The 144,179-nt window shown below is 42.9% G+C and overlaps 1 protein-coding gene across 1 annotated transcript; it reads right to left on the reverse strand.

Annotated features, from left to right (window-relative positions):
- Positions 1-1,359: 1,359 nt before the first annotated feature.
- Positions 1,360-71,110, reverse strand: AKAP13 (A-kinase anchoring protein 13). The gene is made up of 31 exons (XM_058033552.1): positions 70,990-71,110; positions 61,111-61,192; positions 56,992-57,128; positions 50,229-50,575; positions 47,092-47,145; positions 43,708-43,770; positions 41,223-41,400; positions 40,548-40,656; positions 32,660-32,702; positions 30,720-30,825; positions 25,865-26,036; positions 22,676-22,743; positions 22,137-22,203; positions 20,856-20,991; positions 19,772-19,884; positions 19,068-19,214; positions 18,268-18,518; positions 17,522-17,644; positions 17,299-17,416; positions 16,536-16,784; positions 14,309-14,385; positions 12,790-12,971; positions 12,626-12,708; positions 12,123-12,302; positions 11,233-11,397; positions 9,111-9,181; positions 8,570-8,614; positions 7,404-7,454; positions 6,179-6,628; positions 4,026-4,338; positions 1,360-3,205 (listed from the first exon to the last, which is right to left on the reverse strand). The coding sequence occupies exons 1-31, from the start codon at positions 71,068-71,070 to the stop codon at positions 3,156-3,158; spliced, it is 4,311 nt and encodes a 1,436-aa protein (XP_057889535.1). The 5' UTR covers positions 71,071-71,110; the 3' UTR covers positions 1,360-3,155.
- Positions 71,111-144,179: the final 73,069 nt, after the last annotated feature.

Here is a 144,179-nt window from a genome sequence, read left to right on the forward strand (position 1 = left end):
ACTCTAGCAGACAATGCTAGACAACCTTCAGGGATCAGAGCAGCAATCTGACTCTGGGAATTTATGCCAAGGCTTTCCAAAGAAAACCTGAGATGGGAAAAATAAAAGGCTAAAGAGATAAAAACAAGCCCTTACCTTCCTAAAGGTGAAAGAAGGAGGAAGCAGTGTGGGAGGAGAGGCTTCATTCCAAAAAAGTGAATCATAGAGTAACAGCCATCCTCCAGGGACAAAGGTCTGTCCACCAGAATTTAGGACACAAACAGCTTTGTACACAGGATTTCTGGTCAGTGTGTTTCTGACTCACACCTGTGGTTTCTGTCAAGGAACCACAGGGACCTTGGGAGATCACTTAGCCAATAGTATTGGCACGTCAGGCACTGAATGCTCTTTTTGATTTGCACAGGTCAGGAGAGATGGTGAAGCCAGGCAGAGTCAACCCTGCTGCCCTGGGTCACTCCTGTGCCTTTTGGTGCCCTTCTCAGAGCCATGGGACACGGCTGTGCTGTGAATACAGCATGTGCTGGGACTGGGGAAAAGACAGTGGGGTAAACTGAGAAGTTCATAGTGGCAAAGGCTGTTCCACCCTGAGGGAACTCAGAGGCACCAGTGCCCTGATTTCTGCTCACACAGCAGCACATGAGCTCTGGTTTCCAGATATTTCATCTCAGCCCATTCGTGTTTGCAGATGTATGAACAGCAGGGCAGAAGTTACTTTCTGAAGTTGGTGGTTTTCTTATGAAAAAGGTAACACCACACCACCAGCCTGTGCCTCCTTCAGCACCCCTTGGGTCCAGGAGAGCAACTACACTGCAAGGCACTCTATGCTTTGCTTTTTCCTTTGCCTCCAAAGGGAATGAGAAAACCTAACCAAAACGTTTCAACATGGAAACTGACTGACAGGAGAAGCCTTGTTTGAAATCATTGTTGTCTTTTTCCAGACTTTTTATGGCCTGAAGATGCTCTGCCTTGAAGAAAGCTCTCAGCTGAAAATTGTGTGACTTTGGGCATGGAGTGAGCTGCAATGCAGCACTGCCCAGCCCCATGGTTTGTAGGAAGCAGGGAGATGAGAATGTTTGGTTTACCAATGTTTTGGTAAGAAAACAGAACAGATAAACAAACAAAAAAAATAAAGAAGGGGAAAGAGAAAAAAAAACCCTAAAACTATTCCCCAAACAAAAGCAAAAAGAAATAAAAAAATAAAACCAAGTAAACTTTTAAAAAAAAACTCTTTCAGATAAAATGAAAGATAAATATTTTTGCAAGCCCTGCTTGCAATTAAGAACAAGCACCAAATAATAGTTAAAAAAAAAAAAAAAACCACACAAAATAAAAATAAATCTCAACCCTTTTTCCTTTCTATTTTTTTTCTCTTTTTCTTTTGAGTTTTAATAGTGTAGAGAGCTTCCAAAGCAAGCAGGGTTCCTGCACCAAGACAGCCCAGCCCAAGCATCCACCTCACCATCAATGCTGCTGATACTCATCAGCACTAACTCTGAAAATTGCTGTGGGTCACCAGCTCATGACAAGCCTGAGAGCAAACTGAAATCAAACAATAGTACAAGAAGAGAAATTATTTTTTCATTTCAAAGAAAAAAAAAACCAAATTAGTAGGAAAGGAAATGTACATGACAGCTTCAAACTCTTGAGCAAAACCTTGACCTATTTTGAAGCGGGTAACCATTTACAAATCCACTTGGGTAATTCTCCTGACAGGGTTTGGAAGAAAGGTGACTTTTGAGAAAAGAATATCTTGTTGCATTTCTCCTCCCCCACTGAACACATGCCTATATTCCACAACTCTGCAGACACCCCACAGCTGGCACAGCAAGAGCTGCCCTTGGACCTTCCTGTTCTGCACAGACACTCCACCCCAGAGGCCATGGGGACGCACCACACCGGCCTCCAGACCTGTCCCACAGGGGGTTTGTCCATCAGAACCTTCTTCTCCCCAGAAATGGTTCCCAATGCCCGGTATTGCACAGCCACAGGGACAGGAGCCACCTCCCTGGAGCCTGCCCTGTCTCACTGACCTGCCCAGACACTGCTGCTCTCACTCTGCCTCAGAAACCAGCAGGGCGAGTGGCAAAATCCAGACAAACAGAAGCCCAACAGCAGCACAAAAAGCAGGCTAAGAAAAACACAAAGAACTGAACAAAGATCCATAAAAGCAGATTTTTAGCCACCCCCCCCCTCAGTCACTAGCCTTGTATGGGGATGTCAAATGCAACTGGAGAGCTCTATTCTGGCAAAAACATAATTTTTACTTCGGGGATGGGAGGGAGTGAGCTGGAGCTCAAAGAGATTGTGTAAAAAAATGTTGCTTACTGTTGTTTCCATTTCAACAGCCTGTTCTGGCTCCCTGGGATTGCCTTACCAGCCTACCAAAATTCTCTTTTCTGTGCCATTTTAAATCTACCCAATAATGTTCTGCTGGACTCTAGAAACAGTTTGACATTTGATTCCTCTGTCCCACAGAAATCATTCAGAATGATTTTAAATTTTAATTTTTATCCTCTGAGTTGTTGCTTCTGAATGCTGTTACTGCTTCCTGGTGTAATGCACCCTTCTGAAACCAAACATCCCCTGTCCCATCAGCACAAAAGGGGTGTGCAGGTCACTGTTACAGCAAGAGCAGTAAGGGCAAGATATTTAATATCTACACACTCCCTGAAAGTCCTCAGGTATCATCCATCCCCATGGGTGGACCTTGGCTGTAGGGACTGCAAGCATATCCCAGTGGATACATAGATGTACATATACAGGATATCTATATATGCCAGTGTGTATGCACCATTTGTAGAGTCCTAATCTTTTGCTAAATGATTGGTTTTGGTTCTTTTCCCCAGAAAAGGGGAATTTGAAGGCACAGACCCCTTAAGGCTATGTTCTCTCATTCTTTAGCAGTAAGTAGAGACAGACAACATCTATCCCAATCCGTTTGACCCCAGGTTTGCACAGGGAGATGCACAGCCTCTGCAGGGAGAATTCACCTAGAACCACAGGAGAGAGGCCCTTATCCACCACTTAGCAGACTTCAGAACTTTTTTTTTGTTTAAAACCTCCAGATGCTCGTCCAGCGCAGGCACCAGCCACGGGCTGTGTCACAGGCAGGGAGATGTCCACGGTGCCAGTGCCACCACTGGAACAGTCCATGCTCAGCAGAAGATCTCCTCACCCTCTGCAGGTGCTTCTGACGAGTGAGAATCTGTAAAAACAGCATGTGGGAATCACTATGGGAACACAGGGACACAGCAGGCAGAGTGGGGCTCTGTGTGCACAGAAACCCTAGTCTCTGCCAAATCCACCAGGCCCCTTAAAAGATGTTCAGGTCCCTGATGAGCTACCATGAAATTACACCTTGTAATGGGTGAGATTTCCTGTGCACAAGCTGGAAAACATCAGTGAGCTGGCATGAATGAAAGCGGTCATCCGAGGGCAAGTGATCAAATTTCATGTGGGTCAGAGGTTTGAGGTACAGCTCTGAGTCCTAAGGGGATGCAAAACTATCAGACCAAAAAAAAAAAACAAAAACCCTGTATGTTTTTGTTTCAGATCAAGAGACAAAACAGACCAGCTTGAGGGGAGAGGCCAGCACAAGGCTTGTGGGTATCATTTCCAAACTGCCACAGAGCTAAAGCAGACATCAATGCCTCAGGAGCTGCAACAGCCAGGAGCTCCCAGCAGCAGCTCCTTCTGAAAGCACTGACACTGAAGCAGAGTATTTTCTCCTTGAAGCAGATAATCCAGCCCATGGAGGCTGCTCAGGATGGGATGGGAAGGGAAGAAACAATGAGAAGAATGTGTGTCCCTCTGACAACCCCAGGGGCTGCAGAACAGGCAGAAACACCCATAGAAGATCACTTCAGGCTGAGAAATCCACTCAGCAGAGCTGCTCTTCCCCATCCCTGTGTCACCATCCTCATTTCAAGCAATATTTTGTGGCTTCCACAAAAGTTCACTGGCTGCAGGAAAACAGCCAGCTTACCAACCCTGAACAAACACCTGTGAGCTCCCCTGACACTCACCAGGCTGCTGGGAGCGATGTCCCCTGCCCTTCTTCTTCTTTTCCTTCTTCTCCTTTGGTTTGGCTAAACTGAAGAGGCGAGTAGGCATCTGGGTCTGCTCCTCAGCTGCCTTGTTAGTCTGGTTTGTTGTGCTAAGCAAATGGAAAGTGCTTTTCTCTTTGTGTGTCCTTGAAAGACTGTTCCTTTTGGGGGAGACAGACAGTTCTGCATCAAAGTGCCCTTGTTTAGGAAGGGAAGGGTTCTTCTGCATGGAGGACTCATCAATGCTGGACTGGGAGGAGACTCTGGCAAGTTTCTCATGTAGATTTGAAACCTAGGAAGGGAAAGTGTTTCATGAAAGAGGATAGAAAAGGGGTGTTCAAGACCACTCACAGAGGTGAACATCCAGCCCATTCACCAGGTAAAATAACATCCCCATCCAGGCAAAGTAAAGAGAGAAAAGCTCTCTCTGTTCAAGATGAAAATATGAGGCACGAAAAGAGTAACACTCCACTACCTTTTGCTCCTACATGCACTCTGCTATGTATCAACAAGCCAAGGGCAAATATTCTCTAAGATCTCAATAGCAAGACTCACCCTGCATGGTTTGCACACACAGATGGTGGCAGGAGGCCAAGGAGCAGCGTGCCTCTCTGGGAAGGGAACGCCAGCACACGGCACAGCAGCCCCATGTGTCAAAGGAAGCCTTCCCAAGCAAAAGATGAAAGCAAAAGCATTTTTCCTGATTTTTTTCCCCTAACGGCTGTCTCAGGATGTAATTGAGCTTGCACATTCAAAGGGAAGATCAAAACAAGCCCAACAAAGCTTGACTGAACACTCTATTAATAGCTCTGCAATGTCAGTCAGATACCTGCTTTGAGAAGGTGCTTCCTTCTCCTAAATCTCTCAGGCCTTGCAGGCATTTTACCTCTCAGCTTCTCCCACAGCACCCATGCCCCTTGTCTGCAAGTGCTTGGAGCTGGAACAGCTTCACTGGCTGCTTGGAAAACTTCTGGCTTGATCAGGAGCCAGGTGGGTGGGAGCAGGACCTGCTTTGGTGATGAGCTTTTCAGAGCTCACTGCTCAGCTCCACAATTAGGCCATTCAGGCATCGAAAATCATTCCCATTCTGCAATCCAACATTTATAAACTAACTCTGCTACAGGTCTAAGCAAATTACAGTCAGAATTAGTGACTTACAAACAAACAAATGATCAACAGGCTTAAGGATTAAATTCAGTCCATGTTTTGCCAGTGGTGCTGGCTCTCCTCTGCACAGTTGTAAAGGAATAAACCTTAGCTTGCTGAAATTGCCCAGACCAGGATCTGTGTGTGAGTTTTTCTTTGAGCTTGTGAACAGTCAGTCACCAGAAGCCTCTTCCAGCAGAGCTGGGGACCTTTGCTCACTGAGCCACAACTGGATTGCAGGTGCTTGGTCTTTCAGGACAGGGGCAATGCCATCTCTTTGCTGGATATTGAGAACACTTTAGGGGATGGATGTCAGCATGTGAACTTGCCCTGCAGTTAGCAGCTTCACAAGTGGTTTTTGTGACAGCTGGAGGCTGCAGGTGACCCACAACACTCAGAGTGCTTCTGTGAAGGACTGACTGCTCCCCAGAGCTCAGCGCCTGGGTGAAGGCCAACATCAAGCAGTGTCAACGCCCTGGGACTGCCTGCCACCTGTCTGCCATCCCCCAATACACAGACAGGGAAGTGGGCAGAGCTCACTGGCCAGGCACCCCCAATACACCATGAAGCACCAAGAGTGGCAATGCCTCAGCAGCTCCAGAGGTGCAAAACCAACAGCACTGCACATCGCATGCAAGGGGAAGAGCCAGTTTTAAACACTGCTGGACTAAACCTCCCCAAACTACCCTTCCTTCACATCTCAATCCATGCATTCCTCAAAGCCATGCTCTTCCTATGCTAAGACTCCATCATTCACAGCCTAAATGGCGAACAAGATATCCAAAAAATAGGAGGACTCCAAAAAATACTACCCACAACCACTGCATGCCTCACCATCAGCAACCTCCCTCTAATAGGAACACCATTTCTAGCAGGATTCTACTCAAAAGACCTGGCAGCTGTGAGGGGCATGCAGTTCACCCAGGAGCTGGCTGGAGCTCCCTGTTCCTAGCTTCCCAAGGAGCCTGGCTGTTGGCATCATTTACCTGGTTGTGGTCAGGCTCCTGCCGCATCTGAGCAAATCTCTCCACGTCCTGCTTCAGCTGCACCTTCTCCCTCTCCAGCTGCTTCTGGGCGGCGCGCAGCCTCTCCAGGTCGAGCTGGTAGGCCGCCTTCTTCACCTGCAGCTCCTCCCGCTCGCGCTCCAGCTCCTGCCTCTGCCTCTGCAGCTGCTCCTCGCGCTGCGCCAGCTCGGCCTCGCGCTCCGCCAGCTCCTTCTCACGCACTTCCCACTCCTTCTCCCTCCTCCTCCTCTCCTCCTGGTGCTGCGTCTGCTGCTTCTTCAGGTTGGCCAGCTCCTGGCGCTGCTTCTCCAGGCTGCGCTGCTTCTCCTGCTCCAGCAGCGAGGTGGGCCGGGAGGAGCCTCGGCTCAGAGCCCTCTCGCTCAGAGCCAGCTTCTGGTCCTCGATGTAGGTGTCCTGCTGCAGCACCACGCCCTGGCAGAGGGGACAGAGATCGCTGCAGCATCCTCTCCCATCCCTGAAAACCCCAGGGTGCTGTAGTGAAGCCCTTCTGATCCCAGCCCAGCACTGCTGCCTGGTTACCAGAGCATGCTAATGAAGCAGAGTAGAAATTTTCCAGGGTAGAAATCCGTTTTGATTTAGGTGAAATGTACATTTTTGAGTTGAGTCTGTGGTTAGAAAACATAGCTATTTAGCCTGACTGCAGAACCTAGGCTCAGAGAAACTGCTTCAGTGAAGAACAGAGATAAGGTGAGGGAGACAGAAGGTGATAGAGAGAGACAGAGGCTGTTGTGAGAGCAGGTCAACCTGATCTAGGAATTCTTTCTGATAAAGAAGAACTAGCGGCAAATGTCACGCGAAATTCATAAAAATGAGTATGTGTGAACCTATTGTGAAATTGTATGCATGTGTATTTGAGAGGGGGATAAAAAGGGACTTGAAGTCTCCAGAAGGATGCATGTCATTTTAGGGGAATGCGTTCCCACAGGCTGTAATAAACATATTGGCTGTACAACTTTCACAAGAGTTGTGGAGTTTTGATTATCTCTGCAAAACACTGACAAAGCAGCTCCCTCAGCAGCTTCCTAAATTCAGGCCAGCACTGGTTCCCTTGGGCAGCAGCTCATTCCCTGAGCCTGCAAGCTGGCTGTGGGGTGTCCAGCCATGCAGGGCTGTGACACAAGGGGCAAAGCACAACAAGCAGCTCAGGCAAGCAGTGCGTGGGAGCAGGATGAAGGGCTAAGCCTACCTGCAAAGCAGTGAGCAGCTTATGGAGGCTGGTGATGCTTTGGAGGACCTGCTGCAAGAAAACAGAAGCGTTGCTGTTAGATCTCACTGGGTGCTGGGTATGTGGACAGCACCTTCTCTTGCTCTGTGTCCCACCAGTGGGTCTGACAAGCTGCACAGCCATCCCTCTGCACTCTGCTTTTCCTCACTCTTCCCTTGCAATGAGTGCATCAGTCCCCAGTACACCAACAGATCCCTTGAACATCTCCCAGAAGTTCCTTCCTCCCTTCCCTAGCTGTCACTGCAGCAGGAGAAGGAACACAGCTCATGGGAAGTCTTGGTTTGCCTCTGCAAACCATTTCCCACAACATCAGCTTGCTCAAGAACAAGCTGAATAATTGAGATGAAGCCCAGAAGTTCACTTAAAAATTTCAGGAAAAAAATAAATCAATCTTTAAATAGATGTGGACTATTTGTACCCTTCTCCCTCAGCTGACCCATACAAGACCCACTGCCACCAGGCAGAAAAGCTGCACTACAGCAGGCAACACAAGTGCAGAAGGTGTGTTCTTGGAGGCTTTCTGAAAATACAGAAATGCAAACACCTCATGAATGGTGTGCTGCTGAATACAGAGCAAGCAACTCTGGAGTTATGCTCTATCCCTAAATTTAGCCTAGCTAAAAATTTCTCTGAATCTCTCATAACCTACAATTAATTTCAAGAAGAAAAAAGAGCACTTCAGTATTTGCAGTAGTGGAGTGATAGCCAGTATTAAGAACTGCTTCTCATTTTGTCATTAATGCTAATTGGGAGTTATGAATGTGTATCAAAGGGAGAATAGAAACCTAATTGCCCCAATTCACAGCACCTGCAACATAAAATTAAACTCTCTCTGTCTGCAGATGCACAATAAATACAGCCCTGTGCATCCTGGTGGTAATTAACCCTTGCTGCTTATAATCAGCACGTATCATCTTGCTGGCAAGCAGATGACAATCAGTGAATTCTCTGTCTAAACATCCAAGGTTAAACAAATAAATGACACAGTGGGTTCAGCTTAATGTATTTAAAAGTCTAGATGTGCTTCAGCAAATTAAATGTGCTTTCTTCTACATTATCACCTATTGAGACAAATTCTCTAGCCACTGAAATGAAGGGAACAGCTGAGCAATGGAATCAATTCTTACCTCGTTATCCCTTTTCAGCATGAACATCAAATTAGCATTTCCACCCTATGACAAGATCACAAATTTAATATGAGGACAATGAAAAATCATAGCAAATGTCTTCTGAAGCTGAACTAATGACACATCCATTAAACACTCCCCTCCACCTTCCATTTTGGGAGAATTCATGCATGTTTTTAGGCCATTTGGAATCATTTAGAATAAAATGTTAATTAGGTATTATTTTGCAGTTATGTGATGGATCGATCCCCAGAAAGAAAAGGTGCAAGGTTGTAGCTGACCTTAGAATTTCAATAACAATGCAGAATTAAACAAATTTAATGCAGACAGATGGTAGCTAACCTGTGCCATTAAGGAGTACAACTGACTTGCAGTGGTTTTCAAGTCAGTGGTTTTGGGTGCATATTTTACATTTTATTTTATTTTTAACTTATTAGGATGTATCCAATTGTCACGAAATTTTCAGGCATTTTTTTAAGGCTAGAGCTGTCACTCCTGAAATCTGAACTCAGGGGTGGCAGACACACAAATCAAGGCATACCTTCTTTAAAATGCTGTCTGACTCTGTTCTCCGGAGGTCCTGAGCATCATCGCCTTCATCTTTCGCTCCACCTAAAGGAAGAAGCCAGCACTGACATCAGTTATTCAACATTTTAAGGCAGAGATGAACTTGCTAAAGTCTGAGGAATTTAATACAGGAAACTCACGTGTTCCACAAAAGCGGACACAGAGCTCTTGACATTTTAACTAAATGAATTTGAGCCCTAAATATACGGAACACGTCAGCACTACCAGCAAAAGTGGATGTGAATTTAGATTAGGGTTGACTTTGGTTTCAGAGAATGTGCTGATAAATTCAGCTATTAGCTGGTGCTCTGTCTAGCCCCTGCACTGCTGTCTACTACCACAGAATACTTGCTGAGAAGACATGAGGCAGCATAAGAGCAGATGGAGGATGATAACAGAATCATATCAGGGTATATTATTGCAGGTATAGTTTCAATGCCTCTCTTGTGCAAGTTAATTTACATCTGGGTCAGATACTGCTGTGCAACACCCTGTGTAATTCTATGCTAACAATTTATCATTAACCTTAGCTATCAGATACCTGGATCTTCAAAGGGACACTGGGCTTCTCTTTCTAACTTCCCCCTGGATGGCTCATATCAGTGCTCCTGAGCAAGACTGAGCTGACCTGTGGGGACAGGAGGGCTCTGACCCTCCCCCTGTGCTGCCCTTCTCCTCAAAAGGAGTCACACAGACCTTCCATCGTCTAGCTCTTGCCAAGACTATTGTACTCCCTTTGCCAGCTGAGATGCACCCCATGGGGAAAACACACACCTGCAGTGGCACCTTTCCTTCTGCCACTCGTAAAGACTTCACATAAACCTGAATCTGCAGCAGCGTGAAGGACACCACAGCTGTGTAAGGCCCTCTCCTCCCCCCACCCCCGAGGCTGGCTCTGCTGTTAGAGGCTGACCCTCCAGCCCTCCTAACAGACCTGCTCTCCTGCGCCACGTCCTGGGACCTTCCACCTCTCTGCAGGAGGAAACTCCTCCCTTCTGCTTTGCTGGAGGGGAGAACGAAGGGGAGTCAGGTTATAAGCCTTGCCCGAGGTTTCACAGGTTGTGAACAGAAGAACTGGAGAGAATGCCAGGTTTCATACCTCCTGGGCAGAACAAATAGGCCCTGCATTCTTTTCCCAAAATCTCCCAAGACCCTACAACTACTGAATTAGAATCAGAGGGTATTTCTACAGAAAACTTAAGATTTTGGGCAACAGCCTGAGGTTGTCCCATTCGTTGTTGGAACAGAGAGAGGCACAGCCCTCAACAAACCCCTCCAGTGTGAGTATATTTGTCATCATGATGACAAGGCCTTTGGGGCTCTCCAGGAGAGCTGGGAAAGCCTCTACATAGTTCTCATGTCTGACTGTCTGGAGCTAACACTGCTCCTTTAATGCAGGAGGTCAGACGAGGTCCAACGATGCCAGCGCTGAGACAGACACTAGCACAGCAAAACTGGTTGTATTGGGAGTGTGAGTAAGACCACAGAGAAAGGAATTTGAGGACAGGGAAGTTTCTGATGACTAGAGCAAAGAAAGAGGGCATTGGGAAGCAGCCAAGTATGCAGCTGAAATAAGTAGTTCACGCATTTCTTTGGGAGAGACTTAATTGGAGGAATAATACATGCAGATGTAGGTGGAACATAAATGCAGAGAGAGCAGAGACAGGGAGAAGGTGTTTGATTCAGCAATATCCACATCCATTTGTAAATGCAACAGCATCAGGCTCCTGCTGGGAAGAAAAGTGAAGAACAAAGAGCAGACCTGTAGATATTACAATAATAACATGAAGAAACTAATTTATTGAGAAGCCAAATGCTTTCATGTGGCACGTAAGTAAAATAGCAAGTATTACTTGGAGAGAGCACAGAGAGGAGTGAAGAGTTCAGATGTTTAACTCTTGTATAGCCACAGGTTCTCAGCCACCATCAATCCACCTGTACATAAGCTTTCTTTCCTAATCTGTGATTTAATCTGTCACCTATTGTTGGAGAGGAGTTGTGAAACCCAAACCACCAGCTGAAGTCCTTCTGAAGCAAGAGGATACGATGACGTGTGTTATTAACAAATTCTGATGAGCACACACAGAACTACTCACCCTTGGAGGCGTTCATCTGATGACTGTCAAATCCTCCAAAAGTTTCTGCCCTTCTAGGGAGTGAGATGGGGCCAACTCCTCCCTCCTGGTCCATGGCAGTGCTGCTGACCTGCTGTCCAAGGGCAGTGCCCAGGCTCCTGCTCACCAGGTGTTGCAGCACTTCAACTGATAAAAAGCAGCAATGTCTTTGTTAAAGCCCACCTCAGGTTTCTGAGCTATTTTCATCCCTGCCTGAGCTCAGGTCAGAAATTATTTGGTGTACAAAGAATCTAGGTTTCTGTGACAATGATGTGAACAGTACACATTGCCCCTGCAAAAACTCTGTCTGACCACTAACTCCAACTCTTGGAGCTCTGCAAAAACCTTACACTTCCCTCTCTTCCTTCAGGCAACTTCAATGTTCTCTGACAACAGCATTTAATAATTTTAGCCTCTCCAAAGATCATACTGGAAAGTAGCCTGAGTTTCCACCTACCCTTGCCTTTGTCAACAGAACTGCTTGTCCCTTGCAGGCATCACAAGCTCCTGCTGGAACCCAACCCCACCCTCACATCTTGCTGAGACTGAAGAATAGCAAAAGCCTGGATGGTTGAAATTTCAGCCAAGGATAAATCCCATGCTGCTCCTGACCCCAAAGCAGGTTCAATGCATGGTTTTCTTTGTGCTGACTTTCCTGCCCTCTTTCAACACCATTGCAACACCTCCTTCCTTTCCTGATCCCCACAATCTGTCCCTGAGACAATACCAGGAGGAGCAGTTTCTCCTTATCTTGTTATTCTGACAAAGAGAAGATGTTCCCTGCAAAACTGGTGCTTGAGAAATGATGCCTTCACTGGCAGTAACCAATTATAGTTGGTTACTATAATTTACATGCCACGTGACTGGCTCACCTTCATTTATTGCTGATTTCATGATTTCCTCTCCTTTTGGAGCCTCTTCTGTGCTGGCTCTGAAGAGCTGCCTGGAGCCTTGTGTCTCCTCCTGCACAGAACAGTCTGCCATGTCCTGGAAGATCTTCGTCTTCTCCTCCAGCAAGAGCAGGATCTGTTTATCCTTCTGCTGAAGTTGTTCTGTGGGGGTGAACAGAAAACAGGGATGAAGACAAAATAAAAGCTTTGGCAAGGAAACCTGAGCTATTCCTGAGATATTGGCCCCATCTAGTGGAGCATGACAATATGTGCTGGGCTTGGCAGCCTGACAGTGCCCTGGGCAATCTGGCACAGCAGGCTCGGAAAATAAATAATGCAAGGAAGGCAATCTGCAAACCAGGACTGCAGTTATTTGCTGGATTCAGGATTGAAAAAAGTCACACTTCGACCACAAAACCCAATCCAAGAAACTCCCATACATTTTTCCACAGTGGCCTCCCAGCTCTGTTCCAGGCAGATTTTACCTTTCAGTCCTCTCACTTTCGCATCGGACAATTTCTTTTCAACCTCAGACTCACAAGGGACTCCTTCATCTTCATCTCTATCCCTGGACAGGAGACACGGCTCAATTACTACAGGAACACACCCAGTGCACCCCCTGCCCCACAAGAACAGCTGAGCGCCTTACATGGTGTGCATTGTGTCCTGAATGATCTGTATCCAGCCGTTGCGCTCTTCCTTGGAGCTGGCGTGGACTTCCACCATCTCAGGATCCTTCCCAACCATGCTGATCAGGAACAAACCCTTCTCTTCATGAGCCACTTCTCGAACAATCAGCTTCTTCAGAGAGATCACAGTGGATCTCTGGTCCTTCAGATGGAAAGAAATGGGTGAGGAAGGGGACCAGAGCTAGCTCCCAGATTCAAACTAGCATTGAAAAGGTCTCAATAAACCACAGTGCTACATCTCTCAGGTTTGCAAACATTTTCTGAACATACTGGCTAATAAAAAGCCAAAATAATTTCAACGGGGTCAAACAAAAGGGATGGGCTTGCTTTCCTCCAAGAAATATGGAGGAAAAGCAATTTTACCTCATTTCATTTCAAGAAAGAATTAATTTTAAATTGACTCTGTGGTTTTGTAAACTGTAGCATATTTTGCTCTGATCTCATTTTCTACTGACCACACTCTTCCTGTCATCAATATCACAGCTCCTTACACTTGGTGCAGCTTGCTAGCCTGCTTCACACACAGTGTCTTCACCATCTCTCTCCAGGATAAAGTCTTGTTTCCAAATCTCACAAAACCTCTGCTGTTCTCAGACGCTCACAGCTGACTGCTGTGTCAGAACCTGTGTGTGAGGTGGTGTTCACCGTGTGCTAGGTCTCTGTGTCATCAGCCTGCTGGGTTACAGTGTCCCCAGGCTGCTGTGTCATCTGCACAGGAGCCAGCCCCTTTGTGCATTGTACCACACGCTGCAGCTGGGGTGATCTGGTTCACCAGCAGGACTTGATGCAAATCAGCTTCCCCTGTGTAGGGCACTGAGCCCGTGCAGAGGGTTGGTGGAACTGGAATAACAAATTATCAGCTTTCATAATGCTCAAAGAGTGGAAAGGTCACAGGGTTTAGCCAGTCTAGACCATGCCTGGAAGGTACAGCCCAGCAGACTCCATCAGGCACCAGGTTTTCTTTAGCAGGTCAATGTGCCCAGCCCTTTTTTGGGGCCTGCCCTCAAACCCAATGTTTTTGCTCCTGCGCATTACAAATATATTTCTCGTTTATTTTCAAGCTGTTCTGTTGAATTTACTGCCCTGGCATTTCACCTCACTGCCCCCTGCAGCAGCTCACAGTGCATTTGAACATCTCCTTCAGCTGAGATCCATTTTTACAAAGTTTGCATTATCCCCTCACTCCCTCCCAGCCCAGCCACTGCTCCAGTGTGCACAAACTGCAAAGCACAAGTGTTTCCAGTGACAGGCGGGTTTTCAAGGCCAATTATCAGCTGTGCCAAGGCACAGCAGGAAGGGGAGGTGGGGCATGAGGACATGTTTTCCCATCAAAAAGAATGGAGTCTGCTCAGCAAACAAAAATGTTCTGAGCAAGAAAATTAAGTTGTTTAGCAGGCAGTTGCTGGCTTTGCTGCACAACACCACATCACGGGTCTCTCACATAGAAAAGTAAGGAGGAAAAAAGGGCTGAAGCCTTACCAGTGAGGCAAAGACATACTTCTGGTCCTTCTCCTGAAGGAACACGAGCGTGTCAGAGAGGAGAACAGCCTGGACTTCTGCAAAAGAAGAAGCACGCCACTGCAGTATAACCACACAACTCACCCCAGAAAAGATTTCTTGCAATAACACCAGTGCTGGTTCTGCAAATCCTGAAAGCAAGATCAACCTCCCAGCTGGCAGGAGGAGCACGGGCAGTTCCTGGAGATGCCAGATCAGGTTAGCTCTGAACCAGCTTTGCATGGAGCAGGACACATCAGCACCAGGGCATCCTGCAGGATTTGCTCTCACCCATGGGAGCAGGGGTGCTCCTCTCCAGCCACATGCTCACTACCAGTTAAGACATGGGCACAACAGTGAAAGCCAGAAACATTTATTCAATAGAAGCTCTGTTTTCTCAAACAATCAATATTTCAGCCCTCAAGCAAAATATCTGCACGGGAAGTTTTGGATTTTATGGTTCTCTTGATGAGTGGTTTGCAGGGTGTAAATTATCGTGCAATAACAACATTTGTCAGCTGCAGTTTCTTTCCCAGGAAATACTGACTTCAGGAGCCACCAGTAATTCTGCTCTCAGACAAACACAGCTCTGAGGGGAGCCTGCATGAGACACAGGACCTGGCTTTCTTTCACAGGAGAAGGAAACACAACCTCAAGCCAACAGAGGATTTTAAATCAGTCTTTTCCCAGAGTACACGTAGAGCCTTCCAAGTCTCCTAATAACATATCATAAAGCTGCACAGCAACTACCCAGTGTAATGCCCCACCCAGACCCCTCAGTACAAAGAGGTTTTGTGTAATGTACTTGGGAAATCTTGTGACAGAGAGGAAGCAAACCAGAAACTTAAATCATCCCATGGGTAAATCCTTCCAGTCTGTTTTGGGAAGACAGAATCCATTCCAGATAAAAGAACCACTAAATTTTAAGCAAAGTTGCAAAATGAAATCCAGGCTCTGGGAGGTTTGCAGAAGGTGGCATTTGACTGCCTTTTTCTCTGTTCCATGCACTTTGCAAGAGTGGAAATGCTAAAACCCTTAAACAAAAGTCCCTCCTATAATTTTCAGTGCTCCATTTCAAATACCACAAAATAACCTGAATATAAGAACGATCTACTTCTCCCTGGGTCTGCAGCCTTCCTGCAGGACCTACCTTCCCTGGGAGTCTGCACTACAGACATGTTTGTGCATTTCTATGATTAAGAAATGCAAATGGAGCCTGTGCTAATCACGATTTCACAACAGCAGCAGAACTTGCTTCATCCACCATCTGAAGGCAGTAGCAGTCTCGGGTGCCTAGAAATCATCTGTAAACTTCCTGCTTCCAAAACCTCAAAATAAATCATACCCCATAAGGAATTCCACGTTTTCATCACCTCCCTGCACAGCACGGCATCAGGCTCCCAGGCCCCATTCATGCCCACAGACCATAATTTAATCAGCTTATGCTGCAGGGAGGAAGGGAAGCCCAGCCTTCCTGCCAGGCCTGAGGCACAGCCCTGTCTGCTCTTACTGCTACCGTGGTCCCAGCTAAAAGTTTCCTTGGGAGACTTAGCTTTTAACTCACTGGAGGACTTCAGTGCACAGCACCTTAAAAATACTACTTCCACGTGATAACAAACAAAAAGCAACTCAAGAAAACACTGACCCAACAAGAGGCAGCTGCAGGAACATCAGAACCTCTCCTGAGTTTGAGAAAACAGCTTAAGAGGTTCAAGAGCAACAAATCCCTGGGACATCTCCCTAGATCCCAGTGCAACTGGGAAGGTACTACTGCAGAAGGTACTGCCACAGCCCTCAGAGGGAAGGAAAGGCCCAGAAAGTTGAGGCTGGGTTCCAGATTTAGCCAGCACAACTCCTGGAACTGTGGCATGGAGATCTGACTCCATGCTCTGGGCAACTGCAGCCCCATCGCGTCCTCCTGGCCCAGAGTATCCCACAGCAAGTTGGGGACACACGGAGGTGTCACTGCCACCCACGCCCTCAGCAGGCATGCAGTCACCAGGAGGAAAAGCAGCTCTCTGTCACCCCAGAACACACACGAGGAACTGGAAATGCAATGGGGAGTGAGAGTACAGCAGGGGAAAGCTGGTGTCACAATCTATCAAAGCAGAAGAATAAATCAAGGGTGGAGGCACCAATCTGAGGATTAATCTTACATCCAGAGAGGGTGAGCTGCATCCTTCCTCAGCAGAAGGCAGGAGAGTCCTACCTTTTAACCGGCCAGCTGAGTTCTTTAGTGAAACAGGCCCATCTCGGATGAGTTTCCGATGCGTCAAGTCCTCTTTTGCAAACATCTGGCCACTCTTCATCCTCATGATGGACTTGCTGTCTGTCCGGTTGTAAATCTCCCCAAGGCGCTTTTTCTTTTCATATTTGCTGACTTTGCTGTTGACTGCAGCAATCACATCTTTAACAAGATTTAACGACTGAGTCAAGTCTTCATGTTCCACTTCATTTTCTTTAAAAAAGAAACAGAAACATCTCGATTTGACTTTGTGTAGTCTAACTTCCCACTTTTACTTCCTTCCTTTTTCTTCTCCCAAGTTCCCACATTATAACTTTTAATACTTAAATGAGACATTTTTCCCCCTTAAAGAGAGCTTCACAAAACCCTTTACATATACATGGTTGAGACTAGAGAATATTCCAATACACTTTGCATATAAGACAGTAGAGATGAAATGCACAAATTAACTACATATTTTAGCTAATACCTAAAAAAGCTAGCTAGGAGACTTCGGAGTCTAGGGATGTTGCTCCATAATTAGCTACAGACAGACTTTTAACAACTAAATCAAGGTACCTAAACAACTAATCCTAAGTGGAAGTATTGAATTCAGTTATCTCTTTGCAGTGATGTGAGACAAAAAGGACCGGATTAGCTGGTAAAAAAATCTGCTTCAGCCATAAAGGATTAAAACTTCACAATGGACAAACAAATATGCACTTAGAATAGAGGAGCTGGTCCCTACCTTTGGTGTACTGCAGTATCCTTTGCAAAAGGACTGGGTACTTTGTGATTCTCTGTGTTACCAACAAGATGCATTCAGGAATCCCAAGGCGCCTCACCAGGGAGCTGCTCATTTTTTTCTAAGGAACAAAGAAGAAAATTTCAGTTCTGCAGCAAAACACTCCCCCAGAGTGCAGAAAGGACACGTCTTTTCCATTGGGTACATTTGTCCTTCCAGGTCCTACCTTGACAAATGCCTGAAAGCGCTTGTCCTTGTAAAGATCTTTGAAGTAATTGACAGCCTCGTTGTGGTGCCCGCAGAATTTGCCGTACGTTTTCTTCATCCGCTCAGCGTTCTCCCCAGAGAACTGCAAAGAAAGGGACACACAGCTCCAGCCTGCACTGAACTCCTGGGGTGACACTCCAGCAGTGCCTGCCAGGCTCTCAGAAGAGCTTGAGGAAATCAAATTAGTCCAAAGCATGCTCGACCACGCAAGCAGATCTCTAGAGAGTAAAGAGCTGATTTGGGGACTTCATTGAGTCATTACAGCAGAATTTGCAACTCTACTCCCATGGCTTAAAAGCCAACCACAAAAAGAGTCAAAACAGACAAAAAGAAGATAGAAACCGTGGATAAAGAAAAGTAATATGATCCATTCTGAGTTAAACACCAGGTCAGTAATGCAGCCAAGAAACACACTGGGCATATTTAGCTGTGAGCTCCTGCCTACACTCCAGCCTGTGGTGAAATTGTTTTGTGCCTGTCAGTGAATGCTTCTCTTTCCCACAAAACGAACTAAATTAATTTTCAACAGTGGACCTTCCTCTGAAAGAGCAAAAAAGTGCTTCAAAAAGCAGAGGCGGAATTTGTATGTGTTAAGAGTAAAGGTGCCATCAGCTGTGCTTATCTGACAGGCATAAACAGGAGGGAAGGAAAAGCACCTGGCTTCCAGCTGTGCTCTCAGAACTGCAAACATTTTCCAGCACTTACTTGATTCACTAGGATGTCACCTATCCTCCTGATAACAAAGTTCTTTTCACTTTTGTCTGCCAGTGACTCCTTCTTCCTTTCCAGAATCCGCTGGAAAAACTGACTGTGGATGTGCAGCAAGTCTTCCAGGCAGGGAAAGAGCTTGTCCACTGCTTGCTGATCAAACTGCAGTTCCTTCATCATGGCTGCACTGTACACATCGTTCATGATCTTCAGGGTGCGGACATGGTGCATTTCTGTCTGCATTAGCTCTGCATGGGATGAGGACAAGAGTTCATGGGTAAGAGCACAAGGAAAAGCTGCCATTAGAAAGCTTTTCCATAACTGGGCTTCTCTAAGTGGTTTCAAAAAAATTTCATGTCAGGAATTGTAACATCAGTCAAGAGTTTTATGTGTGAGAGAAACAGGGGAAAAGAGGTGTCCCACAACAGAGAGCTTTGGATGTTGCTGCTGGGGTCTCAAACTTCAGCCCTGGTATCTTCTCCTTCCTAACACCTCACTGCCAGCCTCCACACATCCCCCTTCTGCCATACAGGATGGCTCCTGAATCCCTCAGGAAAAGACTTCGCAGCTAGCTGCCTGTGGTGGAACCCAGTTTGAAAGCCATCAGCAGACAAATGAGGAGAGGCAGTTTCTGGGGTTTTTGATGGCTTCTGGATATGTGAAATGCAGAAAGACACCTTTCACAGAATAATTACATTCCTAGGAGCTTCAAGAATTAAAGTTTGGCTTTGAGGAAACCAAAGCAGTGTTCCTATCAAGGAGCTGTTTACAGCGAGTAAAAAGTGAAGATGTCTCACCATAAATCACATCTTGCCGTTTCACAACATCCTTGTGTTGCTGCTGTAGGAACTTGCTGTCCACTGCTTGGCTCCAGGACTCTGCCTCCAGCTGCTTGGAATCTAATTCCAGGTCTCCCATGAGCTGTCCTTCATTCATGTCTGCACCTTCACAAAGCAACAGAAGTGCCATTAAGATGTGGGTAATTTGTCTCATTTGAGATTCCTGTCTAATTATTTAGGCTTACGCTTTGTCAGTCACACCACAGACATCACATACATTCTCCTTTACTGACACAAATGATCACATACCACATAAAGACTAGTTATGAAAAAGACTTTTAAAGGTTATTTCCTAGTTTCCTGTTCACCATTTTCACATGGACCAAATTCTAGCTCAGATAATGTATTCCTAATCTGCCATGAAACGACATTTCAGTTAAATAAAAAACCACAACAGAAGAGGAAATGTTTGTCCCTGAGCTAAATTCCAAGTAACTCAACTGTAACTGAAACCTTCTAAATGTTTTTCCATAATTCAATGAGCTAAAGAAATTACTATGTGGGGCTTTGTTTTAGTTTATCATACTAATATTCTGAGATTAAAATAAATGCACTTTAATTGTCCATTATAAAAGAAGACAATTGCCGAAAATGGATTTTCTATTTCTGGAAAGCAGCACTGAGACCTTCCTTCTCCTATAAATGCCATGGAGATCTCTTACCTTCATCAACCAGTGACTCCATGGATTCATTAACCCGGCTGATTTTATGTAAAGAGTCTGTTGACTGCGACAGGAATTTCCAAGTGTGTATTAAGCTGTCATCATTCCCAACTCTGCAGAAAAACAGAACACACAATATTGTTTATAACAGAAACTCAGCCAAATGTACTTTCAGATAAGCAGAATAAATGCATTTAAAATCTGAATTGAAAAACAAAGCCAGCACTGCACGGTTATGTACAGAAATGTGCTTTTATGTGTTGTTTACTAACTACCCACTGGAGCTTGAGAAGCTGTAAGTGCTACAGTTGTGAGTGCTTTCCATAAGAACCTACGGTGCTACGGTGCTTTCCATAAAGAACCACTCCTGAGCTTTTATAGTTTGGACAACTCCATTCCAGTCACGTCTCATCCTCATTGCCCTTGGAGCAAACAGTGCAAAAAAAGCACCACGCCAAAGGCTCTACAAGAATCCTTATCACTAGCCCTGGGAAAGATCAGAAAATGGACTGAAGTTAAATTCCCTATGAATAGCCAGGACATCCAAACTGCCCAGAATAAGCCAGTCCCTGCCTCACATGTAGAACTGCTCAATATGCAAGTATGGTAGGAACCATAAATTACATTTTCTTCTATGTTTTTTTGTAATGAATTATGTATAATGCAGTCTAAAAACAGGAAGACTGAAGCTCTGTGCCTTCACTCTCTTGTTATGGACACAAAAATTAATATCATACCTGAGCTGCAAATGTGTGCTTACACAGCATCTGGCCCAAGGTAAGGGAATTCCTTCCTAGGAGCCCAGAGCATCCCTGGGAAGTGGCCTTGAATCTACCAGGCCAACTCAGCTGTGCCTCTGAACTCCTGCCATGACTAAACTAACTCACATAACACTATGCAGATGACAACTGATGGTATCATATAGAACATGGCTTTTTCTCTGTTTGTGATCCCGTTTGTACCTTTAACGCAAGTCACAGCACGTGAACTTATTTTTAGTGAAACTGAAATTACGTCTTTACATCAGCAGCATCAGATAACACACACACACACACAGAGTCAGGTGTGCAGGGAGGAGCCTTACCCTGCAATGTTCTGTATGGAGACACTTTTGGAGAGCGCAGAGGGCTGCTGTGATCTCCTGTTGCTGAAGCTGGAGGTGACGGAGCTCTCGTCGGGCGCGAGGATCGCGGAGCGCGGGCGCTCCTTGGGCTGCGAGCCTGCAATGGGAGGGAGGGACAACCGTCAGCCTGTGCAAACACCTTAACCACTGCTCACTGGCATGGGGATGACTTAGAAGGATCCACACTCCGAAATTCACTGCCTTTTCTTTCTAGAATCACCCCCAGGGGGTGTCAGCAGCTAGGAACAGCCATAGGAAGGGAAGACCACTGACTCCTGAGCAGAACTCACCACACTGTGCTTCATTACCCAGGTGGGATCTGCAACTCCAGAAACTGAATTTAACTGTTTTGATAATTAACCCTATGTCGCAATCCACCCTGTTGCCTTTTTATTTCCCTGGGCACATAGTCATATAACCTTTGACCTTGATGTCAAACTCTTGAGATGGGTTTCTCTTACCAATAGGTACCACAGAGAAATGATAATCCTGATTCCATTACACCATCACATACCTTAAAGAATCTGTTTATATTAATTCCAGATTTTTCCTTCTTCAGATGCATTTCTGCTATCTGGAGCAACACCTCTGAACTTCATTATAAATATCACAGTGATTACAACTGTATTATATAGTGTGGCTCCATACAAGCTATCATTTATCTTATCAAAGCTTATCAAATTATGGCCCTACAAAACCAGTCTGGGCCATTTCACACCTATTCTTCAGCCTTGGTGACAGTGGGTCACTCTGCAGTGCAGTGTTTACCTCAGCAAAGTCAGGAACAGTATTCCTCCTACTCAAAATTAAACTTTCTCTTTTGCCTATCTCAAAGCCCAAGACTATTTAAACAAAAGATAATTGTGTTCTAAATCCTCTCCACTTAATACTCATAGCTGGATTCTTTCCCATGTCAGACACCCATGGACACAGGCTGCATCTTCCAACTTTTGTGGCCTTAACAGATATAGGCATTCTGCAAGCTATGACACGTGACTTTTCTAAATCTAAGATGATTTTACATTTCCTTAGAGCTACACAGACACTGCAGAAGGGGATGAATTCTGTACAACTTCTGTACAACTTCTGAAATCTCAAATATTGCTTAGCATGCACAGAGGATGCTCTAATCCCTGCTCTGCTAAAACCTTATTTTTCATAATGTCAAGTATCAGTTGTCAGAACAGTTAAGAACAGCAGACACAGACCACTCCCAAAGCAGAGGGATAGAAATTGTCTTACTTTTGTTTCTCATGGTTACTGTTGGTAATGAAGAGGTATCATGTGCCTGCAGCATCCCTCTCTGTGGCTGAAAGAAAAATAAAATTCACTTTAATTTCTTCATCCCTTCTCCCAGAAGGTTGTGCCATATAACTAAAGCAAAAAAAAGCTAATTTTTTTCCTGAAGCCTCTCAGTGTACGTGTATTTTTAAATATATTTTTATTTTCTCTGAATAAAGTGGGCAAAATAACAGATGGACAAATGTGCAGCAATATGAAAATGTGAAAGTGATGACAATACTGAAGTGAACTGAAATCATAATTGCACAAACATTGCTTAGCTTGGAGTTCCTTGCATTTGGGGCAAGCAATGAAATCTGTGTTGCTCATATAAACAGTATATTTAACAGTTTTCATTATGTGAAAGCTTCAGCACTGGGGCTGAAGTTCTTTACAACAAACTGGAAACTTTGTGACATGTGGCAGAAAGTGTTTTTTATATACATATATATATATATATATGTATATATATATTCAGTAGAGTAGGTGAAATCCCTTACCTTCATTTTGACCTTTGCACAAGAAGCAAAATTCTCCTTACAGCCTTTATGAACAATTGCATTACAGTCTGTCAAAAAAAAAAAAAAACAAACAAAAAAAACCCCAATTAATTAAACAAAACCCCACAGAAAATAGGTCAGTTTTTGCTGTTTGTAATCTGAAGTGTTAACTTACACAACTGAGAATTGTAACTTTTAGGCATCATTGTGGTTTGCATGACTAGCTGACAGAGAGCTGCTTTCCAGGAAAATTAGCCTTTTGTTAATAACATTTCCTCAGAGAATTTAACAGGAAGTTCCATTTAAGAATCAATGCAAGGTTGAATTGTCAGGGGTCTTAGATTAAAGAAAAAAAAATGCCTGATGGCATTATCCCTTTGAAAGTAAGGTGGAAAGCAGAAGCAGGAGACAGAAACAGAAACCAATTGTAGGGCCAGTATTTCTCTAAAAAGACAAATGCTGTTCTCATCAAGACAAGGACTATGAGATCAATAAGACAGGAGGAGGATGGAGAAATTAATTTACACAAATTTAGACACCATGGATAAGATCTATGGCACAGAGCCCAAGTGCTGCTGTACTGCAGGGTTACCAGAAAAGGCAACAGGAGCAGCATCTGTCAGGAATCCTTGAGGCTGGGACTTCCTGCTGTAAACTGAAGTTCTGCTTCAAAAGCATATTCACCAATGCAAAGACCATGATGCTTGAAATTTGCTGTATGTATGCCAGAGCAAAAGCTGAGTGGCTTCGATTTTTAATTTGTTTTTTTGAATACCCTGAATCTGCTCATGACTTCTGCCAGCAGATATCTGGGAATCAATTTTTTAAAGATTATTAAAACTCCCTTTTTTTTCCAGTAAGAATTGAGAAATGGGTTTCAGGCTTTAACTCTTCTGGCAGATGAAAGATCACAGCTCAAGAGGAGATTCAGTAGCTTAGAAAAAAATATTTCCACTTATTCATGACAACACTAACATAGATAATGAGCTGTATTTTACAAATAAGTGTGAAGTTCTGAATTATTTCTTGAAGTAGAAAAAACGAAAAAATTCTATGTCCAGAACGACAAAATATGCTCACACTTGTAGCATCTCTTACATTTGGGATGACTCAACAAATGCCAGTAATTCTGACATTTTGACAGATATGAGTGTAAGGTTATTGGGTGCTGGGTGAGACAATGTCTCACATTTTCCTGTGCACAAGAAGACAGAACAAAGCAACCTGAAAATTCTTGCAAAAACCCACAAGTGATGTAAACTTGACGACCAAACAAGAAAGAGGAACAGAACCTGCTCCTCTGGTGCATGAACAGAGGCAGTGAGACAATTCAGAATCATGAAATTCACACTCAAGCCTTGAAAGCCTGAAGACAGCTCTTTAGTGTGCACCATTCGGCAAAAAAAAAAAAAAAAAGGATTTTTCATGTTATTTCATGTTAAAAAATCTGGTTGTAGGGACTTTATTCCTCCCATTCAACTCTTCAGCAAGAAAGAAGTTCCTCTAACTCCCGTGTGTCAATAGTATTAATAACTACAACCCCTAAGACCTTATTTTCTGCATCACTGATCAAAAAAAAAAGTAAAAAAGACAAGGCAGAATGTTACTAAAAATCAGGGTCTTTTGCTTGCCCATTTGTTCCAGAGAATGCACAATCTTTCAGCATAGAGTAGATGTTTCAGGAAGCTGGGGGGGCATAACTGAAAAGCTGAGACATTGATTTAAAATACCCAGTGCTTTAAAAGGCATTAAAAGTCATCCATAGGTGAGACAGAGCAGTGGTGGTAGCACCAGCCTACATCAGCACAGGAGGATCAGAGCCTCTGCTGCTGCTCATCCATTATTTCCAAAGCATCTGAGGCTGATTTTTAGATGCAATGAGAGAAGGAACCACTCACTGATGTGAGCTCTCAACATAGACCTTCACCATTTTTTTTATGACATTAATTTCCTAGCCAATGCAGAAAACATTAAACAATTTTGCATCGTGCCTTGAAAACAAGGAAAGAACATCTGTGCTAAAACATGCAACACTGGTGGGTTATTTTATCTCATTAGCATATAGAGCATTAAACTGGGATATATTTGGTGTTCTACATGGCTTCAGAAGCTGTTAACAAAGTCAAGAGGGGAAAGGGAGAGGATGCATTTCAGAGTTTGTAATTGTTGATGTTTTACATTTCCCATCAGGCTGACACAGAGCGTGTCTCAGACAAACAGCTCTGCAGAAATCTCTTCCAGGAAACTCAGAAGTGCCATTTGGGATTCAGCTGGCTGTTCCTCCTCCTGCTCACATCCACCAGCAGCAACGGAAGGCTCCAGCCTGGGAGCAGCTCCCGCACTCGCTTTGACTCATTTCTAAACTAGTGGAGTAAAAAACTGCTAATACTGAGGAGAGGAAAGTGTTTTCCACTGAGTTGTAGTGGGGAAAAAATGGGTTTTGTCTGTATGTTCTATAGCTTTGGGTTGCTGCATGAAGCAGCATTGTGGTCTTGACCACACAAAAACCACTGACCTTATCGAGCTGCAGGCAGGGGAAACCGTCTGATAAGAAATGAGAACAAAATCCCTAATCTATGAGAAACCCTCAGTGAGGTTCCCACCCTGCCTGTCCTGCGCTGCACGTCCTTCACATGCACATAGGTACCTGTCATTTGACCTGTGATGCAATTTCTTGTTCAAAGGGAGCAGAGGGTCAGCATTTCCTTTTTGTACCATGTGGTTCCCACTGTGGGCACACCGAAGCAGTATTTCAGAGAACTAAAGCAATACACCACACACAGGAAGGACTTTTTTTTCCCCCACTGCACATAGAAGCCATGATCAAAGCCTGCTGTCCCTGTCCTTTGTCCATCTTATCAAAGGACCTCAGCTCCAAGCCACTACATGCAGCTGAAATAACCAAAGTTCTCCTGACTGATAGAGCCCAACAAGGGGTAGAAAACCCCACGGCCTGTGTGATGGCCGAGCTCAGGCTTAGGAAAGAGGTTTTTAGGACACCTCCATGCAGCCACGACTCATTTCAGTCCAGTTTCCACAAGGCAACACGCCGCTCCATGAATCATTATCTCCAAAGCCTCCCTCCCACCTCACATACTCAAGCAAAAGGAAAATAAAGTGTAAGGTTTACATTTTCCATGCCAGATTCAATGAAGAATAAAAGGAAGGGGGGAAACCCCCCTGACTTACTTGCACAGTAGTACGAATCCTTGTTGAAAGGCTTCATACAGTGGTAACAGGTTGCTTGGGCTACAACAGAGGTTGCAGTGAAGAGATGTCCATTCAACAGCTTCTTATCTTTTTCCTTCTCCTTGGAATCCTTGTCCTTCTCTTTAGTCTTCTCTTTATCTTTCTCTTTTTCCTGCCGAGACAGAGTGACCCAGAGCCTCGTCACTGGCAGAGGTCTGTCCCCCAGTTACAGATTGCTCAGTGTTTGCCTTTGGCACGGCGAGGGTATCGATCGAGGGGCACCTGAACAATGGCCATGTGTCTGCACAGCTCTCCCTGAAAAAAGCCCCTGGGGAAGTGGATTTACATACCACTGACTCACACAGGTGTCTCACCACTGCACACGACACCGAGTCTGTTCTGAAGGCACTTAGTTCCTTCTTCCTTTGTTTTTTATACTTGCTTGGCTTAATGACTTTACCCCTCTTCAGCACTTTAAATAAATTGTGTTAAATACAAATACCACGTGCAGTGTGTATCAGACTTTCAACACAGCTCATTTTTAAGGCCAAGCCATAAGGCTCGTGATTTTCAACTGCATTTCTAATGGAGAACACAAGCTCTTCCTCAGTGCCTCTACAGCCTTACTGCCAAAATATTTCCACCTCTGTTTTCCTTCCAACCAGCAACTTTTTCAACAGTTACATGCAACCCCAAGTAACTCTGTGAAGCTTTTTGGCAAAATGGATCTTCTACAAACTCTCGACCTATGGCACCAAACAAAGGCTGGGGAACAACAGCAACACCATAAAAGAGCCTCTCATCTTCCACAGGCCACGACTCAACCTCTAGGCTACTCAGCTTTGGAAAGATGACAAGCACAGACAGCTTCTCCAACTTTTAGCAGACTTTTTGCTTCTTTCCTGTCTCTACCTTAGAAAGAAAATACTAAATACTAAAAATCTGAAACATTTTCCCCGGCAGCCTTTCATGGATTTGGAATTCTTCCAAACAAATTTTAAAGGAAACTCCACAGAAAAATGCTGAATTTGAATTACAACAACTCCTTGTCTTTCCATGTACCAACTTACAAAATGTTTGTGATACGAGTCAACTCCAGGTCTGTAATTTTGACTGTTGCTGCAGATTTCCTGGCATCTGAAGGAGAATCTTTACCAGAAACTGGTAAAGGCTTCTGTCAGCTTATCATTGCATTTTGTTATTCATTTTGTTATCTTTGCACTTTGTTATTTGTTACTGTCCCAGCCTGAATATCAGGGAGCTGCAGAGCTGCCCACGCGAGCAACTGCCATGAAGTGGCCTAAAGAGGGATGGAGCTCTGCAGGCACTGCAGGGAAACTGTTGAGCCCTGGATGACACACTCACACCATGAGGAACAGCCTAAGGACTCCTCTCCCAACACATCCCAGGCAAAATGCCAGTGCCTGAGTCTCTCCCTGCAAAGTGTCAAACAGAAAGTCTATTTACTGGCCCCAAACGCTGTTTTGTTCTGCAAATAAGCAAAACTAGGAGTATTACCATATGGAATAATCCTGTCTGAAGCAGAAAAGCTGCCAGAAAAGCAGTCTGCATTGCGTCACATCTCCGCCTCCTCTGAGCCATCAGCTTGGCTCACACCACCCCACAGGAACCTCCACAGCCCCACTTTCCACCCACTGACCTGACCATCTTTAACCATATCCAGCCTGGGAGGATTCAGGAACTAAAACTCTGCAGTTTTGGTCTGGGCTGATGGTACCAAGTTGATGCCTGGAGTTTTCCTCTACTTCCAAGCCTTGTGAAGTTCCAGGAGAAAAGACCACTATAAGCTCAAGCCAAATCTTTTGACTCTCATGCTGAAAGGAGATTTCCCATCCTATACTTTAAATCTACCTGAAGTTCACTGCAAAACCTAGCAATTCTGAAGTCTAATTTTAATTACATATAAAGCCTCAGGAAAAACAGGAAATTGGTGCACCACTTTCAAAAAGGAAACAGCAAACTCCACACAAGGGCTGCCAGCCACTCCTCTTAAGGACAAAGTCTCACAATGAGATTTTTTTCAGCTTTTTCTTTTTTCCTGCCGCAGTTACTGGAACTTTATTTAAAGAAGGACCGTAGGAACAAGACTATATTTGTGCTGTTGGAGCTGCCAGTGAGATTTGGAGCCCGGCTTCGTGGCCGAAGCGATGTGCCAGAGCAGCCACCGCGGCAGAGGATCCCACTCCCCAGGAACCACGCAGCTCTTACCTCCCAGTGCTTCAGGCCCACCAGCTTCACTGTTATCTGAGGTACTTCTGAGAATCTATTCCACTTTATGGACATCCTTGCCCTGGGCAGGAGCTGCTCCCCAGCAGGAGCTGCTCCCCGCTAGCCCATGGCGATGCCGCAGGCTGCGGCAGGGCCGGGGACAGGAGCAGTTGTGCAAAAAGGAGGAGGGGCAGGACCATTGCTGACTTCCTTAAAGATGATTTTAGCTATCTTGCTGTTGCTTTCATCTTGCCCTACCTTAGCCTCCACTGCTAAAAAAATATAAAACTAAAAACCACACCCATACAGGTAGAAAAGGATGTGATTAATGTTTTACGAGTCAATATAAGACCACCTTTTTAAAGGTAGAGGGGAGTAAATCAAACACTCTGTGATGTTTGGGCTACAGAGAAAGTGAATTTTCACATACCTCAGTGTTGCTATGTAGTACTTCAGCAAACAAAGGGCTGCAGAAGTTGCCCAGACAGGGAGGTTTTGTGTGTTTGAGCTCCTCCTGCTCTGCAGGTCACGTATATTCCCTGTCTCCTAATCCTTTCAAACACTTGCAACTCCTACCATACACCCTGAAATGCTGCTGCTGGCACAGCACTGCCTTATTACTGTGCAAGGCAACGAAAACCAGAAATTACTCATGCTAATTGTTGTAATTTCTCAGAAAGCCTTGACCAAAATGAAAAAAAAAAAAGAGGGTTTTTTCCTGAACTGACAAAGACAGAGAAGGTTTAAGACTTTAAAATGTGAATCAGGGCACTCTGCTAAAGGCAAGAGATTCACTGATAACCCAAAACAACATGCCAGGCAAGGGCAAATTCATGTCAACTTCTATCAGTATCCCCTCCAGTTAGTGCTCTTTATTTTTAACTTTTTTTTTTACATAACTCTCTTTATTTTCCAAAAGACTCAGATGTGCTTTATTTTACTCAATTTCATCTGAGAAAACTGCATTTCTGAAGGTCAGGAGATAAGTTAAACTAAGCTGGAAAGACATTGAAGCCTCCCTCCCTCCTGACAGCCCAGAAACCAACTTCCCGTGTCAAACTTCTCCTTTCAAGGTTTCTTTTGTTGCTTCTGTTTTTAACTCTTACAGGTTTTTCTCATTTATAATGTTTCTGAGAAATCAGTGTTCCAACTAATTTTTTGGTCAAATTATTTAAATGTACTGGTGGAGCCTTAAAAATGTACAAAATGCAAACATTCCACCACGAGCAGACAAGAAATTGTAACTTGAATGATATTTTGTCTTTTATTTAATAAAAGTATGAGAGTTGATATGAGCTGCAATTTTTGTAGTGTCTGTTAGGGCTGGGATTTTGGAGCAACTCTTTATCAACATTTTCAGATACAATCATGAAATTAGTGAAATCAAACTGCACTGAGTAAGCGTCTAAAAGCACTGCAGTTATATTTTCTGTCCCAAGCAGATCTCTTACTTCTCTATCCAGTTTTGCTTTAGAGATTACTCACATTAGGTGCAAGAACCAGTTAATGAACTTTCATTCCCACTCACAGTCTATGCAAAATGCTCCTGGACTTCTCACTGGTGTTTGCACAGAGGTTTCTATGTAAATAGGTTTACTTTTTCAACACTGCACTTTGACGCAGAGAAGAGCATTGTCCTAAAGCTGCTCAGAAGCAGCTCCGAGCCACTTGTGGCTATCTTGAAAGACAGATCCATAACAACAATTTGTGTGTCATCACACCTCTCAAGGGCCTTTCAACAGTATTTACCAACATATTAACTACACATCACCTAACAAGACAGTAAAGTGCTCTGAGCTTCTGTCAGACAGATGAATCGAGATGAGATTCAAGCAAAAAAATCCAACCAAACAAAAAAAATCTCCAAACATATATTAATCTTCAAGGGACAATCTAAAGCAACAACAGCCTCTTTGTGTGAATGATTTAGCATTAATGTAATTATTTCTGTAATCAATACTGTTCCCAAGAAATTCAGCTGTAATCAATACTGTTCCCAGGAAATTCAGGGCTTAACTTTCAGCAAATTAAATTTCAGGGTTTCAAGGATGGAAAAAAGGGAAAAATATAAATATTGGCCATCACTAAAATCATTGTTTGAGCAACTTCTCCTGTACAGTGCAGAGGAACTTTGTGGCAAAAGTAAAACAATTATGAGAAGGCAAAACAGCCTTCAGCAGCCAGTCCCTTCTTACAGCTCCTGGTCTTGTTTTATTAAAGGTTCTCAGGTTCTGAAAAAATTAGACTCATTAATCTCTACAAAGCCTAACTCATGCCAGGACAAAATTTATTCTCTCTGGGGAGATAAGTGAAAACATAGAATCATAAAGGTTGGAAGAAACCTTTAAGATCATCCAGTCCAACTGCTGACCCAGCATTGTCACTGTAACCCAGATCTAGGACTTGGCCTTATTGAGCCTTACTAAGTTGTCCTTGGGCTCAGTTTTGGGGTGCTAAGATTTCCCATGGAGCCAGTTCCTATCACCCCACAGACACTCCTGCCCTTTAAATAAAACTAAAAGGAAGGGAGGAAGTAAGTAAAAAAAAAGAAATTCAGGCAAAGACTTAAACACAGAACCCATCTCTGCTGCCTGTGAGCATTCCACAAATCACAAGTAGCACTTACTTTGCTCTTCTTGCTGCTGGACATTTTATTCCTGAGGTAGCTGAAGGTGCGGCTGACTTTTGTTACACCTTTACCAGCAGACACACTGCTGCTCTCTTCAGATATGCTAAAAAAAAAAAAAAAAAAAAAGAAAAAAAAAGATAAATGTTGTTTTGGTTTTTTTTTCTCCTTCCCAAAGCATCTATTAAATGGAGAGATTATTTTTAGAGAACAAATGCATTTATGAGCCAATGCAGTCTAGGTGCTTCATGGTGTTTTACCAGAGAAGGAAAAGTAAAGACAAAATGCCAATCCACTCATTTTGAGATAAATGTCAAGGAATCCTCCTATCTGTTTTGAAGCAGGCCATGCCATAGCACCCTCTGCTGCTCCCCTGTCAAATAACCAGGAAACATTAATGCTGTAAAGAACCAATTCCTTCCAGAGAAAGGCATCTAATGAACTCTAAAAAGGCAGTGAATGCCTTTAACAGAAACCACACTGTCTGCAAAGCCTCCCCTGAGAAATGAGAATACCAATATTAAGTAATAACCACAATGGTTATGTATATTAATTTAGGAATTTTTAGGATCACAGATGATTTTTGCCAGCCTTTGCATGCACAAGCTTATGACTTCAGCTCTGATATAAGAATAAGGAAACTATTATTGCATTAAAGGACATAGTCTGTCAATATTAAGTACAACACAAACCAAAAGCAGAGCACAAATATTAATTAAATCAAGGAGGAGAAGACAGCAGAGAGCAGAGGTGAAGAGCCTGCTAGTCACAAAATAGAGCCAAAGCTGTGAGTGGCACAGAAACCAGATACCCAGTGCCACAAACATCCTTCCTCCAGGAAAGCACCTTGAAAGCCACCACCAAGATTATCTCCTCTGTGCAACTGGCAAGGATGAAAAGTAACACACAAAAACAAGATCATTTTGGCCTTTGTTACAGAGTGACAGAGAGAAATAGCCACAGGCAAAAAGAACTACTTTTAGTGTAACATAAACCTCAGGGTAAACCAATACTCTGCAATAATGCATAATCAACAAACAAATTTTTAATGCATAATCTGATGTTATGAATACACAGAACCTTGTTCAGAGATGAGACTTAGACTTTCATATTCTGTGATCTAAAACATTCTTCAGCCTCTAGAGACACAGGACTGATTTTCACAACCTCTGCTTTCAGCTGAAGTGCCTTGGTGCCAGGAAGGCTCTGGGGTGCCCAGGGCAGAGCCCAGTGCAGGAGTGGCCTCAGCAGAGGCAGGGTGTCCCCAGGATACTGCAATACTGGACTGCAGAAACTGCAGTACTGGACTATATATATTGCAATACTGTATTGTAAATACTGCAATACTGCATTGTATATACTGCGATACTGCACTGTATATACTGCAATACTGTAAATACTGCAATACTGTACTGTATATAATGCAATACTGCATTGTATATACTGCGATACTGCACTGTATATACTGCAATACTGTAAATACTGTACTGTATATAATGCAATACTGTACTGTATATACTGCAATACTGCACTGTATATAATGCAATACTGCACTGTATATACTGCAATATTGTACTTTATATACTGCAATACTGTAGTGTATATACTGCAATGCTGCACTGTATATACTGCAATACTGTAGTGTATATACTGCAATGCTGCACTGTATATACTGCAATACTCTAAATACTGCAATATTGCACTGCTTATTCTGCAATACTGTACTGTATATACTGCAATGCTGCACTGTATATACTGCAATACTGTAAATACTGCAATACTGCACTGTATATACTGCAATACTGCACTGCTTATTCTGCAATACTGTACTGTATATACTGCAATACTGCACTGTATATACTGTGTGCATACTGCAATACTGCACTTTATATACTGCAATACTGCATTGTATATACTGTGCATATTCTGCAATACTGTACCTCTGCACAGAGGAGCCCATGGAGCCGCCCAACGACTGCGTACCTGCAAAAGATGGGAGGGGAGGGGGGTACAGGTTAGACTGCAACCTTAGCTCACTGATTCCAAAATACATGGTTTGCATATTGGGATGGTTCAAGAGGAAAGGGAAATGTTTTCCAGAAATGAGTGTTTAGAACAGAATTCATGTGCTCAGGATAAAGCTTGTTCCCTGTATCTTTAGCTGCTCTCAAATTAGATGCTGAGGTGAAAGCCTGTTTAGTATTTTTATCACTCTTCAGCTATTAAGTAAAGACCATGCAACTGTTAAACTCGCTGGTAAATCAGGGTGGCTGAAACAGAACTGCCAATTCAATGACAATAGGTATAAATGAGAATCATTCTGACACAATGCTTTTATTTATACTCCACTAGAAAGGATCCATTGTACAGCACATCCGGGTTTCATGTATGAAACTATTCTCCTTGATAAAACTGCAGTTCATTTTCCCATCAAAATCCTGAGGCACTTCATAAAGAGTAAGGGAAACAAGAGAAGCCTTATTCTGTTTTCCACGAAACGTTACCAGCCTGGGGCTTCGTCACGAAACACTGCTTGAGGAAAGGCTCAATTTCAACACGAAGCTGAAGCCCTGCCAGAGGCACCAACTCTCTCTGCCCAAGAAACCTGCTTGCACAACGCATTTGGAGCAGATCTGGGAGCTGACAACATCTACCAGAACCATTGAAGAACACTGAAAAATCAGGATGAAATGATCCAGGACACAGGGCTCTCTCGGAAATAACTGGGCTTGCCAGGACTCAAAAAAACCTTCATTCAAGCACTGTTTGCAGCCCTATCTGAAGCTCAAGAAGCAGCATGACTGTCACTTTACAAGGCTCCTGCATATATACTGCAAGAAAAACATTCTTTTGGCTCAAATTCCCTTAATGCTGAGTGTGAATGCAAAAGAGCTACTTGCCATTAGAGGCCAAGATGGCCCTTTATCCAAAAAGCAGTAAAAGCATTAGGAAAAACTGTGCATGCCATACTAGGCTTTAAATACAGATTTTCTAACCACTGATTCAAGTGCCAACAGAGTCTGAAACAGAAATATAATTTCTTCATATTGAGAAACTAAAATACAGGCATACCCTGTCACCTAAGCCCTGCTTGGAGAGCTGTGTTAATATTTCCCTTGCAAAATCTTTCACCTCATTAATGATTTATCCCAAATACACCAAAGTCAGTAAAACTGTAATATGTATGAAATGAAGTCTACTATTCCACTTCCAATAGTGATATTATATTTTTATAATATAAAAATATAATATAAAATCTAAGTGCCTACTAGGATCACATAAGTAATTTACAGACTCCCAAATCCTTGGTTAAAGCTCCAGTAACTCTGGTTCCCATTTCACTTCTAGCTTGCTTTTAAACTGGGTTAGATGTCCTTACTCTTTCCTTTTTTTTTTTAGAAGACTCATCAGTTTGACTGTATTTAAGTATTCCCCAAATCTTTTTGTTTCTTTGCAGTTAATATCAGAAATGTGAACAAACACTGAATGAAGAGCTGCAATAATTTAATATTTGTGACTGCTTTTCACTACCTTGAGAAAAAACACTGCATGAGAACTACAGTTATGTATCATTTATCTTTTACTTCAATAGTTGTTTCATCTTAAAAATGGGATATTCTCAGTGCAGGGAGGCAAAATGGATCCAGTGAAGAATTAAGGTCTGTTTATGATTTCATATTTTAGATTATAATATTCCATGATCAACACTGCTGCAAGCTGTAAACCCCAGAAAGATAAGCATAGAAAAAGACACATCTTCTCACCTTCTGGTTTGTTTCTGAAGAAGAACAGAGGAAGGAAAGCTTATTTTCATAACCTTTTTGTTCCCTGTCATGACCAGGAACAAAACTGAAATCTGACTTCAGAACTCACAAAAAAATTAAGTTTTTGATTCAAAAGCCATAACTCCTATCGATGTCCAATGAACCTGGGCTAGCAGCCAAAATTTGCTGTATTTATATGAATACCTTTTAAGCACCATCCACAAAAATTAATTCGCATTGCAGCTGGACTTGAAATAATTCATCAAGATCCATTCTGCAGAAAGCAGTGACTGGACTATGATGTTGAAACCAGCTTGCAATGCCTTAATGCTGTCAATAATTAAACTTTTGTGGCTCAAGAAATCCAAAGGCTTCATAATAATTGTCCAGCCATCTGAAATCGATGCCTTAAATATATCACCAGACAAACTTCAACTAATTCTCCACTTTCTTAAGGAAAAGCAGGATTGGAAAGGTTGAGGAGTGGTATGAGAAATGAACCCTAAAGATGTGAAAAAACAAACTGGTCTGAGATTACTCCATGAAAAATGCCCATTGCCAAGGCAGTCTCAGAAAGAGCTGTGGCTAAATCAACCTTTATAAAGTCACCACAGTATCATCAAATATGTAAAGAAAACAATATCATTGAGACAATATCTGACATTATCTTAAATGATCGTTAACAGGGGCACTGTTGAGGGAGAGAAGAAAAATACTGGCTACTACAAATATCCTCTAAAACTGTCATACCCTAACATGAATATCAAGTATTGGATGTTTAAAAGAAAAAAAAATAAAATAACCCAAATGCTTAAAAAAACAAAACTCACCAAACAAACAAACAAACAAACAAACTCCACCAGAAAGTTTACCTAAGGATATTTTTTACTGTGAGGCATCACATGAATGCAGAGCTGTGTCTTTGCAGTTCACTTTGTGGGGACCATGAATTGTGAGTTTTGTTAAAAGCAGAAGAAAAGGACAGAAAAACAAGGAAGGAGCTTAAATATGGAAGTGGTAATATCACACCTGAGCACAGGACTTTGCTGAAGGAAAGGACAAACCCACACTGAAGACAGGAATGGAAAGGAGGAGAATTCAGGTATGTACAACGTGGATGGTGTGGAGATTGTTTTAAATTCAGGAAGCAATCAAAATCTATTGGACTGGAAAGCAATTTCCCCCATCCCAGTAAGGACACAAGGAATGTGTCTGCTTTATTTCAACAGTCTAATAAAACATGCTTAAGAAATAGGAAGCATTTTGAATAATCTTCGGTAAGCCTATTTTAAAAAACAAGACAAGTCTAAATTACTTTAATTCAATCTTCTGCCTTAGTTGGGCAGCTTTTAGCAATGGAGTTTGAAGGAGGAAAAAAAAGCTGGAAGAGAACCCTCACCTGTTTCCCACTGAACTATTTTGATAACAATATCAGGACCTAGATATGAACACCTTGAGGATTTAAGGTCTTTGACTGCAATTTGTGCTTTCTGCATAGTTGGGGAACTGTACAGTTGCTGTGAAGATTTTCAGAATTTAATAATCAGGGCTCCTGTCCACTTCTCTCTCACGGAGCAATGCACTCACTGTCACCTATGGAGGGCAAGAATGTACCTCTTCTGCTAACTCCATGCCCTGCAACAAGCTCAAGGCAAATATTTTGGTTTTAGTAAAATGGTAAAGATCATTTTGCTGCTCAGAGTGACAGGTGATGATATCTGCCACACGGATACAGACTAAAACTAAACCAGATAAGATGTGATGGTGCTGATGTAGAAGATTCTTTGGCTAATAACCCTTTAAATTCTGCCATTAGTTAGTATTCAGATCCAGGACTAAGATAATGCTGTTAGACATCATGCAATGGAAAGGGGAGTTCAATGTTTGCAAGATGAAATTCCAGTGTCTGAAGCAGAAAACCAGATTTCCCTATGTTTCCACCCATTATGGCTGCATTGCACAGAAAAGGATTACTTACTATCCAACTCCTCCTCCTCATCACTGGAAGAAGAGCCAATAGAAAAGAGAGTTTTAGACTTAGGAATGAGTGGAGAGATGCTGAAGGAGAAGGAGATTCGTCTCGATGGTCGAGTCCGGCCCTGGGCTGAGAAGTGGGTTAACAGCAGACATTAGAGCATGCTTGAAAATGCATTGAATAATAAAAAGGAGAGGAAAGCAGCCAAAGCAAACTAAAAGCAAAGCAAAGGAAAAGTCTGCAAAGCAGCTGGCTCCAGAAAGGCACAAGAAACAAAGAACTGAGAATTCCAGAGGGTGCAGGTTTCAGAGGGCACAGGTCTCACTGCATGCACAGCTCAAGGCTCCAGTCTTTCCCTATTTTTGCTGACTTTTTTTACAGGACCTCTTAGTGAAGAATTATAGGCAGTTATCTTTCCAAACAGAATACCAACAACAAAATGGATCTCTGGACAAAGGGCATCAGCTTAAGTGAAAGAACTGCCATGGAGTCAAACTAGAACAGCTCAAGATATCTGTTTGAAGGTGCTTTCTGCAGTTAAATGATACAACAAAGCTACCAAATTAGCAAAGACAATTTATCTGAAGTGTTGACTTTATCTACCTGGGAAGGTTCTTGCCACTTCTATGTCTAAAAACTAAAAATCAACAATGTTGACAATGTCATGCCCTTCAAAATTTCCAGCATTAAAAAGAAGACACTTAAACTTCCTTTCTCTTCTTCCACAATAAAACAGAAAAAACAAGCATCTCTTCTGCCTTATTTTAAAATTTAGGAGTCTTTTTTTTAAAGAAACTGCCTAAACATGAGAAAAGCCCCACTACCTCCTCTTCTGCCCTTGCCTGTATAATGCCTACCAAACATAGTGCCCAACTCAGCAATTAGTCTGCTAATATGGGATATCAAATATCCCATAATTTATTTTTAAGAGCAACCCTTGCATAGCAGCAGCTTCCCAACAACTCTTTGTAAGTACATGGTCTCTGAAAAGAGAATTAAGAGCCAGATAGCCATTCTTCATTAAAACTGGATTCCAAAGGCCCTACTTCCCAAACCTTCTCTTCATACAAGCACAGGTGGGAACCTCTGAGCTGCGAGCTGGTAGCTGGACACCCACTGCTGGTACACCTGAGTGTCCTCAGGAAAGGTGCCTGGGACAGGGCTGAGGAACCCCTGCCCCTGGGACAGGTCTGACCCAAGGGTTCCACTAAAGCACCTACATTAAACATCTTCAGCAGGGGTATTCAGGAACTTTTGAGTCATGCCATGGACACATAATTCACTTGCAGAACAGGGAAAACAGGCTAAAGACTTTATCAGTACTACTCTTCCAAGAGAAAGACAAAGCAATTATTTCTCTCCTTGAATAAAACATGGCCTTTCAGCCAGTACAAGGAGGGTTTTTTGCATGGCTGGTATCATACATCAAAACTGAATTCAGAATACAAAAAACACTGTCCAAGGAATAACCAATGCTAGGAAAGCAAATGCTCCATAACACTTCCTCCAGCCATTAGTCACAAATGCCAATTGTCTACAGGCAATTTGACTAAAATGGGCACAGTAAAGGCATTTAAATGGAAGAATCCTTAGGAAGACCCATGCATTAGTTTTGTTTAGACTGCCTTTTGAAGGAGTTGTTCTAGTGTTCCAGACCTGAAGAACACAATTAGGCAATATGACTTTTTCTTCTGTAGTCTACTGTCTATTTAGACTAAAAGTCAAGATGAACAATAATACTTTACTGTAAATTGAACCACCTTTGCCAGCACAGTTCAACTTCCATTTCAGTGGTTTTATTTATAGCAATTCCTGGCTTTATAACAGTGCTCCACACTGGAAATTTGCTATTCCAACCCTAAAAGCATTCTTCCGAGCACTCCAGCCAACAGCTCTTGTGACCTCCCTCTATAAAATGCTGAAGGATTAACATTGTGAATGGCCACATCAGCTCTTGGAACATCTGACACATCAGAGGCAGTGTGGGCTAGGAACTTGGTCTTGGAAATTGCTCCTGCCTCAGCACATATGACAATAAACAGTAAAATAATAGAAAACCCTCCATATGTTTATTAATCTGGATTTAGTTTTTGAAGTTCTCGAGCACAGCATCTTGCTTCTTTCTTCCCATTCAGACACATTTGGAGGGATCACAGGGTCTTTTTTTTTTTTTTTTAAACACCTACCACAAAATTATGCAAGTGGAATAAAGAACTGAATTTGTCCTAGAATTCACTTCCATACAATTCTTGCAAAACTCTCGAGTGTCCTGCTGGAAAAACATGAACATCAAACCCAGGTGACACAAGGGAGCTTATACACCAAGACCTCCTTGTAAGAGGCACCAAACTGTCCTGTGGTCACAATTCAAACATCACTGTTCCTCTTTCAAAGCTATAAAATAAAAGCAGAATAATACAATGGTTTGGGCTGGGAGGGACCTTAAAACTCATCCAGTTCCAGCCCTCTGCCATGGGCAGGCACACCTTCCTCTAGAGCAGGTATCAAGCCTTATCCAACCTGGCCTTGGAACACTTCAGGGATGGGGCAATTACAACTTTTCTGGATGATTTACTGAAGTTTCTGTAGTCAGGAAGGTGTCAGGATTGGGAAAAAAAATCCATGAGCTAAATTTTCCATGTTATTCCTTTTGGATGCTCTGATTTTCAAAAACCACCTTCCTATAAAAATGTCACAAATTAATGACTGAGCAAATAAAGCTCAGAGGAACGTTAGTCATGTTTTCATTGAGTGTCCCAAACCCACAGACATCTGCCTCAAAGCACCAGACTAACCCTGCTGCTTTGCCCACAGCCCCTGTGGAGAGGTTACTACATCTCCTCTTTTCCTTCTCTCTCCAGGGACCAGGGTGGCCAGGCTGGCTCTAGAAGGAGATGGGACAATCAAGGCTCCATGGCATTTTTAACACAAGGTCACAGGACATTTCCCTCATTTCTGGGGAGCCAGCCAAGTTTTTGGGTGTTTGGTCAGAGGCTGGGTGCAATGCCAAGAAATTGGTTGCCTCAAAAAACAACAATGAGGACCTTCAGCCCAAGGAGGGAAGAGGCAGTGCCATCACACGGAGCAGCATCTGGTCTCTCCACAGGACAGAGCTGCCCTGGTTTGGTTACTGCTGCTGGGGGACACATCTGTCAGGCCACATCCTTATTAATCATGGAATTATCATGGTGAAGAATTAAAAGCCATTTCCTACAAAGCACAATCCCTTTGAGCTTCCTCCAGCGAGCCTCCTCCATGAATAAAACACTTTTCTTAAAGCACCCTGTTGTCCTTTGCAAGGGAGAATCACGTTAATAAAGAGGAAAGAGCAGACACCATCACTAATTGACACGAGCTAAAATGTCAATAGGATTTCTGGTTGGCAATTAATAAAATGAAAACATGTGTAATACATCCAAAGCACATCCAGCTGCAGCCTTCTGAATGACTTTTTCAGCTGAAAGAATCAATTCAGCTAAGTTGCAAAATTAAGTGCTTGTTATCACTTCAATTAAGCTAAACTGGAAAATTTTATAGAATCATCTTTTATTATTTTCTCCAGGAATGAGATTCAATAAATTACACCCAACTGCTCCAAAATATTTAACTCAGAATGAATAGCAACAAACTCCTCCAAGGAGATCTAGACATGGATTCTCAAATTTCCATGTATCAGCTTTAAAAAAAATCTAGATGCAGGGAAGAAAGATCTCAAGTAGAATTTACCTGACATCAAAGGAAGAAACTCTGAAAGGTGAAAGGATGCAAAATGAGATCCTTTTTTTTAGTTAACAAACTCAATAAAATAAATCATAGTTTCCATAGCAATAGTCTAATTTAGAAAGAAAAAAAATAACCCACACAAAGGAAACCTAACAGAAAGAAAATAGCAGGGATACCCTGGGAAGAACAAAACTAAACTGAATGAATTCTGCCTATGCACCCACAATTCCATGCAGCAGTGAAACATGTACTTCATGTAATAAAGGAAGCAGGAGCGGGCAGGAGCACATTTTGCCTTGGGAAGAAAGCAAGATATACCAAATTATAGAGATGACAGAGTGGATAAGGGAAAACTGGATTACTCACTGTCGAGCACTGGTTTGCTAATTGACATTAGAGACATGGATTTGGTCAGTGGAGATGAAGCAGCAGAAGTGCAGAAGTTAAATCCTTGTGGCTGTGATGCCTGATGCACCTGCAGAACAGGACAGAACCACGCTGAGTATGTCAGGAATGACAGAACCATCCCAGCTTCAGAGCCCAGCTCGGGCTCATGTTTACTGCAACTCTCACTTTGAAACAGTGAAACAGTACTCAGGTGAAATGCAACATTTTGTTTTGCCTCTTAAGTGTCAGAAACTAATTATGCAACACAGAGACTATGTGTGCTTGATTGTCTTGCAAGGCATTAAAAATCAGATACTGTTAAAACTCTCTGATAGCCATGGAAATTGCTGTTGTGACTCCAGTTCCTCAGCAAAACTAGGCTGTGGCTCAATATGACAAAAAAAACCCCTGATGTTTAGCAGTTTGTTCCCCAAAAATGCCATTCCTCTAAGCAAGAGAAGACACAAGTGTTGTGTTGCTGCAATGAAGTAGAAAATTTAAAATAGCTGGAGGTTCCTCCATGTTAAAGATGAAAGATTTTTAACATTATGTGTATGTACATGTAAGGTGAAAGCCTTTGCAAGACTGTCACTTGGGAAAATGACTTCCAAAATGTTGATGCAGCATTTCCCAACAGTAGCTGGACAGCTTTACCTGGTGGTTGTAGTCTCTGATTTCTCCTTGCTCGAGCTCCTCAGCGAGCAGCACCAGGGACTGATTGCTGGCAAGGGGACTCCTCCTGAGGTCTTTGGAGCTCAGGGAAGAAGCCTCCAGGTTTGTAGAGGGCTTCTTGTTCTCACCAGAGTCTCCAGTAAGGCCTTCTAGGCTGTAACTAAAGAGAAAGCACAGAGGTCAGGTGCTGCCAAACTCTCAGGGACCAGTGTCTTTCAGCACAGAGCACCTGCAAACATAAAACACAGAGCAGGCACTGAAGTGTGCAGGCAAAGGCAGGTGTTACTCCTCAGCATGTTCTTTTTTCTTCAGAGCAAACAGCAACATCTTTGTGCTGCTAATGAGACATAAAGGTTTGCTCATTGCTTGAACAACCACTGAAACTCCTGGTCATTTGCCTTTCCTACTGGATTCTTTACTCTTTTTGAGTGGTGCACAGGAAAATCCAGAAACACCGCTTCTAAAGATTTTTGGCATTTCCACGTATTCTCTTTGATAGGTTTTTATTAGGCTCTCCCTTGGAATAAAGCCACCCAAATCAAACTACCAGGTGTTGCCTGTCCTGGACCAATACCACTCCCAGCAGCCACATCAGCTGCTGTAACTCTCATCTCTGCAGCCACATCCTCTGAATCTATTTTAAATCCTGACACTGCACAGTTTTGGCACTGATAATGTCATTTACTCTGCCACAGGTGGCTTCTCTTTTACCCATGCTGTGGTTTTGTTTTTAAGTTCAATAAATGTTGTTTCCATCACCCAATCAATTTTATTTTATCATCTATTGAGGGAACTAGGTCTTGCTCAGTAGAGCTGGGCAATAACTCAAAGCTAAATAAATTACTAAGCTTTTGCTTGAAGAACTGTTAGAAATAAAACATCTGGCCAAACTCTGTAGAGACAGATGCTGATAGACAAGTGACACTCTCTTCTCACCTATACAAAACACATCCTGTCTCACATGGGACTATTTAATCTGATAAATCTTCCTCTAATATTCTGCTTCCGACTCTTTTGCTCCTCGTGCCCACACAAACCCACTGCAATGCCAGTGTGGGTTCACTGGGTGAAGCTTTGCAGATTTTCCTCCCAGGACAGCAGCACAGATCCATGGCCAGTGTTGGATTTGATACTCACTAAGTGCCAGCCCTACCCTGGATTTATATCCCAACCTGAGGCTAATCATGATGTCTGTGGTGAACAAGCTGCCATGAAACACATGAAAAAGAAAACATACTACAGGCTGTACAGATGATTTAAACAACCAAAGGAGCTTTAAATTCAGGTAGACTTGCATAGCAGTGATTAATGTTCTGCAGTCCCTTAGAAGCATTACAAGGCTCATAAATATGCACCTTGAAAGCAAAAACTGCAATAAACCATGAATAAGAAGATTCAGTAATTTAAAAAAACCTTTTTTCGTGGTAATTAATGAGAAAAAAGACTGGTTGAAGCATTTATAATTTAATCTGCTTTAGGAAGATTGTGACTCATCAATGTGTATCAACAGCAGGCATTTAAAAGTTTATTCTAAAACACCTGTAGGTAGAAATCAGTCCAATTTCTACTAATTATTTAGGATGGAAGAATATATCTTTTTTACATTCCAAGGTGGCAATAATGATGCTACACAGTAGAGAAAAAAAAATCATGTACTTGTGACAAAACTAGCTAAAATCTGCAAATGTTAGCCCATAAAATAGTTATCAATGATACTGGTTTGTAATTTGCTGATTGGCATATATACACCAAACATAATTAACTGTCCATTAAGGGCAGATTTCCTTCTCAATATGTACTCTTCAGAAGAAGAGTTTTAAAAGCTCTACCCACCCAGCAAAAACTGCTAGAGAAAAGCTATAAAGCCATAAAATCTGGGGGACTGGCTTCCAAACAATATTGGGTAAAGAAGTGACCTGCAAACACCAATTTCAGCACTGGGACTTTCTACAGAAGATCAAACTTTAAGAGCCTTGGAAATTTTCATCTGTGGTGTTCAGTTTTTTTCAGGGAAGGTTTTACGTGATTTAGTCTCCTTGAAGAAAAGCTTAGACCTTTCAATTTACAGAGAGCAAGTCTGTGTGAACTTAAACCCTTTATGAGACTGATCTGGTACAGAGAAGTGCTGAATCACATTAAATCTTGCTTTGATTCTTCGCTGCTGTCACCATTTTCATTCTGATCACTGCTGCGGAAAGAACCCCGCGGCTCGAAGTCATCACGGAGCAGAGCAGCTCAACCCAACAGTGCAGCCCCTTCACTGCCAGGGGCCAGGGGAAAGCAGCCACCACCTCCACCTGCAGCCCAGCCCTGAGGCTCCACTCCCACGAGTGATTGCTGAAAAAGCAGACCAAGCAAACAAACACGTGCGCGCTTCAGCCAGAGCAGCAGTGCGGGATGCACGAGAAGCTGACGACAGGGGTGTTTGCAGAGCTCCTGTGCTGCTGCACGTTTATTCATACCATACCTTCTACAAGTAAAGTCAGGACCCATGGCAAGGTACTGTACGCCTGAGGGACACCAGCTCAAACTAGGAACAGCAAAAGAGGCAAAGAAAGGAAAAGGGCAGTGATTATCGGATTGTTATGGCACATGGGGATTGCTAAAAGACTCTCACATACCTCAAAAAAAAAAAAAACCCAACAAACTCAGAAATAATGCAGTAGCACAGGTCTGGTTGAACAAACACACCACAGTGTCCCAAATGCCTGAGGTTACCACTGAACAGGGAGCAGGACAGCTCACACTTCCCCCAAACTCACCCCATCAGTGAGTATACAATGTACTGGGGAAAGTACTCCTTGTGGGGAGGGAGGTTTTTGGGAAAAACAAGGCTAAAACATACCAAAGCCAATTTGCAAGTAATCACACACAACCACTGTGTTAGTAATTATTAGTATTTTCCTGGGAGCTCGCATTCTCAAATCAGAAAAAGAATCCCTTACAGATATTTCACAGTGTAAATGCCCTCCACAGAAATATTAATAACCTCAGGCTAGGCTTGGATAAATAAGGAGAAAGACACATTCTTAAATGCTGCACAGTCTTTCACAGTCAGTGAAAGAGGCTGGAAGAAAAAAATAAGCTAATCTTACTGTTAACTTGGGATTAAATCAAGAGTGCTACTAACTAAAAAACCTTTCAGCTCCCATTCCCCAAAAGAGTCCCAAAGTTGCATCATGAAAGACATAAGAAATGAAAATGCAGAATGTAAATATTTTGGCTGTTATTTTAGACTGCTTTTGTTATTTTTTGTCTGTTAGCTCATGGCCCAATTGTAGGTTTTGCAGAAACAGAGAAATCCATCTTCTTGTCAGCTATTACATTTGTATGATCTCTAAATCCTGAAAACGCTGCTCAGGAAGCATTCACTGTCTGAAGGGAATTTTGCATAAGCACAAGCCCTGCTCCCAGGTCCTGGTCTGAGATCCATGCAAGGAGGGGACATGGCCAGAACATGCTTTGCTCCATGATAGGAGCCTGTGAAAAGGGCAGAACAAATTTAAGGTTTCCTGGACAAGGAACTGTGAGTGCCAGAAGCCTCTGAGGGCACAGATGAAGATTTGAACCCACTGAATGCATCATGTCATGCCATCTCATGTTGTTTCCACACACACTGCAACACTGGAAACATTCTGGAAGGGTTTGATAATTGGAAACATTCTGGATGGGTGTTCAATGGCAGAGTTCAGATAATTGCTGCCTGTTTTATAAAGGATATTAACTGGGTGAGGACACACCCAAAAGGTGTGCTTCACCTGGAGCTCTCAGCACAGTACTATAAACATTCTTCATGAAAACATTCCTTGCCATAACAAGCCAATATTTCCAAGTACTTCATCATCCTCACCCACTCCAACCACAATGGCAGATGTTTAACTATTGGTGGGGGATGGCAGGGACTAAAATACTTGAGTAAAATCATAGAGGAACCAAGTTCAGGCCACAGGAAATCCACCTCCATCACACACAACCTGCACTCTCAGGCCTGGGTTCAGCCTCCCAGAGGGTCACTCAGACCTGCTCAGGGGCAGCAGAGAAAGCATCCCAAGGAAGGTGTCACACATGATTCCCCAGGCCATCTGCTCGTGGCCACAAGAGCTCTGAGCTTGGGGGACCCTTTGAGATATCCTGATGTCACCTTGCTTTTCAAAGCCACTCATTTTTGTGTGGTCCCTTTTCAATCAAAGGAAAGAAGATTCTCTTCATTAACCATGTAATGTTTACATTCTAAAAGATGCTTTTATTCCTGACCACTGTTGTGTTATGGAGATGATCCCAAACGCTAAAACTGCAGGGGAGGGAAGAAGAGGAGCCCTACATATGTAGGAGGAAGCCTGGAAGTGCTGAGATCTCAGAGAAGGAAGGAAGGGGATCTGTTGGCAAAGGCTGTGGAAAGCACTCTTGCAGAACCACAGTACTGTGGGGGAGCCACCCACAGCCTGTTGGCAACACCCTAAAATCCTAAAAACATCAATGCAGAGCATGCAAAAAAACCCTTTACAGAAGACAGCTTGGGGAGGAGGAGAAGGAGCTTTTATCTACACCAGCCTTGTGGGAGAGCATGAACAGCTGGAATCAGTTTCAGGCTCCTGCTCCACAAGTGGGGTTAGAGAGGATGATTCCAAAATGGTTTAGAGACCAGAAAAAGTGAGAAAGTGTTTATGAAAGGATTATCACACATTTCAGATATGACCAGGTATTCTAGATGTTTTCTTTATTCTATATGTAAGCTCAGTGTTTCAGATATTTTGACTCTAAATAATAACACAGCTCCTACAGAGGAGCCTTAATAGAACACTGATAAAAATAGGAACATTTGCATGAGCTGAGAAGTCAAGCACTGCACTGCTTCCTGCAGTGGTGCAAATGAAGAGGCTTCTTAGAAGTAAAAAAGCATGTTCTTCCTTGTGCCTTTTATAAAAAAAATTCTTTTCTAAGAATGTTCTTTTGAACTGTACAGTGCTGCTGGGTTTCATTGATGCTGATGCATGGTGAGGCACAGTGATTTTTTTGGTCATAACACCATTCTTTTCACAAGTGGGAATGTGGTAGCTTGTGTACACACGCAGCACCCCATCCATATTTCAGCTGAAGTGAAATCCCAAGCTAACCTGGCACAGGAGGGGAAGTAACAGGCTATGGGAGGTGAGACAAGCTTGAACCACTGAAGGACAGAAGTTCAACTTCTCTTTTTTCTTTAGCCTAAAATCTCTATGTGTGGACAGTCCACACCTGCTGTGTCAAAAATTAAGTACCCTTTTTTATATACTAATAGCCAATGCAAAGGTAACATGAGTGGAACTGTGTGTCTGTGGGATGGATGAGAAACTGAAAGTTTTTTAGAGAAGCAAAGAGAAAAACACATTTTCTATATTTTAGGAAGATGGTTATAAAAACCATCAAAAGAGCAAAATTAAAGCCATTTAATTGAATCAGCTGCAGATCTGCAGTGTTCCCCAAGTCTGAGATTGTGTCTGACCCATCCCTTCTCCCAGCTGCCCCTCCTGCAAGTCTTGCCAGGAGTCTCTGATGTGCTTTAAATCCAAATCACACACATGCTCCCAAGGTAAACCACTGTCTTGATCAACTCCAAATCTTACACATGGCAAAGGCCAACAAAATCGTATCTGAGATTTCTCTTCATTATTAACATAATGTCCTGGAGAAAACAGCTCAGGCATGGGCTCTGTGGGGCCCATGGGTCAGACCGGAGAGAGAAAGCAGCCAGGGGGGATGCACAGCTCCAATGCCAACACTTCCAGAGGTACTACAGGTTTACTAACATGAGAAGATGGAGTTAGTAGACATTCAAACACAAAACAGTTAGTCACATTAGTTGGCTTTGTACCTTCTCCTATGAATGGGAGGCTTCTTTATACCATCCCCCAGAATTCGCATTGAACTGAAAATGAATCATGGAGAATGGTCAGCAGCTTGAATGAAAAAAAACTTAACAAATGGCAGCTAAAGGAATAATATCCTCAACACACAGACAGAAGGAATGGACATACAGGGAAAACACAAAATGGAATATGAAAGGAAGTAATGAGTTTGTGTTTCTCCTCTCTTCTACAAATAAATCTGGGCTTTGGTTGGTTTTATTTTGTACAGAAAGAAGGCTGCACAGGTATTGACCATGTTGCAACTTTGCTGCTGCCAAAGCCAAGTCAGTTTAAAGTTTAGATAAGGCCAAACACTTTGACAGAAGCTGTTAGCAATAGTGATTAACAGCAGCTCCAGTTCTGCAGTGCTTAATCCATCAGTGAAACACGAGGGTGTTCCTTTGCCCAGCCTGGACATTTAACACACACTGCAGCTTTGTTGAAAGACAGGCATTTCAAATCTGCTATGAATGTCAGGAATTAACTGAAGGATGAACATCCTTTTGTGCAGCCTTGTTGGTTTTCTTTGTATTTTTAATAGCAAAATGCAGACATGAGGATTATCTGTGAAATGCATTTGAGGAGAGATGGGAAGCGAAGGGGAACTGAGCATCTTTTCGCATTTTTGGGGTTTTTTTCATTATCTTTTCTGTGAACAAACTTTTACACTCTTTTTACATCCCTTTTACAAACAGGAAACACATAACAGTGGGAAAATACCACATTTTACAAAAAGTTGATTTTTTTTTTTCTGTAGGCTTTTTGGGTCCTCTATCTAAACTTGACTTAGCTATCTTTGTCATCAAGGTCTGGCCTATTTTTGGTGTGGACAGGGGCTGCAAATCATTGCTGGGGCAGGAAGCATCTCTCAGAGCTCAGCTGATGGTGCACTCTGTCACCCCATTCCTCCTCCTGGCTGGGCAGCCCAGTTCTGATCCCTGGGCTGGTTCTGGTGGCAATTACACTTTATTTGGCTATTTTTCTCCTCATTTAGTGAGGGCAAGCTGCTCGCCTACAGAGCAGAGAAGTGCCATGGGTGCCCAGAGGAGGGGAGGGAGCACAGAGGGTGGTGGGAGCAGCACAGAGCCTGCCCATCAGCAGGACAAACCTCAGCCAAGGCTTGTGCTCAGTGCTACTCCACTTCAAAGGTTTGCAAAAGTCAAGTTGCAATAAGGACTTTTCCCCTTCTACTGGAAAAGCATCTACTGCATGTGAAATAAATGAATAAGCAAACACTCAGAATTCAACTGATTTGAGTGAAAGTCACTTGTTAGCACTTCCCTTCCTCAGTATTTGTTGTTTCTCACTAAGCAACGAGAGAGTCTCAACATCACAACAGCCACATATGAAAAGAACAAAGAAAAGAACAAAACAACACAGCAAATAATCCAAATTCCTTTCTAAAAGAAGCATAAAAACAAACATGAATCTAATCAGTACCACAGACCCACCCAGCTTTTCTCCTTACATGACAGCTATCCTTATGTAGCTGCAGCTGAATGTGAGAACATATGAGAAGAATTACTGTTCCTTTAACTCAGATTTTCTTACACTTACAGTAAATGTATTTTCCCATATCAGAAACAGCCTCCAAAGTGGGATGCAGGAGAATTTAACCTCATCTGTTCACTGTTAGCAGTGACTGCCAGCTTTGCAGTTTATTACCCTCAGAAATCCTTATGCATCAGGCCCCACACTTAAAAATAAATCTCCCCAAATGAGTTTATGAGCTTATGGACTCATTCTGTCATAAACAGGCAGGTATGCTGACTCTTTTGCTGCTTTTAAAAATTGATAGGGATTTCTTAACTTATTTAAATACTACCTGGGGACCAGGAATGAAGCCCAAAAAGGGTGACAGTGTTAAACAACAACAACAACAAAAATCTTTCACTGTATGTTACTTAGAAAATCCTGAATGGTTTTCAACATTGACTTTAAAACCTGAAGGTGATATTAATTAATCATTATCCTTTAGTGATACCCACAGCTGCTGTGTGTAAAGGATGCATACATTCCTGATGGGAGGCTGCTGCCTCTCCCTGGATTATCCAAAGGGGTCAGAATTTTCAGGAACCCGTTGTGAGTGGTGAGTTTTAATTTAATGCCATCCAGCCCCACATGCAATGGCTCTGTTTCTGTTAACAGCAGAATGTTTGCCATGACACAACAGGCAGCCAGAGAGTGGCACTGCCCTGCACACCTGGGGCTGCAGCCTCTGTGAGCTGTAGGGAGGATATGGCACCCTGACCCTGCTAAAGCAACTGACTGCTCTGAGAGCATTAAAGCACATTAAAAACACTGGCCAAACCTCCACTGGGCTCAGAATACACAGGGTTTGGCCCCAAGCACCCCACAGCCCAAAAGCTGAACAGTGCAGGCATTGCATAGAACCTCACAACAATTACTACTTTTTGGTGTGTATCTTCCTTTATTTCATCTCCTTCCCCACTGAAATGGGGGACTGAGCAACTTTTCTTCCCACAGTCACTTGGCACCAGCGTGGACACACTCACATGGCTCGTACACCTCTGCCCCTTGTACCTTCTGAAAGAACAGAAGGGAAAACTTCTCCTTCAAATCTTCCTGAACAACACCAGGGACAGCAGAGATGAGTTGGGTGGAACTTACTGTACATGAGGGACTGAGGGGGAACCAATTCTGTGAAACAGAGAGGACCCATCTCACCATTATGAAGAGCTTTTACAGATTTTTTTTTAAACCTTGGTGCCTGTGTTATCCCTTAATACAATCAGAGCAACAATGTTCATGTTTATTCTGCGGTCAGTGACATTTAACACTCCAATAATTCCTTTGTACAGAAAGGGGTGGTGACAGTTCTAATGGAAGACCTGTCCCGAGGTAATTCCATTTACTCTGGAAAGCACAAGCATACTGTAGGTATTAAGTACTTTAATCCTGAAAGTTAATTTAAGTAAAACCAAACAAACATACATTAGGAGATTGTCTTAACCTCTTCAAACTGAAAAAGAAATAATCAAAAGTGACGCGATAAACTCTTCAGTTTTATCACGCCAGCTTTAAATCTCAGATAAATATGCATGAGTGGGTGCAGAGTAAATCAAAGCAGCTCCTCACTCACCTCCTCTGATTGATTTCTGCCTCGTTGGTGGCATTCTTGCCGGGCCCCCAGCTGTGCCGGCGGAACGGGGACAGCGGCCGCATGGAGCCGCGCAGGACGGACGAGGGCGTGGGCACGTCCGTGATGCTGTCCAGCTCCTCTTCCTTCTCTCCTCCCTCTGAGGACACCATGTTGGTGCAGCTGCCATCCAGGCTGTGCCTGTCCTTGGGCTGGGCGAAGCTCCCCACGGGTGGGAAGGGGAGGGACGTGTCGCTGCCCAGGGATGAGTTCCTCTCCAGGGACACGGTGTCGTCTGCAGAGGAGCTGGAGCTGGTGACATCGCAGGCAGACTGCTCCTCTTCAGGCTGCTGGGGTGAGAAAAATTCAAAGTAATTTAAAGTAGAATCATGGACTGGATTGGGCTGGAAGATCTATAAAGATGACCTCTAAAGATCAGCTAGTCCAACACCCCTGCTGTGGGCAGGGACATCGTTCACCAGATCAGGTAGTTCAGAGACCCATCCAGCCTGGTCCTGACCACTTCCAATGAAGTGAATACATTTAACATTTTAAATGAATACAAATATTTTGTATTTCACACAAGCTGAGAGATTTCTCAGTAGGTGGCAAATTAACCATCATAGAACTGAGACTTCTTGCTCTGGTTTCAAAAGAGGTTGAAATGCTCTGCAGGGTGATCTCTTCCACCCTGGCTGCCATTACCCAGCTCAGATCCTCTGCCTGCCTTCCTCTCCCCAATTTTATATTTCATCCTGCACAGCAAATCCTGTTCCTCTCCCCATTTCTGGCTAAACCTGTTATCAATCAAGGTGCCATAAAAATGCCAAAGGTTTACTGAGAGCAAGTAATGGGGAAGGGGTTATCACAACTCCTGATGACAAATTCCAGCCTGTCCTGTGGGACTGGGATGGGCTTGTAGAGCTCAAGGGCAACACACTGTTCCATTGCACCATGCCACACAAAAAGGAGAATTACTCAGCTGCAGAAAACAGACCAAACAAAAAAAGCTTAATTCCATCCCCAACTACTTTCCATTAAACAGAAAGTTAATACCAGGATTTGCAGCATTTTTCAAATCCAACTGTCACTGAAAAATATTGTTCTACAGGAACAGCCGCCCTGTATTAGAGATTTTGAGTCATGCTGTAATTTTGGGGTTTAGTTTGCTCCAAGAACAGTATGCAGAAGCCAAACTGGCTCTCTCTGGCCAAAGGCCACATGCTGACCATAAAGCCAAAGAAGATATCTCGTTCCCTGTGGCCACTACAAAACACACAAGCACCTCTCTGACATCACCTCCAGTCTGAAATGGTGTTTGCCCTGAGGGACTGACATGGGAAGTTTCAATTTATGCTGCTGCAGAGCTCTGTATCATTTAAAATAATAACAGGCAGAGTGCTCTGTCAGGCCATACACCACAGGGCAGTCAGCAAAACCCTGGTGGTTAATTGTGCTCACACAGTGGGCTCAGGGAGCTGAGTGCCCCAGGGGCTGCAGGCTGTCAGCAAGCATTTGGCAGAAGAAAACTGGATGCAAAATCTGTTCTTGGAAAGGAAAGATGGGCATCAGACCACATGGAAAGCAGGATGAGCAGGAGTGGTGTTAAACAGTCCAGAGACTTTTGTTTTTCTGTGCTTTATTTGGGGGCACACACTAAAAGCTATCAGCTTTTTATTTGACTGAACAAAAAGAAACTGAGATATTCAAAATATATTCTAATTGAATATTTCACTATTCAGAGAGAAGCCCTGTTTCCAGCTTAGCTATTTTTTATTCTTGGTTCAGTTTAACAGGTACACAAGAATGTTCCTGAGATGGTTTAACTAAATGCTGTCACACTGCTTCCCCTCTCACATCCATCAAAGGGAAACAGAGGAAAAAAAAAAACAAAACAGCATCCAGAGCACAACACCAAAATACAAGAACCTTTTAAACACAAAGCATTAAAAAACACACTAAAAATACATTCCTCCAAAAACATTCACTTCACCTTAAGGTATGTCAAATACTAACAATGAATTTCAGAAAACTGTGTTCTGTAAACTAGTGAACCATGGATTTGATACATTTGAATAGGAAGCTGAGACGTAAAGAAAAGAGAGCTGAAATGGAAGCCCTGAGAAGTTTCTGATGATGTTCAGCAGTATTCAAGACCATCTGATATTTGTGTGAGTCACGATGAGAGCTTACTGAATTGCTTAAACACAGACAAATCAAGCAGTCATTATGTGGATAACACTCCTACAGTGGAGGAAACAGTCTGCCACTTTTCTAAGACAGAAAAATACTGTCAGACATTAGATCAGACTGGATGGGGCTCTGGAGCAACCTGGTCCAGTGGAAGGTGTCCCTGTCCATGGCACAGGGGTGGAACAAGATGAGCTTTAAGGTCCCTTCCAACCCAAACCATTCTGTGATTTGGGATTGGGGCAGAAGAGCAGCAGAGGAGAGGACTGACTTCACCCCATCAGCTGTGTGAAGCATGGGAGAGTTTGGAAACTTTCAATCTGGATGCGAATCTAAAAACAATAGTGCAGAACACCAAATTAACTAGAGAGGAATTAGAGTAAAAAGAGGAATTTTTATTTCCCAGATGAGAATACTGCCGCACAACAAAACCCACTTCCCTAACAAGGAAGGTTTAGGGCTTTTATCAGAAAATGCAGCTCAAGGAGATGTCTGAAAAAGGGGAAATACATTTGATCCATTTTAACTTTCCATTTTAACTTTTACCTTGAGCATTTGACTGACGACAGAACACAATGAACAATTCCCTTGAACTCGTGGCCCATGCTTATTCTTCTAAAAATATTCTGCCGTCATTTCAATGATTTTTTTTTTAAACAAAGGAGAACAGTTAATATGAAAGACGACTCTGTCTGAAAAATGCCAAGTGTGGCTGACACATCTAAAACATCTATATTGTAGTCACCACTGCAAAAAAATTGGCTATCTGGCCAGTAAATATGCATTGTTCTTTAATCCTATTTGAGTAAGAAAATACCATGTTTGCAGAACAGAATGTGTTCTTTTCTTACAGAAAAAAAAGAACCATTACAGAAATATTAATTTTCTTCAAGTTAGGCATGCTGGATTGCACCTCAATGAATTAAGGACTTAACTGTGGCCAAAAAGAGCCTTTACAGACATTTGCTAATAGGCATTTTCTTTGCCCTCAGTATTTACTGAGAAGCTTCTAAGAAAAAATAAGATAAGGTGTAAAAGTGAGTATTCTGAGAAAGGACATGTGTACTTCTCCATGCATAACAGAAATCACTGGGATGGTGGGTGTATAAGATAACTTTTTCAACTAAATTCCTCCACTGTAGGAGGTCTTGATAAGGGGAATTCAAATATTCTTTCAATAATTTCCAGGATCACAACATGCAAAGTGCTGAGACACAAACTTTCTCTGTCCCCTGAGCTTCAAAGACATTAAAGGTGTAAGGGTATTTTAAAAATTAAGATGAAAAAATTGAACCCTATAATCCTGAAGTTTATTTGGAATACCATTCCACTAAAGGAGTCAGTATCTTTAGGTGGCTTGATTACTCGAGCAGAGTAATTAAAATTAAGTTTCCCTAAAATTAACCTCAACAGTGGCCTTCTACAAAGTATTTATCATAACTTTTATGATTTGGAGTGGATGTGAAAGCCTTTCCCTCAAAAGTTTTATTCCTTTGGGTTTATTTCTTTTTTTTTCACAGCTGTTGGGGCTTCTTTTTGTTTGCTTTTTTTTTCTTTTAAGAGATACAACAACTCTGCAAAAATAAATGCAAAACTTTTATGTATTTGAGTGTTTTCTCAGAGCAAATCAAAACAAAGGCAGAAATTAAACAACATTCAAGACTCTGAGTTGCAACCCCTTCCTTTGACAACGATCTGTGGGTCCCTGACTCCCTTCATCTGAATCATTTCCCAAGAGGCACATTAAAAAGCTTCCCAGTAAAGCTGGAACTTTGGTGGCTGGTTGAAAGTTAAAGATGAGCAAAGCACATGGGCTCCACCCCAGGATGTTGCCAGATGATTGTGAGAAATGACCTTATGCAGCATTAATCATTCCAGAGGAGGATGCTGCAAAGCCTGCCCAGATGGCTGTCTGGGACAGAGAGGGAAAAGCAGGATGATGAGGACATGGGAATGAAGTGCTGACGCAAAAAAAAATAAAATAAACATTTTGCTGAAGCCATGGACTTGGAAGCAACTTCTGAATCTCAGTGATAGCCTGTATATTCTGAAAAAAGGGCAGGTTTTAGTGTTAAAGCTCCCTGAAGCTGACAGCTCATGTTCCACGGCTCAGCACATGTCCTCAAGAGAAAAAGAAACGCAACAAGCACAGGAGAAGGGAAGGAGATGGGAGAGCAGCACACACCAAACACCAGGAACAGGGTAAGGCACCTGCACATTTTGTGACCCCCACAGACCCCAATTCTTCATGGTTTTGGGACAGAACCAGGGCTTTCAGTCTATGCATTTCAAGTGGAAGCAGCCCAAAGACCTTGCACAGACAGCAACTTGTTCTCCTTACATTTATTTTAACGCATTAAGCAGTTAGCAAAGGAGTTATTTCTACAATAAAAAAAAAAAAAAAAACAAAACATCCAGAAAAAACAACTCCAGTAGACAAAAGTTAAACTCTTGCTCCACAGAAAGGGGAAACAAGAACAGAACTAGTAATAACAATAAACACCATGACACTGAAAGGTTTGAGATCCTCTTTTTGTTCATAAGCATACTCTGTCTCTTCCTAATTTGATACAGAAACTATTTCATAGGTTTATAAATAATCAACTACAGCCATGACAAGCATCTTACACTATTTTTTCAGACAAGAGATTATAGCTGCCATTTATTTTGGTGGTCATTAAAAATATCTATAATTTGCATTTCTACCACCTGTATTCAGTACTGTAAAACCAAAAAAGATTTAATTAAGGAACAAGCTTGCCATACTAAATCAGTTTTTCTGGTCCTTTAGAAATAAGTTTAACTGTAGAAAAAATACTCAGATAAATCCTGAGAAAGGAGACAAGGAATCAAATTGGTCAGGAAAATGAAGACAAAGCAACTGAGGTTGAGATTAGCTTTGAATAACTTCCTAAACACAACTCAGGGACCTTTTGAAGCCGTTTGAAGACAAAGTCTGCAACCCACTGCATAATGAGAACAATGCAAAGGCTACCAAATTAGGGAATTCCCTTTCTACAAAGACAAGAACTCCTGCCTTTGCCCTCTCTCCACTGGCAATTGAAGACCTGCTTTCCCCGCCACCTTCTCCCTTCCCTATGGCATCCCTGCTACACTGCACTACCTACTCTGGTTACATTTTAGTCTTTCTTTCTCCTATTTGAAGAAGGGAACTTTCCACATAAGAAAGTGGAAAAGCTAGAATTCTGTATAATACAAACTTTGCTGTGTTCCCACTGCACTCTTCTCCCACACTTTCCCATACAAGCATTAAATGAGGCTCAAATGGCAGCTGCCTGTCACAGCCTGTGACACTCTACACAGGGGAACTGAAGACAGCCTGCTCTGCCAAACAGCCTTGTCCCCTGACAGCCCAGGGCCCCAGATCCTTCTGACAGCAGGATGGGAAAGGGCGAGGCTGGTGAGCTCTGTGCCCTACCACGTGCATGGAGGATGACTTTACTGCTCATTTATAGCTCATGAGATCACTCAGCCTGGGCTGTGGTGTTTCCCATCCTGCTGGAAAATATTCACCAGCATCTGATTTGATTTCAGCAAACAGAACTCTGTTTCAATCCATACATTTCTCAGAAAGCCAGTGTGAAAGCTACTCTGAGAGTTATGTTTTTCAGAACAGGAGTTGCATCTCCCCAAACCTGTGAGCTGCAGCTGAACCAAAGAGTGGGATTTCATGGAGACCACAGTGATGGCTGCTCTAAAGAAGGGTCACATCCCTTTTGATTCTACATCACTTTATTCTTTCTGGGTGCTTTTTCATCATCTGCTTATGCCAAGAAGAGTACAAATTACCAGCAAGAGCAAAAACCTAACGACCCCCCCGAACAAATTCAGGCTGCTCTGACGTAGATGCAAAAGAGTGATGCCAAAGGGAGGCACATCCTCTGCTCAGCTCTGCCTCTCAGGTCTCTCCCACTCCTCCTCAGCAACACAAAGGGTACAGGGATGACTAAGGTTAGCAATGACTTCTGTTGTTGATTTTAAGCAAACTTGAAAACACTTTCATTCTACTTGCACGTAAACAGGCATTAGAGGTATGTCGCCTAGGCAACAAAACTATTCCCTGGAATTGGCCTGAAGTATTTAGAATGAGTGTTTCCTTCCTATGACACTGAATTTACAGAAAAACACTGGTTCCTCTGAGAATTACAGCATATAAATCTGAAGGTATCAGCACAGAGGTCATGGTTTACTGGAGAAAAGCTCTTTGTTACATGAGTTAAAGATGGATTTCATATCGTCTGTGCAATCCCTAATGACCTTGCAAGAAAATCCACCTTTTCAACTCTTTCTCTGGTGCCTGATTTACTTTTGGACAGACAAAATTACTTCCATTTTTTTAACCACTGGGGGCTGCACAGCTTTTGGAATTCTGCTGCAAGTAAATACATCCCTCATGCTGCTGCACCCAAGGAGGAGACCGGATCCTTCCCATCTATTCGGTTCCAGGATAATCACTTCCAGCTTTCCAACTCACCAGAGAAACCAAGATGCTCTGTGTGCGCTGCATGGGTTTATCAGGGGCTTTTTTAACCATATCCCAACCAGGCTTTCTTACCTTCCCAAAGACAAGGTCTTCCATCCCATCACCAGGCAAGGGGAAGAGGTCAGACTCACTCCCAGACTCTCTTTTGAGAGCACCCTGTGACGAGGCACAGACGCTGCTCAGCCCATCCTCCAAGAAGTTCTCACATTCTGCAGGAGCAAAGCACAAAGAGTCATAACCTGAGGCTTTCTGCAGCATCCACACGTTTATCTTGGTGGTCATTAAAAATATCTATAACTTGCATTTTACCCCTGGATTCCGTACTGGTAAAGCCACCAGACTACATTCTCTCAGGGAATTCCAGGATTTAAAACACACAGATTTACAAATAAAGCTTTATACATCTGCTCACCTCTCAAAACTACCTGTGAATTTTCAAGTGATTTATTCCAGAGTTTAAAACTCCTTTTTAAGTGCATCATTGAAGTACATGGTGCAAACTGAAATTCTGCATGAAACAGCTGAAAATATTTGTAGCTTGAGGTGCTGATAAATATGCTACATATGAGGTATCCCATAACAGTGCATGTGGAATGTTTCCTAGAGATTTCAACTAATGCAACATTAGATTCATATTGAATAAATATAAAAATATAACTTGTCAATATTTACTTTCTTTCTCAAAGAATCAATACCCTCTAAATGCCAAAGTGCTTTTAATACATATTTTGGACAATTATTTAATTTCTTGTACACTTCTTACTGAAAAGGCAGTTAGTGTGAATTCCACAACAAGCTTCACTTTTTCAAGATTCAAAAATTAAGTGATTTTTTAAAAAACCTCTCAGCTTTTGTAACTCCTGACATTGAAATATAAGCATGTTGCATCTCTTTTTTTCTCAAGTGCTTCCAGCTGTTTGCACTGGGTTAATCAGAAGTACAGAACTAGACTGCAGCCCTTGAAAAAGCCCCCTTTCCAAAACCTTTAACAGACAAGTATTTGCTTAAGAAATGCCTGTACATATTTTATTTGTTCACCCTTCAGGAAAAAGTATAAATGATAATTTTGGCAAAAATTGAACACAAATTTCCCAGTTCAAAATATTTTATAATTATTAGTTTGTTCCTTTTTATTTATTTTTTTTTAAAGAAAGGTGTTACTTTGCACCTCCTCTAACTAAACATATCCAAAATGTGCTCAGCTGTCTGGAGAGGAGCCAGGGCAATAAAATATTAGTTCACTCGTAAATTATACCTCACTAACTCCATCCTTGGTGACATCAAGCTTAAACATCACTGAAAGGACGACAGGTTTGGTAGCTTAAGGTCACTTCTTTGCCTTCCCCATCCTTAATCTGTGCCTGACAGCAGCTATGGAACACTTTGGCCACATCCCATGTGATGGCAGTTACTCCACTTCTGGAGAAAACAGAATTATTTTGATAGTGGTGGGGCTGACCCCATTTGGGGCAGGGGGAGCTGAAGCCAGTCAGAAACCCCATTACCCCACAGAGGAATTTCCACACTGTGGAGAGTTGGAAAAGCACTTATTGGATGCTGCAGCTGCTCCTGTTCCCCTTTCAGTAAACCTGGAAAATCTGAACTGCTTTTCCATCACCGAGGGGGAGAAGGGAGGGGAGAGGAGAAGGGGGGAATGAAGGGAAAGAAGAGACGGAGCGGCTGTGGGGACGTGGGCCAGGTGCTGTTCATCCAGCTGGCAGCCAGCACTGCATGTCCACAGCCCAGACTGAAAAACAAAGGGGCTCCAGCCACGTTCCACTGGAAAATCAGTGGGGACAGCTCAGATGTGCATGGATACCTCAGCCTGAGGATAAAGCATGAGAGGCAGCAAAGCTCCTTAGGAGGAGAAGATGAAGCAGAGAGCAAGAAGGATGAGGAGCGGGGTGATGGGGACCCCTCCACACTCCTCAGCTCATTTGTGCTGAGAAACTCATTCCCAAACCCTTTCTTCCCTTTACTTTTGGTTGGAGGTGTGCATATTTTGTCCGTTTTCTCCCTCCCCTTTTCTCAGTTTGCTGGGTTTGTTTTCAATTGCACAGACGCTGCACAAAGCCAGGCTCTGTGTCTCACACCCCTGGCAACACTTCTGTGCATAATATAAAGGCAAAGAAAATACAGAGAAAAAAGCTCTAGGAAGAACATTTCCAAGCAATATCTTCTGTACATTTTCCAAACACTTGTGTCCTCCAAGCCAGGGCTAAGCCCTTCAATTCCATGCTGATAACTATGTATGTGCTACACTCCTCTGAACACCTAACTTCAAAACCACAGAAAATGAAAAGCTCCAATTTCTGGAGTTACCTTCTAAGATCTGAGGTCTCTGTCCTTTCAAGTCATTTCAGCAGATTAAAAAGGTCTAATTCCTTATCAAGTATTGTATTTTTAAGTTAGCCATATTGACAGCTTGTGGTTTTATTGTTGTTAAGTATGCCAGATTTTTCTTGCCCTCTCTACGCTGCCCAGCACCACAGAGCAGCAGGAGGATGCCTGTGCAGTAACAATGTTATTTCTAGAAAGGGAAGAACCTGCATAACCTGAGATCGTTCTGCTGCTCAGTCCATCTGGAGAGCACATTTACTTAAAAAACTATCTCTTCATGTCTGTGTTACAGGCATGTATTACTATAACTATCAATATAAAATTGTATATACAGCTATCTAATTACATAGTTAATATTATGTTTCTATAGTGTAATAGTGCATTAGATAATTAATAGGTGTGCAACTGATAGTGATCCATAGGAATATGTGATTATATATTTAGCAAGTCAAATGAGTCCATGTAAAAACACTCCTGAAACAGCTATTGCTGTCAATGATTTTTCTAAAAAAGGTCTCTATTTCTGTATTTTTGTTTTTAATAAAAAAGTACTTATTTAACTTTGAGTGAGCTAGAACTTCTATTTAGGATAAACCCCTCAGGTCACTAACCCACACTATCCCTTCTTAGCCTACAGTCTGACAGACCGAGTTTAAATTTCACACTGACACTCAGTCATTTTCTTTCAAGTCTCAGATAAATTGAAGGAGATTTGGGTGAGACCACTGCTCATCAGGACAGCAGGGCAAGAAGCCTCCTCTCCATGAGCAGCCTATGCAAAGTCCCTATTCAGGGCCCTGATCAATTACTCTATTTGTTTCAAACACGCATAATCCAGTGAAAGGAAATGCTTTTTTTCTTATCTTGGACACCAACCCTTCTTTGAAGCTTGCCCAGACTGGATTTTGTGTCCCAGTGGAAGAGCCAGAAAGCACCAGCCAGCACGCAGGGCTGGGATGGGAGCTTGGCACAGCTGGTGGGCAGGGTGTGGGAACCATGGCTCTGAACAGCCTTCCTGCTTCCTGAGCCTGGAATCATGGCAACTTTCAGAGCAGGAGGGGGAAAAAAACTAAAAATCTCAAGCCACTCATTTGGGTTTAAATATGGATTTAGGAGCTCAAATTTCTGGCTTTTTTCTTTTATGAAATTATCCTTTTAGCCAGAAACCATGTCTGTGCACTGCTTGCAACATCTTTCAAGTTTATTTAGAAAAAGAAAAGGAGGGCGAAAAATCAAAATACTGAAGCATTGAAATGCAGAGTTATTTGAGATGGTGACACACTACACAACTCCCTGCTAGTCAAGTGCTGCAGCCATGTGCTAACAATGACTCACAGCACAGTCACTACACAGTTTATTTAATTTATGTGTTTTTCCCCATCCAGGCCAGGATGTCAAAAACAGGGAGAAAAGGGAGGATAGAAAAGGTGAGGAAGACAGGGAGAAAGGGAGAGATAGAAAAGGTGAGGAGCACAGGGAGAAAAGGAGGGATAGAAAAGGTGAGGAGGAGGACAGGGAGGAAAGGAGGATAGAAAAGGCGAGGAGGACGGGGAGAAAAGGAGGGATAGAAAAGCTGGGCAGGACAGGGAGGAAAGGAGGGATAGAAAAGCTGGGCAGGACAGGGAGGAAAGGAGGGATAGAAAAGCTGAGGAGGAGGACAGGGAGGAAAGGAGGGATAGATAAGGTGAGGAGGACAGGGAGAAAAGGAGGCAGGAAAAAGTGAGGAGGATGGGGAGAAAAGGAGGAATAGAAAAGCTGGGCAGGTAAGGGAGGAAAGGAGGGATAGAAAAGGTGAGGAGGAGGACGGGGAGGACAGAAAAGGTGGGGAGGAGGGCTGCTGGTGCGGCTCACCTGGAGAATCTCGCGTGCGCTTGCGCTCCAGCAGGGAGGGGTCAGGACACGGCTCCAGCGGACACCAGCTCCCACGGTTTATCTGCAAAACACATCACAGCACATCAGAGAAAGGCCACTCTCACCAGCACCCCTGTTAGTCTTTTCTCCAATATCCCCTCTGCATCAACCAGCAGATTCAGAGTTATGGCTTAATTTTTTCCCAATAATAAAAATGTCAAAAGTAACATATGATTTTATTTCTGCATCGCTAAACAAACCATTAGAATAGGCCAAAACCCTTTATTTCTCTATGGAAAGTTTGATTTGAAGGTGGCTCCTGCTCAAGGAAGGAGATCAGAGGGAGGATGAGTCAGTGTTTAAGCTGCTAGTAGAGGACTGGATAACCTTGGCCTCAAGTCCCACCTCCACTTGTAGCGAGACTGCAGGGATATACTCTTCTGATTTAAGCCTCAGTTCACTACCAACAGAATAGAAATTCCTTACCACCCATACTGCTGTACAGATAATTAGCTCAGAGATAGCAAAGTGCTCTGGTGATGTGGAATAGAGGGCTTGGGAAGTGCCCAAGTCATGGTGAGAACCACAGGCACTTTGGGCCAGCATTAACTGAAATGACGACGATAGAAACGCCCATTTTAACACTAAGACACATCACATGGTTTATTTCAACATCAGCCCTTATCACCTCACCCCGTCCTTCACCCTCTCCATGACTCCCAGTCTTTCAGCAAGGATGACTGATCTGTTCTCAGCCTCCTCCTCCCTCTGCCTGTGCTTTCATCTTCCTCACTCGGGTTGTGCTGTCCAACATTTTGACTCAGAAGTCTGCTGGACTATCCACAATCCTTGGCTCATCCAACATTCACTTCCCATCACTTTTGTCTAGAGCTGGCAGACTCTGGAAGTCCCTTTACTCTCTCTGCCATTTCTTTGAGCCAAATGCCTTTCCTTACTGTCAACTGCATGCAAATCTCACCTGTCCCACACCACAAAAACCCAGAAGTTACTTCCCCTCCTGACCTGTCTCAACACACAGGATCTCACATGTTAAGTTGCAGCTAAGAGAAAGCTACTGAAATGGATGACTTAGCCTGATTTTATATGACAAGTATTTCTCCTATCCTCTCTCTGGCTTTCCTTTTATCTCCTGAAATAATTTCCTTTCCTACCTTTCAAATAACAAAGTTTTAACATTTACTTTTAGCCTCTGACCTATGTTCAAATCTCCTCCATGATCCTGTTCTATTTTTGCAGCCCCTTGCTGAATTCCCATCCCCTCAACATTCTCCTTCCTCCTATGCTATGAAACGCACTGGTTTTGCCTTCTTATTATTTATTTTCTAAAATAAATTAAAACCAAGCCTCTCCTACCCTTGACCTGACGTGCTGCTTTGACTAATGACCCACGTCCTTGTTTCCTCTCTCACTGAGATCATGGAATGTGTTGCTGCAGCCCTTGGCTGGCTCCTCCCCGCCCCGGCTGCGTCCCCTGCCCGTCACCCGAGGGGCTCCTGCCAGCACCTCCTGCTCTCCACACCACACAGGCAACCCTGCACTCCCCCACACCTGCCAGCTCCTTGCTACAGCACATTTTTCCTCCTCGGGCTTTGTCCTCCTCCATACTTGCGCGATGACAAAACGGGGTTGGGAGGGCCTGTGACAGGTCAGCTAGTCCCTGCCTGCTGCTGCACCAAGTCAGGCTCAATCACCATCTCAGAGGTCCTAATCCAACTCTGTGCCCTTAAAATCCTCCAGTGGAGAGGATGCCATGACCTTCCCCAGTCAGCAGCTCCTGCTGACAGAGACAGGGAAGAAACAGAAGCTCTGAGAGGGGAAAAATGAGCAGGAGTTTCCCAGGAGAGGTGAAGGAGATGTTGAGCTCTGCCAGAGTCAGGTCTCGGGGTGACCTCAGTGCATGTCCCACCTGGAAGTACCTGCCATCTCCATGGAATTTTGCAGGCTATTTTCCTTAGGGATGATGTACACTTTGTAGCTCTTACTCCCTTGACTACATTATACAGATATTCACCCAAGACCCCATCACACCCCTTTATGTTCACACATCTAAGATCCCAGTGTTCCTGCACCTCTGCTCCACTGTGTATCCATTTTCTCCCTTTTACATACAATGCATCCATATTAAATGAGAGGCAGTGAGGAAAAGAGAAGTAATCTTAAATCTGAAAAAGGATTTGTAAGCAAAACTTCAGAACAATGTGTTTTTTGCTTTCCAAAGTAACACAAGGATGTTGCATTTTAACTGTTGCATGGACAGTGGGTCATGTTCTGATTCTTTCAACAGAAGACACTCCCTGTTCTCAGCAAGGCTGTGTGGCATCTAACCTTAGCATCTAAACTTAACCACAGAATTTATTATTTTTTAGTCTTAAAAGAGCTGCAAAGTCAATAAATACCACTTGATGACTGTAAAGTCAATAAATACCATGCTGTTATTCTTTTCTCTCCAGACAAAGCAGAATAAATTTGCACCACATTTTCCTATACTTTATTATATCTAGAAGTTGAGGCTGAACACACATAGAAGGACAAATGCAAATGTGCTCAAGTCCACACAAATGAAGGAATGACCTGTTTCAGATACAAAATCAAATTCTGTCTCCTCCTGACTGACTCGTACCTCCTTCCTTCCTCCTTAAGAAGAGTCTGACCCTTCTTAATTATAAACAAATCACCATCAAAATCAAAGGAACCGCTCCTGATTTATACTGGTATCCACTACTGGAAATGAATAATTAAACATCTCATTCAGTAATTAGCAGTAAGAAAGCAAAATAGGAAGAGGTTCAAGTTGTCTGTTGAATAAGCCATATTAGGCTGAATTAACATTATATATTTTCCTTTAATAGAACCAATTGAGTCATTCACTGAAAATGCATTATAGACATTGGCATTTTTTCAAAAAAGATTTGAGCATTTTTCCAATTTCCCAGCCAGTTCTCTCCTCAGCCCTGTGGCTTTGCCAAGTATTGAAAACGTCTGCTTTTCTCTATTAAAAAAAGTAATGAGAGAGAAACACTGAGGTTTAAGGTGCTGCTTCAGATATCCTTGATTATGTACAAAATAAAACATTAGAAATTAAATATTTATCTCAGTAGCCCTAATTCAGGAAAAATAATAATCATCATCAAAACAAAAACAAAGGAAACCACTACCATATACAAGTATTCCCTGGGCCAAAAACGAGCCCAGACAGGCTTTGAGGGAGTTTTACTGCTTGCTCTCAGGGAACTGGGTGGTCCATAGATCCTCAAAACACAAACCCCACTATCCACAGCCCAACACTGAGTACTGGGATACCTCCTCAACACCTGAATTCTGCTTGTATTTACTCAGGACTACTGACTACAGGTACAGACACTGAGAGCTGGAGGAGAAATTGTCTTTATAAAAGCATCTAAACATCAGGAGCTGGGGAATGTACCAGTATGGAGAAATTTGAAATGAGGCTGTCTTGGGATTGTGCAGACACGTGTGCATTGCATGTGAGAAAATTCCTCCCTTTTCCCCCCATTTTCTTGTTTTGCTGAGAGAAGCCTAAGGACAGAACCACAGGCTGGTGGCCACAGAAGATGATAAAAGCCCCACACTTGCTTGCTTGCCCACACTGATTATAACTCATTGATTCCAGGCATCCCAAGTCTTTGCAGCAGGAGCAGAGGGTGCAGTGCTGCTCCAGTGGCAGAGGGAATATGAAACAGCCTCTGGGAACAGAGTTTCAATACACAGCCCTTGAAGAAATGCCAGGAGAAAACCAGCTATTTTTCCATACAGAAGCCTGAATGTGTTCATCTGCAGCTCAGACACAGAATGAATCATGGAAGCACATCCCCAGGCACCAAAAACTGAATCCTGCAGGATTTTCTGTTTGCCGGTGAAACTCCAGCAGGCTAAATGTTCAAAGATGCCTTTAGGACACCAGCTGGAGCTGCAAACAGCAGATGGTTCCATTACCCTTTCTGGGCACACACAGGTATTTCCTGACTCTTCCTGCAGACCCTGAACTTGAATTAAAGTGTGTGACTTAATGCATAAGAAAAGGACAGCACTGGACACTGTGAGACACCCTGGGCTGAGGCATCCTCCGTCCCACAGGAACTGTGAGTGATCCCAGACTCCACTCCCAGGCTCTTCCTTCCTCTCCCCTTGGACAAGGAATTATCTAATCCATGCAGTGTGGTGCCTGCCCATAAAACCAGGCTCAGGACCTCCTTCTCAAAGACACTCCAACAATATCCAGGGCAGAGCTGTGTGCTGGAGGAACAGGCATCACAAGGGCCAGGGACTACCTGGCTCCTATCTCCAGCATGGAAAAGTCCTTTTCCTCTCCCTCTGGTTTTATTTTAACTCTTCTTGCCTTCCATTTCACTATAAAGAGAACACACTGACCTTCCAGGAAATCTTTTGCTATTGCAAAAGTTTGCACTTGTCAACCTCCTTGGTCGTGATATAAATCAACATCTCCAGAGCACAAGGAACCAGATGACTTTAACTTTCATTTCCTAGCAGATCCCTGGGGATTCATCTTCTCTCCATATTATTTTAACTTTGTCCTAAATGTGCAAGTTTCCATTTTTCTCCTTTTATTTTCCCCAGCTTCCAGACTATGATCTACCTCGCAGCTAAAACCAGATACTACTGCACATAGGAAAATATTTAGGAGAGTAATTGTAGCTTGCTTAGTGTGTCATTAAGTAATTGTGCACCACAATGAGTAATATCCATTTTAAATACCCATTGTAGAATAAAAGTAGTAGAAAAAAGCAGTAATTCAAATTCAATTATAATTAATTTGTTTCATAAGCAGAAATTATACAATGATTTTTTTAAAGTTCTATGCATATCGTAATTATTTTCTAGGAATTTCCTGTTCCTGAAAATTTCATATAGGATTAAAGAAATTTGTACACATAACTGGAGTTCAATGTTTATGTTTAACAACTTTTACTTTACAGTTCCATTTACAATGAAATTATCCAGTTGCCTGCAATTCCTCCACTAGAAACTGAAGCAAGAGTTGATTTACCCCCCTCACAAGAACCACCTTTCAAGATCCTCCAAAAGCGTTTGAAAAGGAGCATGAAGGATGGGGCATCTGGGGAAGGAATTTCCACTGTTTTCCTTCAACATCTGTTGCTGCAGAAAGACTCCATCCACACAAAACTCACATCAAGAGCAGCAATCACTGCTTTGGCAATCATCTTGCCAGACAATATTAAGAGCAGACATATCAATTTGCTTGCAAGTTCCACGTTTATTTTTTATTTAAATTTTTATTATGGTAATCTCCCTGTGTATTTTCTTAGCTTTGTGGGATGATATTAACAGGTAGATGCAGAACCCAAAGACATTCTCAAATGTATGCCAAAAGGGACAACAATAATTGCATTTCTGCAATTATTTCTATGGAGGTTTTTTCTTCTAGCACTGTGAATATGCTACACTGAGTCTTTTATCTTTACAGAGCCGTGACACCATATCAGGACATTTTTTCAAGGAGGTCCAAACTGACCTTTTGCATAGTAACAAACCAGCAGTGCTACAGAAAACTATATTAAAGGATTTCACCAAAAAAGGCTCCTACAAGCACAGGACATGTTACATGACTGAATAAATTGGCTCTTTATGGTGCAAGAGCAACACTAAATTCCTAGAGTGCATTTATCCCCCAGCAATGTCCCAGCAGGGAAAAGGAACATGTGCCCCAAGTACATTTTCCAGCCCTTGGCATTGCAATGTCTTCCACCAGCAAAACTAAAAGTCAACAGACTTCAATTAAGCTTCAAAAATAACAGCATTTTCTTTCCCAAAAATCCCCATCTCTTAGCTAATATGGGAGCAAAATTCCCACAAACATGTATGTGTCTAATGTGAAAACACATAATTTCATTTAAGCTGCCCTTTCACTTGTAATTCGACATGAGACACAAACAGAAAAACTCAAAAATTCTCTACAACATTCTAAAGACACATCTGTGTCTTTAGAATCCAACATCCATCCAGAATAGCAGAGATAGATGTTGGATTAAAGTTTAGTCATTTTAGGGCCACAAAGTTTGAAGAACACCACATACCCATCAGCTGGGCATATCCTTCCCCAGAACAACTCCAGAGAAGAAATGAACTTGCTTATGTGATAATAAAGAAGAAAAACTTCAACATAAAATGTAAGGAAGCCTAGTTCCAGCTAATTCAGGGACTTCTCCACAGACTACTTTTAGCTTAGGATGTTATAAATGGCACTTTGCCTTAGGTAGGCAGGGATCAATCAGAGCATCTTCCCTGGTGCTGGGGTAAAGCTACCAGAGCAGCCAGGAAGCAGAAAAACCAATTAATAGTGCTGTCCTTTTAACTTCAAAACACCATGATTAATTATTAATGCTGGTTTTAATTCCATTAATAATGTTCTGATCTTCAGCTGGAAGTTAAATGGGATTGGTTCATCTGAAAGGCAGAAAAATAAAGCAGAAAAATCAAACCTCACTGCCCCAGCTGTGAAAAAATTTACTCCTGATGCCTACCCTTAACAACTTCAGCATTCACATACAGAGGTGAAATGCAGATATAGGCAAAAACTGTTTGAAAACATTCCCAGCTGTGATTATTCAGTCTCCCATGCCCAAAGCAAGCCCAGTTCTTCCTCTGTAACTTTGCAGAGCACTGCCTGTTCATCCCCATTGAATGCCTGTCTGACTCCACATGGATCTATCTGCAAGGTGCCAGCCAGTGTGGTTTTTGTATCCTGTCCCTGTAGTTTTATTTGTGGTAGCAGGCACAACATAGAAATGAGACAGGGCTGCCAAGGCACACATGGGCACACTGAGACTTCCCATTTTGGGCTTGCAATAACATAGCACAGACTGCTTTACCCTGCACGTAGCTGCTCAGAGCTCAGCAAAATGTTCAGACTAGCAGACATCCCACACACCCCACAACTTCTCCCTCATCTGCTACAATGCAAACCCAGCAGGAACGATGACAGCAAATTTTTATGTCAGTTCTGCATCATCCAGGCTTTCGTGCATTCAGTAAATTCAGGATCCAAGGTCATTGAGTTTGTATTGCCGCAGCAGCCAGGAAAGGACACACAATCATGGAATCATTAAATGGTTTGGGTTGGAAGGCACCTTGAAGATAATGCAAATCCAACGTCTTTCCCTGGTTTCTCAAATCACCATCCAGCCTGGTCTTGAAACCCTCCAGGGATGGAGCATCCACAGTTTCTCTGGACAAGCTGTGCCAGAGCCTCACACCTCTCACAGTAAGGAATTTCTTCCCAGGATGAAGTCCTACCTCCAGCAGGGACTGGGACACTGCTGGTAACCTGCTGCCTCTTGCTTTTTCATATGTGGAGAGGAGGAGGAAACTATGCTTAAGCCAAAAATAATTGTGTGCATCAACCCTCAAAATTGCTGAGGTTCATTTTTTTCATAACTTCACAAGCCACTGTTTCAGGCTCAATCTAAACATGGAAAAATTGAGTCTCAAGACAGTGGCCTTTCAGATGACAAAATTATGGGTAGGAACCAAAAGTTCTTTTGCAATTCTTTCTAAGAATGGATGCAATCAATGCAAATATAATCTCATCTATAAACATTTAGCATCCAAAATGCTTTCTTCACCACTTGTTCCCATTGTCCTTTTTCAGCAGCTGGTTTTCTTTCCTGTGTCATGACTGAGTCACCATCCCTGGAGGTATTTAAAAGATGCACAGACGTGGCACTGAGGGACATGGCTTAAAGGTGGACTTGACAGTGCTGGGTTAATGGCTGGCCTTGATGATCTTAAAGGTCCTTAAAACCTAAACAATTCTATGATCACTGAGTTCCCTACCTTAAAATGAAGCAAAGAACATATTCATCCATTAATCAAGAAATGTCAGCTTGCCTGAGTCAACCTGCAGCCAAACTGAAAGCTGGTTGGTGCTTTGCAGGTATCTTGTTAATATTTCATCAGCTCAAACACTCTTGATGGATCCAATTTGGGTGTGCTTTTTTCTATCGACATGTACTTGCTTTTCAATATTAAGAAACCCTGTCCTCTTAACTCCCTAAAATACAATGGCCTAGATAAGGTACAGTTTTATTTCAGTATTTTAATGAAAACCAAACCCAACAGAAACCCCACCCCCAGCTCCCTCATTAAGGGCCTGATCCAGCTCCCATTAACGTCAAGAGATGATCTGCCACTGACGCACTCAAGCGCTGGCTTGGATCCCTAGGTCATCAAAATTCAATTTCATCTACCATTTATGTTACAGAAACCAGAGAAAACATGGAGAATGACTGAAAATCGAGCTAGAGTTGATTGTAGCTGTAGCTGTCACCAGCACCCTCCTATTTTAAACATCTGCAGGCTGTACAGCCCATGTTGGGAGCAGCAATGCGTGCACACACGCACACATATATGGACACTGAGTCATTTGCAGGAACAGACAGTATAACCCACAGTTCTGAAACTCAATTAGGAAAATACCAGTTGGAACTAATAAGAGCCACATTTTGTTATAAAATCTAAGCTTTGCTGAACAAAAACTAATTTAAGGAACTGATGACATCAGAAACACTGAAGCTGGATAATTCTAGTGAATTGTATTTTAACCCAGGCATTCAGATACTCTTCATAAAGAAAAAGATTGTGCTTTTTATTGGCAACCAAAATTATCAGAGGTCTCCTCCCAAGAATTATTAAGAATTGTAAACACACTATTTCTGTGGAAGAAATAGTGTGTGCACAATGCAACATTTTTAACGACTCATACTGTGTCTATAGGCTGAGTATCATGGGATTCAATCCTCAACCAGCATTAGTAACTTCAGAGGTCTAAAATACTCTAAAAAATTGAGCTGGGAGAGAAAACAACTTACAGCTATCTGTGCCACTAAAACCACTGGGTACATTGAATTAAAGGAAAGCACTTTCATTCATAACAAAGCAAGGTAACAAGAGCTAGGTCTCTTTTAGTGCAGATAAAGTAGAACAAGAATTAATTGAAAATAAATGTGTTATATCTTCTTATATTGACTTGGAAACAAGAGCATGAACCAAAAATCATAAAAAAGGAAGCCATATGATCATGCAGAATCCCACTACTTCAGCTAAGAAGAGAAAAGAGAAGAAGGGAGAGGGAAAGGAAATGATCTTCCAGCAGTTAAGGTCTCTGAATTGGGCTGTGTTTTGCAGTCCCTCTGGCTTCTCTCCTATTTCCATCCACTCTGCCAGGAAACTGCTGAAGCTCCACAAAGCTGTTACAGAGACAGGACATTCCCAGACTGCCATTGTGCCATTTGGTGGAGCACTTGCTAATTTTAGATTAGAGGAGGAACACACTGGGACAATTAGCCAAGAGCCACTCCTGATTCTTGCTCCAACCCATCCTCAGACAAAATCACACCCAAACAACAAGACTGACAGCAACCCTTCTAACACAAACAAAAAACAGAGGCAAAGGAGGATCCATCCACTATGCCTTTTTTTGGCAGAATGCATCTTTTGGAGAACATGTGCCTTTCAATCTCAAAAAGCAAGCACTGCAAATGGAAAGCCTTCTCCCCTCACACAAAAGCCCAGCTGGGATTTCAAACCAGGGACTGTTTAAGGGCAGAGGGCAGGGAAGATGGTCAGGGAGCTCTCCCAAAGAATGCATGCCACAAGAGATTATTTAGTTGCAGAGATAATGATATGACAATAATGTGATATGGTTTGATAAAATTCAAAACCACCTCCATGCTGAAGGTCAAGAGCTCTTCCACCTGTCCCTCCCCACTTCATCACCCTGAGAGACATAAGCACAGAAAGGAACAGATTGACATATGAAAGGGAAAGGAACCCATAAATAAATATATACAAACACCATACCTTCAACAACACAACATCTACAGTCCTGTCCACCTTGGAGATGTCGCACAGGCTGTATCGCCTCTTGTGGCGTTCGTACATTTTGTCCAAAGAGCTGGGAGCAGAGGAGCAGAGCCCACCATGAACCCTGGGCTCACCACAGCCCCAGACCTCTCACATCCGTGCTCAGGAGTCCCTGTGTCTCAGCACACCAGCCTGCCTGAGCTTCTTAACAGGAAAACGAAAATCCCAGCGCTGCGCCCGGCTGATAAAGTCTTCTCGGAACAGATTTGCTTATACAGGCAATGCAGGAACTTATAGCAAACAAAAGATATTTGAAGACAGCTTTATACATATAGGATTATTTTTTTTGCAACTGCTAAGAATGGTATCAGCCTTCCTGTTACAGTAATAATAACAAAAAAAATGTTTTCCAGACAACTTTGATATCCAAAAAGCACCAGAATGAAAATCCTGCCCGAAAAGAGAACAAAAGCCAGATGTGTGCAGCACGAATACTGACACTCCAAGCGGAAATGCAGAAGGTAGGCTCAGCCACGATGGGTCTAATTCAGGAAGAAAACAAAAACAAACCAAAAAAACCAATCTTCGTATCCAACGCAAATACTGTCACCAAAGCGTTTTGTTTTTCATGCCCTCATGCACTGAAAGAAACAACAACAAAAAAGTACTTTCCTCCTTCCAAGTCAGTTCATTGTTCACCGGGCGAGACGGCTTGGGTTTGCGTTAAGTTTAAATTTCTAATGACAGCACTGGGCAAAAGGAAAGAAAATAATGAAATAAAGCCACTCCCCTCCTGATTTGGGCTGGGACGTCACTGCTTGCCTTTTTAGTCCTGCACCAGTGTTCTCCCGGCTTTCAAATTTACTTTGCAGTTGTGGGAGCATGATTCACTGAGAGGAAAAAAAAAAAAAAAAAGAGGAGGGAGCAGGGGAAGAAAAAGAAAAGCAGCAGCTTTTCTTTGCCAGCCTCTTCCACCTCTGGCTGCAGGCACTTGGTGTGCTTGCTTGGTCCAAAACGAGACTGAGAGCAAAGGGACGTGTTTTTCAGGAGGTAAAAAGACTCTTCCCACTCCCCCAGGGCAGGTGAATGAAAGACAGTTTCAAGGTTAATGCTTTCCTAAACCAGGAACGGAAACTTATGATTTAATCAGCGCGCATGGAAAAAAAAAAAAAAAAAGGAAATCAGCCATTTACGTTTTCTTAGTTTGTTTGCAACACAGAGCAAAGACCTCAGCAACTAGTTGTCCAGAAAATATAATATTCCCTCATCTATTCTAGCCTGAAAGACAGAGCTTTTTTTCTTGGGGGCAGGAAAAAAGAAAAACCAACCCAAAGTTTTTTGTCTTTCTAATGCTGGGGCCAGCGAGAGTCTCTCTGCTCTCAATAGCTCATTCACATCAGCTGGGCCCTGCATGCTCACTGCCACATGGTTTCCTGTTTTCAAACTGCCCCCTTGCAGCCCCCTCCGCTTTCCACCCCACCCTGACCTCTCCAGGGATGAAATCTTTCCATACTTCCCTGGCTTTAGACATTCTCTCATTCACCGATTCAAAAGGGAATGGGGGCGGTTCAAAACGCAAGGAAAAAAAAAGAGAGAAGAAAAGGGAAAAGAGTTTTCAGAGACTGGGAGTTTATAGCGAGCAGAACTTGCTGCTTTGCTAGATGGAAAAGCTGAAAATGCAGAATTTTTAATCCCAAGCTACAAAGCAGAACACAGAATTGGAAACAGCATTTATCAACCCAAGGGTTGACTGCTGATCTGCAACAGCAGTGCCGGCAGACTGGCCCACCTCCTGCTGCTGGGATTTGCTCCACTCCTGGAGCTTAGTTAGGGGGATGTAGGTCTTTTCATCCAGTCCTGTAGGGTGGTCCCAGCTCCCTGGCTGTATAAAGAGATTTGTGGCCACCAGCTCAAACTCCTGCAAAGGTGACTCAAACCCTGCAGCCTACTGGAACGGATAAAGCGCAAGTTCTCGGCATCTGAATGCAAGATGGGTCTTCCAAAGGAGATCTAAACCCATCTGCTGCAAGCAAGGCCTCCAGCTTCTCTCTTGCCAGTGCTACCCAGTCTTCTGACTGCCCAAACCCACTGCACCACAGCCTGTGAGCAACACAGGAACTGACTCCCTTCCGTCCCTGTTCGGTAAAATACCACAACCCAGGAGTTTACAGAACCACCACACTGCTGAGAACTCCTGGATGTGCCACCCTGATCTGTGCAGGCTACACAAAAGCTACCCTACAGACTTAGCAGACTCAGTAACCAAGCACAGGGCTTCCCCTCCTGAGACTGGATGGCACAGTGGCCAGCCCTGACACGAAGGCTGGTCTTGGGCCTTGCACCTGAGCGTATCCTCAGGCGCTGGAGCAGGCTGGGACTTACGGCAGGTCAGATCTCCCAGTGAGGGACACAGGTACACTCTTACCTAGTCAGTGCCAGGCTCTCCCCACACTTCCCTTGTGCTCCAGTCTCTCCCTCACACCCCAAAGCTTCATCTCCACCACACCACCAGCTGAACTGAGGAGGATTCCTGCATGAGACTGTCTTACGGCTACAGTCCCTGGCTCAAAATCTCAGCCAATGACTCCGTTCTCTCCAACAAAGAGCAGAGCTTCTGCTTTCAGTATTAGGACACACACAATGTGGTTGTACTTTGGGGACTTTCTGGAGCCACCAGTTTTCTCCACAAGTAATGAGTCCCAGCAGTCATGTGCCCATTGAGACAAGGAATCAGAAATGGCTGTGACAGCATTCCAGCCTTTCAAACACTACCATAAAAGGTAGGGATTTCCTCAAACCTAAATTCACAAGACAGGAACCCATAAACAAAGTATGTGAATTTAGTTCAGGTGTAGGAATTTGCAAAGTCAGAATGTCTTAATGATGTTCTAATGTTTCCTTATGGAGTACCTTTTTATTTAAACTGATATAACAGAGAGATTTAATCAATTTAATTACAGCTGCTGGTATGCCCGGCCAAGATTTATCCTAACAACTGCATAGCTCTGCTCAGACACTCCATTTAAAGCATTTCACCTTTGATCCACAGAGTTCCTCTAGCAACCAGAAAGAGATGTACAGCTGCAGGGCTCAAGGAATGCCCAGCATGCAGAGGAGGTGAGCATCACTAACTGTGACAGTGCATCTTCCACAGAGATGCAAGATGGGTCCAACGTGCAGCTGCAACAACACCCAGTCTTTCGCGGCTCACATTACCTCACCCTTCTTGCAGGTAAGGGGAAATGAGAAACATCTCCAGTCAAAGCAGATGGGAGACATGCTGGGAAATGTGCAGCTTTCATGGCAGGAGGCCAATTTTCCTGAGCTATGCACAAGCATTTTGGGATGGCCAAATGCCACAATTAAACCAGTGGGGGTTTTCATGGGGCAGCAAGGAACAGAAATCTCATGTGGAAGGTGCAGACAGGTGGAGAGAAGCAGCCAGGGAAACTACCAGACCCACACCTGGGTGACTCTGGGCACAGGATGTGTCCCAGGACTTGGTGCATGTCCTGTGAATCAAGATGATGACCTGCCTTACTCCTTAATTATGTGTCTAGGTTCAGTAAAGGTGGTCAGTTGATCTCCTTGACTCCCCTACACCTTCAGCCACAGAGGGAAAGAATCAACACACACCAAGACAAAAAATAACCCCTTCTCTCCCTTCTAATTTTTTAATTTAAGCTTCAAAATCCCTAATTTGTTCCAAGAGTTTTTTCTGCAGTTAGGTTCCTGACTCACAGCAAAGATCAGGGGACCAGTGATGACTACAGACAGCCAAAGTGCATCTCATCTTCATCTCCAGACTTTGCTGTTGAAGGGGGGGGGGGGGGGGGAATATAATATAAACAAGTAGAAGATAATGTGCCAGACACGCTCTCCCTTGGGAGACCATCACCCTCTTCCCACATTAGGTGGGGCTTTTGCTGCATTGTTTCAGGCTAGAAATCTTGCCTTGCACACAGCCTGCAATCCACACAGGCACTGTCAGGCAGACACAGAACACGACTCAGCTGGGACAGAGCAGAACAAAAGCTTTCAGTCTCTTTTGTCCAGCTATTTAGGCAGTCCTTGAATGCCATACAAGTGTTTAGACAGTATATAGCATTTATGCTCTGAAACACCATGAAACAGGAGATCAGAAAATAAAGATTAAATTAAAAAAAAAAAAAAACCTAACAAGAAAATAATTATCTTTTTTTGGCAAGTTGCTCAAAATGGAGAGGAGACGCGAGCAGCAGCCCCGGCCATCGGCTGCTGATGCGACAGTTCTGGGATCCTTATTGAAAACATCTGGAATCTCTGAGCCACTATGTGCAGCCAGGAGTTTGAAACTATCCAATCATTTCATATTCAAACCCAAGTCCAGCGCTGCGGATTTCAAGGGAAGGAAAAGAGAGGGAAGAAAAAAAAAGAACAACCGCACTTGATCACGCCATATGATCTGTAACCCATCCAGATAAAACTCCTCCTCCTCCTCCGCCCGCTAACAGACCTCTTAATGACAAGGAAATCATGGTTATCCTGAAACAGACTGAACTATTGTTATCTGTTTCAAATTACTTTTGCCATATCGTTATGAAACACTGCAATGATGCAATCTGCAGAAATACTCAGGCGCATTAACTTTTTAAACCGCGACTCTGATAGGAACTAATGGAGCAGCAGATGAAAGGAAAAAATTCTCCCTTTTTTAAGCAAGGCAAAACCCACTTTTGGGCACTACAATGAGGTGACAATAAATTCATCAGGCAGTAAGAGAGAAGAATTACAATTTCAATTGCTCTTTTCTTTAAAGAAAGTAGCTTTGTGGGAAGGCTTGTTAAAATTTTACATTTCTGGCTCTTGCAAGGATAGACAAAACAAATCACTTTTTTCCTAAAACTAAATAAGGCAAAGGAAATCTGTACTCTAATGCTGCAAGTCTGTAAGAGGAGCACGTCCAGTCTGGAAAGGAGAGCACATCCATCCTGTCTGCTGGGAGAGAGGTCAGCACCCACGTGAGACCAGACCACGATGGACACTCAAATGTGGATTTTGAAGCAGACCAGGCTGCTGCTCACCCCAGCAAGCACTCACACCACAAACCTTGGTGAAGAGCCCTGGATTTCTCATGGCATTTCTCATGTTTGCAGGAGCCTGCAGCACTGAGAGGAGTTTTGTGGCAGACCCAGTCCCACTGTGCCTGTCCGTCTGCATCCCTGTGGGGTGGTGGCACTCCTGTCCTGGGCTGCATCCCTCTGGCCATGGCACGATCCAACAGTGTCCCACCAAGCTATAAGTGGCTCTAAAAGGCTGGCTGTGATTTTGAATTCCCCCTCCTGGAAAGAAAAGGAGTCACAGAGTGGGACATGGACAGTCCCTCACCACCTGAGGCAAATCCATGCTACTCTAAGGGGGAACGTCAGTGATGCAGCAAGAAACCTTCACAAATCCTGGTTCTAAAACACCTCCGTATTAATCAGTTTGATTTAATCCTTGGGCCAAATCATCCATAGTACCAACACAAGTTTTACTCTCCAGCCTGGGACTCTCCTAAAACTTCCCTATTTAAATCATATATTCACACCAAGGTCTGGAAAGAGGCCTTTCCTCACGGAGCAATGCTTTGGGACAACACGACTGGGCTGAATTTAACATCAAACAATCCACTGTCCAGCTGCAGCCTGTGTTTGAGCTCAGACAGAACCAGACAGAAACAGCTAAAGAGCCATGAGGGAATGAGGAGGACTTGGAAAGCTGTCAGACACGGATACATGGAGCACGTGTTTTGAGAAAATACAAAAACACCTTGAGAGACCTTCAGCCACTTCCTGACCCTTCCCTTTTTCTAATATTTCTCAGAGACTCAGTGTGCATTTTTCAGGAATTTCTATTGACCAAATAACCTTCAGAAAAATGCTGAAGCTTTGGTCAGCCACAGAGCATGCCTGAACATCCTTCTAGAGGAAGTCAACTGCCCATCTCACAGCTCCCAAATGGCTACAGGAGAAACACAACCCACTCAAGAGATTAGCAACCCCTCAGCTGACTCTACATCACTTTGCAAGATCTGCTTCTTCCTCTACCAAAAATAACTGCAGTTGGGATGTCTAGCTGGCTGGAGTGCTGTGGGATCTTGGAGTAGCCCACAGATATTTATTTAGCGTGTTATGGGAGTTGAGAGAAATACTCCTGCTGTCAAGCACTGGACATGTTGCTTTGCTCTGTGAGTTTCAACATTCTGAAAATAGGAAAGGGAAAACATGAGTGGAAAAAGCAGCGACAGTCCCAAAAGAGGCTGTCAAGGAGCACCTGAGTTATGAACAAATCAGCTGCATGTCCCCTGTGCCCTCCTGGCAGCTGCTCCCATGCTCAGGCTCTTCCCACCATGGCACAGGGTCTAATGACTTACAGATTGGGTCAAACACCAAAAAAATGGAGACTTTTGTAAATAATAACACAATTTGCAACCAAAACAAGTGGATGGAGGATAATGCTTTGATTTCACAGCTGGCACAGCCCAGCCTGGAGCTGCTGCTGAAAAAATGATGCTCACTTCTCTGATCTCATCCAACACTAAAGTTGGTCACAATAGATTTGTTTATGTTTTCCTTTATGGTTTTCAGTTGCTGTCAATAAATATGCAAATTTTACATGCACATATTGAGTGGTAATGTTCACTAATTACTGTGATTCTCCTATAAAGGAAGGATTACAATCTGGGGATCTGGAAAGATAATGACATAAATAAAAGTATTTAAAATAGCGCATTGCATTTATAGGAGTTTTCAAAACACTGTAAACATTATATAAGTCACTTCAAATTGGTTTGCACAGACCATCTCTCAAATACCTGAAGGCCTGCTCAAGCCCAATAAAAGCAATGTCTAATAATTTGTCCTACAGAGGAGTTAAGGAAGACATCATTGCATTTGTCTCAAATGCAAGAAAAAGGGGATGTTTCATTAGTTGTATAAGTCAGAAAGTACTGACTTATACAACTAAAAACTTGTTCTGTTCCCCCATAACAACATATTCTGGTAAGACTGAATCTCAACAGTTCAAGACAGGAGGTTAAAAACCAGTTCAAGTTTTTGTGCAGGAAAGCAAAGCACCTCACATTTCCAGAGTGCAGGAAACATCCCTGTGCTCTGAAATGATCCCCACTGCTGTGGGCAGGGCGCAGGAGCAGGCAGACATGGCCTGGGCCACCCCAGGATGCCTCAGCATCACACGAGATCAGTGCCATGAAATGCCTGCTGGATGGCTCTAGCTGATGAATTATGTCTTTAGCTAAAAACAGAGACAGGGTAGCAGATTATGTAGATGAATTGGCGGATAAAGCGCAACAAAAATGACGTATGGCATGAGTGAGTGAAATTAATGGACAATATAAAAATGACACATCTTGAACTGAGGAAATTATTCAACTTTTACCATTCTTTCATGCCTACAGTTTAAGGCACTGTAATCTAACTGAAAAACAGAGACGGGTCATTCAAATGAATAAATCATGCCAGAAAATGATTCAGTTTCCCCTCTTTTATTTTTTTCCTTTTTAACTGAAGTCCCTAAGACTCAGCCCTTCGGAAGCCCACACGACCCAGTGTATTGTCCTGGCCAGGCACTCTGTCAAAAGGGGGAAAAGTTATCTTTTCTTTCATCTTGTAATTGAAAATCTGGGAGGGGAAGCACTGGGAAAGCAGAGCACTGTACAAAGGCACCCATCATATTCCCAGGTCAGCTTTCTGCTTGGCTGCTAATGAAGGCAGTGGATTGAGGACACCGTGGCATTTGTTCTGCCCTTCCAATTTTCCTGCTTGCTTTGTGGGAAGGAGGATCTCAGCCCCCAAGGGTAGCTGAGATGCTCTGAGTGCAGCCAAGCCCCTCTCCCAGCAGTAACAGCCACTCCAGATCACCCTCCCACCTACACCCTCATTCAACCAATATTTTCGTGCCCTCTCTCCATGCATTTGGAAACCTGAAATGAAATCCAACGCAAACTTTGAGAGGAGGCATTTGGAATCCAGCTCCTGCCTGGGAGGTCTGCTTTAGGACCACATGAGTATTCCTTTGCTCACTGTTTTATCCGTTTCCCTGGTAGTCCTCAGTAAAGAATATTAAACAAACATGTCTTTACAGCTCAAGAGCCCAGGAGAGAATGTTGACCCTGTGGAAAAAAAACTGGTTTTATCCATTTTTACCCCACTTTCATCCCTCTGGACTAAGGATGTATATACAAAGGTAAGGATTCATTGGGTCCACAAAGCCATCATTAAGAACTGCTGCATCAATCCATGCTGAGTATATTCTCCCCTATAGCCTGATTTTAGAAAGTATTTTTAAAGGAATTTCAGGGCATAAAACATGTATAATAACAGCCAGATACGTGGAAGCATCACCCTTAGTAAGGAATTTCCTCAGCAATTGATGCTGCTCCAGAAAAAGAATAAAATATTTATTCTAAGGTTATAAACTAAACATACCCTACACCTCTACCAGCTTTTCAAAGATCCCTCTGCAATAACATTTGTTGTTGCAAGGTTAAATCCTAACTGGAATAATGGTTCCCAAGCCCTGCTCCTGTGCCTCTCCACTCAGTTAAAGCTAGGGAATGTCCCTGCAAACATGGGGAATGTCAGCCAATACAGGTGCTTTAGGAAAGTTTGAGTTGCTGACTTGTTGTGCTCCCCTCTCTCATTCCCCACCTGCCAGAGATGATGTATTTTCATATTTTTAACAGCTTTTTTCAATAGATAAGTACATATAAGAAAATGAATGATGATAAATGGCACCAAAAATGTCAAAAAGCAGCAGTTATTATATTCTGCAATTTCCCTGAGTTATCCTTCTGATTTGGACTGTCCCAGGAGCTGCAGATTGCTGTGCTGCAGATAAAGGAAAATGGAGCATCTGAGATTTTTGCCAGTGACTACAAGGAAAGAGTTGGTTTTGTTTTCTTAGGAAGAAAGAGGAAAATGTTCTGAAGCTTTCTCTTCAGGCTAAAATCCAAAACATTTACAAGACTCAAGAGCACAAAAGCTTGCAGATAACCAGCAGAACTGATGCCAGTGCCATCAAAGCAAACAACTAACAGCAACTGGGAGGAATGCAGATTATGCAGCATCCCTCTCTATTGGAAAAAAAAAAATAATCTGTTATACAACAGTTAAATAATTTAACTACTCCAAGTTATTATTCCTCAGCTAGTCTTTTTTGGCTATCATGCAGCACCAGTCTCTTCTGTTTCTGAAGCTTGCCTTTAGGAGAAAAAAAAAAGGCAACTTCAAAACATGCAAAAATTAATGAAACCCATATGTGGGATATTGTCATTATTCCATGTTTATAAGAGGATCAGGTTTTGTTAAATGGGCTTACTTAATGCAGACGCATAAGCAAAAATACCCAGCAAAAGATCTGACAGCTATTGAAAGCAAAATATTTTCACAATTTAAGCTAAAAGCCACTATATATTTTGGTGCAACTTTGTTTATAGCTTCTCTGACAGCTTATAAAGTTCTCCTAACCAGAGAAACATCTCCTAGATAAGATTTTACCTTTTTGACTTTCACCCTCATACTGTATTTAAGCTGGGACAACCTAAAAATCAATGGATTATGGAAACATCTGTTGATACAGGCACACAATTTTGACTTTTTTCAACAGCTGGTGTTATTTTATGCTCAATTTTGGCTAGGCCAAAATTTTGGTAAGACTGGAAGAAAATAAAAGTTGGGCTCCTTTGGCGACTTTGGTCTCTCTTTAGCGGCTGCAGTCAGCACCTCATTCCCACCCCTTTGTGGGAAAAGGATGAATGCCCCCCTAGTGTGGTCTTGCCCACCAGACTCAAGACAAGAAATAAAGGAAATCTCACTAAATACTGGCTTAAAATACCCCCTTCTGTTGCTGCTTTCTGCCCCTACAAGGGACTAAGCACCCTCCACTGCCCAACTTCCTGGCTCCCATTTGCCCCTCCAACAGCAATCCACAATAAACCCCATCTTTCTCTTGCCTCCCCTGCTGCTATTTCACTGCTGGGATCCAGACATCTGCCAACATCCTCTGTAAAAGATAACACACAATATATTTTAAGAGTCAAGCTGCCACAAGATATTTGGTGCTTCAGACAGTGCTCCTTCCCAGACAGAGAACACGCACTGCTCGCAGGAAGGCTTGCATAAAAAACAGAATGTACTTTTCTGTGAATCTAATGACTGCCTAACAAAAAAACCCAAAACAACAAATTCAACCAAAATATCCTATTTTCAACATTTAATTCAGCTGCTAGTTGAAACAAGATGTTTCTATCTAAATTCTGTTTTCTTGAAGGAGAAGAAAACAACTTACAAAGCTTTTAAAGAGCTCCAGTCTTTTTCAGTGTACATTCAAACTGTCAAGAGCCAAAAAAAGCCAATACCCCACGCACAGATTTTTTCTTTCCCTTTGCTCTTTTTAACAGAGAGGACTTATTTAAATCTTACCTTCAAACTTCTTACGTCCCTGCCATGCACTCCTAGAGTCTCTGTCAGCTGTGCCAATGCCTGCCCAAAAGGACAACCATAAAAAACCCCAGTTTAAACAGAAACTGCTTATCTAGAGGAGGGAGAGCCCCAGGTTCGCAAGCAGAGGAGATATTTCAGCATTAAAGAATTCTCGGAGCTACTCCAAGACACAAATTTCTGTTGTCTGCTGCACTGCAAGGATTTTAAGCCCAGAAAGAAGCTATTTATTTAGTCTATATACATAGATTTATAACAAAGGCAGAGGATCCATCTACAGTCTTCTGGGTGCTTTTTGCATCGTTTATAGCATACGAAGTAAAGCTCAGCTTCCTCAAAGACAGAAAAGAAGAAATAAACAAGGCTTGACAAGAAAAATCAAACACTGTCCCCCAAATATACAGCTATGAACTAAAAAAGCTTTTTCAGCTGCCTCTCAATTTCTCCTCAGAGCACATTAAAACACAGAATTTGCAAAATGCCCTAAAACCCATTTCTGCCTGTGCTGCAGGGAGGAATTTCTCTCACCCCTTCCCTTTGTAAGACCCCAATCTTTACAGTCATGCCTCTCTTGGTTTATCTACAGGTGGGAATATCTGGACATGATGTAAGCAACCTTCATTCTCTTTAAAAGGCTCAAAAAGGCACATTACTGCTCTGTTTTAACCCTGGAGTGCAGGCATTTAAAGCAACAACTCATCTGGGCAAGCAGGTCAGTAAGTGTTTCCTCACCTTGTTATGGCCAGTGAGTTAAAAAAAGAAATAATAGTGGAACAAATTACCAAGGAATCCTTCTGTAATCTCAGTAGATTTTAACAGCCCATCCCTCTCTATGCTTTTGGTAAGAATTAGTACAGTATTTTGGAAAGGCAGAAGAGATTTCATACTCCTAAACAGAAGATGATCTCAGACTGAAACCAACATTTCAGAGAACTGCACCTCCAGTCTTTGAAAATGTGTATTTTGGAAATATTCCTCCTAACAGCTTTCAGGCATTTAGTATATCCAGCTGTGTTAAGAAATCAAGCAAAAGTTCAGTGTCAAGTAGTTCAGGATTATGATCTTTTTTTTTTTTTTTTTTTTTTGATTAATAGAGGTAAGCACAGTCTCAGACACAAGACAAACAAGTCACTTGATGCTAAGCAGACTCAGTACCAGAGCTCAGACTAATGAGCAAGCAGGGGTGAGGCTTCGTGTTCCTCCCTCTTATCTCAGCAGCTGGAAGGACACCACATGAGGAGGGAGAGCACAGCCAGAGACATGCAGAGCCAGCCCCCAGGTACCTGCAAACACAGCACTGGTGCTCCAGTGGGGAAGATGGGAATGCTCCAGGAGAGGGAGGCACGTGGTACTGGTAAAGATGCAGTAAGAATATGCCCCCAAACAACTAAGTGCAAAAATAAGGAGAAACTACTATTAAGTGGGTGTAAAATGGGATCAGGGCAAAGTCTTTAAGGGAGAAGTAGTATCTAATCAGGCTGAGGAAACCAAAAGCCATCCATCAGACCTTCTGCAGATCTGAAAGGAGAGCAGCATAACTCAGGTTAAACACAGAATAGCATCAATTCCTCTGTTTCAAACTACACAAACAGAAGAGAAAGCAAACAAGGTAATCCAGAAATATTTGCTCTTTTTTTTGGATTAGTCTCCTGGGCACAGCTACCGCCTTCATTTTCACCAAGTACATCACTGGCACTAAAATGATAAACACAGCAAGTAAGAAGGGAGGGAGCAGTTAAGTTCACCACTGCTCAAGAGAAAATCAGAAAGTTTGCTACATCAAGTACATGTTTATTTAGGCATAAATTTAATGTATAAGTGAAGCAGAAAGAGAAGTGGAAGAAGAACTTTATTATCTGCAAAAGACCAAGTGGAAAAGAAAGCCTAGTTTAGAATTTGCTCCCATCTGCTAATTCCTATACAGCTGATGAAGTATATTTTATTAAACCATTGCAAAACATTTTATGTTCATGTTGCAGCCTCCTTACTGGGGTTATTTCAAAGCAGAAGTCCAAAACACAGACCACAGCAGTGAAAAACCAAAGCAGCAGTGGAAAGGAGGAGCAGCATGGAGAAGAAACGTCTATGCTTTGTGTCTACCTGCTCTGGGGTCCCAATAAAAATGTCACTCTTGTCCATGCTTTATACATGTCATTTGCAGACATCACCTCTTCTTTGGCATAACTTATGACTAAAGTCTTCTACCAAAATTCCGAAGTTTCCTATTCTTGAAAGTTTCCATTAATTATGACAGCAAGGACAGCTATGACTGCCCACAGCCAAACACAACACACCAAGGCACTGCTCTGACCCTGGGGATTTTAATTCTGACCTGCAGCTGCCCCAGCTCAGCCAAACCCATTCCCTCCCAAACTTTTATTTTGGATATCACATTCTTGGACACCAAATCACACAGTCCTTCTGGGTGGACTATGATATTTGAATCATCCACTGCAACATTAACCATCTATTCTCGTTTCACAGCCCCAAGCTTAAAAACCTTCCCACCTCCACCAGTCTGTCCTGTACAACTGCAAAGATGTCCCAGCCATGCCAGAGAGCCATCAGTCTGCTCAGTGCAAGGATGCTGCATGAAGAGGCAAACATTTAGTTATCACCCAAGCTTTTATCTCATCTGATGTTTTAACAGCAGTTTGAGCCCAGAAGCATTCTGAACACAGCTGAGTCACCCTGGGCCACGTCAGGATGTGTGTGTGACACCAGGCAGAAACAGACACTGAGCAGAAACAACTGAGGTGCTGCAGGAAAAACAACAGGTTTCCACCTTTGCATGAAAATAATATAATAAGGGAAGGTAAACAACCTAAAATAGGTGGGAAAAGGCTGAGCACAGTAACAAAAAGGGAAATCTGTGAAAGGACCATGAGGTGACAGGCACTTTGATTCCATGTTTCTGTGGAAAAAGTTCAACAGTACTTCTTATCTTCTTACACTCGTCATTCTTTTCATCTTTTGCTGGAAGGTGAAGTCAGAAATGCTATGACTGGATATTGCTAGAGCCTGCTCCATCAGTTCTCAAGAGTTCCTGTTCATCTCTCCTATCTGTCCCATGACTACTCACAAAAACCCAGAACAAATGTATAGGAACATAATTAAAAATCTATTTGTTGCCTTTATAAGGCTTTCCTCCAAAGTGGTGTAAATTCCAATAAATGGCAAAAACCCGTAATCTACAGAATAGCATGAACAGCGGTCTGTCTACACTGTAGGGGGCCAACTCTGGCTTCCTAAATATCAGAATGGGAACCAGCTAAGTTCCTTCAGAAGGATAAAAACCCAGTGATCTCATAGAGCAAAGTACCCATTTGTCATAATAATGCAGCTTCCATCAAAAGTCTACATTTGGTCTCCCACGTTATCTTCTTAGTTTTCTCTATATTTAGACCAGGAATTCAATGTGCAGTAATCATATCTACTGTACAACAGTTACACCACAAAACTTTTAAGATATTTCAACCAAATAAAAGAACCTATAGAATAAAGGAGATTGGACCTTTCAGAAACAGCACAATATTTTCCTTCATAAGGTACAATATTCAATGCCAGCATTCCTTTGCTAGACTAACAGTCTTAAACATCCATTATTTTATGGATAGTATGGATCCATACTTTTATGACTGCATAGAAAATGAATGTATCAAACCACTGGAAGAGAGCTCCAAACCCAGGATTTTCTATCCTGGACTATTTTAAGTTCTGAACCAGGACATAAAATCTGTTAGGTCCGTATTTTACACACTTGCAAAATAACAGAGTCCTGATCTTTAAAAGGATCTGAAAGCTACTTTAATACACTGATGCAAAATAATTTATGAGTGAACCCCTTTGTCTGAAGCAAGCCGTGAGCATTGCAGAACTGTAGTTATTAAACAGTTGTCTTCAATCTAAACCATCTCAAAACTAAAACCAGAATAAACAAACAACTCCGCCTTTGAGGCAACAGCATCTACAGATGAAACTGCAGGTAGATCTTGATGCCTTCAACCATGAGTGTGAAGAAACAGAGGGATAAACCTCGCTGCGACTGGGAGGATGGCAGAGCCAGATGTTTCGTTAGAGAAAATGAGGAGATGATGAAAAACCAGAGTATAAGGCAGCAATCTTTGCCTCTGAAGCACAGTGGCTGAAGGGGAAGGGGAGGAGAATTAACTCACCATCTCCAGAGATCAGCAGGGCTGGCACAAGCCCTGTGGCCACGGTGGGGGCGGCGCGGGCGCCTTCATCTGCCCCGAGCCAGAGCTGGGAGCAGCATCCCTGCACTGAGCTGGGGATTTGGCTCTGTGTCCACGTTCCTGCCTCGCCCCTTAACATCCGTGAATCCTGTGACTGAGCTTGGAAACTACTGTCTTGAGCTGGGGATTACCAGCACTCTGGAGAAACAGGCATCGGAAATGCAGCACCCGGAGAAATTCAGCGCAGGACAAAAAAAAAAACCTGCCACAATAGTTGTATAAATGCCTTCAAGGCATGAGTAATGGTAAAGGCCAAACAAGAAGCTCAGCCTGGTTTGAATTTCTCTTTCTTTTCCTTCCCCCAGCTTTTATTCTTGCTCCCTGCAGCTTGTGTGGCGATGGCCAGAGCAGGCAGCGAAAGCCGGGGTGATGTGTCCTGCACAGCCATGAATTCACTCAGGGCTGGCCAGCTGACACAATTTCCTCACACAGCTCAAAGGCTCTGCTCTGAGCGTCCGGGGCAGACACAGGATGCTGGTGGGTGTGAGAAAGGGCTTGGCAGATGACTAGCCCAAAGGCCTGACCCGATGGGTAAGTGTGTGTCAGCCTCCAGCATTAATGCCAGGCTTAGGGCAGGCTCCCTTTTGGCTCGGATTTTCCGTGTTTACTGTAGTTACAGGACAACATTTACAAAGAGAGGGTTACACAAGTGATTTTAAAGAGGCAGGGTGAGAACACAGCCTATTGTTAAGGCAGCACTTTCCACCACCAGACCCAGCTCTGATTTGTTTCCAACACTTCAGCCACTTGCTCTGAAATTGTCCAAGCTGTTGACAAAATTCCTATGCTATTCTGCAGGTCCTTTGGAAAAAAGGGATTTGCAACTCCCATCCCATGGCATGTACATATGCACACCCATGCAGATGGAGATAATGAACTTCAGTGCATACAGACAACCTGAATTTTGTCAGGTTCTAGGGGTGAGCAGTTTGTTAAAATAGTATTCCTAAGAAAATGAATTGGAGCCTGGAGAACTATAGCAATCCCTTGTCTTGGGTCACCAGCAAGGTTCAGTAGTTTGGAACTGCACCAGACTCTGCTCCTCAGCACCAGCAACAGAAGGTGGGTGCCACTGTACACCTTGGCCAGAATTTTATACATTTATCTGATTACTCCAAGGAAGAGGTATATGAGAGATTACAACTGGGGTAAGGAAAAATCTCTGCATTCTTCACACCTCCTGTCCATCCCAACACTCATCTCCGCGCCATGTGTGTCTCTACTCTCTCCCATAGGCTCTTTTCCATCCCCTTCTTCCCACCTTCATCTCCTGCAGTCCTGCTGCCCCAGTCCCCTTCCTGTGCTCACCCTGCCAGACTCTGGCCAAGCAGCTCCTTGCTCTTCTCCCTGTTCAGCAAAGCACAAACATGGGGGCTACAAACTAAAACCAACAGGCAACAACAGACCTGAGGCTCGGTCCTGGCAGCATCATCTCTCTTATCTCTTACAACTCCCAGGGAAGGAGGTTTCCTGGCCTCCCTAGGTGGTCTTGCAACAGTTTTATGATGGTAACAGGATGTTTTCACAACATCCAGCCTAAATCATCCTGGCAAATTAGCAAATCAGTAAATTAAACTGCCATGGAAATCTGGGACTTTAATAACCACTATTACATGTTGGCAGCCTGCTGGATTGCACAATGGCTTTCTTTTTGCCGCATCAAATAAATTTAGTTCTTTCAATCTCTTCTCACGTTTCTTAATCTCTTCTCATTGTTCCCTTCTGGACACTTTCCAATCTGCCTGTGTCCTCCTCTGAGCAGGGCACCCCAAGCTGGATTTGATGGCACTGATGATGGCTCCACAGTGCCACACATGAGTAAGTCACCTCCCGCACCTTACGGAGGACACTCCTTCAAATATAACTCCAAACAAGACTTGTCTCTCTTGCAATAGCTCTTGCAGTTGGTTCATTTGTAATCCACTACAAATCCTCAGCCTTATTTTAACCTATCCCTCTCCAGCTTAAACCTGACTTGATAAAAGCGCATTTTGCTTTCTCCTTTGCAAATGCAGCACTCATTGTCTGCTTTTATCTCTTATCTGGATGTGCTCTCCAATTTCTTAAGGTCAGGCTGAACCCTGACCCTGTTCTCTCAAGTGCCTACGATCCCTCCTGACCTGATATCATCTGAGTGCTATAAACATACCTCCATCTTCCAAATCATGACTGAAAATATTGCAAGTTTCCCCCCAGAAAGTGGCCTTGCTGATATATCAATTGTTACTGCACTACTTGGATCAGTGGAGGTATATAAGTGCAAGAGTTTTCTAAGCTTCATTCTCAGCAATTTCTGAAAACACAGACATTAATCAAATATTAGTTCCTTTGCTAAAGATAGGATGCATTCAATTCAATAGGAACTAACTAATACAGTTAATAAATGCAATGGGAAGGCTATTCCCAGTGAACTCTGTCCTGAGGTCAGCCAGCTACAACTTGTCAGTCACAGGCTCAGACAACCCAGCAGCACAACATTATCCATCCTGCCACATGAAGACAAAGATTCAGCAAATAATGAATCACAACCAATTTCTGGGATCAACACAACAGAAGCATATCAAGGTACAGTTCATTTAAAACTGCTGCTTTACTCTTATGATGCTGCAGCCACAGGCTCCATTTTAAATTATTTTAATATTGCAGCATGCAGAAGCCAAACCAAATTTCTCATCAGAGTTAAAAATTATTCCATTTTAAAAACAATGAAGTCTCATTTTAATAGATCACATCAAATGATTGTCCCAGCTCTACTCACGATTCCCAAACTAAGCAGGAAGATAAGGAGCAGGAGGGTCTCCATCAGGAAAAGCAACATGCAAGGAGCCTGGGAAATTCTGGTTACTGAGTTTTACAGCTGAACAGATACAAATTCTGAGAAAAGATTCTGGGAATTTAAGAAATAGATAATTTAAAAACTCATTTTAATTGGATAAAACATTTTCCATTATTGTCTCTTCAGTGCTTATAACCCTACAGACCGTTATTTCCCTAAATATTTTTTAAACAGCAGCTTTTCCATGACACGTGCAAGAGTCTTCTGAAATTACTACAGTAGAAAGTGTGAGATCTCACATCCGTAACACTGGAATCACAGATCCAGCTAATTCTAAAAATGCTTCACAGTTTTTCATTCTTCAGAACCCAGCTTAGAAGAAAAGGGTTTTCCCCCTTCTTTCTCCAGAGTACTCAAGCTACTGTCCTTCAGCATGATTGAACTATACAAGAAAATGCACTTTTTAAACTACAAGACTGTTTTCTTAAAGTAACTTGTGCTTATGAAAAGCAGTGTGCAAATTTCTCACCCATAAAAGAGGAGTTAGCAATAATTCCCACGATCCCAAACTGCTGACAGCACCAGTGAGGCCGCAAAATACCTGCAGCTCCTGACCAGGGGCAAGCAGCAACACTTCTATTTGCAGCAAGTTAAGAAAACCACCTTTACTAACCACAAAAAGGTCTGTAATGAGAGGCCAACAAGCACCTGGAAGACTCCTGGCTACAGAAAGCAGCAGCACTAAATAAAGCAGAGTCAGGACGTGGCAGGAGAGGCACAAAGCGCGATGGTGGCTTTGCACCGGCTGCCTCTGACCCAGCCCACATGTGTGAATTAAACTCTATTTATAAGCCTTACACTCCTTTTTGGTTGGGGTTTTTTTTTTCTTTTTTTTTTTAAATGACCTTAATATAGTGCAGTTGTTATTTTGTTTCTGTTGAACGTAGCAACAGGAACCCTGTCAGTCCTGCAGCAAACTTTCCATTCCCCTAGCACTCCCATTCCTGCCTCGGAAAAGCCAGATTTCTGAAGAGGTGTTGGACAGGATGGGAGGAAGAAGAGAAGAAAGCACACACACAAAACCCAAAATGCCTGTAAAACAAAAAATGGAAGCTAAATTCAATACTTTTTTTTCATTTTCTCCTTGTTTGAAAGTAAAAGGCCTTGTTTGAAAGTAAAAGGTCTAAATTGGATTTTCTAAAGATTCCTTACTTCACTACCAGATGTGGAAGTATTGGTCAAGAAATTTATCTTTAATAAAGGGTCAGTAAAAAAAAAAATTAGTAGCATCTTTCTACTCACATACTCCAGTAATGAAAGACTTCCATATCAGACAGCACAAATTTTGGCTTGGAAAGTTATTTTCTCCAGTCCCTCGCTAACTCACCAAGCAAACAGCTACAGAAATTAAGCCTTAACTTGTTAAAAACATAATAAACCTGATTTTATTACAAGCTTTGGCAAGACTGTTCTGCTGCTCAAAGAGCTTTACTGCATGATGAGCAAAGATTTTTGGAGCTCCACCCTGCACTGTAAACTCATCCCAACAGTATTTTCTCTTTTAACAGCTTCATAATGGTAGGGAAGACACAAACACAGCTGCTCAAAGGCAACGTGCTCCAACACAAGGCTGCCATCAATTTGCCATTTACAAAAAACTTTTTCAGGAACATGAAATCACACATAAAATATAGGAGCAAATACAAGTCCATCTAGGGAAGGTAAGACCAAAAAAGCCTCAGCTATTGATAAAGTAGATTTGTACTGGTGGTGCTTTAAATGAAAATTATGTTCATGTAAAGCTAAATATCAGTCTTTTTTTTTTAATCACAAACTATCTTAAAATATGGCAAAGCACAAGTAATAAAATACAATACCAATAGATTCCTGATTCTTGGCATGACCTTTGTATATTGTTTCACTGACATGAGGAATATGACATTTCCCCCCACATTTGAGCCTTATATATCCTCCCATTATTCATTTTTCTTCCAGCTAAGGCACAAACACTCCCAGCCCATGATGCTTTTAGACTCTGGAGTCTGTGCACACACCAACATAAACCACAGCCACGGCTCCTTCTGCCAAAACCCCCCTGGAAACACAAAGCACCAGAAGGGGTGGACAGACTCTCCAGGACTACCCTAGCAGCAGTGCAGGGACCTTGAAGGTGCTGCTGGCCCCACACAGCATCACCAACCTCAAAATGCATTCCAGGACGTGGCTTTTGTCTAATCATACACACATCTTGTGCAAGGTACAGCCTTGCCCCATGAGGAACCTCTTGGCTCAATCTGTGACTGGCTGAGAAAACACAAATGTGCCTGAATTCATCAGCTGAAAAGGCAAGGGCTAGAAAAGCCCAGGTTGTCTTTAAAAGGCTAAAGACATTGTTCAGCTTTACAGAAAGGAAAGCAGCAGGTCACAGCAGCAGTGACATTTCTTTATAAAGCACAGCAACGGACAAGGTGACAACACCTGCACTCACCACTTCCTCTGTGCCGTGCCTCTGAAAATCCACCTCGTCCTCAGTTTTCATTTCCAACATCCCTGTGCAAACAGAAGATCCACAAAGGCAATTTAAAAACAAACTTCTTTTATTGCTACTAACATTTTTTTGTTTACTCAAACCAGTCCCCTACTCAAAAAAAAAAAAGAAAAGAAAACCCAACCCCAAGGCCTTTCAACAAGTCCATTTGAACCCCTACAAGACCATTTGATTTCCAAATTCTGGTTTCATTGCTGACTTCACTGCTTCCTTACTATTCATTTTAACAATTATCCCATCTGGGACTGAAGGAAACGATGAAATAGCAGCAAGCATAGGGTGAAATTCCTGACAACCTGTAGATTAGGTATAGCACATCTGCAGGTATTTGTTCATGTATTTTCTTGGCTCCCATTCATCTACATAAACAATCAAACCTTTTGCTGTTTTTCTCCTTACCATAACCTAAAGATATCACAAGAAACCAACCTTGTCTGCCCTCAATATCTATTTTAAGCATTGCAAAAAAAAAAAAAAAAAAAAAGAAATCACAAGCTGCAAAAACTCAACCCTCATGGATGAGAGAATCACCCTGCTGGACTAGGAAAGCAAAACCTTTGCTGCTGGAGTTTACAAAGTTCCAGCTGACTTTCCCCTTCTCCACGCTCCTGTGATGGTGTCACCACCACAGTTGTACAAATTTCATGTCCCAGCTGCTTCCTCTGCCCAGCCAAGTTTTCATTAGTCACCATTCCCCAGGGGTTCCCCCTGCTTACCTTTCCCTGGCAGGAAGTCAACATCGTCATTCTCTTTGATCCCTAAGCTGAGGACTCTCATGACACACAGGACACTTTCAGGGCAGTGAAGTGATTTGACCAAAGCCACCCCGATGAAGAGTGGCTGTGTCAGGGCTAAACTCCCCTCTAATCCCACTCCCTCTCTCATTTCTACTGAAAACAAACCCTGGATGGATGACAACGCCTTCTTAAGGGCGACGTGTGCTTGCAGTGAGTTTAGCCCTACAGGGATTTAGCAAGAGGAGCCTCCCATTTTCATGGGGAAATCATCCTAACAATTGTAACTAATGGTTTTCCACTGCCTTTAATGTCTACCCTTGTTTTTTGGGACCATCTGGTTTTGCAATGATTTTGCCTCGATTGCATGAATTTGTGGGCAGACTCAAAAATCAGAGATAATGCTACAAATTTCTGTGAGATCCAGTTGCTGGGAAATCTGCTCAGGGTCAGGGCAATGCCACCGTGATTGAGATCCTGATCCAAAGACAGAACATGCAAGTAAGAAACATTTTGTGCACTGAGGATGGGAGAAGCAAGCTCACCCTGCTGGGTAAGAAATGGAGGATGAAGACATTTAGCCCTCGGGATGACATTCAAGACAATTTTTTCACTATGTCACTTCTTCCTAAATTTTGGTTAATAAATATCCCAAAGGAAAAGAACTATAAAGCTATCTCAGAGGTCTCTGGGTGTAGTGCCTCTTATTGAAAATGTGGCACTGTTAGTGACATTTGTTACCTGCTCATGCTGCAATTCTAATAATTCCCAAGAGCTTTTCCATAGGGAAAATGCCACCAGTAAGGATGAGGTGAAGACTCATAAGGTGATATTCTTCTGTCAAGGAATATTTTCTTGAAATGCTGAGATTTACAGGAGATATTTCTCCCAGCAGAACAGCTAAGGAGCAGTAATTACAGTATTTGTTATTTAAGATGGCAGACCCCAACCACACAATCTAACCTTGCTTGGTTTAGTTTCTGCCAAGAAACTGCAAGGTGTTTTGTCAGCACAAACCCATGGCATCCCTCCTCACCCAGCCAGGCTAGTGGTATGATTTCATAACCTAACTCCTTTCTTTTTTAATGAGCAGCATCTACCTGCCTGACTTGCAGATAATGCGCTTGCAGAACCCATTACTCAGCTGTAATGCAGTTCTGAGTCTAAAGCCAACAGTAGGAGGAGATGCCTCAGGAAAGCAGGATCTACCTTCATCAGCTTCCTCAGGGTTGTGACCAGTCACTAGATACCTGTCTGGATAAGGAAATTGGCCTTTTGAAGTCTTTGTTTTGGGGGTAGGCGGAAACTAAGCAGAGGCAATGAGATAAACAGGTGTATATTTGGGAGCAGCTTCACAATATAAATAAAAAAATTAAAGACCTCAATGATCTGGAGTAAGGGAAACAGCAATTATCAGCTGATTACATTGCTGATAAATTACCATGACAATAAACCCCTCTGACTACACGAGTTTCTGAGAAATGGCCTTGTGACCTACACTTCCTTTGGGAAGGTTTTATTGTATTCCACCAAAAAAAGATGTGACTCATCCTGAGAACTGACGAGTCCAAGTCCAGCACGGATACAAAATCCTCTGTACAAATCCAGACCTCAGGAAAAACTCCCCAGAACAGGCACAGCAGGAAAAAACTGAAGGCTGCCACTGAACTCATATAAAAAACGTGCTACCCAAGGCTAGACACCAACATGAAGAATGTACACAGCAATAATTATAAACAACAAATCAGTTCTATTGAATTACTTCCATATCAGAGTTCTAGATGGTGCTGTAGAGGAGATCAGTGTCAGAAATATTCCAAATAGCAAGCTTGGATTCATAGCAGCCACCTGCCTCTGCTTAAACCCAATTTTTTATTTGGGCTTTCCCAACATTTTGATTTTAAATAATCCTAAAGTACTTCAAGAGAAAATACTACAGTTTAAGTTTTGTTATGTGTCATCTCAATGCACACAAACGATTTCTGCTTAAGGACAGGTCAGACCATTTTATTCCAAGACCTTGCAGCCCTAAATCCTTATGTATTTTAAATCAGTAACAGGATCACCTCCTTTTTTTCCTCCCCTTTCCATATCCTAATACAGAATGATGACTTAACAATACTTTCCTACTTTAGCTACTATCTTATTGGACTGTCTGGTCCCTTTTCCTGTTCAAACCTCACCTAGACAGTGTCATGGCTCCAAGAATCCAACCAGAGCTAAAGACCTGCACTGTACAGACAGAGCTGGCAGAGCCAGAGGCCCCTAGGAAAAGAAGTCTGACTTACAGCCACTCCCATCTACTGAACTGTCAAACCAACACAGCATTAAAACAGGTTCTTTCTGAAAACAGCTTTCTAATCCACTTTTAGATCTTACTTATTTACTAGTGATCTCTTGACTCATGTTTACTGGTTATCTCTTGACCAGTGAACTTAACAAAAAATTGATTTGCCGGACCCTCCACTGACAGCCCCCTCCCCTCCAAGCCTTTCTCCTGCTGTCAATTATTCTGCTGTCACATATCAGAACAAACTCTCTACCATCACCCCATTCTGCACTTAGACTGAAGAAACAGCTCTCAGCATTAGAACTGAGCGAAACAGCTTTGTAACTTCACAACTTCATGATTTATATCATGGCAGATTTTCTTTAAATCATTTAAATGCTTTGTTTGATTGTTTGTTTGTTAGGTGCTTGGAAAGCGAGAGGCACTGTATCATTTTCTCAGAGCAAAGAAAAAAATGGCAACTGAAAAAGTTCAGCTGCTTCCATTTAACAGCTGCCTGAACAGGTGGGGTACACAGATCAGATCAGCTCCATGCTTCAGCACCAAATTCACCTACCATTAAATCCCAGGCTGGAGCAACAAACCCATCTCTTTTTCATTCCATGTACCCCTTTATCTCCCTTCCTGGAGTTACCTGGTGATGTTTTCCATTGGCTCCTGCTGCGTGGAGGTTTCTATGCTGTCCCCCAAGTCCCACTGCTCTCTCCCATCACCACTCATCCACGGGGAAGGCCAGTCCCACTATCCCAGCCCACAGCAGCCAGTAAAACTCATCACCCAAGTTCCAGCACTGCTGAAATGCTCTGGCAAACACCACCAGCTGCTCTGCCTGACAAAAAAGCTCTGAAGCCCGGAAAAGGCGGCGGGGGAAGGGCTCAGTGGCTGTTTTAAATGACCTAATGCTGCCAATTAGGAAGCAGCTTCGGGCAGTTCAGAGGGACACTGGCAGCTGGCTCACTTCGACAAGCAAAGAAAACCAGGAGAGCCCCGTTGCACCCACTGGCTCCACACCAGCAAAAATAAAGGGGAAAAGCAAAGGGGTAACACCAAGGAAAGAAACCCTCATGCACACATGAAAGCTTATAACTTTAAGATAAAGTAATCCAAATAGCTCAAGCCCATTCATTTCTTGTCCAGCAAGGATTTACGTGCTAGAAATTCCTCTGTACAAATTCATAGGAGATGATGCTCTGTTCTTACTTCCAGTGCCAGACAAGCAGGATGTATCTGAACTGGAAGTTTTTATATGTAACTAACTACAAATTTCTTGTTTCCGAGAAGAAAAACCTCAAACACTTCCTCTCCAACACAGGCATCCAGCTCTACTTCCTTTCTTTGCCGATGACGTGACAGAGACATGCCTACAAAGAAAAACCTAAAAAGTAAAAAACCAATTGATTTTTCCTACCTGCAACAGGCTCAGCTCCTTGCACTGCCAGGCTGACATTCTCCTTCTTTGTTGAGGAACTGCAATCCATTTGTCCATTAAGGCTGGCTCTGGCATCCACTGCAGTCTGGGGCTCAAGCCCCGCTTTTTCTGCGGCAGGTACTTTGGAGGAACAAGGTGTGTCTGCTGCAAAAACCACTGCATCAAAACTTCTCACCATTTTAGGAACTTTATCCAGAGAAGAGGCACCGTTAGCCGATACCAAACTCTTCAGTCCCACATTTTCCAGTGGCTCCACGGGCTGCAGGTGGCAGGAGCACGGCGAGAAGGGCGCTGCAGGTACAGCTCGGCTTTGCTTTCCATGGGGCTCAGCCAAGCCCTCCCCCTGAGCCCCTGCCAGGGCAGCGTCACTGTCCCCAGCCGGACAGACGGTGTCGGTGCTGGAGTCACTGTCACACGTGGGCTCCTCTGCGATGGGCTGGAGCGCTGCGCGGGGCAGCACGCTCTCCGTGTCCTCCTGCTCTGCGAATGCTGCAACAGGGGCTATTGTCACTGTCCTTGGCACCTCCTTACCCTCACAGGCGTCGCTCAGGGCTCCCACCTCTGAGGCATCCTTTAACTCGGGGGTGCTGCTGTGGGGGCAGATCTGTTGTAGGGTTTGAGCGGGGTCTTGTTCTTGGTTCAGCCCAGCATTCGGACAAGGGTCACTCTCTGCACCCAGTGACTCATCTGCTGGTGCAGGTCCATGCATGGTGCCTTCTGCTGCTGCTCCAGCCTTGCAATCTTCTTTGGGCTGGTCTGTCGCTTTCAGCCCAGCATCCACACTGCTGCTGCCCACCACAGGCCCCTCCAGACTGCAGGAGGGGGGTTTCTCAACAGCAGCAAGAAGTTCCTCTGACAAAACCTGCTCATGAGCCTCCTGCTCAGGCTCAGCTTTGCCTCCTTCAGCTTGCTGTGAGTGGCCCTGCCCCGGGGAGCCCTCATCCCCAGCATGGTCCCCAGGCCAGGTGGCAGCTACCCCGCCATGCTCCCCACCGTGCTGCCAGGAGAGCTCTGCCGAGCCTGCCCTCGCCGCCACCGCTTCCTGGTTTTGTTTAGATTCCTCATTATGAGTTGCAGAGGGTGTGCCCATTAAATTATCCTCGGCACAGTCTGAGCCCTTGGCACATGGAGCTGATCCAGGGCCATTACCTTGCAGAGCTGCCTCCTGCCCGGGAGGTGCCACTGCAGCATCTCCCTCCTGACTCGCAGCTGGTCCCTCTCTGGGTAGGAGAGATTCCACCTTGCTGCTCCTCCCCTCCTGCTCTGAAGTGCTTTCTGCTTTCTCTGCTCCAGCCTGGGCAGGCTCTTTCTCTGCCAGGCCTGCGCTCACATCCTCTGGAGGGAGCAATGCAGGCTCACGTTCCTCACGTTCACCCTGCTGAGCGCTGTCTGGTTTGAAGCTGTTGCCCATTTCACCTTTAACACCAGCTTGAGCAGCAGAAGGGGCACAGGCAGCAACTTCCTGAGCACCGCCTGCAGAATCTCTGCTTCCTCCATCTCTGCAGCTGCTGGTATCAGTTCCTACTGCCTCCTTTTCACTGCTCTCCATGGCTGCAGCCCCATGGTCAGCGATCTCACCACTCTCCTGGCAATGTGCAGCTTCTGCACCACTTTCATTAGATCCACCAACATCTCCGTTTGCAGGTTCAGCATCAGGGCCATCAGTTTCCACAGTGTCTTCCAATGAGGGCTGGCTGGATTTTCCATCTGTGCAGCCTGCTTCCACCAGCGCTTCTTGCCCCCCACTCTCACTGCTGCCATGGACTTCCAAGCCAGATGTGCACGCAGGAACCTGCACCCCATTCACTGCTGGCAGTGCATCTGCAGGGCTTGCAGTGACCTCCTGCCTCGCTGTGACACTGCCATCACCCTGGCCTTCCGTGAAGTCACCATTTACCTGAGCAGTGCACGAGGCCACATCAGTCTCTTTGTTACTGCTGGTCTTGCAAAGGTCAGCAGAGCCACTGCCAATGTCACCACCTGCATTTGCACCGTCACAGGCTGGTACCACTCCCACATCTGCATCCTCCCCATCCGAACACTCAGCGCCGTTGAAACCACTGAGCAAGGGCTGAGCAGGGCTGGATGACTCTTCCTTAGCTGGGTATTTCTCTTCCAGCCTTGCAGTCCTCTCAGCAGGCTCTGCCAGCCCATCCTCTGCCCGCCGCTGGCCCTTAGCCCTCTCAGGTGCCCCGGCACAGTTCCTGCACTCAGTCTGGCCCATGGCCACATCCAGGCCCTCCGAGGGAGCTGGGGCTTCACCTGCAGCTGCAGCCACAGCAGCAGCACTGACAGCAAGCTCCTCTGCAGTTTGCACTTCCTGATGGGCACTGTCTGTGCTGCTCACGCCAGCCTGATCCAGAGCAACTCCAGCCGATGTCATTCCAGCTTCCTCATTTGTATTTCCAGAGCATGGAAGATTTACAGCACCATTTACACTTGCACACGGGCTCTCAGTGCAGTCCTCATCTGATACGGTCCCAGAGCCCTCTGCAGATCTTAGCCCCGCCTCTCCTTCCTTTTTACACAATATCTCTGTGTTTTTGCTTTCACAGAAGCTGGCTGGGCTGTTTGCACCCCCCGGGCTAACCATGTCTTTTGGTGCATCATTAAAAGCCCCCAGACTGCTGCTGTTGCCTTTCCCCTCCTGCTGGGTTTGGTCTGAGAGCTGCCTGATGTCCAGGTGAACCAGATCAGATGGGTTTTCCTGCCTTTCTTCTCTTGCCATTTCTTCTAGGCTCTGAGAGGTGGTGGTCATAGGACCCTCTGCTCCTTTAGTACATCTGTCTCCAGAATCTCCCAGTACAGGCTCTGTCTGCTGCCTTAAACTCTGTAACAACACACAAAAGAAGAAAAAAAACAGGTTTATTCCGTCATGTAGTTACTCAAGACCTGTATCTACCTAATCCTATTCCACATGAATCCTATTCCTGGCGCTACAAATGTACTGCAGTGGATATTTTTAATGTTGGTTTTATTAACAAGAGATAATATTGAAATTATTAGAATGAAAGAAACGTTGGTTGAAAAGAACATCTAAAGGTCATCTAGCCCAACCACCTGCCTGAAACTGGCCTCCTGCCACTGCAGCATCAGGTCAACCATGACTTTATCTTGCCAAACCTCCAATGATTGAGTACCCACAGCCTCTCTGGACAATCTGCTCCCATGCCACACCACCCTCCCATGAAGAATTTTCCCTAAAGCCAGTCTGAACAACCCAAAGATGAAATTTGTCTCTCTATGCCCCTGCTACACCATCTGCCATCACTGAAAAGAACTGTAATCTTGGTAATTGCTCTTTGAGAAGCTGTAGTCTCAGTTCTTGAGCGCACTTAAATTCAAGATCAGTAAACAGCAGAATTCAGTCTACCAAATAATGCAAATATATACCAGCCTAGTCCCAAAGGACTTCAAGCAAATGCTGCTTAAGAGAACCTTCAGATCCCCACCCAGCACTCCCCAGCTCTTACCAGTATTCCTCAATTTTCTCTCTATGGATGGAAATGCCAGCATTGGCTGGCAATGTCCAAACACACCAACTGTCTCCTGCTCAGAGGACTGAACTAATAATCTAATCTATTCCTGAGAACTGCAGGCGTAATTAAATATCTGGAATTTATTTCCTAGCTGGAAATAAAAATTTCAAAATTATGACATATTATTAAAATTAATACATGCATTATCATGGAACAGCAGGATCATAATCAATTCCTCTCTAATCTGCCTTTTCCTTCCAGAGCACTGCTTTGTCAAGCTTTTATAGCTTGATACAAACAAACCTTTACTTAAAAAGAACTGTCTGTTTCAATATTTCCTTTCATATTCTCATCTCTGTAGAAGAAAACATATCAATGTTCACATCTTAGAAATAGTGGCTTATTAAATTACTGAGCAACCCCAGTCCCTCAGGGTACACCCAAGAGCTCCCCACAGGTTTGCTTGGGGTTTTGCACCACCACAAGCTTTCCAAGGTCACACTGGTTTCTCACCGAGTGCCTGAGACTCTCTACATGTATAAAACTCTGATGAACTAGGTAAAATCTGAGATTTTCTTGTGTTTATTTGTTAAAGGATTCCAAAAAATGCATGCATATTAGAAGTTTAACTTGAACAGCTCCCTGCAAATTTTGTTTAAGTTTTTAGCTCTCAGAGAAACAGAACTTTAGAACTTCACATCCAAAACTGGCAGCTTAAACACCCTGATAATTAAAGCACCCACTTATGCTAACTGAAGCATCACAGGGAACTTCTGGGTATTGCATATACTAAGGGTGGCTAAAATCATCACTGCTTCCTTAAGGATATTGCATTTACTTGTCTTTCCACACTCTGAGGTTTGCAAACACTGAGCAGTGCCACAGACTCACTGAGTCACAGACCACTAAATGTACTTCTGGTGTTGGCCACCAATCACCCTGCTATCCAAAAGAACCCTCTGCCATCGATGCTGTCAGCTATGCCTCCCTGGTTTTGAGGCATCCCAAGCCAGGTTAGCCCTGGAGGCAGCAGCACGGCATCTCCATCCCTTGTGTGGCCTCAGGGATGGGACACAGGGTTCTGCATGCAGTGGTACCCACAGGCTGCAGGTATTTTTTGCAAGGGCAAACAGTGTGCCAAGCCTTTGGTGGCTGTAACCCCACAGCAGAGCATGGAGACTGTGCTGCTGGACCACAGCCAGGATGGACAGACACACAACAGTGACACTTGCTTGGGAACAAGCAGGGTTTTCAAAAGGAGGGGCCGCAGCAGCCCCAGCATCCTCACAGTGAAGTCACTCTGCTGATAGCCGGAAAAATACAGCCATCACCAAAGGAAGCCAACAGGCTCTCAACTGACCCAAAATAAACCTAAATGAAATAATTACAGGGCTGCTTTCCAAATTCAAATCAGATTAGATGTGAAGTAAAACAGTGGTGGAAAGCAAAGTCTATTTCTGGTTTCATTGTCAGGCAAAATGTTCCCAATCTGGCATTTGCATGAGCAAACAAGCAGTGAGCTGGATATGCTTGCCATGGCTTAGGGTCTTTTGATGGAAAGGGGAAGAGATTTCAGATTTAGCCTGGATTTGTCCTTCATGCCATCAGTTCCTGTTGAGATTGGGAGTAATCAACATCTCAGGTACTCAGGAAGACTGAAAATGGCTCAGCATAGCCTGTTCCTCTGCTCACTCCCTCAGCCCACTGGCTGCACACAACAGTTCTCCCCTCCCTTAGTTAAAGCAAGAAAAATATCCTGTTGTTTAGACACTGCACCTCTGTAACCCCAGCTATGTGATCTGTGTACACACCCACAAGTGATGCCAACAGTGACAGACACGTGGGTGTTTCTGAGAAATGGCACAAAAGTGTTCTGATGTTTCATCTTCCCAACTCAGACCCTGTGGATTTTAAAGCAGCAGGAGAAAGCCCTTCCAAAGCCTTACAGCTCCTGTGGTCCAACCACCACAGAGATTGAGAGGAGCACAGTGAAGGGACCAGCATGGACACAAACTTTGTGTGGCCAAGGCAGGCTTGCACTCTTGAGTCCTACACTGAATTGCCACTGAAACAGCCATTTTTTCCATCACCTGTCTCAGAAACTTTCCTCTCAGTCTCGTCTCTGACCCTGAACTTTCCATCTGAACAGAGATGTCCCCACTGTGCTTAAAGGCCACAGCCCCAGCCTCACTCCAGAGCCTGCCTTAAGCTGCCCAGCGTGTGCCAGACAGGCAGAAGGTCAGCATTCTCCTGGAAGGTGTTCCTGCCCATCCAAGTGGGTCCAAAAATAACAGATCAGGCAGGAGCTGGGAGCAGAGAGAGAGGCAAAACAGAGCTGGTGTCGCATAGCCCTGAGCCTGCTTCTCTTCTGAATGAGAGCATTTGCTGCCTAATACAGCTTAATCAGATCTCCCTATGCTCAAATAAGAAGCAAATGGAGAGGTGTCCACCTGGATGCTTGATAACAAATCCAGAGAAAACACCTAGGGAAACATGCCCTGAAGGATGCTGACATGTAAAAATCCTCCCCAGGTGCCAGGCTGCAACCAGCCAGATCTGCTTCTCTTCCATCCCCTTTTGCTCACCTGGTGCTGGTGGCTCTGCATGTGCATCTGCAGGTGCTGGATGTCCCTCTCCCAGCTGGCTGCTGTCCCCTCTGTGGCCTCAGCTGTCAGCAGGTACACGTCCAGCCCGCGGTGGTGCTTCACGCTGTAGTCCCCCGAGTGCACCGTGTGAGACAGGGTGCTCCACGAGTCCGGCTCCCTGGCTCCCTCCCTGCAAAACAAGGCAAAACAAGGCAGGGTTAGTGGGCAGGTGAGCAGGGATCCTGCAGGCTCTCCTTCACTCTGGACAGCATCTAATCTTGGGAATGAGCAGAGTGGCACCGGCTCCAGACAGACAGAAACACACACACACTCCTAAGTCTTGAAAATTAATGTGATTTAGCACTAATGCCAGCCACAAGCTTTATTTCACAGGGTCCTTCTCAGGTAGAGATCTGTGGTTTTTACCCCTGACTGTGACAGACTAGCAGCTGAGGGCACAATGACTGTGTTTTAAATCAGATTTATCACAGGTGAAGATCACCAAAGCAGCTGTCACAGAACAGCAGAAACCTGCAAAGGGATATGTTGGAAACAGTGAAAACTATCATGGTATGACTTCTACACCAAAGCCAACACACAAACACCCAACAGTCATCATATTTCAGCAATTTTTTCACTCCTGAAATGAACTGAACCCGCCCTGTGAAACTGCCTTTGTGCAAGATGTTCTCAGTGTTGTGAGACAGCTGTTTTTCTGCAGCACTATCATGGGCTTTCTTTTAAGCAATCCAAAGGAAAGAAAGGAAAAAAGATGCTGTAGATCAGAATGAAAAATAGTAGGTAGAAATTTCTATTCAGTCCTCTCTTTTTGAACATGAAACCCTGATTTTGCACCACTCAAAGCACTAATTCCTCAGATCTCACCAAACTGCAGAGCAGCTACACTGGCCCATTGAGGTGGTGAGAAAACACTGAGGCGTTCACTACCTTCAGGTTCACAGATTTCATTTTGAATCAGAACTGATTCAGGAAACCCAAGACCTGTTTTGATCATCCCAGACAGAGCAGCTTGTACACCACCCCACCAAACCCTGCATCCCCCAGGAGGGACATGGAGCCAAACCCCAGGAATGCTACACGAACAGGGGATGACACTGACCTTCTCAGGGTGCAAGAAATGGGAATTTCTCCATCTTCCTTCTACCAGGAATGCATCTACTGTCACACAGCCCCATGTATGAGCTGGTTTGGGGATTAAACTAGATGACTTTTAAAGATCCCTTCCAAACCAAACTACTCAGTGACTCTATTATGTCCCCTCCCTGTTGCAGAGACTAAGCATTTTCAGATCTCCCGTTCCTGTCCAGCTACAAACTTCCTTGGAAGAGGCAGAGCTGTGATTGTTTTTAAATAACTAGGAATTCAAGAGGGTACATAAACAAAAATGCATGCCATCAACAAGGTAAAACTGCATGTAGTTTTCAGAATCCTTGCCGAGAGGTCTTGCTTTAAAATCTGCAAACCTTTCTTATGGGTAAGGGCCCCCTAGCAAACCACAGGGCTATCTCTCTGGGAAGCCAAGCAATCTAGAAAGCAAAGTCATAACGAGCAAACACTATGATCAGAAACAGGAATGGGCAGAGCAGGGTGGGGAAACAGTCAACTGGTTCATCAAAGGCAGAGAAACCTGTGCAGGCAATGGTGGTGGCAATGGATGCTCCTGCTCTGCCCCAGCACAGCCACCCATCACCTTCTGTGACTCATTTTGGGTTAAATTTCCAAGGAAGTTCAGACAAAGGATTACTATGGCTTTCACCATTCTCCACCATTCATCTCAGTAATGACTTGACTTCAGCAGAATTACACTTGACTTAAGGAGAATCAATATTTCCACAGAGAAACAGAAGGAAGCAGTCAGTTTCTGGTGGTGATTGGTCTAAGTCCACAGAGGCACTGAAGTCAACTGAGCCATTACAAGTAATAAAGAAATGACCTTCCTTTATCAAGAAAACACAGACATTTCTGTTGGAGTGTTTTTCTCTTCAGCTGTCATGTATGAGAAAGCACTGTACAGAGCACAACGAGGCAGTAGCACAAAGCCCACAGCCACCCACTCAGGGGGACAACAGCAGCCAGATTAAAGAACAGCGCGGCGATGGATCTGCTCCGCTTTCTCATCAGCTTCAAGGACCCTCTCAGGCATCTCCAAATCAGCACCCACAAAGCTGCCTGCATGACCTGTTGAGCCTCAGAGGGCTCTCAGCAACTTCAAAAGGCTCAGTCTGGAGCAAGATGACAGGCAGAGTCCCCTGCAACACCACACGTGTGTCCGCCCCTCCAGCAATCCGCAACCTTCACACGGCCCAGATGGATCAAACAGTCACTTTTGCTTACAAAGAGAGCAGTTTCTTTTCATATTCAAGCTGCCAGTCTGTGTTACACTTTATGAAAAGCTTTAAACCTTTTGAGGAAGCAAGAAGTTTCTCACATTCAGCCAAGTACAAACTCCAAGCTCTCACTTTTAATAGCAGTCACCTTCGTTACACAAAATTAAACACAAAAAAAATTAAAGTGAGATAGAGAATGGTTCAATCTGTGGTTTTCAAACCAGCCCTTTCATACTCTGCTCCATCCCAGCACTAATGCTCTGAAGCAGAGAGGACAAATGAGGATTCACAAGCGTTAACTCATTTTCCCACCACTGTTCCTGTTGTTCAGGCAATCACTTCCAAGGCTATTTGAGAAGACACTCCTGCTCATTTGCCCTCACACACTGAGCTTCACTGTTCATGACTTTTCTGCATGTCTCACTGAAAGTCCTGGGTTTTATTGACAGATGATAAAAACACACTTTCTTCCAGGAAAAAAGCTTTGGTGTTACGCATTTTCTATTTCCTGGCTGTGAAAGATGCTTATTTTGTCCAGACTTGGAATTTTTGTAGTGGTTGTATATCCAAGCTGCTCTACTAGGAGATAAAAACAGATATGCAAATACTTACTGAAGATTTATTAGCAAAAATAGGTGTACAAACTCCAGCCTTCAAGAAGTTTGAAAATCTGCTTTTGTTCAGCACAAAAATCCACTTTGTTGCGCTTTGCCAGAAACAACGGAAATCTGTCTTCTTATGAGATTTAACCATCCTGGGTCAAATCTTTCTCATCTTCCCTTTTCAACAGTTTCCCATCAAAATACGTAACAGATACCAGTGGAACTGAACATTTTGTAAGAAACATTTATGTGCTCAAGTTTCACTGAAGAAAGTATCTTGGTTTAAAAAGCAAGGACTGCCTGAGAAGGCTGATAATATTCACTAGCTCTCCCCTCTGCAAAACCATGCCATGGGCCACTAACAAAGCCTGGAAGAAGTCCTCCAGCTCTGGTCAGGCTTTTGCGCCGTGAAGGCAAACTCAGAAGGGAAATTTATGGTTGAAATGAAGAACAGACCTACCAGCCCACCCTTCATATGCAGAAAGGTGGCTTAGAGAAGGATGACAATTTCAGAGACAGAGGAGAAGCAAAAATACTTCAAAATACTCTCCTGCTCCATCTGGGATCTGATTAGATGGCTGAAACTGCAGGATCACCTCCTGCCCATCTGGCGTGTAAGACAAGATGATAAATCACAGAATCACAGAATGGTTTGGGAGGGAAGGGACCTTAAAGATCATCCCAACATGGGCAGGGACACCTTCTGCCAGACCAGGCTGGTCCAAGCCCCATCCAAGCTGGGATGGGACAGTAAGTAGGAAGTGTTTTTTATTTAAACCTCCCAGCACTGCCCAAGTAGACTGGTCCCTTTTCAAAGCAGAGCTACACTGAACTCATGTGCTGAACCTCTCCTCATCTGGCAGAAGAGCAGCAGAAAAAGGAAGGAAAGCCCACACCGCACGGCTCCTGGCTTCCGGCAGATACGGGCGAGAGATTTTTAACAAGAGGGAAGATAAGTGAGAAAAGGAGAACAAAAAAAAACCCCAAAAAACAACAAACCACCACCTGATCAAAAGTTCTGCCTGGCCTCAAAAGCAGCAGAAACTGCTCAGTAACAAGGGAGTGAAATTCAAGGTGCTGGTGCTTGCAGCAGGCACTACCAAGAGACAAGGTTTAAGCTGCAAGGGAGAGGAAGAGGAGGGAGGAAGAGATCAGAAGATGAATGAAAAAGCCTTAAGTGAGTTAAGCAAAACTTTATGTTAGGGAGATCTATCCCGCAGTTTTACAAAGGGGTGAGGAAGGCAGTGTGGGAACTCAAGGTGTTATTTCCTGGGAATATCCTGTCCAGATTTCTGACCTGAAACAAAACAAGCTCAGTAACATTGCCAGCTTTTAGGATCTTACTGCAAGCCTGGCAACAGCTGTGGGTTTATTCTGAAAGCATCAGCCTCTAGATCCATGTGGCAAAGAAAAAAGGAAAAAAAAGGGAAAATTTATTTTAAAAAAATGTAAACTATACTCATATCATTATGGCTGCATGAAAAGCTAGGAAAAGGCCAAGATTTAGATGCTCTTATCTGTAGGGTAAATAAAAATGTAATTAAATTGAATTCTAATCTTACATTCTTTTTATTACTATTATTATGGTATCATAGTGAAAATACCAGATCAGACAGACTGTGATCTGGGATAAACAAGAAAAGGTGCCTACAGGGATAGGATTGGTGGTGATTTTGCAACATGCCCACAGCACAGGCAATTCAAATCAAGCCAACAATCCCTCCTGGAAAAACCCAGCACTCATATTCAATGCATTCACCAGCATTTAAACCAATCTTAGAAATCTGCATTGTATATGAGACCCAGAAAACACATGCACCAGCATGTGCTAGAAAGGGTTAAATAAATCAAACATTTTCAAATTTGGAAGATATTTAATAAACATAGAATTCATACTTCAGGTGTTTCGAAGTGTTCCAAATGCCCCAGGAAAGCAGAAAAAAGTATGTTTCTCATATAAGAAAAACCTACATAATGCTCAGTAATTTGAATAGTTTTGATGTTGAAAGAAAGAGTTAAAAATTCATCTGATCTAGAAATAATGAGCAACCCCTTACTGTGCCTCGCACAAACACGAACTGCAGTTGTGGGTTCTGACACCAAACTGAATTCAGGATTGCATAACCTATCCTTCAATATCAGATTAAATATTTAATAACTCAATTCAAAATACATAATGCTAACTTCTCATTGATCAACACACTATATAGCAGCAAATCATAGAGAGAAAAGCTGGCTTGGTCCTTCAGCAGTTGTTTGCAGATGCACATATGCTAAGGGAATAGGTCCAGTATTTCCAAACACAACAGGTCTGTACCTCTGAACCCAAATATTTCTTAGACCCCAATGTTAATTATACATTTAACAAGTATAAAAATACAGCTACAAACTCTTATCAACTATAGCTGCCAAAAAGTACAATCTGCATTCTATAAGAGTAACTGTTATTAAATAAATTTTCCATTTTTTTTTAATTTAACAGAGCATTATTTAACATCCTTTATTTAAGAATCCTGCTAAGGATGTGGAGCTGTAGGTCCAACGCAGAACCCAATGTCCACCTGGAGACTCATCAGTAAACAAAGGCAATTTAGGGTGAATCTATGAAACACACTCAAGAGTGAAAACAGATGCCATTTGTTGCATTTTAAATTAAAAAAGCACCATCATGGAGAATACTTCAGCAAGCAGTGTTTACAGCTAAAAACAGCACCTCAGATCAGGACAAGTGATATGGAAGAAGAGTTGTGTCTGGAAAACATCTCCACATGCTGCAAGCAAGCATGATCACTGGCTCTGCAACACAGCCCTGAGAAGAAGCCATGCCTTGGGCTGCCTCTGACACAGCAGATTACAAACACTTCTTCTACAATCATCTGCTCAAACTCTAACCCAACCATGAATGTCACTGCTTGGAGCAAATCTTCTCCAGAGACTAAATATGAGCATTCTAACTGGGAACCCAGCTAGCCCATGCCCGAGGCCAAAAACTCAGCAGTTCTGGGAAACCACTTATCTGCATTTTCTAAATTTATCCTGAAACAGAGCTGGTCTCTCATAATCGCTTACCAACCATACAAGGCTGTCCAGCACTTATGGCCCCTATAATTTTTGGGAACACTTCCAGATCAGGATTGCTGGGAGAAAGAAAATAATTTCTTCTTATATCCTGGCAAATATTCTCAAATCTCTTCTAAATCTCTTCTTTCTCATCCTCACAGGCTTGTTTCCATGATCTCCCAGGACTACAATTTCCAAGTAGGAACACAGAAACATCAATATCACATGGACTAAGCCTTCTCTCTCTTCTGTATTCAGAGGTGGTTACACACAAAACAAAGGAGAGGAGGGAGCCAAAGAATGAAAAGTCTTCACAGGGATGTGGGAACACACGAGGAAGTCAGTAAAAGTTGGAGCCTGATGTGGGGTGAGTAGGTGGAAGAGAGAAACACAAACCCTTCCTGCTCCACCACGTTTACACCTGGCTGCCCCATCCTCCCACTCCCAGTCTGCTCCTCTGCCGTGGCCAGAAGAAACCCACAGCACCTCAACATCTTTCTAATAATGATGTTAAAGCTATTAAATGATGGAGTTTCAACTGAAAATCCTACAGCCACAAAACTAGGCCCTGTAGACCACTGGCCCTCCCACACTGCTCCAGACAGATTACTGTCTGTAGCTAAACAGCATCTCCTCAACACATCTCACTCTGAGTCCTCTTCCAGAGCCCTTCTAACATTTTTAAATCCCTCTTAACACATTAATCTTGTGCCATCACTTGTAGATAAAAAGCCAACTGTTCTCCTGCCACACCACAGCAAGCCATATCTCAAACCCAGCTCCCCAAATAGCAATCAAATGGATTTGTTGCTTGGTTTGGAGTGGAAGAACAGATGGAGAAACATCAGCACTAATTCAATAAACCTTACAGCCTGTGATATCTGCTTAGCTAGAAATAAAATGTATGTATACCATGTTTTAAGATCATGCTTAAACACTCTGCTGAACATAAACTGGGTATTTCTGAAATTAAACACTTGCTTAAGGCCCTGCTAAATAAGACGTACAAGGCAAATCCTTTTGCAACTCTGGCTCAGAAAAGCAGAAAAGTGTATTTAGCTATAAAAGTAAAGTCACTGAAAAAGCATCCTTATTTGAGAGGCACCATGGAGATTACAGCCCAGAATTCACCAATTACTTATGTAAAATCAGAACAATAGCAAGTGATAATCATGGATTGAAAAACATTCACAAAACCCTTCTGCTACCAGTGAGTTATTCCTCATGTATGTTAATTAAATAATTTTAACTTTGGAAATACAGATTTATACTAATTTACAGTTTCACAGATTGAGACTCCGGACTGTTTCCAGGAAATCTGAAGGGAAGAGCAATCCCAGAACTGTGCAGAAACACTTTAAAGCAAAAAATAGAGAAATCAGCAAAAGTAAAAAAAAGTTTACAGTAAAAAACTCAGAGACTGTTGCAACCCTTTGCAGGGATTAGAAAAATGAAATTTTTTTCTTTTTTTTTAATGGGCTTTATTTTTCCCTTGCTTCCCTTTTTCAGAGGACATCAATCACTCTCAGCTGTGAAGAAACTACGAGCATTTGGCTTTGCTGGTGAAAGTGTTACTGGACAGAAATAAAATCAGTGTTTGTATGTTTTACAAAGCAGCACTTCCAAGCTCTCTGCAATCCCACACGCTCCCGTGCCTTGAAGCCATTTTCCCCACTGCTGCAAGAGCCCTGCAGAACATGGAGCTGGCAGGGGATTGTGTTACTGCCCTGACTGCACTGGGAAACACCAACTCCTGCACCCTGCAGCTGTCCAGCTGCTCAGGGAGCTCCACCAGCCTGGTTAATGACTGTGCTGCCTCTCCAGAGCCAGCATCACTCAGCTCCATCACTGGGGAGAAACAGGCTCCAACCACAGACCATTCACTCTGGAAGTAGTTGAAACTCAAAGGCTTTGCAAACTGTGCCATTTCCAAAGTTATCTTTACAGATAAATCTTCATATATATTTTACACCTATAAAACTACTGCACTTCTGTACTATCCTGTTCCATTTGCAGTGCAGGACACTGTTTACTACACAGTTTTCATCTTGGAGATAAAACAAGTCCCCCTCAGGAATGATACACAGTTGATGGATGTTTATTGATAATTAATATTTATTTGCTCATATGAATATTTATTAATGAATGCTGCTATTGACTCTTGATCCCTGGTGACCAACACAGGTTCTGTGACAGCTCCTTTTTGGGTCCCAAAAGAACCAGCCCATGAACCTTTCCTGTCTGAGGATGAAAAGACAGGGCACACCACAGAGCAGAATACTTCCAGGGATGGAAATCTTACATAGCAAGGATCTTTTTTTTTTTTTTTTTTTTTTTTTTTTTACATGAAATACTGAAAAAGTTGAGAAGGGAAAGTTCATCAGATAAAGAGAAATTCAAAATGTCACAGTGAAATTAGTTTTTGAGAAAAATATTTACACTGCAGCTGAATCAAGCTGCTTCGCAGACAAACCAAGGCAAAACAACAAGGAAGAAGGTTTTATGTCTGCTCTTTAATGATTGTATCCTAATTATGGCAAAATTTCACCCCTTCCCAATGCTGGCTGGGAGAATTATTGTAAAATGGAGGGTCTTGCAAATTAGCAAGCAAGAGAACAATAAATTCCCCCCAAGGATAATGCATCACAAAACACACTGCATTAATTTATTTGGCACAGTGCAGTTTAATTACTTGTAAAAATAATGACTCCTTTGTAGGGGCCCTCACTAACATGTGTTGCTGCTCTGTGTTTTGCTGAGTGGGACGAGCTGTGTGCCAAATTTGTGTGCATGGATTATACAGTGTGAGCACAGGCAGAGTGCAGAAAGGAGGTTGTACAGTGTCCTTTGTGTTTTTACAGCACATAAATGACACTCGCTCTCTTCACGGAATTTTCTGTGTTTTGAAGAACAGTATTTCTCCTCTCAATAGGGATTTTCAAGTCTTGATCCTATCTTATGGCATAAAATACTCAGCATAATAAAAAAATTAAAAAAACACTGCTGGGGAATCAAGGTGTGGCTGTTTTTACACCATCACTCTCCTGTGGGGAAGGGCTGTGGCCATCCCCATGTCACTGCTCCAGTCAGTCCCAAGGTCATATCATGATGCTCCACTACCATCCTACCCACTGAGAAAGGGAATCAGGATTTCCAGTACCCATGGATTTCTGTTTTTAGGGCTTCATGGGAATAGAAGAGGTCTCAAAGGCAGGGGACCTGTGGCATGGCTGTCAGATGTTTATACACTGTATTTCCACACAGCAGTCCAAGAGGAAAACAAATCACAAAGAACAGTTTAAGGATATACCAAGAAGAACAGGAATTGGGACCTTGATGGCCTGCAGTTGCTTGTGTCTTATTTTAAAAGACAAACTGCAAAGGTCATCAGAGAAATTCCAAGGATTGGGCCAGCAGCATTCCTTAAGGCCAATGACACAGGACAATGTCATGGAATCCCAGTCCTCTCTTCATTCAACTGATGAGAACTGCCATTCCAAAACTGGAGCCAGTTGTGAAAAACTTCACCAAATACATGAATAGCTATTGTAATAGTTTTGTTTACTTCCCATTTTTATTTAAATTACCAGCTCTACTCCCATTAGCGCTGCAGTATTTGTGGTGAGCTCTATAATCAAGTTTTGGCCAGCTTAAGCTTCCTGCCAGTATGTAAAGCCTGTTAATGTGGTTAGTCTCACCTTGGAGAACCTTGTTGCAGTTACAGGATGAATTTACACATCCCATTTTTACAATATAGCCTACAAGATAGTTGTGTTTTCACAGTATGACTGACCTTAATGGGGAATAATGTAACACTGTCATCCTCTCTGAATTGATGCCAGCAAAGGTGGCAGGAAAATATTTGGGTATAGGTTCCATCCCACCCTGCGTCTTCTCCTTCACCCTCACTTTCCAAGTGGCTGCCTGAATTTAAGGATAAAACTTAAATACAATCACTCCAGCAATACAGATCATATTTTCTGCCCCAAAATACTACACCCAACAACTACAGAAAGCAGAATAATTTACGATCTTTAACAGGGAATGTTGCGTGATAATATGGACAACACAGCAGACTCCTAAACATGACATTGGGTCATTTAACATAAACTCCAAGTATCTGAGAAATCAATTCAGAAAGACAAAGTTTATAACAAAGCTTAAGAGAACCAGGCATCAGAATAACACACACAGAGACTAAATCTTTTCTCCTATACAAACAGCCCCCTTGAGATTTTTTTAAGCTCTTTGTCTTTATTAGCTTCAGCTATTAAAGCTAGATCTCCAAACATTTGCTGCTCAAAACTAACTTGCCATCTTCCAAAGGATTCCTTGTAAAGCAGTGCAATAAAAGCTCATGCCACTAGTTACTTGCTATGCGTTGTAAGATTTGGCTTTTTCTCGAGACCATTTACAACAGACCTGTTTCTGTTAAATATTCTGTTCTCCTTTAAATATTTGCAGTAATTCTTAGCTTTTTTTTAAGCTACACTAGTAAAATGTCTATTCGTCTCAAGATGCTGCCTTATTTTAATATAATGATCGCTATTTTATTTAACTAAAAAACTCCCTCTCTAAAAAGTAAAATACAACAGTCCACCAGCACCACAATGCCTATTAGCTTCCCTCTTTTGGGCAGTTGTGCTTGCTTGAAGAAAAGCTTTTTCATTTGTGTTTGCATAAGATTTGTATTAATTAGTCAATATTACAGTGACTCACTTTGGACTTTACATGACAGCTGGAAGCAGAATATTGAGCAACAAGAAAACGCCCCCCAGAAAATAATTGCATTTCCCCTAAACCCTCAGGACTGCTGCTAGCAAGAATGGTAAAAGCAAAATTACACCAAAATTGCCTTTAAGGACAGAATATAGCACTCAGACACCATTGAGTGATAACGTACAGCAAAGCCAAGCATGGTAGAGAATGGAAAACCAGCAGAGGAACCACCAAATCATCCTTACTCTGTCAAAAGCTGGTGCAGCTTCTGGTAGCCCCTCTCCAAGGCCAGGCTGACAGGCGTTGCCCCCTCGTTGTTGTGGATGCTGAGAGCTCCTCTTCCACCCGGCTGCTGGAGCAGAAACCACGTCAGGCGCAGCAGACCCAGCCTGACCGCAAAATGCATCAGTGTCTCCCGAGGGATGTTCTCTGGGAAGGCAGGAAAAGAAAGAAATGGGGATTTGTAGGCTTGTGGGTTAGGGGAAATGTTATATCCCCCACATCCCAGCTCCACCACACGTCAGCTGGCATGGAGATGACAGCCCAAAGGAACCTGCAGCACCAGGAAAAACAGCCTGGTTGCCAATGTGCAGGAGACACCAGTCGTAAAGTGAGGGACATGATTTGGTGGGGCTGGAAGTGCTCAGGACCTCTCATGCTGAGATTGACCACAGAAGTCAACGTGAAAACCCCACCATTTCCTGAACAGCCATAACCACCACCAAGCTCCAGCACACCCAAACAGAAATGTGGTCAGGTGGCTTTTCCTGGATGTCCAAACTTTCTCCTCACAAAACCAGGACCAGGTTTTAGGGACGGACAACTCTTGTTACCTAACGGGATGCTGATTTATCCCAAGGCATAAAGAAAAAAAAATTACATTTGATGCACATATCCAAAGCAGTTATAAAAAAGAACTGTTTAAAAACTCATATAGACAAAAAAAAAAAAAAAAAAAAAAAAAGCAAGGGTTTTCTTTCCTGGTTTGATTACCTCAGACCAGCTTTTCCCAGCTTAATACAGTAGTTCTGTCATTCTGAGTAGCAGTATTTATAAACTACCAATCTGCACTGATGCTTTTTGTATTTAATAACTGTGACCTTCTAATTTGGTAAAAGTCACTCTAGAGCCTGAGCTTTCATCTCAGAAAAATAACCCCCTACTCCAAAAGCTGCAGCACTAGAATGATGCTCTGAAAAGCTTTAACCAGAAATGAGCTCCAGATGCACTGCTGAAATCCAGCATTTGCAGATCAAAGCTTGTTATTTCTGTATGAAAGGCAAAAGCATTTGGGTTAAAAAAACTGCAAGAAATAAAAATTTGTTCTTTTAATTAACAAAGGATTTTAGTATTGACTGACAGCAACAACAATAAAAAAGCACCAACTGGGTCTTAGAAAGCCATGCCAATGAGCATGCTTGGTATAAACCCTTTAATATCACAGGAATGATTTATTGGGTTGTTAATTTGGGTTACAGCCAAATCTATACAACAGGTTTTAAAATGCATGCACATAATGGCTTTAGGATTTAATTTTGTATTTTTTTCTTTAAGAAGTGTGCCGCAAGAGAAGTCACTTCTTCAAAGTGCTGCTGTTCTTCTTGCTTATTTACTTACTTTAGGGACATCATTAAGACCTTTGGTGAAAAACAAAACAAAGCAAAAACGGGCAGTTCTCCACAGCCTCACACACAATTTTTCACAACTTTCTGGATCCAATTCTGAAGAACTAATTTGTATGCAAGAACCAAAGGCTTTCTGGCACCACTTCTCTTCTGAATGACTCCAAATTAGGTCTCTGGGCTACAAACCAAGTCTTCCCCCTAACCTCCTCTTGATTACCGTAAAGCAAAACGGAGCTGCCCTGAATACACCAGTGTGTCTGAATGGAGGTTCCAGCTGATCAGAGAAAAGGGAATGACTGAGCTCTCCCAGAGACAAATTCTCAGCCTTTGGCTAAGTAATGAGAAGGATTTGGGTAATAAATGTTACAGAGCGTAATGATTTAGAAATAGCACTACATGGAGGTTAATCAATGGTTGCAGCCCTGGATTCAAAGAAAAATGAAAAATAACACGGCATATAGACAGACACAGAATAAAGGGTACTGATGAGGCTGCAAAATGTAGATACAGACAGGACTTTTTCAGAGTCAAAGCAAATACCCAATGTTTTACTCAAAGAACTTGTACATGCACAAAGCTCCCACACTACCTGTACACTGACTGGCAGAGCCAACTTAATTATGGTGGTGTAATTCTTCCTACAGAGATGCAGGAGGCACAAAAACACTTCTGTCAGAGCAAACAACTGCCATCCAAATAAAGAATGTGTTGCACTGGTCTGACCACATTCTGTTCTCGCATGGGATCTCCTGTTATGGTTGCTTTGTTGAAAAGAAAAATCATCTAACTAGAATGGACAGTCTTGCCCCAGATTTGAGCAGTGCAGACCTGCAAAGCATAAGCACAGATCCCTGGACCAAAATGTTTTCTCCTCCTGCAGCTGAGAGCATTACCAATAGGGACAAGCATCTTCTGCTCACCAGCTCATGGTTCACCACTAAATACACACTGCCAACTGCGAGTTCTACAAGATGCAGGCAGATATTCCTCTTGTCCCTGAGCCAAATGGGGGCTTCTCTCTGTCTCACATGTCCAAAGATGAAATGGCCCCTCCCAGTTGTCACAATGCCTCCTCAGCTGTCCCAATCTGCTGATATGACTGCACCCTCTGAGAAATCTTCCCTGTTCTGTTGAAACAATCTCCTCTATCACTGAATCAGTGGACAGGGCAGCTCCAGAGCGTGGCTGGAGGTGTCTGCAGATGCAGCTGAGGTGAACGTGGCACTGCCCCGATGCCTCTGGGCAGTGACAGTGTGCACACAGGATCTGTACAAGAAGAGGTGGCGTGCTGCCACCAGAGCATATTAAACACACAGCCTCACCATCCACTTTTGGAAGGCTCTGCCTGACACAGAACCTGGCACGAGGCCACCCTAACAGATGGGCACAGATGATGGCAGCGAAGACACAAAGTGCTGTACATCCAACAACTGCAGGGGCCCCAGGCAATGGCTCTGGAAGGTTCTGGAGTGCGCAAAACTTTCATGGTGACAGTTAAAAAGGCATGTGCCATCTGTGGGCTGGATTAACTACTAATATATAATGAAAATACATCTGTTGGTGTCTGGTGTTGCTCAGAACTAGACAAGAGCTGGTCTGCATCAAGTATGGACATTTGGCTGGATGGAGAGGGGAAGAAGACAGACAGATCCCTTCAGACTTCCTACCTTTGAAGGGATGAAGCTTGTCACACAAAATGTTGGAAATCCAGGCAATGATTTTATGATCTTGTCATGGTGCAAAATGTCCCACACATGAAAGATGGAAACACATCCCACACATTTAACATGCAGAAGCCAGAGCCTCTTCTCCTACCACATGCCAAGCAAGAGCTCCTTGTCTTAAAATGGCTGTCGTTTGAATGCCAACAAGAAGCTCCTGGTAATTAGGAAATTGTGGAAATACAAGACACACAATACTGAAAAGGCCAAGATTGTTTTGTTCCTTTCTCGTTCCCTAGTAATAGGCAAGAGTTGAAACATATGATTATTGCCCCATAATGGCAGGGTACTCTAGTCCAGCTGGCAAAACACAAGACTTTGAATATATTATTTCTGTGTAATTGTTTTCTGCTGTGATACATGAACAGAGAGTTTATCTGCACAACTGAGGACCAAATTTCCATAGCAGACTGTCATATGTACTTTGCTAATAGTAAAGGATTAAGGTTTAAGGTGCTATTAGCACAAATAAGCACTGAAGGGAAAAAAAAAAAACTTCGGCTATGACATGCCCAAGAACACTAAGTAAAAACTTTCATTTTAAACCTGATTAAATAACAAAAAACCCACAAAAATTACTGTTCCTTTTTAAAAGTAACTTTCCAGATAGAGTAGCCTATACCTAATGCTCAGTTTATGCTCCATGCCCTGAGACATCTCATGAGCCAGCCACGGAGTGGGGTAGCATTGCTTTGTCTTCCTGTGCTCATGACCTTTACTTGGTTCTCACCCAAACTCATGTACACTCAGCAATTTGGAAATCTACCATCACATCTGGCCCCAAAATCTTGCTTTCTGCTGGAAATGTTCTCAGTGCTCAGATCAATCCTTGAGAAGCAAGGGTAAAGAATGGCAGAACCAAGCTGCCACCTCACACTGAGGTCCTCGAGGAAGGCTCCAGCAGACAACTGCCCTGCAGAAGGGTCAAGGCAAAGATGTTGTGTTTGGAGTTATGAGCTCAGTTAATAAAAAGATGTGTGGGTAACTCCTTTCTTAATCCCATAAACAAGAAATTTGTCAAAGTACACCAAAAGATCTTCATGTCCTGATTTCTGCTAATATCAAAGGGAACAGGAATATTCTCATGCCAAGAATTTCTCGGCCACAGAATAAAGGATATATCTCAGTTTTGAGCAGCACATTTCTGATGCTGTCTGAACAAGAATTGCTTTCTGCTTCCCATTTTCCACTGCAGAGGGCACTAAATTTAGGTATGGAAAAGGCTTTTTACATCTTATCAAGGACTGCTGCTGAACAGAGCACTTTGTGCTGTTGGCACTGAACAGATCATGTTGATTTATACCATACCATCCTTTATCAGAGAGCACAGAAGCTGAGCAGCAGACTGGAAAGGATATGAAACCCAACCAAAAGAACACCTGTAACTATTACATTGAAAGGGTTCCAAGAGAAACTATAACAAGACTGCAGCAGATGAACAGATTAAAGCTTCATGTCTGAAATACATCATCAGTAGCATAACTTTAGCATCCTCCCATGGGAAAAAAGACTAGGTACTAGTAATCAAATTCTGAAAGTTTTTAAAAGGTTTTTTAGGATTTTTTGTTTAAAATAAGATTTTTTTTTTTTAATGACATTCTCCTTTCATGCAAAAAACCCCCACAATTCATGATCTGTATTCCTGGTGAGACTCATGTTGCCCTGTACATTGAAATCCTACTGGTTTTGTACATGAAGCTATTAAACCCATAATCCTAATACATTCAGACTATTTCAAAGCAGGGCAGAGAGTTTCCCTCTATACTCACCTCCCACCTGGTGAGGTCATGGAGTTTAATTTCACAAACAGTTCTTATCGAAGGACCCTATTTGTCCCAGAGCACTTCTGGGAAGCTCTACATATTCAACATATCAGTAACTGCAATCAGTTAAGTGTTCTATCTAATCTGATGGTCTCCTGGTTATCTCCTTGAAAACCTGGCTCACTATCTCACAGCAGTCCTTACACTCCCAGGGGAATTGCTCCATATCATGGTGCTCACAGCAAACTTCTGCCAACATCAACCAGCTCCTGAAGCACCACCTCAGAAAGCTCACACAACCAAAAATCAACCACAGCTCTGGGTTTCACCACTCACTTTTAATAAACAAAATGGAAAGACTGTTTCCTCAAAGGTTTTGTCAGAATATTACTTCCAAGTTATTTTGAAAGTGATCTGTTTACTAGTGATACAATCAAGCTCTCTAAGCTTTTCATACCTGAGCCTCAGATCCTCCCTATTTTTTTTCTCGTTTTTTTTTTACCCCACTGCAACATAAATAAGCCATAATCATTACTCATACCTCAAAATATTCAGTTGTGGTTTTCTAGTTAGCTTATTTTCTCTTCAGTAATTTAAAATAGAACATCACAGTCCTGTATTTACATTGCATACATCCTCAGGATACATATTAAATTTTGATTTCTAGACATACAGTGTAACAATCTGTTCCATTTAAATAGCTGCCTTTAAATGCCACTGAGAACAGTAAATAGCCCAACTTTTGACAGCAGTAACAACTATGTTCTTTAGAAAGTTACAGTGCACTTATAATTATTAAGACAGCCATGATTACATGGCACCTGAAAGAAATGCTGTGTTTGGAATACCACAGTAACAAGACTAATCCTTAATTATGGATATTCTGAAATTGTGGGTGCCATTGGAGCTCATACAGATAGATAACTAAGAGCAGGGCCCAGGAACTGCTTGCTATGGAGGCACAGTGTATGACTGGTGAAGAGCACAGCTGTGTCTCAAGCACTGTGCTCTCCCCCAGCCACACACTGTCCTGGGCTCTTTTCTGCTTCTCAGTTCATCTCACCAAATGTTGAGTACACTCTGCCAGTGCCAGCAAGAGAATGGAGCCCAAGCACCTCTGGTGTCAGCTATCCTGGGTGCTTCCCATCCCCAGTTCTGTGTCTGTTCGGTGACACAGCAGATGAGTTCAACAGCCTCAGGGAGACTGAGGGGGGTGATGAAACCTCCAGCACCCTCTCTGCCCTCTGGGGTGACAGCACTGAACTCCCTGCCCTCTGCTCAAAGCCTGGCCAGGGCTGGCTGCAGGCAAAAGCCTCCACACCAAGCCACCCCCTCCTCAAAATTCAGCCTGGATTTGTGCTCAGCAGTAGATCTTGCACCCAGCTTCTGCCTGCAGAAAGCCATTACTTCCTGACTTTTGCAAAAGTTAGATTTCTACTTCAGGCCTTTGAAAATCGACCTTTGAGTGTGTTTGACAACAGCAGCCTCCTCTGAGCAGCAGTTCCCCATCAGGCTGTGGCACTTGGAGGCTCCCAGCTCGCTCCTGCCTTCAGAGGTTTTGCTGAACAGCAGCGTTTTGTTTCCAGCCCACAAGAGCCCATAGAGACGTGCCAGCTCAGAGGCAGCACTAAACATCTTCCAAGAAGGGATCTGACATTTCCTTTTGTTCTCTTTTCTATAGTATTTTCTCCTTCGAGAAGGTTATTTGAAGTTATCTGGTGCTGACATTTAGGGAAATGTGAAGCATGAATTGCAGTAGCTGTTCATAGGTAGTGAAGCAGGGCAGGACAGGGTGTCCTCACTGCAGGCACTGGCCAGAATGTGCCTAATTGTTCATAAACTCCTACAGTGCAATCTCTGCAGTGTTTTTCTCTCTCCCACACACAAATTAACAGTAGAAGGGTGCTATATTTTAGCACTGAGGTTTTTCTAATCTAGTGCTCCATCATAAACCAGGGACATCTCTTCCATCCCACAGAGTTTCATGACCAAAAGGATGCTTCTGTATGCAAATCCTTCCTGTCACAATGACAGAAATTCCCCCAAATTGCCCATGTGTAAATATCTCCCTGCAAAAAAACTACCAGGTAACCCTGCCTCTAACAAAAAGGAACATATTTTACAGCACTAATATTCTCGAATTAAATTTGCATTTAGTGACATTATATTTATTCACTTCTATCTATGTACACCTTATCACAAGATGCCAAAACACTCAAGAGTTAAAGAATTTGGCACTACAGAGCTCCCCCTTCTCACTGTGGATGTTCCACAAGTCCATTAACATACAGAGTCCTGCAAAACCACAGCTTCCAGACACACAAACTGAGCAAACCAATGTAAATCTTATGGCCTGGTTTCCCTAAGTGCTGACTTTCCAAAGAATAATCAAAGTCAAAAAAAAAAAAAAAAAAAAAAAAGCAGATCTCAGCCTTACTGCAAAATCAGCAACAATTTAGAGTTTCAAAGTTTTTGTTAAGATCACTGTGTCGTCACAGTGATTTATATCACTTAAATCAAAAATGTCTGCCTTATCACAACACTTTTCAAATGCAGAAAGAAACATCAGGCACTTCCACACAGAGGAAAAGAAGTGTTATCTCCTTGTAAACGTATGAAAGCTGCTGAATTTCTATCAAGGAGCCATTAAATATGATCAAATATTTTAATGTCTGCTAACAAGGGAATTGTCTGTCCTTGCACTGAGCTTTACAAAAGCAGTCAGCAAGCTGGAGAAAACAAAGCAGGAAAATCTCCTGTGGAAAACCCTGTTGCAGTGAGCAGAACTGAGCAAGTCACATCCCAGCCCTATTCAAGTGTTTGTGCCACTGCATCTTATAAAAGATAACAGATGCCTCACAGTCACATTCCTGAAGTGAAACTGTTTGCCAAAATACCCTGGAAATTTATAGCAAGGATTTGTACATACTGGAAGTAGTCTCCTGGTCCCACGTGTGTTTCCTTTTACCCCCTTGTGGCAAAAGAGGCAGAACTCCAAGGACACAGACACACCACAGCACTGAGAACACCTCAGCACTTCTGCTTCAGCAGCGACCAGAGACTTTGGGCCAGCTTTGGGATTTATTTATAAGCTCTCACTAGCCTTCACTGCTGTGGTTAAAGGTCAAGTTTTCCCACTCTTCCCTTATTTGTAAAATTGTCCTGGTTTATTGTAAAATTGTCCTGGGGGAACTGCAGTATTAACCCATCCTGTGTACAACAAGGGGTGTGGTATAAACCCTCAGGGCCAGAGCCTCGAGTTCTCCAGGAAAAATCTCATGTATTTTTCACGTCACAGTCATTTTGCACCTGTGCTATAAAACCAACATTTACTACACATGCCAAATTCCTGGCACAAGGATATTTCCAGGAGCATCAGATATTCTACACACAGGGTTCTATCAGCATACAGCACTATGCTGATACACATGCCATTGTTACACATACAAAAAAATCCATTTTCAGGCTATATGTGAAAATACTGACTGTCAGCTTGTGCTATTTCATAAGAGAAGAGCAGGAGAAATAATGAGTTATGATTATATATACTTTATATATATTTTATATATATTTCTATATATTATATTTTATATATTATATATACAAATAATATATATATTTTATATAAATTATATTTTATATATTTTATATAAAATAGAATTCTGTATATTTTATTATAAATCTAAGGACCTAAAAAGTCTATAATATGTTTATTATAATTCTATAATAAATTTATATTATTTATATAATTTATATTATTATATAAAATTTATATAATTAATATAATTTTATAATTAATTTATAGTAATTTTAATTATATAAATTTTATGTATTTTATATAAAATATTTTATTTTTATATATATGTAAGGTATATTTTATATATTTAATATAAAATAATGCATTTATATATATATATATATATATATATAAGGTATATTTTACATACCTTACATATATTAAGGAGGCTAAAGGGCAAGATATGGGATGTGGATGGACATCACATCCGCTCTCTGAGCATAGAGAAGGTACATGTCAGTCTCCCAAGGCAGGAATCCTTTCTCCCAGGCTTTCCACCTCTCTGCCAACCTGCAAATCCCACTGTGCCCCACAATCCTCACCGCTCAGGGACTGGTCTGCTCCCAGCACGTTCCATTCTGCCGGCAGCTTCAGGTGTCGAAATGCCAAGGCCACTTTCTCATCCAAGAAGTCCACGTCTGCAGCTGGTGGCCGTGACCTGTCCAGGAACCGTGTGAAATTCAGCGCCTGCTGGTTGCCAGCACAGGTGGCCAGAAACTGGGCAGCATCATAGGCTTCATCCTGGACAAACTGGAAACTCTCCTCTGCCACAACCAGAACGGGGTGACCTTCTCTAGAGGCACAAAGTGCCACCTTCACTGTCTCACAGCAGTCATGGCCTGCAAAACAAAATTCAGACAAATGGTAAAAAACAAAAGAAAAATGGCTGAGGAAACACAACTGAGCAATTCCTTTGACACATTCACACTCTTTGCATTAAATGAAATAAGACCAAGTCTTTGAGGGTCACAACCCTAAATTAAAGTTGTCTTTGGAATTTATATGTATCATCACAGGTAAGTATTTCTTATAGATTTTAAAAGGAAAAGATGTATAACTCTTCTCTGTCCCAGTATAAGCCAAGAACTATAAGCCACCCAGGCTATTTATATACAGCAACAAGCAATCTGACAAGTTTTAAGTAATTCAAGTAAAATATTTTGCTAACATACCTAAAGCCAGGTAATATGGACAAATTTTTTCTTCTGCAGCTCCACAGGACACTAGTAACTCATCAGAAACTTGAATCTGAGTGCTGCAAAACTACATACTCCAAATGCTGTCATAATACTTGGCTTGCACTGAAAACATTGAAATTTCACCTAAAACAAAGGTCTACATGGCTACCAGAGCACGACCTGCCTGGGCATGCCCTGTGTGTGCTCACTGCTGCACCTGCCCCTTGCATTTGGGTTTACACAACAAAACTAAAAACTAACCTGCTTCTGCTAAATAAAAACATGGAAATGGCCACTTTCCATATTTACAAAACAAGAGGGTTGGAAGTCTGGTAATTTCATTATTTATTTAGGGCAGGGAAACAGGAGAAAGGAGGCATGGCAGCAATTTCATTGACTCAGAAACTTGAGGAGAAAAAAAACCCAAACAGCAAACCAAACCAAACACCTTTTGGGAATTTTAAAAGGAAAAATACACTATGTGTCCAACACAACCAGAACTTGCAGTTGTCAGACATGCCCCTTCAATAATAAGGTTTGTGTTTCAAGTTCACTGTGTGGTACAGTTTCTTGTTCCAGCCTCAGACTGACGTCATGGCTGTTTTTGCCAGAACAGCATGGACCCTGCACTAATTACTGGAAAAGCTTTTTTTTGCCCATGACCTCAACATACTACCACATTCACGAAACCCTGATTAATTAAATACAAAATGACGATTTATTTTTAAAGCCTTGAAAATTCAATTTAAGCCCCTATTTGTGGTCAGTGGGAAAGTTTCCTTCTTCTATTGGGGCCTTTTGCTGTTGATTTCCCTGACAAAAGGGAAAATATGTCCCTAATCTTCATGGTCTTTCAGCCAACCTCACAAATCTGTTCTGAGGCTTTTGGCATCTGTACAGATTTTGTCTACTGAAAGAGGCAATCCTGAAGTTAATTGAAAGGTCAAAACTGCTATTAGGACACTGTGGGTAACACCAAAATTGTCAGAGATGAGGCTGTGGCTTCCTAAGGAGAGCAAATGCAGCTGGAAAGGTATCAAAGGCAAGTGGAGAAAGGGAGCAAAACACACAGGGATGTTGCTGCAACTGCCCAAATACAACCAGGATGCTCTGAAGCTGAAAGGTGAGAAAACTTTCCTTCCAGCACCAGATAGCTATTAGCAAGAGGATGATATGAAAGCTGAAGGAGTAGATTTACTAGTTCTGTTGTTTTGAAGAACAGGGGTAGGAAGAACTTCTACTGCTCTTGAAAATACTGCATGTGCATTCTAATACATTACTGTATTAGTACTCAGCTGCCCAGATGGAACCCATTCACAGATTCTGCTCATCCTCACAGTAAAAGCCCCAAATGTTCAAGGGAGAAGTGGGGAGAATGATACAATAGTAAGGGAACTTGCCTTTAAGGCCATTTAGAACTGTACATCCCTCCCCCTACACCTTCTTGCTTTGCTGATCTTAGTAAGAGCATCAAACACAGAGCAGGAAAGACATTAATTTTGTTTCCAGCCTCCACAAAAGGGATCTCCATGCACACTGTGAGAGGACTGTGCCAGCCTACAGGAGCTGACTCAAATCCTACAAGCTGGGCTCTCCCTAACTCAGACCAGTGAAAGGTTGCTAGAATGCAGAGTTTAAAAAAAAACAAACACAGTAAAAGCTTTCTTAATAGCATGAGGACAGCTAAACCTTTTATTCAATTTTTAAAAAATATTTTCTTCCTATTCCCATAAGAATCCCATCTGCAGAATAACCTAGAATACAACTACTCTGCCAGCAGACTTTCAGGATTGAAGCAGCAAGCCAAAATAGCCCACGAGCAGCTACAGAGAAACCATTTGGGACAGTCACTTCCTTGTCACAATGCCAAACAACTCTGCTGTGGGACAGCAAAGGCTCCTCCATCGAGACAACAGCTACAGGAACCTCTGTCAAGACGTGTGGTCTCCTTAAAGCAGCACATCACGGCTGTACACAAAGTTCCCTTGGATGCAGTGTGTGTTAAACACCAGCTGCAAAAGGCAACACAAGGGAAGGTGATAAAAAGACCATGTCCTGACCTGTGGCCAGCAAGGATTCTACTGAAACTCCCCCAGATACTGAATATGCAGCCTAGAAGAGAAAGTGACAGACCTGACAGTCCATTTTTATTTAACAGGATCAAACAAACATCATGCTAAACCCAAGGGAATGTTCTTCAGAAAGGCAACAGCTTGCAGTGCTTTGATGTTGTGCTTCCTCACATCTGAGAAGATGTCAGACATGGGGGCAAGAACATGGGACAGGTTCTGACTTTTGGCAAAGCAGTAGAAATGAAAGGAGAGCCAGGATGTAACCAGAGCAGACAATACTAGAAAAATTGCTCAAGAGGTCTCTGCCCCCCTGCTTAGAAATGGCTGCTGGAACAGTGTGAGCAAACATGTCCCCAGTACAGGAACTTTCTGAAGGAACCATCAGTGGGACAACGCTTCTCACCACATCAAAGATCCAAAGGCCTGGACTAATATCTGAACTTGTACAGCCCTTGTCCCAGAGCACGAGCAGAAGGGAGCTGAGCTTTCTGGCACTCTCAGGAGGTACACAGTTATCACCGCAAAACCAAATCTGTTTTCAAGAGGTTAAGTAATTTGTTCACAGTCACACAGAGCTCCAGGCAGTGCCAGAACAGGCAGTATTACTCCTGTGCCTCAGCTTTCTGCTCCCTCTGGCAGACAGCAGGGCTTTCTCCTACTATGGGTTCAACGCTAAATTATGCACTCATCAGCCATCAGGGCGGTGCCATCACCTCTGTCCATCCACTATGGACTGTTGAAACCCCCTCACACACCTGCCTAGATGTGGAACAGAAAAATGTCTGGCATTGAAAGGGGAAAAAGAAAAAATTCTGTGCGTGCCAGTGGGCTGGTTTTGGTGTTGTGGTGGAATAGTTAATTTTCTTTGCAGCAGCTAATATGGGGCTGCTTTGGATTTGTGCGGGAAACAGTTTTGATAATCCAGGCATATTTTCCTTCTTGCTGAGCATTGCTTCCACACACCCAAGGCCTTTTCTTCTTCTCACCCATCCCAGCAGTGAGTAGGATTGGGGCACAAGCAGTTAGGAGGGGACATAACCAGGACAGGTGACCCCCGGTGACCCAAGGGATATCTCAATGTAAACAGCTGGGGAAAGAGGGAGGAGATCTCCACTACATGTGATGGAGCTCATGGCTGAACACCTGCATGCCCATGGAAAGCAGTGACTTAGCCCCTTGTTTTGCTTTGTTTGCATGTGGCTTTTGCTCGATCCATTAACCTGGCTTTATCTCAGCTCTGAAGTTTTCTCACTTTTGCTCTTCCAATTCTCCTCCCCACGGCACAAGAGGCAGCTGTGTGGGGCTCAGCTGCTGGTTGGGGTTAAACCACAACAGTCAGGAAGAGCAACGAGCCTATTGACAATGGTGTGCATTTCCATGTAACTGAATAAATCACACAGATAAGAGCGCCTCAGAGAAGGGATGAGAAATTTCCATTCTTTACAATGCCATCAGGTTCCCAATACTGCCCAGCAACCCTTCTGACTGCCTTCAGTCCTCTCTAGAAATCAGGGCCTTTGGCCAAATAACAACAGAATTGATGAAATACTCAATTTCTGTCATGCTTGTACCATCCAGCAGTATCCTTGTTCAAGTTTTAACTCTCCTCACAAACTTAAGTGTTTCTCTCTAGCTGCCATCTCAGACTGCCTGTTTACACTTCCTTTTTTGACCCTTTTATTTTTTTGCTATAGTATCAAATGTGGTCAACTGTATGCTGTCTGTGATAAAAGTCAAATGATCCATCCCTTAACTCCAGCAACATTGCATTTTATACCATTTCTCCTTTTGCTCCTCAGTTGTTTTAAATCTAGCTTGGAAACAACTCTTCACTTGGAGCTGTTTTGAGAAATACCAACACATTGCAGGAAAAATACAGAAATTAAAAAACTATTTCAATCTATGCAGGGATGGATACAGCAACTAATTCTGCTTCTATATATCTAACCACCCTTTAAAAATAATTTAAAATGAGACAACACTCTTGAACTGAAGAATTCCTTACTGGGAATGAATGGGGACACTTAATGAAGCTTGCTCTGGGGTAAAGATGAGAATGGAAATTGAAGACATGGTGCTCTGGTCTGTCTGCTCTTATCCCCGAAGAGATGAGATGTATCAGCATGATAGCACTGCTTCCTCTACATGGTGCTGATGTAGATCGATGAGCATGAGAACAGGGGGGTGGAATTTCTCAGCTGCAAGTCATTAGCAGATAAATTAATGTACAGCTCAGACCTGTCCATCCAATTGCTACCTGTGCCTGTGATCTGGGGTGCAGTTAAAAGGGCAGCAGCACAACTCTTCTGGCTTCTTGTTTTACAAGGCCTACATGGAGACAAAACACCCCTAAACAGAGCTTTATTAAAAGATGATTTCATTTCCTCCTCCTCCAAAAGTGGAAATCCTGTCCAAACCTCCTATTTTCAGAATTCACATTGGAGCTATCAAACAATGGGCCCCCAGGCTGGGCAGCTATTTAAAGCCCCGCTGGAAGGACATGTTTGGGTTTGCTTGGTAGGTGACTAAAGAGTAACTGCATCCTCCAAGTCACCATGGGGGAGCTGGGCTGAAAGAGGTCTTACAGAGAGATTTAAGGACAGGACAACCAGACAACAAGTGTTGTGAACCTCACGAAGTATCTCAGATTTGCATCCAAGATGCATGCAAGAGATGCTGCCATCTGATGGCTTATGAAAAAGGAAGCCAAGGGATCTCCTGTGACCATCCAAAAACCGCTTCTTTTCTGCTTCAGAACCCCTGAGTTCTAGTTGTGAAAATCAGAGCCCGTCTTTGAAGTGCATTTGTGAAATGTACACAGTTACTGTATTCACTCTTGCAACACAGGAAGCCTTATGAAATACACAGGCACCAGCATTGGAGAGGAGCCTCTGCTTTTCCTTTCAAACCTTCCACTGGAAAGGTGAAAGAGAGACTGAAGAGTGGGAAAAAGATTTTTTAAAGGCCTTTACACATGGCAGATGCCCTAAAAACCTAGAGAAGTGTAAGACCCCACACATCACATCTTAAATAATTTCAACACAGATTCAATCACTTTTCCTGTGACTGATGTCATCTAGCACTGGCATCACTTCCTTTTAATTACACTGCCTCAAGCAATTAAATACACCAAGGAGGATGAACTGCAAAAAGTCTTCTTGGATATGCTGTTTTAGTCTATTTTAAGAGGGTTTTTGTTTCATAATTAAGAGTATTTTCAAATCCACAACTGGTATTGCCAAGTGGCCATTTGTTATGCAACTTGTTTACCCTTCTGGTCTACCAGTACAAAGATTGTAATTCATGAAATACAGCTTTTTCTATGAAGAGTTGTTTCTTAGGGGAAAACACAGTCTGTGGTAGAAATGAATAAAGCATCACCATATGTAAAGGATTTCACAGTAAAAGAAAAGTTTGAACTGAAGGTATTTCCAAACTAAGTGAAATTAATTGTCATATATCCTTTTAACTAGCAGAAAGAAAGCAAGGAGAAAAAAACCCCAAAAAATAACAACCCTGGGAGCTATGGAATTAAGAACAAGTTAAAGACTGAAGCTGCTTCTCTGCCTTAGCTTAAGGATGGAGAGAAAGCTGAGAGTGAGTCAACAGGAATGTGTCAGCCCTGTGGAAACTGCTGGCAGGCAGCTACCAGCAGACAGACAGTCTCTCAGACCCTTTTTCTACTTCCAGTTTTGATTCTCCTCCCCTTTGAAACCCACACAAGAATCCTTTACCTTTTGAGTTCAACAAACACAAGAAAAGTGATTTTGGCATTATCAGAGCTTGGAGTGATACCACACATTGCAACAGTACTCACCAAGGCAATTACATCTCACAAAATTTACTTCTTGTTTTGGTGACCTGGCTCATAGACAGGGTGTTTCTCACCCTTCACTTATTTCATCAGGAGCTGCTGCAGCTCTGGATTTCTGGGCTGTCTCTCCCTGTTTGAAATTTCATTTCAAATTTCCCCCGTGTCTCCCACGCTTTCCAGACCACCAGTGGTTAAATGCAAAGCACAATACATGTCCAACCATACAGCTGCTATGGGGATGGCATGCAAACTTTTGCAATAACTGCACCACACAAATACTGGAGCTCTCAGCACAGCAGCTCCTGCAAGAAAATTTCCCCAGATCTCCCCAAGAGTTTCCTGATGCTCAGAGGCCTCCACTGGCCACAGCAAGCTGTGGTTGGGACTTTTGACTTGTGTGGACAGTGATGAGGTCATTCCTTCTTCTGCTGGTTTGTTTGCCAGATCATGATCTGAGGATTTTTATTATTGGGTTGGGTTTTTTCCCAGTGGGGAAAAAAGCTGCTCTAGCAGAGACACAAGAGATGAGGCTGCTGTCTTGCAGTGAATGTTTCACTTCCCGCTTTGCACAGATTTCCTTCAGTACCACATGCAATCTGCTTGGCCTCAGTTACCCTCCCTACCCTGCAGAGAGGGTGGGAAGAAAAAAATGCATTGAGATTATGGCAATCTCAGCTGCTGTAGGAATAAGGGCTTGCTGAAAAGCTCAGTTAATGACCAACACCAGGAGGACGAGCATCTGTGACCTAAGAGGACATATCCATCCCCAAGAGTACAAATTCAGCAGCCAACAACAGCAGAGATGTTATCATGTCTCTACTTCCTTCCTGCTCAGGCTTTTGATGCTTTCTTAACACTCAAACTCCAGAGACCAAGATTCTGCACTGAGATCCCCACTGGAGCAGTGCCAGTGCCATTACACCTCCACCTGCCATCTTAAAGCTGTGTCCGATACAACAATGCTTGAAATTGTGCTCTGGTACTGAGGAAAACTGCTTCCATGAGGGAGAATTTCAACCAGATTAATTAGAAATAGAAGAACTGTAACAGTGACAGTAAAGTAAACAGTTAAATGAGGTTTTGGTAGCTTTTCACAGAGACAAACAAAAGCTTGCTTGGATGACGTAACCTGATGTGTCCTTAGGCTGGCAAAAGAGGTACTGAATGCACACAAAACATCATCTCCTGGCTAATTCTTGAATCTCAGTAGCTAATTTTGACACTTCAAGTTATGACTGATCAGCTCAGATGAGGATCTGTTTCTTACAAGGGGAAATTACCTTCTTTAAATTAACACAGCCAAGAGCAGGGCAGGATAAATAATCCATTTCATTCTTCAGAGCAAGAGCATAAATACAAGTAAGTATTCTGTAATTTGAAGAAGTGATTAATCTGTATTTATCCACACCTTCAGGTAAAATAAGCTGCTACCATAAAATTACAATCAGAAGTCCTTTCTTTAACTCTGTACAGAAATAAAAGCTCACATTTGAACAGTATTATGGACTATATATATATTCAGTGTTTAAGGCTGATGATAAAAAAAGCATAGGAAAGAAGCAGATTGCTCCAGTAATTATATAAGATGCAGGAGTCATTTAATTCTGCAGTGATAAGCTTTTATTTAGGTAAAGTCTTTCAGGAAATTTTCATATACAACGAAAATTTATGGGGTATTTTGACAGCTTATATTTCCATTCCATTTTCTCTAATTTTTCACCTAAAACAACTTTATGTTGTTAACATTTCTTTTCAAATGTGATTTTATTTTAAAGCTTTTCTAAAACATTCTGATTAATTTTGGCAGCAAATGTAATGAAATAATTTCTCTGTCTTTTACACTTCTGTACATCAAGAAACCCACTGAAAAACTCAAGAAATAAAAATTACAAATGCGGGCTTGTTTTCAAGCTTGAACAGAATTACATAACCCTTTCACCCCAGCTACTGATGGACTTCATTTGAAGTCTCCTGGGGACCAGATGAAATTTTGAGGATGTGGGGCAAGAATGAGGGAAGAGCCTTGGAGTCCAAAAGGGATGCAGAGGATGTTCAAGGAAGGCAGAGAGGCTCCTGAGTGAATCAGCCCGTCCTTATAGTGCACCTGAGCTGTCCCCAGGAGCTGCTGTGCTTCACAGGGATGTGCAACACTCCTTGCATCACAGCAACAAATGAAAGATGCTCAGAGCTGGAAGTAAAAGGTGAGATTTTGGCTAAAAGCTGTTTGCAGGAGTTTCCTTGCAGAACACTTGCTAAGCGCCCGGGCTGGGTGTTGGAACAAGGGCTGGTCTCACACACACTGTGTGCTGTTCATGGCTAATCCCTCCGAGGTCAAATAACGCTCTGAGTCACCATAGCCATTGCCAAGGCAACTGTGGAACATACAGAGTGTAAACACATGATTACAGATTCACTCTGGGTCCAGGAAGGAGGAGGAGGAGGAAGAGCTGCACTGAAGTAAGTCATACATCCACTGAAATCAGTGTAATCACTGCTGAAACAACGCTGGACAAATGCATGGGTCAGAGGGGATGAAAAAAAATCAGGTCAGCAGAGGGGATGAAAAAAATCAGGCTATTCCCATTTCTTGCTTTGCCTTTCCCTAACAATCTCTTCATCACTGAAGTATTTTTTTTCTTAGGCAGTCTCACCAAAATGAGGTATGAGCACAAATGAGGGTGCTATCCACATCTGAGATATCACCCTTCCTTGCACCCCAGCCCAGGACAGTGCAGGAATGAGATTACCTCTATGAAAGGTTCCCTAAAACTCTGCCTGAAACAAGCTGTAGTTTGGGACAGCACCCATCCCAGTCCAACATCACACTCCACAAGATCATGACTATACTGGGTAAAAAAAAAACACCAACAAAACAATCCATTATTGCTAAAGGAACAATTGAGAGAAATTCCCTCTTTTCCTTTTGAATCATAAACAGTGTCAGATTTCCCACTATCAGCACCAAAAGGAGCTGCAGGGAGCCCTCCCAGTGACTCAGTTGTATCTGGGGCTGGCAGGACAGGCAGTGCCCAGAGCATCACTCTGGTCCCACCTGGCAGCCACCTCCCTGGGCACATCCAGCACTGCTCAAGGGCAGCAGCGATGGGAAAGAGTCGTTCCTGCCCGGAAATCCCATCCAGCAGCCTGGCTCCCACATGGGCTGCAGGGAACACTGGAGCTTTTCAGTTCCTTTCCTGGCACAGCAGCCACAGCCCCGAGGGAGAGGTGAAGTCATTTTGAGCAGGGCTGGCAGAGCCCCACGCCCACCACACAAAAGCAGGGAAGGAGTCACCCCCTTCTTGCTCTTCTGGGAGAAAATAAGCACTAATCTAATTGATTGCACAGGGCTCCAGTCATCAGTAGCCATAAAAAGGCTTCTCTTCCCAAGCCAACTGAACAACATGAACAGCACAAAAAGAGGAGGAAATGAAAAAAAGCGAGTGGCCAACTTTTAGCTACTCATTCCCAAGAGAAAACAACTCCAAATTTTACTCCACGTGCATCTCTCACAAAACAATACTTAGGAGGTAGATGAAAAGACAAACCCAAGAAAAACACTTGATGGCCTGAGTTACACTGTGTGTAGTGAAAATGTCAGGCGTTTTTCTCACACTGGTAGCAGTGTGCTGCATAGCAACAAGTCAGAATGAAAGGTTAATGGTGAGGACTGCAGCCTGGAACACGCTCATTCCCACGGTCCTGAAGTCACCAAAGGGAAATGCTGATTGGTTTTGTTTTGTTGGTGGCACAAAGGATAAAAACAGAGGTGGGCTTTCATGTGGAAACCCACCTCATCTGCACCAGCCATGGAGAGATGGCACTGAGCAGCACATCACCTGTACTGCAAGAGCTCCAGAAATGCTCTGTGAGCTCTGAGCTGAACAGGATTTATGGGAAAGGGTTGTATTTCACCAGGAAGGCAGCAATGAGTCTCAGTGAGTCAAGCAGATGATGAGTGTAGCTAAGACTTACTGGGCTGCCCACCATTTAGGCAACAGGAAACTTTACAAATATATCTTCTACCATCTTTGCTGCATTTAAAAGCCTTTTACTATGTGTATATGTAACTGTGAGTTTTCTACAACAGCATCTCATAGTTGCATATTAAATAATTGCAATCTCAAAGTCATATAATTCTAGTGAAATCAAGTAAGAGGTTTTTAAAAGGCAAAATCAGTCATCCAAACTACATCTTATACTCCTTGTGAATATGTAAGTGAGGATAAAGTCAACCAAGCAAAGAGCATTACATTCCAGTCCACTTGTAGTAACCAAATTTCACAGACTGATACACTGATATGCAAAGAAAGGCAATTGTTTACCAGGAGAAATTGTCTCCAGACTCCCAGGATTAATCTTTCTCGTGCTTGTGCAGTGTTGGACAGTTGATCCAGTGAAGACCAAATAAAAAACTACATCATCTTCAACTTTATCTTCCTCAGTCAGCTGCACTGTAATAACAGAGTCACCCTAGGAAAAAGGACGAGAAACAAGATTAAGTTTACATGACCAAGAACTGCATAATCTAAAATGAAATTACTCTTCCTACAAGGTTCACACTCTCCATTCATACTCTCCTTTCATAAGACTCAGTGCCCATCCTAATTTTCAGATATCCAAATCAACCTCAGTACCAAAGCTAGTCAACATCTAGGAAACACATTGACTGCAACTCTAGGAAGAGACAAGCAGAAATATCCAGGGTATTTTTAAAATAACAACTTAATATGGTGAAATCACAAAATCACACCAAGTCTGACAAAGATGTGCACGCCCCACACAGGGGTTTTTGTACACACACATACACACATATATATAGACATATATAACACTATATATATATTTATAAAAAATATATCAGAATATAGACATACATAACAGAAGTGAGATAGTGGCCAAAATTACCTCTGCCCTCAGAAATTTGAGAAAATGCCGTAATTCTTGATTGAGCACTCAATTTCCCCTGTCCAAGATAGCACTGCAACCACAGATCCAACCTGATCACAGAACACATCTCTCATCCACAATCCAGAAATACACAGAGGTACCAAAGTTTCGTATCGTGATTTTTTTTTCCTGCCTTCATTACAAAGAAACACTAACTGTGGTGCCACAGACAGTGGTGGCTCTTCTCACTCATCCTATAAGCCCATGCCTTGGTGAAAAGCTCTGTGTGTTAGCAAATACAGCAGTTCTTCAAGCCTTGAGAAAAAACTTCTCATGATCTGTTGGTTAAACTCTCCTGCTTAGTATTATGGAGGTTTTAGTTCAGTATCTCAGCATGTTTTATCATTTAGCCCCTCTTTGCTCTTAGGGAAAATTGTATTTATAAAGGGCGCACACAGTTATCACAGTTAACCCAGCAAAGGGTAAATACACCTGAAATTCCTACATCTGCATGGGAAAGAACAGGGGCAATATGAACCAATTTCAGTATTCCGTGGGGAAGGAAGAGCAAGGAAAGAGGATGGCTTACAGTTACTGCAGACCTAGGTGAAGCATTTTCATTTGATGAAAAAATCGTAATCGACTCATTTAGGTAGGAAAAGACCTCCAAGATCATCAGGTTAACCCAGCACTGTCAAGCCATCACTAAACCACATCCCCAAGTGCCACATCTACACATCTTTTAAATGCATCTGGGGTCTCCCCATACTTTGTTTATTAGCCTGAAAAAATTATATAAACTACAAGATACTGAGAACAACAGTCTGTGATGTGACCTTCTGTCCCTTGTCTATGGAGATCAGAACCAGGTGGGTGCCCCAGTTTTACAGAGCAGCTGTGGCTGCCAGCTCTGCCACCACCCCACTGAGTATATGGTTACAGCTGCAAATCTGGAAAAGATTTATTATTATTGTTGTTATTGCAGATTATGTAATGCTGATTTGCATATTCAAGAGAATACACATGTCATTTCCTTTAAAACCTCCCCCTTAAGAGGTTTCATTCCTTCTCTTTGTCAGATACAACTGCTGTAGACAATTCCCAGACTTCCAGGCCCTCCCGTCCATCGCTTCCCATGCTCTGCCTCACGTCTCCTTCTCCTCTCCCTCAGCTCTTTTCACGTTTCCTCCTCCAAATTCATGTCCATTTCTCCCCTGATCCAGCCCATCTGGCACCTCTTGCCAGGGGCAGGACTGCACCTTGTTTTATACAAACAAGATTTTGCAGGCCAAATTCACGACCAGGTCTTAAAATCAAATATGTGGGTCAGTGCTATGACACAGGAAAGAGAACCATAAATTAAAAAAAAAAAACAAAACAACTCTACAACCTAATGGAGCAGCAGTATTTTGTATTTTCGGAGGTTGTAGAGTTATGAATGTAAATTTTAGGAAGGTCTCACGCGATAATATCAGACCAGACTTCCAGCTGGGGAGGAAGGAACCATGTAGCAAAAGTCTATCTTGTATAGAGTCAGTGTTAAAATAAAAACAGGTGCAAAAAGAAATAAATCAAGCTTCAAATTCAAGCATGACCAGTTCACATGCTGAGCTGAAAACTAAATACTCCATTTCAAGCAAATGGATCCAGATTTGAGCTGATGTTCAAAAAAAACCAAAAGCTTGAGTTTTAACCTACAAACCCTTTGTGCTTTGTTTTTTTTATATGTGTCTTTGTTCAAACCATTTCTCCCTTAAGGCATAAACATACAAAGTACTTAAACAGATTTAAAATACAGGTGACACTTCAGAACATGCACCAACAGCACTGAGTGTTTAAAAGAGTATCCGTTAAAAGAGATTTTTCTTTTATTTAACTCAGAAGTACAGCTAGTCTAATTTTTTTGAAATCAAAGCAAATTGACACAGTTTTTGTGAGAAGACACCTGTCTATCCATGCAAACTACTCACATTTCTAGGAAAAGCAATTTAATTTGCATCAATATTGCAAATGACAATTTGTATATTTAGTTATTCACAGAAAACCTAGTAAATACATGTAATAAACATCAACACCACAGGTTCCACATAACCTGAAATCTAAGCTGGAACTTAAACATATAGTTGAACTTAGATACCTGACCTAATTTTGAAGGTGCAAGGTGGTCAGACCAGTGACCTCCAGCAGATCTTTCCAACCCACTTGTTCCACTCCTTAGATTTTAATTCAGTTCATTTCAATTATTGTTTAAGTCTAGCGGGAGCACAAATTATCATCAGCTGGTATCAATTTAAAAGGTTCTTCAGCTGTGTCTAAGCAGAACTTCATGGTGGGAAGGTGTCCACCACCCTGCTCCCACCTCTTTTGGAGGATCCTTCAGCAGAGACTGTGGAAAACTGAGCATCTTATTTATTGGATTTTTTACTTTAATTTTTAAGTTGCCTCCCTGCAGGTATCACCTGAGTTAACTCAGTCACTGTGCCTGGTACAGGGCACTGTGCTGATGTGACCCCAGAAGCAAAAAACCCTTCTTCTTCAACACACCTCTCTACCTCCCAGTTACTGACAATTTCATTGTTCACTGCCAATTTTAATTTGATTTTTAAGTTATTCAAACAATGTATTTATTTGGAAAGGAAATAATGCACAGAACAAACCTCTCTCTTTCCAAGATTTTTAGACTTAAAGAAAATCAGTTACAAATGCAGCCAAATTCCTCCAACCCACATAGAAGACTTTCCAACAGCCCTATTGCATTCAGCTTCCAAAAACATTTTAATTGAAGTATGTTTACCTTTATTCATTTAATATTGTCCAAAAAATGTCATCTGTTCAGGATCACTGCCACACAAGGTGGTTATTATAACCCTTCTTTCATCCCAAATGGCTAGAAATGGGAGGCCAGCCTGCCAATATCCCTTTGGTGAAAGTACAGACAGATCAAAGGCATTCTCTGGAATGCTCCAACAAATAAGAATAATTTAATTTCAAAACTGGTTTGGATCGACTAATATTTACTTGGCTTAAAGCCCATTGGAAATGAAAACATTCCATCGTGGTCCATTCATGAAAGAGGCCACCCTGTCCATTGTCTGTGTCTGAAAAATCCCTGGTCTCAGATGTAATGGGATGTAAAGAAGGTGGATGGGGCTCTTTCCTCTACACATTCTCTTTTCCAATCCAGACAGAGAAAGCAGGTCTGCCTCACCATGGGACAGGTGCACTGGAAAAGCCAAGCCTGATTTTGAGCTTTAAACTAGAAAAGAGCACAGAAAGGGATTTTACAGTGGTCCATCTCTGAAGTTCTGGCAGCAGAAATACAATTATCTCTAAAAAGGCCCAAATGCTGTCATTAGAAATAAACCCCAAAACTATCTAGAGAAGGCACCTGTTTGCCAGCATGATTTGCTGACAGTAGCACAACTCCACCTTTTTGGGTAATAGTTCTTCCAGCAGTTGTGGATGGTGTGTAGGCAAAGCACAAACAACCCCAAGTAAGCCTCTTAAAATTGACTATTTACCTTCAAAAACTCTTTTTTTTAAATACATGACCTCAGCAATATTTGAAAGTGGCAATAAAATAAACAAAACCTTTAAGCTAAAAAGAATTAAGATCACTTATGTTATCACCTCAAAAATACTATCTATCTTCCAAAAAGAAATAATTGTTGTAAGCATAAAAAGACATCTATCTTTTCCATTTCAAGCTTTGAAAAGCTGCCTGGTTTGGGGAAATTGGTCATCATTTGGGACCATGAAAACAGCCCTGGCAAATGCAGAATTCCAGATTTCAGGATGAAACCCATGAGTTTAGTTGGTAGGGAAGGTACCCTGAGGGATATCAGCTCTACCAGAAACAGGTACACTTGTCAACAATGGACTGAAAAAGGGAAAAAATATTCTTAACATGCTAGCTAACAAATTTTAACATTTCTGAAAACAAAAACAACAACAACAAAAGAAACAAACAAAAAAACCCCAAACAAAACAAAACAAAACAAAACAAAAAAAAACCCCACCACATACCAAAAAACTCCCCAAAAAAGCCCCAAAAGGCAAGCTGTACTTTTGTAGCTGAAGCATTTAATTTCTAATCTGGGTTTCCCCCCATGGTACACACTGGGAATTTTAAAGAACATTACTTAAGCCACTAACCACCCACTGATCTCCACACACAGAATCCAAAAATACCTATGAAAACTAAGTGTGCATTAGATAGCACTACTGCAGCACTCTATTGTTACTTCAACAATCTTCTTTTCATGAGAAAACAAAAACAATCAGTAATCATTAATTTATTCTACCCAGAAAAGCAAAATGCAAAACTTGCTGCTGATCATTGACAGCAAACTGTGGCTGCATCCTCATGCAGCACAAACCTATTGAACAGGAAGTCCATTGGTTAGATGGGCTGGAGATTCACATGAAGGAAAGCAAGCTTTTCTCCCTAGGTATTTCCTTCTAAGAGGTGTAGGTTTTGGGGTTTTGTAGATATGATGCTTTATGAAAGAGGCTGGATTAGATGAGTAAATGTAACCTGCCATTGTAACAAGTTCCGTTTTGTTTCCGCTACTCATAACGTGAATCAGGCCCTGGTTGAGTCACTGCTTTATTGCATTTTTGCTTCTTCCCCTTTGGGAAACCCTAAACAGCTCCCAGGAGAGCTTCACCATACCCAGTACAGCACATATCACAGCTGTGGTTTCTTCCTCCTCCTCCTCCTGCATTTCAGGCTCATTGGTACCTTTATTTATTCATTTTTAGATTGAGTTGGACGTGGTATTACCCCAGCTAGTGCTTGACACAGAGCACCCAGGATCAGGCTGGAATTCCAGCAGGAGGCAAGTCCTTTCACATCCCTGTGCTTTGAGTTTCCCCATCAATGAAATGGGAATCGTACTTCTCATCCAAATGGCTTTTAAAAGAACAGCTGGCTTTTCAATCACATGACGTTTTCTTTGGAAAGGGTGCAGCACTGACAATAATTAAGGTAGACAAAATCAAAGGGAAAGCGGAGACAATTCCACCTCAAACTAAGAACTGCAGAGGAGTCTGAAAGCAGCTGGAGCATGGAAAAGGGAACTGCAAGGCACCTTTCAAAATGTAGCAGAAATCATCAGATAAGGAAAAAAGTACAATATAATTGTTTAGATGCTCGATGATCCATTATGAAAGCTCTGTCAGTACAAAACAAGATCAGTAGCTAAACTTTTGCTCCCAGACAGTTCCCATATCTCAGCTGAGCACCCTGGAAGGTCCCTCCCATCTAAGGTTACTTTGGGTTGGTGCAAACTTGTGCTTAAACCCTCGGAGAATGACATCTGGAAAGGACACATGGACATCCCCATGCAGAACAAAACCATGTGCAGCCACACAGGCTCCTGACTGCAAAAGGAAATGGGAGCTCAGACAACTATTTTTAGAGCAAACATGACAGTGCTCTCATCTCCTGGAATAACCCTTTCGATTGAGAAAGGCTTAAATCCCAGTTTTTCCAGGTCTGAGTAAGTGTTCCAGCCAGTCAGCTGTGACGCAGCACTATGACTGCTGCCTCCAAAAACCACAGAATGCTCTTCTTCCATGGCAATAAAAAACCTACACCCACCAAACTCTTGCAGGCTGCTATTCCTAGGTTAACAGAAAAACAGTTCACACTTGAGGGGCACAATCTGCGGATGGTCCTACCTCCAAAACACCCAACTTAGTCCCCTTCCCTCTCTGAGTTTGTCAATGGATCTCAAATGCCTCATCCTGGAACATCCATCCCCTTTTCCAGATGTGGCCATTTACTCTGCAGGCTCCCACCACATGGATAGAAAAGGAAGGGACCATGGGAGGAGGCCAGAGGTATCTGTTACAGCAAGATAACAGCAATTATTACAGACATCCTCAATTTCACCACTATGGATTGACTCAGAGGAGCACTTAGTGGGAAAAAAAAAAAAAAAAAAAGTCACATCAAACACAGCTCATTCTGCAGAACTCCAGGCCCCAGGAACAAAGGTAGGGCTGTGAAATGTGTCTGAACATGAGCAGCTCTAGAAATCCCCCCTCACCTGGAGATATCGCCCATGATTAAGGCAGTGACCTGGGTCAGGAGCAGGGAGAAAGATGGATGTCACTGGGGTGGAGTGTTGCAACCTCCTGCAGATAAAACCTTCAGGGAAAGACTCCAAAAATAAATAGAATGGCAAGCTGCCAAGTTTTGGGGCAGATTGTGTTCTTTTACATAGTCAATGACTTCAAACTCCTTGATCTTAAAGCATGAAGCAGAGAAGTTTTCCTAATAAAAAAAAAAAAACAAACTAAAAAACACCCGCACAAAAGAAGATAACAAGAGTAACTCCAGTGGTTTAAATAAAATAAATATTTAAAAAGAAAAAATCGACCTCCAGATCTAACCTTATTTCCTTTTTAAATTAACAGCAGTGCTATTATTGCTACCAGTGAAAGGTTTCAGGTTAACAGCACAGATACTGAGCAGCTCTGTGATGAGAAAGCCAGATTTTGCAAAGCACTCTCTCATTCTCTGGAACACATAATCACAGACCATTCTGTCTTGCCCACAGGCCACCAAAAGAGCAGAATGATGGTAGACATTTTTCTGCCAGCCCACAGAGCAAATCAAGGTGACACCTTCCATATTTCATTAACACTGCACTGAGCCAAGTGATCTCCTCTTCCAATACTAGCCACAAAGCCATGACTTGAAACAGACCACTTTCATTCCTCAAAGGTGAAAAATAATTTGGTCCAAAAATAAGATTAGCTTAGCACACTGATGGATAAAATGTTGACACAAGTACAGAGTCAAAAGACCATTTATTCAAGATTCTTAGGGCAAAAAAGAATTTGTGGGAAAACAAGGATATTTATGACAAACAACCCTGAGCTGTTGCCTCCAGGTCCAAACTGGCTCTCATGGATCCACACTGAGTGCAACCTGTACTAAAAAACACAGCATGGATACCCTCAACTTGCCTGTCTGCAGAGCCAACATTGTTAGAGCTGATTTATTAACAGAGCTGATTTATTAACACCACCTCATAGTCTCAACCACAACCCAAGCCAGTCCAGGTGTCTAATCCTGCAGCAGGATTTGCTGGCAAAGAGATAAAAGGTTTGAGAAGGGCAAGGTGTGGATTTTCTACTCTGAACCAGAGCGAGCAGCACAAACTCCTGTGGAAATGGGTATGCTTCAAGAAATCCATTATTAGTGGCCCACATCCTTTGACAGAGCATGTCTCTGTCAGCCTCCAAATCAATCATCCCCAAGATGAGTCTTTATTGAGTGTCAAGATGCTATTATAACCATTACACACATATTAATCCAGGCAGCTCAAAGGAGAACTCTATAGACTGCCAGCAGAAATCCATCAAAGTAACAGGATCTCGTTAGTGCTGAGAGAGACACATGATTTATCTTCATGCAGAGATCTTCCTGACATGCCACTCTGCTGGCCAGAGCCAGGCAGGTTATTAGATTGGGCTGCTAATAGCTGATTTAGCTGTAGCACTGCCTCAGCACAGGGCTCCACGTGCTCTGCAGCACTCAGAGCATGCAGAGGGCATCAGCTCAGTGCCAGCCTGTGCTGCACACAGACAGCCTCACAAAACCAAACAGCCAAGGTCATTTCTAATAATGACAGCACACACAAAAACATTGTAAAGTTAACAGTACAATTAGCAGCAAAATCAAACTTAAGGAGAAAAACAGAAAGGATAAGAAGAGTGCCATTCACCCTTTTGTGCTAAATGTAAACACGCAGGGAAAAACTGCAACGGGGACTTTATTATTTTGGTGGACTTGGCAGTATAGTAAAGAAAATATCAATTTAATTTTCATTTATTCAGAGAGTTTAGTGTTAGCCAGGCTATCCACTTAAGGAATTGTGCACTTTCTGGCCTGAATAAGCAAGTATTGACAGTAACCCCAAGCCTCTTCCACCACAAACCCTGCACAGCTCTGGTACAGAGAAGGAGGTGTAGATGTACACAAAAGCAGTAACACATTGGAGTTAACCTTTAAATTATGCACATCTCCATGTAATGTCACAATGAACACAAAGGCAGGACAAAAGAAGGTGAAATTTCGTTGTGGCAAAATGTCCCCTCCAGTAGCATCCAGTTTCTACAAGTACTGGTCTTTAAGGCTTTTTTTCTGAAATTCTGGAAACTACTTCAATCAGTTCCTAGAAAAACACACCCAAATTGATGTGAATGTCTTGCTCTGGCCTCATCCTGAAGCCTCTTCTGTTCTTCATTACATTTACGAGAACCGAACCAGGTAATTTTATAACCAGCTGCTTGAGTGATTGATAGTATTTCCTACTAATTGCCCATCTAGCAATAACAACAAAATTGCAGTGCTTAGGAGCAATAGCAGGCAGTCTGAATGTGTGCAGTGACTAAGAGAAATCCATCTACTCTCTTGGCATCAGAAGGACGGAGAGAGTCACAATTCCTGGAAGATAAAGTACATATGATGACATATTATTAGAAGCAATCTTCTACCACTGGACTATTTTCACAAATAGCCTTGGGGTGTCCTAAAGAAAACCAAAAGAAAAAAAAAAATCAGGTTTGAACACTAAGATCCAAAAGCAGAAGAGAGCTGAAGGATGGCTTTTTCCTGGTACTTCAGCCTCCTCTACAGTACAGCAAAACCTTCAGAGAGACAGAGCTCAGTCTGTTCCACAGCACTCATTTTGCTGCCAGCTGCAAAATATCCTCACCAGTCTTTAAATTTTTCACAGCTACAGTTCTTAGAGCTACTGCAATGGCTGAGGCACTTTATAAAGTGACATTTTTGCCATTAGAGAAGAGAAACCATTTTAATCATTACCTTACTGATGAAGTAACCCTCCCCAACCCCAACTGCAGACAGGTGAAACTTTTGTGATGTTTAAAAGAAACACTTTGAAACATCAATACAAACACAGGCAGCCTTGAAAATGTGTCCTGCAACAGAACTGCCACTTGATGGCACTGCACAGCATCGAGCTACAGTGGTTCACCATTATTTTATTTTCCACTTAAGCACAATATGGAATTGCTCTACTGAGCCAGGCAGAGGACAAACACTTGCAGGGAGATCACATCCAACACAGCCTTTGAAAGCAATAGGAAGCACTGCAGGCACAGTGCAGGGAATTTGGGAGGCTATATGAAATTTTGGCTTCGTGAAATCAGCATCTTCACGAGCACTGCTCTCACGTCAGCTTTGCTGTCTGAACTGCCTCTAGCTGAACAAATGACTGCCAGCACTTTGTTACAGGAAATACAGCAGGGGCATGTATCCTGAGGAGTGACATGGAAGTGTGTTTGTTCATTCTAAAGGTAGCAGAAGAATACGTCCCACAGTGCAACACTAGTTCAAGAGTATTTTTCTTCTCTTAAACCCAAATGCAGACTTCCATTGCTTATTCCTCTTGAGAGAAGAGGAAGCAACACTGTCAGTGATGCTGGGGATGGGACACCTTCTCTTGTGCCTGTCCAGGTACTCCCAGCTCATCAGCTACCACAAGAAGTAATGAATCCCAAACACAGAGCCCAAGACAAGTACATAATTTCACCCAATTTTAATACAACTCCTAGTGTGATAATATAAGGATTCCTTCTGCAGTTTCAGAAAGCAGGAGGAAGCAATCTAACAGCTCCCCAAAAGCAGATCATTGTCTCTGCTTTCCCACCCCTACCAGCTGTACCAGCTCTGGCATCTTCTGCAAGTCATATTAAAGTTCACACATAATGCTGCAGAGTAGTGGTGAGTTAAGGGCAGAATTTCAGAGAAGTGCTCCAGACTCCAAGCCAGACTGCTTATTGTTTACCAGCACTTTCACACCCACAAAACAGGATCACAGAAGAAAAGTTCAAATAGATAATGAGGGGAGGAGGGCTTTGAACCCATATCCAGCACTTTTAGTTTCAAACAATATGGAAGAAAGGTTGAGAAAAGGCCTCTAAGCTGCAATTTAAGCAACAGCTTCTCCTGGAGGAAGATGCTGCTGATGGTCTGGCAGCCTCATCCGACTTCTCCAGGCAAAGCTGCCTTCAGTAAATGCACAAAAATGACAATTTCACCAACAGCCCTATGCTAACATCACTCAGATCTCATGAGCTACAGAATGTCTCTCTTAAGAGGAGCAAGCCAAACAGTCAGCCTCATAATAACCTGACTGAGCAGAGTCTGACAGAAGCCAGAAGCAGCAGCAGGGAGCTTTGCCAGGGGACGGTGCTGAGCTCAGGTGGCAGCTGCCAGACACCCATTTCCACAGAAGGGATGGCTTCCTGCATGATGCAGACCAGAGTTTGGGAAGTGGAGGATGAAAAGAATCTAAATCAAAGATCTGAGTGACAAAAACTTTAAAGATGAGGTCAAGCACAGTTTAGTGAGGAAAGTATTTTGCCTGGAGAATTAAAGCAGAGCCAGACAAGCTGCAATATACTCCTCTCAAAAAAAAATCAGTTTATTCAGGCGCCCCAGCTGACTTTCTTAAAACCAACCAAGCAGCAGGTTCTTCCACAAGTAATGCAAGCAAATATTTTATTCGTAAAAGCTGCTCAGAGGCCTCCACTCATTCATTACTCAAAGACATTTTGAAGGTAGGGCAGAAAGCTAGTTTGTCATTAAGAAGAAATCAAGTACCCAACAAATAAAAGACAAGAGGTTTATCAGATCCTCTCACCACAGAGCTGAACTAAACATCAAGGCTGGCTGTCCTCTTGCCTAAGGACCTTGAGAGAAACAAAAACAGGGGCTTCTGTATGGTGACTTTCGTGAGAAATTCCCACATCAAAAGCATGTGCGGTATGTTCTCCTTTTTCTGCTGGGCTGACCTCAGATATTCAGGCATCTCAGTGGCCTTTGTCACCATACATGCCACTAAGCAAACAAATTCTGCTTTAGTAGAAAAGTAACTTAAGCACAGCTGCCAACCTCATGACAGCATCTTACTGCAGAACTATAAAAGTATTTCATTTTGTCATTTTGTCCCCCTGGCAGAGATTTCTGAAGAGCATTAATCATATATCACACAACAGTGACACCTGAAGTAAGAAGCCAGATGTGAGGCACACACAGGTACAACACCTCACTGCACTCAGTGACTCAGAGAGCCACAGCACTTGGGACAGACACTGCTGCCACAAGCCATAAAACTCTACATTGTGAACTTTTATCTTCAATTCTTTAATATTAACTCAGAAGGTGTGGGGGGGGGGGGTTAAAGCATGAACATCAGAGG

The sequence above is a fragment of the Melospiza georgiana genome, chromosome 13 (genome assembly GCF_028018845.1).
Source record: "Melospiza georgiana isolate bMelGeo1 chromosome 13, bMelGeo1.pri, whole genome shotgun sequence".
In the NCBI taxonomy this organism is placed as follows: domain Eukaryota; kingdom Metazoa; phylum Chordata; class Aves; order Passeriformes; family Passerellidae; genus Melospiza; species Melospiza georgiana.

Bases quoted from the DNA above. Each gene is read 5' to 3' on its own strand.
- AKAP13 (XM_058033552.1), bottom strand. From the start codon at position 71,070: ATGTACGAACGCCACAAGAGGCGATACAGCCTGTGCGACATCTCCAAG. The intron at 41,401-43,707 runs GTATGGTATGAA...CTTTCTCTTTAG, and splicing joins CCTGACTTTACTTGTAGAAG to TTACAGCCTAGAAGGCCTTA. The intron at 16,785-17,298 runs GTAGGGACCAGC...TCTTTTTTAAAG, and splicing joins GATACTGCAGTACACCAAAG to AAAATGAAGTGGAACATGAA.